Source organism: Carassius gibelio, chromosome A10 (genome assembly GCF_023724105.1).
Source record: "Carassius gibelio isolate Cgi1373 ecotype wild population from Czech Republic chromosome A10, carGib1.2-hapl.c, whole genome shotgun sequence".
Lineage (NCBI taxonomy): Eukaryota > Metazoa > Chordata > Actinopteri > Cypriniformes > Cyprinidae > Carassius > Carassius gibelio.
This window is the reverse complement of record NC_068380.1, coordinates 9,215,489-9,359,667: the sequence shown is the minus strand read 5'-3', so window position 1 is coordinate 9,359,667 and position 144,179 is coordinate 9,215,489. Positions and strand designations below refer to the sequence as shown.

Below are 144,179 nucleotides of genomic sequence, written 5' to 3'. Positions count from 1 at the left end.
ATGCATACTCCTGGCACAGTTATACGTAACTCATGAATACCACAAACAATATCCCACCACCACACAAACGTGCACACACAACCTCCTGTCGTACTGCTATGGGGAAATTAGGTAATCAGTCCTTAGAGGATTTACTGCGTGCAGAGACAAAGGAACTCGCTATGGACACACACGTATACAGATATCAGCATTGAACATATACAGAGAGACATGCACAGGAGACGAATCAGTTAAAAATAAAACAAAAACACCTGAGTCAACCCATAACCCAGTAAAACCTGTTTTCCTCCATGAGTCCTTAATTATCAGCCAGAGAACAGGGACGTGGAGGGGGGGACAAGAGAGAGAGATAACTGCAAAAATACCCTTCTTCCTCTGGTGAGGCACACCTAACAAACTAAGCTGCTGCGGTTATATTAGGTGCTTAATAAGACAGCTGGGACTGATTGGATCTCTGGAGCCTATGAGGAGAGCAGAAGCTCATGTCCGCTGGGCTTCCAGCAAACAGTCTTAAAATGCCCAGTTAATATTTATTAGCATACTTGGCACTAATCAGACAAGCTGCAAATGATAAAGAATGCCTCTCTTGCTCGCTCGCTAATAGTGGCAATTTTTTGCATCAGTGTCCATTGACTTTTATTAGAGTCCAGTGCAAACAGCAGATCTTGTTTGTGTGTGCGTGTGTGTGTGTGTGTGTTTTCAGAGCCAGATTTTAGGAATGGAGAGGAGGGATGGTTGGGCTGGAAAGTCCAAGCGAATGAGAGAAAGCGAGCAGGAAACGGCATCCATCCAGAACGAGCTTTACGTTCCTGCCAGCTCGGACTGCGGACCCCCGCACTGTTAGCAAGCAGATTTGACTCTCTAGTGGAACAAATTAGCTGCATTTGTTCACTTCTCCTCTCTGCTTTTTCATGTCATTTAAATTTACAAGAACGTTTTTCTTTACCGGAGACCATTAAAAAAAAAAAAATGAATATTTGCCTGTGCAAAAAAGTTCTGGATGGTTGTCAAGGTGTTGCGATGGTGTTTTGGGTGGTTGTTAGGTGGTTATTTAATAAGTGACTTAAAAGACTTTCCTAATTGTCTAATCTCAAACAATGATTTTGGTCTCACAAAAAGCTATTATATGACTCCTGAAGATTTGGTTTACACAGTTTTCTTCAAAAGTTTGGGAAAGGTAAGATAAAAAAAGAAAAAAAAAAAAGTTTCTTATGCTCACCAAGCTGTTTTATTTGATCTAAAAAACACTTAAAATAGTAATATTGTGAAACATTATTACAATTTAAAAGAACCCTATTCTATTTTGATACAATTTAAAGTGTAATTTATTACTGCAATGGTAAAGATGAATTTTTAGCAGCCATTACTTCAGTCTTCAGTGTCACGTGATCCTTTAAAAATCATTCTAATATGCTGATCGGTGCTCCAGAAACTTATTACTATCAATTCTAAAATCATTGGTTAATATTCTTGTGGAAACTCTGACTCTTCTTTGAATATAAAGTTCAAAAGAACAGCATTTATTTGAAATAAAAATTCTTATAATAAATGCCTTAACTTTCACTTTTGATCATTTTAATGTGCCCTTCCTGAATAAAATATTAATTTCTTTTAAAAAAAAAATTTAACTGACTTCAAACTTTTAAAGGGTTTTCTATTTTAAAAACATTTAATTAATCATTAATGAATTAATCTCCGTTTAATTCAGCTGCTTTGGCCAAAGCATCCATTCTAATAAAAAAATAAAATAAAATAAGTTTGGACATGCAAAAGGAAGATTTTCCATTTCCAAATAAAGAGCATAAAAAAAAAAATTGAGCATCAATACTAAAAAAACTCTATAAAAACCTTCGTACCGGTGTTGGCAGCCCTGTATTCTCTGAGTGTTTAGATATTCTTACCATCAAAGACAAAAAGGAAAGATACTGATTTTGTGCAGCACAGTCATTTTCTCAGGTTGCGATCAAAGTCTATACATCTGCTGGGCTTCAATGACATTGTATGTGAATGTATTTTCTCTCATACACACACTCTGTAGCTCCTGTCCAGCAGGTCTTTGTGAAGGCAGCTGTAGTGTGAGATACCTGCAGAGTGCTGTAAAATGAACTCGGTGAATCTCTTGCTGCTGTCACATGATGCATCTTCCGTTCGCTTTGCATTCTGCACCTGGCCTCAGCAGAGAGCTCCAAATTATGGCGATCATTTGCAGGCGGGATGCTTGGAGAAAATAGCACAGCGAGTGTGTTTGTGCATGTGTGTATTGCTTCTGAGTGGGTAGATTACAAAGAGAAACCGCTGCACACTGGCTTGTTGTCTGTCCCTATGGTGCATTGTCCCTGCCCTCTTTCCAATCTACAGTACATCCCCCATATACACACCACGGCCGTAGCTGCACACTCTCCCGAGAGGGAGTCCTATTGATCAGGCAGGCATCTCCCTAATTAAGCTTGAGACCAAAGGAGAGAAAAGCAGGAACAAGGGGGAGGGGAGACAAAGAAAGAGAAAGAGAGTAAGAATAAAAGTGGAGGAAGAAAAAAGCTGTATGCGCCAAGACTAGGTGCACTTGTTGTTCAGAGAAGAATGGAGGTGGAGAGAGGGGAGAATCCTTCTGACAGAGAGAAACGAGAGAGAGAGAGAGAAGTGTTGGAAACAGCACCTGCTCAGCGAAACCATGACACGCAACATCCAGGGAGCGTTAAAGGGCTGCCGACAAAACCAACAGGAAACTTTACTATTTGATTCCAATCGTCTTCAGGGTTTTAAATGCTCTTGGGGTTCAATTAAGAGTGACAATTATCTCATTCACAGTTTCTCTGCTCCTCTGCCCCCTCCAGGCACAGAATGTGATGATTCAGGAAAGCGAGAGAGAGAGAGAAATACAGATTTTCCCCTGCGTAATCTTTCCACTTCTTAGATAAACTGCTTTCGCGATTGCTACAGTGCATCCCAAATGACAGTTTAGAATGCAAAAGCAACTGCGCCAGAGAAACAATCGAACCGTTCTTAGTTACACCACTACATTAAAGTCAAGTCGATTCCAAGAAAAACAAGTAAATATCAAATCCTCCAGCACCACAATTACACATGATAATGAGGCTGTGAGGCGTAGTATGACCCATTTAATACAGTAATTGCTAAAGCCAATAACGTTGTAAACAATATTATTACTTTTTCACTTTTCATAACTCCACACCGAAGAGACTTGAGGGTAGGACTGCTTATGCCCTCGCAACCAACATTCAACGAAAATTCAAACCATTTTCACCATGTCTCAGATTCTGTATTGTGTTTAATAACGTTCTGTGATGGAAATGACATTGCAAAATTTGACTGGGAATGAGGCAAACACAAATATTGTGAATATAAGTGATATTTACCTTAATCTTTTGTATCTTTGATATCGCCATTATCTCCTTGGTAAAGAAGTGCATTTTGAGTAAATGGTGCGACAACCGTATTTTTGAGTAAATAAATAAATAAAGATCATGTAAAACGTCAAATATTGTGCTTCAGTCTTTTTATTAGATCATTATTATGTTTTAAAAATGTAATAATTCATTTTATTATGAATTTTTATAATTTATGACTGAAAGTCTGACTCTGCCAAGGGTAACAATAAATCTATACAAAACCGATTAAAAAATAAATGATGAAGGCATAGTAAAAAGTTTACGATACACTTTTAGCCTTCACATAACTAAAACAAAAATGTCTTAATTAAACAGTGATATAACTGCCTGAAGAAACATGTGAATATTAGATGTGAACAGGGACCTTAAGTCTATTACACACAGCCTCATTTTCATTCAAGTCAAATTAAATATAGCTTCCACTATGACAAACATCCATTGTAAATGCCTCTAAGCACACATTAAATAGATAATAAAATAAACTAAGTTATGTCAAATAGTAGATAAAGTAGATTGTAAACAAGAGCATGTATTGATAAGTTATAAATATGAGAGAATATTCTCAGTGGTTTCAAAACATCGCTCACACAAGCAATATGTCTAACAAAACGAGAAAAGATTATGAAATCTGTTTGTTCTCAGCAAGTGCAGAGATTTGGCCTGCTCAGATTGCCTCAGATTGAGCTGTGCACAGTGTGAAAGTCTAAAAGACCTGTCAAGCACATTAATGTGAGCACGAGTATGTATGTGTGTTTGTGTTTCACTCCGAGACACAACAACACATCAGCGCTGTCTCTCCTGATCGCTGATTGCTTCTGATGCTAATTTGATGTGCTGCGGCTCATTAAACTACGCTGCCCACCTTTCAACCATCCTGCAACGTTAAACAAACCTAATGCAAGCTTCAAAAAAGCAAAAATAAACATCAGAGAGTGGCTTTCTCCCCCAAGCAGGCCACGCCAGGCACACTGCCACCCCACACGGGCACATCGTCTGCCTGCCTGCACTGGTACTCGTCTGAAACCAGCCAGAAATCTGCTAATTACTGCTGAGATCGGACAGAAGCAGGAACAATGTCTGGAAAAACACAGTCTTGATAAACAAAAAGTAGATTAAAATGCAACAGATCATTTGCTCAGCGCTGCTGAATTACCACAAGGCTAACTGCTACACTAATGAGGGAAGCATTGCTAACAGCTAGAAGTAAACAAAGAAAAGGCCGTGGAATGAAATGGAATTTGTCTGCTCTACATGAAGATGCTAAGCTGTTTCGCAAGGCTTTAACAGCAGGAAATGGTCAACAAGTGTTAGACATTTCCTACTGGAACAAGAAGTGTTTAGCTGCTAAGCTGTTTCGCAAGGCTTTAACAGCAGGAAATGCTCAACAAGTGTTAGACATTTCCTACTGGAACAGGAAGTTTGTAGCTTTGTCATATTGCAGAGCTATCCCATTTTACTAGCAAATAAGCTTTAAACACAACAGGAACCATTATTAGCATTATTAGCATTATTAGCGCGGGTGACAGTGGGAGGGGGACACATTGTAACGAGCATTTGACTAGACAGAAAAGAAAATAGAAAATATTGTACATACACATATATACAAGATGAAATAGCATCAGGCTAGCTGTGTTGCAGTTTAATAGTTTGCTGTTTCATGAATTATTTTTATAGTAAACATTTAACTGAAAGGTCTACAAAAGATTCTTTCTGTGACAACCCATATAGTGTAACAACATGCCTTAATACCAAATGGTATGTGTGTGTGCAATGAAATATGCTTTAGCAGTCAATGCTTTATGGAGTAAAACACTTTATACTCACTTCTTTTATAGGAGTATAGGAGTAAACAAGCCCCAATCTACTTGTATAACAATGCAATAACACAACCGCAAGGATAGCAAACTTGGACTGAAAACCACACAAGAACAAAACATAACTCCGACTTTAAATTAATGCAGTTTTGCACACTGCAATCGATGGACAGTGTATGTATTCCAGTCGAATGTTTACCTTGTAGCAGCACTGTGTAAACAGAATGAGAACAAACAGCTGATGTACTTCTGAGAGATAGAGGAGCTCGCGGCTTCCATCACTTGCTCGTATGGATTTTGTGTCTTAAATTGCGGGTGACCTTATGATGTCTCCAAACGGCTGGAGTTCATCTTTTTGTACACAACCAGAGGTAAAATAGAAGAGAAGAGGAGGAGGGGAAAGAGGTGCAATTCTGACAGGGGAATATGAGAGAGGAAGATAGAGGGGGAAGGGGGAGAGAAAGACAATGAGAGAAAGAGAGAAACAAATGGAGAAAAGTCTGTGAACCTATGGCTCAGCACTCCAAGAACCCACTAACTACACAATCACGTATACATGTGGCAAAACTCATGAAAATATATAATCTCGATTGATCACATCTGTCCTTCACAGGGCGGATGTGACACACATGCTCTCGCATACACAAACACTTACAGATGCGCCACATGGGACTCCATCCAAAGCTATCCAATTAAATAAAAAGGAGGAAGTGCCTTTATGTTGATTCCTTATAAAACATCGTCAGCCTTCACTTTCTTCAATATTGTGTCTTGAAGCCTCAGAACTGAGGTGTCAAAGAGTCACACATTTCATTTATCGCAGGACAAGTGGAAAAACTATTCAACATCTATTGCTTTCACTATCTCCCCATTTCCTACAATAAAATGCAGCACTGGTGACCGCACAAGGTCATGGGCATCGAGAGAATTAATATTTCATTCTTTATGGTTCTCCTCCTCTCGCCGTTCCTCGGGACAGAATCTATTTCAAAGGAGAGAAGGATGAGAAATTGGAGAGAGTGGCCAGCACGAAATGTGCATGAAGAAAAACCTCCATCACAAACTTATTTCGATCGTAGGAGTATGTGAAAAATGAACTCATGGAAACATTTGGTTGAGGAAGAACGAATAAAGTTTGTGATCCTTTACTGTTCTGATGTTTAAAAGTTGCATGATCCCAATGTTTTGAACAGCTGTGTATATATATATAGCAATTTTTAATAAAAAAACAATCCACCCTCAATTATTCTTTATGCATAGCACCACCAGCCATATATTGTATAACCATCACTTCTTGCCTGATCTTTTAAGCAATTTGCGTTAAGATCTTTCCACTATTCGCGTCGTGTTGTACTTGGCTCCAGGTTTGATTTATTTTTAGCTCCTGCATATCAATTCAAGCGCCTGGATAAAACTCAGTATCTGCTGGAAGTCACATTTGAAACACTCGCAAATTATAACCGCACATGAGTAAAATGAACTACCATAAGCACCCAAGAGAGCAATAAACCCTCTGACTGCAAACATGCTACAGTGACAGTTTGTCAAAAGCAACCTTTAGGATGATGGCCCACCCAGCAACAAAAGTCTGCATTTCCAGAACGTGATGTAACAATTTGATTAGATCGGGTTAATTGGCCTCATCTGCCTGGGATCCATAGACATCATGTTCCTCTCAAATTGCAGCGCTCCTGTCAAACTAAGCTAAATTCACTCCGCGGTGGCTGTCATTCATCTCATTAGTTATCATGAATTTATCAAGCAATCTCTCAGTGTTACCCCATCCGCTCATATATTCACACACAAAAGTGTGCCGTTTTCAACACCGCACAAGCCGGGAAATGCATCTGCTATTTTTTCAGGAGTGCAGACAGGATGTACACAGATGGATGGACTCTGAAATGTAATTTTTTGGCCAAAATGCGATGGGTCTAACCCAGCAGGAGATACAGAGTGGTACCGCAGGCACTGAGAGCTATAACACACAGCATCCAGCTAATGGCCACACACTATTACAGTGCATTCCACTCTGAAAACTCAGCAGGTTATATTTCGTCTACATGCTCTTGCTGCATTCCAGATGTTGACTGTCCTATATGCACACAAACATGCCCTGTGTCTCATTACTAAGGTAATGTCTACAAGTGATGTATGTTTGCTGAGTGGACTGTGGCAGTAGGCCACAGCGGGAGAAGTGAATACACACACACACGCGCGCGCGCGCGCTCTTCTCTATTTGCTGCAGCAAAGAAGACTTGGCAATGGGGAGAAATGTTCAGTCTTTCGACTTGACTGATTTCACCTCTGCCTGGGCTGCAAAATGGGTGGAGAATGAGATGAGGAAAGAAAAGAGCAGAGGAGAGGGGTCTCACTGCTGGGGAAGGGTTTGAGAGACTCAAGGGCTTCATGCCCGGAGAGATCAACATGTCAGCAGCTCACACACATACACACACATACACATAATACAACATGCCTGTGCCCCTGCAGGTACTTCTGTAATGGTTTCACCTTACTGTGCTTTCTGTAGACACTGTCTGTTACAGCTTCTACAGGGATGAACTTGGCCTCAAAAACAGCCCGGGACTTGCCTGCTATTTTATCTAACTCAGAAGCTTTCAAACTAGAGGGTTCTAGGGGAAATATATAGTTTAGGATTATTTAATAATTCTCTTTTGATTTATATACTGTATGTAGAAAAAAAGATACACAATAAAATAGTACATACCGTAAATGACAATTATGATTATTAAAGTGTGTGTGTGTGTGTGTGTGTGTGTAATTAAAAAAAATATCTATAATTTTTTAAATAAAAACAATCCATACTCAATTATTCCTTACAAGCTATATATATAACTAAAGTGCATTTGTCTGGAGGTATAAAGGTAAGAAAGAAATATGAAACATGTCCATTAGATTTTCCAATCAAAATCACCTGAACACATCACATCACAATTACGACTTCCAAGCTCCCTTGGAAATTTTCCAGGAAGTCTTGAAGGCAGAGTTATAATATACACACACACACACACACATACCAAGTACAATGAATTCATAGACACACAAAAGAATGCTCATACAGAAATACATGCACACACCAACAAAGACGACAAGCACAAAGAGGTAATTTCAGAAAATGTAGCCGTACGCTCCTTCAATGGCTAATGGCGGTTTTTAACTGCAACATCTTTCCCCTGGAGGAGCACACTTGTTGGGTGCATTTTTCTTGTTTTGTCGGCACCAACCCTTTTACAGTCTCCATTCGGTTTTTATGATGAGACAAAGACATGGTGTTCTAGGAGGGAGGAAGCGTTTGTTCTTTGTATATGTTAAGCAAGCAATCAATCATTTACATGAATGATTTCAGGTATAATTCAAACTTTCAGCACTGGGCTCTTCTGCCATACAGACCATCAACAACAACAGGTTTGTAGCTTAAAAGAAAAATAATGATACATTTTTTTGAAGTAAATAAAATGGGTGTTATTATTGTTCCCCGCCCAATTTCTTTGTCACAGTTTGTGTAAAATTACTTAAAATTAGGTTAATATTTCATCTTATGAATTCATGTTAAATAATTTCACTGTAACAGAATTTGTAAATAAATGTAGCCAAAGAAGACATTTTAATTCACATTAATATTCAATAAAAAGCAATAGTAACAGACCAAACTTTAATCATAGGTTTTTCAATACTGAATTAGATGTAGCAATGTTCTGACTAGTGCTAACTAATTTCACCTGTGCATCGGCTTCTTTAAACACGTTTCTTTTCATTTTTAAGCAGATTTTTGGGTAAAAAATGTAAGACAGAAACACCAAAGTACCAAAGTATAAGTACAGTTTCCAAAAAGTGCATGAAATTTTTTTTTATAATAAATAATAATAATAATGATAGATAGATAGATAGATAGATAGATAGATAGATTATTTATAATATACTTTTATGTAACATCTGATTGTGGTTTGAGGCTTACTAATTTTAAATCATCTTTTGTTTTTGACCATATGAGTATAAAGTACATTATAATTATGTAAAAAAAATAAAAAATAAGCACAAGCACTACTCATAGATCATATACTCATATATCCGTACATATGCGTATGTGTACAAATAGCCAGCATGAAGATTGCTCTGTTCATATTATGTTGGGGGTATAGTGACAGAATCACACTGTCATTGCAGCATCATAACTATGTTTTATGGTTCTTTCTTATCTGCAGTGGTTTCCAGGAATCAAAAGCACCACACTTTGCCTTCACCTAAATCAAGGATACAGCTCAGGGCTAAGCATGTTGTGCTGCACTGCCGAGGTTGTTATCTTTTGTCCGCCGCTCCTCGCTAATAACAATACAGCAGCCGCGCAGGAGCGGAGAGGATACATCTTAATTTGTGGAAGTTGATTAGCTGTCAACAGAGGAAGGGAGAGAAATGACCGCCCCCTCTGCGCCCCAGAAGCTGCAGGTACAAAGACTTTAACCCTCACACCTCTTCTCCCCACCTCCATCTTTCTCTCTCTCATTCTCTGTTTGTTGCAGTCTCTCAAGGCCCCTGTAATTTATGAGCCCAGCATGAAGTGCCTGTATGGCTCACCTGTAGGTCAGAGTCATTCAGTAGCATGCAGAGAGATAAGCAACAGATGATAAGCATGCAGAGAGGTTTCTCGCAGCTTGACCACACAGTTCCCTGCGGTCTTCGCTGCATACAAACACACACACACACACACACACACACACACTTACAGTGGCATGCATGATTTCTCTCCTGCATAGGGGACAGCACTATCTGCATTCACAATACACACACGTGCATGTATACATTTCAGAAATATATGTTGTTTTTATATATTAAATAGGTTTGTTTGTAATATAAATTATATGAATATAAATATAGACATGTAAAGACATGTAAATATTTTCAAAATATATACTATGTGTGTGTGTATTTATATATACACAATACATATACACACAACACACACATATTTTATGAAAACAAAAACTTTTGTTTGGGATGCAATTAATTGTGATTATTCATATGACATCACTAATATATATATACACACACAGTACTGTTCAAAAGTCTTAGACCACTAGTATTTTCAACAACAAAAAATGGTTTTAAGTCACTTATTTGTATCTTTTGCAGTAGAGTGTCAGTAGGAAATATCAGTTTACATTTCCAAACATTATTTTTGCTATTATAATAATCCAGTGAGATTTTTGTTTGCACAAGGAGTCTGACAGCAGCCAGTGCTCCACACGGAGAGCTGATCTAACCATCATCAAGTCTGTCTGGAATAACATGAAGAAACAGAACAAACTGAGACAGACTCAGTCCAGAAGAACTGTGGCATTTTCTTCAAAATGCTTCACGAAACCTGCAGAGCTACAGCACTGTGCAAAGTTTTAGGCACTTGTGTAAAAATGCTGTAAAGTGAGGATGCCGTCAAAAATAATGCCATAAATAGATTTTATTAATTAACTTTTTAACTTAACTAAAACTAAATGAAATCAACATTTAGTGTGACCACACTACGCATTAGAAAAAGCTTTTGTCCTAGGTGCACTTGCGCATTGTTTTTCAGGGAGCTTTGCGGGTAGGTTTCTTGAAGTTTGCCACAGTTCTTCTGGATTGAGTCTGTGTCAGTTTGTTCTGTTTCTTCGTGTTATTCCAGACAGACTTGATGATGGTGAGATCAGATCTCTTTGGAGCACTGGCTGTTGTCAGATTCCTTGGGCTAACAAGTTCCTGTGCCTGCTGACATTCTGCTTCTTAATTAATGCAGAAGATCTGAGTGGAGTCAAACGGGCCTGCTGGGTCCCAGCATGAGAGGGAAACAGTGAATGTGTGTGCAGGAGAGAAAGATGATTGATTTGGTGAAGGAAAGGAAAAGAAAGCTGGTTTCACTAGGAAAATGAAGTAGTGATGTTGAAATGTCCAGAATCAATCTCTATTATCAACCACTGCTTGAGCAATTAGCCCACATAAAACAAGATGATGAATCGGTTTGCTCTACCGTAAAAGAGGAAGGGGTTTGTAATTGAGATGAACCGCTTTGACCATTTTCGCTCATTACACAACCCGCAAAGATATTATTCAAAAGTCAGTCAAAGAATTTATCAAGAGAATATAAGGCATGAAAATAGTAATCGTTTCTCTATGGATTTTAAAATCAACAGGAATCCAGGAAATTCCATTGATTCTGAGTTACACAAATCTATTTTTACCATTATGGACAAAAAAAAACTTGTACAGCCTGAATGCAATCCGGTAATTGGCTTGAATAAACTTGTATTTACTAACAATTAAAAAAAAAATTCTCACATATTTAATTCAATCTATTGCCAGTGGATAAAATCAAGTCTCACACTGCATTTGTACAGACTCAGTATTCAGTTTCAGTCACAAATATGTCACAATATAGAAGTAAAATGGATTTTGTTAATTCACATTGACTTTAAATGGTCAGAGGTCAACACTGGCATATCCCACAGCAATCTGATACACACTGATCTCCAGAGAAGATCAAGATCCTAGACTGAGGCTAAAGCTAGTACTAGAACACACTAAACCAGTGGGAAAAGAAAGAGAGAGTGGAAAAGATACAGAGACCCACAACAGGGGTCCAGAACAAGCCACAGGCATGACTGCAAAGCAATGCATGAAGTTCTAGCAATCAAGAAAGTTGGAGGTCTTCAACTTGCCAGCGGCGCTAGAGACAGTTTCTTCTTTCTTTTTCACCTCCCCGTCTCTCTCTCTCACTCTCTCTCTCTCTCTCTCTCTCTTTCTTTGTCTGCCGCATCCAAACCACAGTAACATTCCAGAGCAAAGTTCACCCTCAGAGGAGATCGATTTCTACCTGAGGCATTTGATGAAAGTGACGTGGATCCGCTTGATATGGATGTCTGCTACACTTTGGAAAACGGAGGATCTCCGGTGGTGTGATGTGACTCTCCCCCTCTCTTGTATTTCATTCTCTTTTCAAACTGCTTGAGCAGCAGGTTTCTCTGTTGCTCTCAGACATTCTGCTTCACTAGCACTCTACCTCTCACTTCTAAAGGCTACGATTCAGAAGCTCACATTAAACTCGCATTGGAATATGCTATTGAGCAAACACTGTAACCAAAAAATCTATTCTATCTTTTGTTAAACTTAAATGATTAGAAAACTCAACTAGCCCTATTATGTTGAGTAAGGGGACAGGTAATTCGCAAGAGCAGCATGGCGTAAATCCTTCTGGCTGTCCTCAGAGACTTAATGTGACTATGAATAGAATTCAATCTGAAGCAAACTGATCCAGGAATGCTGTGCGAGTTGGAAATGTATGATGGCCTGAGCTAGGCTCTTGGGAAAAGAGACCCGAGGTTAGCTTCGAGATTAGCATTGCGCTAGTCTCAGGGGCAATTCCCTCATAATGCCTCGCTAAATTAAGGTATTTTGAACACTGCATTTCGCAAACCCCATTTCGTTGACAGGAAGGCAATTCTGAGGGGTTCTTCAGGAATTTATGGCATGCGTGGGTGTGAGAAAGGGAGCTAGCAATCATCACCAAGCTTATCCCTCAATCTAACACCGTGCTTTTTCCTCCAGCCCTGTTTATGCTTCGCATTCCACATACTGTACAGTTCTTGATTAAACCGCTTCTCAATTTCATCGCAAATAAGTCCTCAAACCATTCGCTACCCGAATTCAATTTCGCAGGCAACTGCCGAGAGTAACCCTAATGGATTCATATCCAAACAGGCTTCAGTCTATGTTTTAAAGCACTTGTTTAATTTTCAGCGACCCCCATGCTTCTGTTTTCTGTATTGATTTATTTCAGAATTCTCATGCACCCCTTTATAGCGAGAGACAATATATTACAGAATTTAATACCTCTCAATGAACACATTCCATTTTTGAAAAAACCAAGAAACACTTTAATTTCCCTGGAATTCAGGATTCATCACAGGCCGTTGGATCAAGCTTCCTGTAGGATGGGAATTCCGTTAAAAACTAATGCTCCAGAGACTGATCTGAGATCTGCTCTGCAAATGCTGAAAATGAAGCCTGAAGGCCAGCAATCACCCAGAACAGGGCTGTCCTTCCTGCTTCCTGCACCCAGTTCAGCACAACACCTGTCAAACTCATTAAGCCTGAGCGAGAGCCAGGAAACATCATCGGGTATCTGCTCAGACACAAATCCCCCACATGGATAACAAGCTATGTATCATATCTTGGTTGTGGAATGTCCATGTCTGTTCGCTCAGGAATGCAATAATTTGTAGGAATTCTGTCCTAATCTTTTCACACAAACTCCATTGCAGACGGCATAACGGCATCTTGTTCTCATTGCTGCAAAGTGCTTAATCCGTTTGTCCATTTGGGCAATTACATCCATTAGGAAAAACTGAGAGCTGCTAATTACATTAAGCCTGATTCAGTGTGAAATTGCATTAGGGGCTCTACAGTGGCCTGTGAGTGAATACACCGCCGCACACACGCACATGCATTCATACATATGTAAACGCTGCAAAGAACGTAACGTAATTTCAGCAGAGACTCGACACATGACCTGAAGCTCATATCTTACACTATGTCTACACTGTAACCAGCGAAGCATGGGAAGGAAAGAACGGAAACTAACCATAAACCAATAAAAAGACTAGACTAGGTTTCATTGTTTACTTCCTTTTCCATGTAAAAACATTAGCACAAAAACTGACTGCGTGTATTTAAGAGTAGTTTTTTTTTTTTTTACGTAATGATTGTACACAATGTACTTTACTTCACATGCTCAAGGAAGAACACGTACATGCGAGTGGCACTCTGTAAGCACTAAACGTATCTTGGACGTGCATGTGATGGCAACAGATGCTGAAATGCATAGACTGCAGAATGGATTTTCTGGGCTGTGCTCAGTAGTCCATTACAATGGGAAAAAGTATTTAAGCCTCTGCCCAACAGCTCTCTAGAGCTGTTAAAAGACCATGAGCTCTGAACAGGAAAAACATTAGTTTGGTCAGGGAACTCCAGCCATTCACAGTGTTAAACAAACCTTGCAGAAGTTCAGACTTTGCAGTTGAGTTAGATTTATTCTAACTGTAAAAAAAATCTTGAAATATCTTACACATAAACAACCATTGGTAGCCATTCAGGGCAGTGTCATCATCTCTCCATTTTGCAAAAACACATTTCAGCTTTTTAAATGTGTGTATCATGCTGTCATCTCCCTGTGCACTTCCATTCAGCTGCTAGGCTGAAATAATTTAATACCTTAAGACTGCATGACCACATCTGAGCTACATGAAGAGAGAGAGAGAGAGAGAGAGAGAGAGAGAGAGAGAGAGAGAGAGAGAGCATGCACTGATTGCATGCACTGTTATGTACCAGTGAAGAAATTTGGTGTGCTACAAATGACTGAATACATTTCACAAAACAAGTCTCTGGGTACTAAAAGAAGAAGCCAGGAACAGGAAAAGTGTTAGACAGAACAGGAGAGTATGCCTAAATGGGTTTGAAATTTCAGTGAAATTGCTAGCAATCATTTCCATTAGGTGCACTCAAGAAATGTTTTCTCTTATTGAAAAAAGGTTTACATGTAAATACTTCTGAGTAATAATGTTTAAAACGATGCACACTCACCTGACATGGTGAATCCAGTCATAATCAGTGGATTAAAAAAAGCTGTTGCTTTTCAATATGGAGCAGGTACCCTTATATAGGCAGCCATTTTGAGGTCACATGACCAGCCAAATACTATTAATTTATGGACAAAATAATTATCAAATTTAAAGGGGACCTGTTGTGCAAAATTCACTTTTACATGGTGTTTGAACACAGATGTGTATCTGCAACAACCAGCCTATAAATGGTAAAAACTCACCCACTCCTTTTGTTTTTGTTGTTTATAATTCCCATAAATCAGAAGCAGTTTCTGAAAAATACACTGTTTCAGATTTCCCCCTCCTGTGACATCACAGTAGGGGTAAGTCCCGCCCATGTCTGGGGAGGATCTGCCCTTTTCACATTGACCCAGCCCTAATCGAACTGCACATAGTCTGCCATGTTTATTTCGTCACTTTAGTGCCTATTTACATAATGTCTGTGCCAGTTTTGTTATTGGCGGACAGTCCGAAGCATGAGTTGTAACGAATTTCCTCTTCTGGGAAGGGGGCGGAAGCAGCAGCTCATTTGCATTGAAAGGCACACCCATGAAAATAGCATGTTTAACACACCCAATAAGGGGCAAATTTGACATGATATAATAAAAGATCTGTGGGGTATTTTGAGCTGAAACTTCACGGACACTTTCTGGAGACACCAGAGACTTGCATTACATATTGTAAAAAGGGGCATAATAGAGCTCTTTAAATAATTCTGTTTTATTGAAATATATTTAATTTGATATTAAATGATTAAAAATGACTAACTAATGTTTTTCATTATTTTATTAATAGTATTAATTAATAATTGAGTACTTGAATGGCTTTCAACACATCACAAGCTAGTTTTGATGTAATGCTCAGAAGTTGTTCTAATATATAAAGTGTTTATATTAATAAATGCATGATGTTTGTGACTGAAATCATTTCAGATGGGTGAGAGAATACATAAATAAAAAATAATTAATACAATACATACATAAAACTTTGCCAGAACAGCTTTGCAAAACGTCAAATAATATGACCAGCTGAATACTACTCTAAATTTTAGTATTTAATTATTTATTCAGTTAAAGAAGTGAATCATTGCTGAATGTAAACACTCAGTCTACAGTATTGGCAACTAAAAACAGCTCAGTTAGTGCCAAGGGGTTATGGTTTAGCTAGTTAACATATTACAGTTAGTTTATGCTGGTAGATTATGTACACTGTTAGAAATGTCTGTAAATTTAACAGTATTTAACTGTAAAATGAACTGTATTTTACTGTAGGACAGTTATACAGCATATTACTGTATTTTAAAGTAACATTTTGGGGAATACCCTCTTGGCGACACTAAATTACAGTATTTTTAATTTACTGTAAATTTAAATACAGTAAAGAAAAAATGAGCGCGAAACCTGACCAATCACAGATCAAGTTTTATATCCCACTTGGAGAAAGAAGAAAACAAGACACACAGATGCGAAAAGAACCAGTCAGATGCAAAGGTGGGTACAAATATTACTTCTTTTACTTTAAATATATTATATCTTTGGTTTAACTAAAACAAAAATATAAATAAAAAAAACGCTGCCACTGTATGGCGCGCAGTCACCTCACATTTATGCTGTGAAGAGAGCTAGAGAGAGTTGTGGTGACAATGTGCAAACATTCATATTTCTTTCCTTTCTTTCCCTTTTCTGAACGTTTCACCGTCAAAATATGGACATTAACGGGTCTGTGCCTTGGGTTTGACCACTCCAGGAGCTGGTGAGTGTTCATGTGAACTGTTAGCCGAACAACAAAGCTTTCGTGGATTTAGCTTAAAGTCAGTCGGATTTTTTCCCGCTATTATCGCTTGCTGTTAACTGATTACCCCATATAAATGCACGTCATGCTTGTAGTGCTAAAGTAAAACCCGCAATGTTCGTGTCGTGTGCAAACACTGGCGTCTCTGTGGAGACATTATACGCCTTTATTAATCATGCCAAAGGGCATAAAAACACGGCGAACTTAAGGTTTTCGTGTGCAGGTCCTGAATGCTCATACACTTTCCAAAGCCTCTCCGCCCCTCAGTCTCACATTTAACGTTACCGCAAACACATAAAGTTAAGGAAACTAAACAACCAAGAGAAAAATATGTCTACTTCAAATGTAACATTTGTTCTGTACATCAGCATCGGGAGAATAACATAATCTCGTTCGCGAAAATGCGCCGCAAATGGCACAGAACATAATGGAAATGTTATCAGGGGACCCCAATAAGTGACGAACCCGACTGTGTACATCCAATGCGCGATCAACGGCTGTCCGAATTCATTCACAGCTTCAAGTGAACCGTATTAGTGGACTAATGTAGAAATGAGTGAATGAGTGTTAAGGGGGCGATTTCGGATTTAGCCAACGTAATTTCCTCATTATTTTAACCTGGGATGTTCTCCTGACAAAGCAGCATGCTGTCTATCAGCTTAATAGCTGTACTTAGGACATAAATGTCTTATTATTGCTGTTAACATAACTGTTGCAAATAAATACATTTTATACAAAAAAGTTTTCGTAATATGCTTTATTTATCTGTGTGTGTCTCAACTTTAAAATTAGCTGTTTCATCTTTGGACCCTACATTACCTTACATTTCTTACCTATGAAACTTATTTAAACATAACATTAAATTTTTTTTTACAATGTTACTAATGTATAGATTAATATCTCACCCTCATGTTCTTTTTACATTTTTTATATTGTATATAAAGTTGTATGTCATAAATATGTAATCTCTGTATTTTTTGCAAGAAAACAAAAGTAGACATTGAGTACTAAACATGCTCCATCTGGGTTCGTCACATATTGGGTCCCCTGGAAATATTTCCTTTGTGTGCTGTGCCATTTGCAGTGCATTTCTGTATTTGGTTGTGTTGTGAGTATTTGGTTGTTTTGTTAGACATTTTTCACATCAAATGATCTAACTTTTTTTTCTGTTATGTAAAGGTTAAATGATAACCCTGACAACAGCAAGTGCTCCTCAAAGTTCCACGTCATCAGAAGAAGTGGGAAGATGGTGCAAAGGAAGAACTCTGGTCTGAACCCTCATGTATCCTCCTTCATTAAAGGGATAGTTCACCCAAAAAATTAATTCACCCATTAATAACTCACCCTCATGTCGTTCCAAACCCGTGAGACCTCCATTTATCTCCTCTGTCCCTCCATTGAAGCTGTGTGTTCGGTCTGCTGTCTATGTCCAGAAAGGTAAGAAAAACATCATCAAAGTAGTCCATGTGACATCAGAGGGTCAGTTAGAATTTTTTGAAGCATCGAAAATACGTTTTTGTCCAAAAATAGCAAAAACTACGACTTTATTCAGCATTGTCTTCTCTTCCGTGTCTGTTGTGAGAGAGAGTTCAAAACAAAGCAGTTTGTGATATCCGGTTCGCGAACTAATCACTCCATGTAATTGGATCCTTTTGAACCAGTTCACCAAATCGAACTGAATCATTTTAAACGGTTCGCATCTCCAATACGCATTAATCCACAAATTACTTAAACTGTTAACTTTTTTTAATGTGGCTGACACTTCTGAGTTCAAACAAACCAATATCCCGGTGAACTGCTGTGAGGAGAGAACTGAAGATGAACACCGAGCTGAGCCAGATAACGAACAAAATACTGACTAGTTCACGAGTCAGCCACATTAAAAAAAGTTAACAGCTTAAGTAATTTGTGAATTAATGCGTATTGGAGACGCGAACAGTATAAAACGATTCAGTTTGATTTGGTGAACTGGTTCAAAAAGATCCGGTTACATCGAATGATTCATGAACTGGATATCACAAACTGCTTTGATTTGAACTCTCTCACAACAGACCCGGAAGAGAAGACAATGCTGAATAAAGTCGTAGTTTTTGCTATTTTTGGACCAAAATGTATTTTTGACGCTTCAAAAAATTCTAACCGACCCTGTGATGTCACATGGACTACTTTGATGATGTTTTTCTTACCTTTCTGGACATGGGCAGTATACCACACACACAGCTTCAATGGAGGGACTGAGAGCTCTCTGACTAAATCTAAAATATCTTAAACTGTGTTCTGAAGATAAACGGAAGTCTCACGGGTTTGGAACGACATGAGGGTAAGTTATTAATGACCTAATTCAGATTTTTGGGTGAACTATCCCTTTAAGGAGTTTGTGGATTTCAGCTGGCAAAACTATTAAGCTACTAAGAGCAAATACATTCTACACAGGAGTTTTCTGAATTAGTAAATTTTTAAGATTGTTCTTATGACTGAATCTGTTCATGTCTGTTGTTTTAAAATGCTCTTAATATGAAACTTTTATGTATAAATGAAATGTATTCAAGTTTTTGGAAAACTGAAAGTACAATCTGCAAGAATATTAAAATGTTATTTCAAGTATTACAATTTAACTATTAAACCAATAAAAGAAGTTAAACAGTCTTTTGTTTCTTTTTATAGTTTTTACTACTGAGACATGAGACCTGTTGAAATACAATAATTTGTAAAGTTTTACAATACATAATAAAAGTGAACCAATTACAGTAAATTTCACAGTGTAAAGTAATATTTTATTGTATTAAAATATATAAAAGGAGAAAAAAAACATAATTGTGTTTTACAGTAAAAAAATATATTACTGCAAATACATTTACAGCAAGTTAAATGGTACTGTAAATATGAATACAGTATTTTTACTGTAAGTTTAATTTACAGTAAGTTACTGGCAAACTGCTGCCAGTAAGTTACTGTAATTTCTACAGGAAATTTTTTACAGTGTAGCTACAAATCAAGAATAAGTATTTTTCTTTATTGACAGCCATTCAGCTGTGAATTCTAAAATTCTAAATATTTGACAAATTAATAAAAAATTTGAAGTGTAACGTAACCTGTAAAATCGCGGAGCTAAAGAATCACGAGCGCCAGTAGGCTTTTGCGTTGAGAGCGTTTTGGAAAGTGTGACATTACCGTGAGGAAAAAACCATCATCCAAAACAAACCATGGCTAACAGTCAGATTCAGCCGTATATTTATGATCCAGAATCAGATCCAGAGGCTGAAATTGAACAAGAGCAGCAGCAGCAACGACTACAGCAGGACGTCTCTATGTAGTGTGTATTGACACTGTATATATATTTGCTTAGCGGTTTTGGAAAATGACTAAGTTCCACTTTATGACGTCTTTTTTTTTTTCTTTTTTTTTTTAAGGTGTACATGTTGAAAGTGCAGTTTGATGACAACATCGCATGTTGTTTACTTGATGTGTTTACGCGCCGATTGCTAAGTTAACAACACAGAGATATTTGACGCAGTTTTACTCACCGCCTGCGGTTCCAACACACGATCATGACCCTTTTTCGTTGGGACTGCATTATCCTTAAGAAACAAACGATATGCAAATCCGGCGTCAGACTGGGCCTTGTTTGTAAAACAAGCATCTTCGAAATGCAGGGAACAAACAAAAACACTTGCACAACTCCGTTGATGCTCTGTAAAAATAAACTCCATCCACTGGTCCCTTAATGCTGTTTCTCTTTAGGTAATCTGTGCAGGGTTGTCTTGCCCTGGCAACCAAAAACACAGTTCTTTTGTGACATTTCGCTCTCGCTCTGATCAGCGAATGTCTGTGCTCTGCTCTACGGGAGCTTGCGCTCTTCCGGGACCCATATAAAGACGTGCCCTCAGGACCCATATAAGGAAATTCCGCTCCATCTAACGTCACACAGACCCATACTCGAAAAAAACTTTCCGAAACTTGTGACAAACCGAAAGGAGTATTTTTGGAACAGAAATACTCCTTCAAACGTACAACTTAATTTTTGAAACTTTGTCCATGTTTAGCATGGGAATCCAACTCTTTAACAGTGTAAAAAACTCAGTATGCATGAAATAGCATTTCTTCCCCCCTTTAACTAAATATACATATTAGTATGCAAATATACAAATATACTCATTAACAAATATTACCAAAGGTAAAAGTAGAAGTGCTAAGACCTATACATCTTACAATCTATAGACCTTTCCCTCTTTCTCCATCTCTCTCTCTCTCTCTCTCACACACACACACACACACACGTAATCAGCTGCACAGGGGATACCTGATCTCATGATCAGTAGTGGTGGGAGAAAAAAATCAATAAGATCCAATGAGGAAAAAGGAAAAGAAACAACAAAATAATGCTGCATTTAGAAAATTGGAGACTCAAATAGGGCTACATTAAAGATAAACAGTGATAGAAACAAACCAGCAATGAAATGCTAATGAATTCTGTATAAATCTATTCTGCAAAGACTAGAGGAATATACAAAGATAATCACGATTTATGCTCGACACCACCGCTTGTGTCTCCATTATGCAGTACATTTAGCTTCATGAATACGAGGAACATCATATATTAATTCATCCCCTGCATATTATTCCCATTTGCCGTATCACTTTACGGAGTCTAGACTGCTTTTCCTGTGTAATGCATGTGTGTGTGGACGGCGATGATGGTTTGTATTTCCTCAAGCACCTCTCACATATGCCTGAAATTCACATCTGAGACACACTCTCCTATTACAGCTCAAGACAGACAGGTCAGCGGTCAAAGACGGGAGGCTTGACACGAGAATAAGACGCAGATATGCATTTACAGACTGTGTGAACACAAAACAAGACCAGAATTCTGCAATCATATGCATGAGCGAACTGCGACAAAAAACATACATTTGCTTAAAACGACACATTTGAATATGCACACACACACACCGATCAATCCCCGTTTGAATGCCTTGGTAGGCAGGGTTGAACATGCAAATGGAGCAAGAATGTGTGTTTTTGTGTCTATGTGTGTAGAGTGTAAAATAATGTTTTTAGAACTTGTAAATAAAATAAAAGTTTAAATACATAGAAGGTTATTGGAGCACATATTACAAGAAAATTCCATTTAAAATGTTCTACTTCAATGCATATGTGAGATTTCTGTGAGAAATGTTTTTGTTTCCAAGTAAATCCAACACCATATTTCTTTCAGTTTAGGATACTACATGATATGCCACACCTGTGAGGTGGAATACCTCGGCAAAGGAGACGTGCTCACCAACACAGATTTAGACATATTTGTGAACAATATTTAAGAGAAATAGGCCTTTTGTGTACATAAAGCCTTAGATCTTTGAGTTCAGCTCATGAAAAATGGGGGCAAAAACAAAAGTGCTGCATTTATAATTTTGTTCAGTGTAGAAACAATTTTCACTCAGAAATTGTAAGTAAATTTCACAATTATCACTTTTTTAGAAGTAGAAAAAAAATATTGAAATCCACTTTTATAGAGAATGCTTTTGTTGTAAACCATATATTGTGGATCTCCAGAAAAGAGGCGGGGCTGTCATTGGGGATCGCGCCGGAACACGCCCTCTCACCTGTCAATCAACACGCACATACACAGATCCGCCTCCTCGGAGGAACAACACCCCAAAAATCACATCCATCAGAATTTATAATAGCAGAGTTACTGGCATCTTCTTGGTTCAGTGTTCACCGTCTGTTCAACGTTTTCATTTTAAAAAGTCAATAATTCTACAAAATGGCATTTGAGACATTCAGGGTCAGTCTGAAACTCTGTATAGAGCTTAAGTTAGTGGCCATTATAAGAATTTTATTTCGACAGGTTTTGTGCTTAACCCAAGGACAAAAATCAAACTCCAAGCCCTATTCCTCTTAAAAAGGACTATTCAGTCTAAGTAAAAAGGACCGGAGCTCTTTCAGATATACTGTGCATGGCAGATCTTTAAATGTATTGGTTGCAGTAGGACTTTATTCTGTGGGGTTAAAGAGGTCTATATGATCTTATGAAGAGATTAAAAATCTTATTGATTGATTTAACTGTCCTCTCTGTGCACCCTCTGTTTGACTGATAATTCTGTTTTGATTGGCAAACTAAGCCGAGCATCAAAGTCAAATTGGACCTCTAAAAGTAGACTTTAAGTAAACTGGATGAAAATGGAAATGATGACTGATCTCAGTTTGATGAGTAACTGCCTAAAACATTCTGGCAAATAAAACAATCACTCATGATTTAGCCACTTAGTATAGTAAATACAAAGGAAATACTTAATCAAATAATTTACAAATTACTATCAATGATACACACATTATTAACTTATTAATTAATGCATTGGCATGTTTAATGCATGTTTGTTTAAATTAAATACATTAGTGTCCTTGTAACTGACAGATAGAAAACAATAAAACTCTTTCAAGAGTCATTATTTATGTTTATAGTATATTGTTGAAAAGATTTGGGAAGATGTTCCTAATTATGGCTCATTATTACAAACACAGATGAAGATGTGCTGCACTCTACTGGTCAGCTGTATTAAACACACTTGAGTGATGAAGACAACCTCCCATTCATTACTACAAAATGTTTTGGGGGTTTAACATGTATACACTGCATATTTAGTAGATTTAACTCTACCCTAAAGGCAGCCATAAATAATTATCAAATAAAACTAAAATTCATAATGTGTGAATTGTATCACTGATTGTAATTCATACATTAAGTGATTTTTGTATTTCCTCAAGTCACTGGGTTATAACCTTTGTGGTGTTTATTATAAGTGATTTTTTTCTAGCAGCTATCAAATATTAGATTAATAAAGATATATATATATAATCTTTTGCTTATTTGGTTGCAGCAAATAAAAAATAAAAAAAGAATAAAAAAGCTGGTTCACCGAAATGGATAGTGGGTATGAATAGGTTAAACTTCCACAAAGTAAAAAAAAAATGGAATAAAGAAATTGGCATGACATTGTCCCAGACATGCTGCTAGCGATGTGAATCTGTTGCCATCTGATGGCCATGTGGGCAAATTGCTTTTTCCCTCTTTAATGGTTCTTCAGGGCATTGTGTCGGAAGCAGCCTAATGAAGGCTGAATGTGAAATTAATTATTCTCTAGGGAATTCCTCTGAGCATCTGTCTGCATAAAGAGGAATATATTGTGCACGGATATCTTCTATGAGCATCAATGAAATGAACAGCATTTAAAGGCAAAATTTTGTATCAGCCATTTATTTGGTGCATTTTCATAATTATACTTTTCCTTTTCTTTTTAATAATTACAATTCGATTTAATTATATTTGCATATTAACTTTAAAATGAACCATTAAACATTTTAAAGAATGCCTTGCCCTGTCCGTTTAAATGCATTATAATGCTCACGTTAGAGATTTGTCTCCCTGCGCCCTCATGTGCACATCTTCAGGTACTACAAGGACTCAAACGCTTCACTCACATCAGATATTTTTGCAACTTGGCCACAAGAGGGCGACATCCTCTCAATGGTCAATTCAGCACAAATGCTTTATCTCTCTCTCTCTCTCTCTCTCTCTCTCTCTCTCTCTCACTAATAAAGTTAAAGGGACAGTTCACCCAAAAATAAAAATTCTGTCATTAATTACTCACCCTCAAGTCGTTCCAATCCAGTAAGACCGTTCATCTTCGGAACACAAGTTAAGATATTTTTGATGCATTCTGAGAGCTCTTTGACCCTCCTATAGACAGCAAGGGCACTACCATGATCAAGATCCAGAAATATATAAAGGACATCAGTAAAGAGTCCATGTGACATCAGTAGTTCAACCATAATTTTATGAAGCTACAATAATACTTCCTGTGCCACAGCGGGACTAGGCAACAAGTTCCCCGAAATATGATACAGCCACTGGCCGATTTGATGCTTTATCTGAGGCGAACTCTGACCCTGACATTTTCTTTCATGCGCAGAGGTGTAGTTTTTTGGTCTTTTAAATGCAAAGTGATGGTGTGGTGGCTGAATCTCAGAGAGAGAGATGAGTACATCATTCTATCTCTCCTGTTTCTCTTGTAATTTGTGTTAAATGCTTCAGCATGAAGGGGAGGAGGACTGTAGTTAGGAATTCAGAGACCCCTTATCTTTTTAAAGAATAACATTCAGAAGTCGCTGTGAGCCCCCTCATGTAATTATAAGAGTGAATTTATTGAAGCACCCCTGAGAATCCATGTCTGCAGTCTACCTGTCTGTTACACGGTGGGATATACAGTATCATATTACTGGGAGTCTGTAATGCTGACGCTAATTCATGACTAAATCATATGTTGAATTAAACAGTAACTTAATGTTTAATATTAACTCTAAACCCCAAATGCGCATCGAGAATTGGAGCTTTCACAAAAGCCGTCTCCTCAGCTTTTCCAAAGCTGTCTCCGCAGATTGTCTCATACTTTATACACAAAAGGAATATGCATGAAATCCACTGCAATCCCTGAATACATTTAAAATGATGGAATGTTAATTGCCCGGTTGACCTTATCCTATAGCTTGCATGTCAGTCTCATAGCATCAAGTAAATATTTATATTTAAAATGATGTGATACAGCACACTGTGCAACTCGACTAAATTTCATCCTCTAAATGTCAGAAACATGGGCGTAACTTTGTTTTAAAATGCGGAGGGGGCAGTTCAAAGGCTTTGCTCATGATCATTAATTCATTCATATATTTTTTTCCCTTTCTTTTAGATCTCTTTACTTAAGGTTCTGAATACTTTTGTAAATAATAGCCGACATGCCAATAAAGCTTTGATTATGCTGACTGGAATTTTAGCTGGAATGCAGTTTAAATTTAACACATATTTTATTTTATTTCAGCTTATTAATAGACCATAATTATAAATACTATAGAGTTTCGTTGAGGAATTAAGGATATCGTTACCTCGACAAAATGATCTCGTGGCCACGTAATAATATCATGTTCCCAAAAAATATTATGATGTTCCCACAAATTAATATCTTGTGGCCACGATATATTATCACGTTCCCACGAGTTATTATGTCATGACCACAACAAAACTAAGTGAACTGACCTGTGCACCATAGCTCACAAACATCAAATGGGTTTTCTTGATGTAATTTTGGCCATGTTTTTCCTGAATGAGATCACATTTCTTTCTATTTTTATTATCAGTAGTGACCACTTAATATGTTTCCCACTGTGTTCCCAAATAGATCAAGACAACAGCACCTTTATATACACCTATCGAAGCTCTCCCAGAGGTGTTGCAGCTGAAGTACGTTTGATCCGACCTTTTCCCCGAATCCAACTTTCATTTAATCCTCCCTGCCTTCTTGTTTCAATCCCTCCCACCCTACTTTCGGCGTCTTCTGGCGAAATGACTAGTCGAGATTCTCTCGCACGTTCCTCTCCAAACACTTGGCCACTCCGCTCTGCCGCTGCTATAGCAACGTGTGCTCCCTGTGCGATTCAGAGCCGGGTCGCTCTCAGCCAGGGAAATCAAACTAATAAATAGCTTTATGCTAATGTCCAGGGCATCCCGGGAGTGTAGCTGCCAATCCTAATACACTTATTAAATTTCAATAAGATGCTGGGACACAGAGGGCATCTCTGCCGGCTTCTGCCCGTTCTGACGCCACCGCCCTCTCTTTCTCACCCACTCGAAGACTTTATTTGCACTTTCCTCTTGAATTGTTGGTTTGTGGATCTGGTCGCTTTGAGCTGAATAGATTCTTTTCTGAATCAGGTACTCAAGCTCCCTCTGCCCTGTACCTGATTTGCACTCCAGCATTCTGGGTGAAGTGTACTATTCTCTCTCTCTCTCTCTCTCTCTCTCTCTCTCTCTCTCTCTAGCCCTGTCAGGGTTTACAGCAATGTGAGGATGCTGTAAAGCTAAAGGTTTTCCCACAATCCTCCACGCTGAGGATCTTAAAGGTTCTCTGCAGTATCACAGAGACTGAATACTAATCAAGCGTTCCGCCAGCAGTGTTATCTTCCTCAGGTGAACACAGCCTTTCTTTAAACAATCAACTACAGTTCATTATAGTCGAATTATCATGTTAAATTACAGATTAAATACATTTCATTATATAAGCCTGTTTCTGCCGCTGAATACAAAAATAAAAAGGTAATTGTTACCTTTTAAAATCACACAATTAAGACTTTCTTGCAATTGTGAGTTTATATCTCTCAATGCTGACTTTCTTCTTTTTTTTTTCTCACAATTGTGAGTTTATAGCTCTGATTTTATTCATAAGAATAGTGAGTTTATTTCTCTCAATTCTGAGAAAAAAATCATTCAGAATCGCGAGATGTAAACTTGCTATTGCAAGAAAAAATTCAGAATTAACATTTTTATTTTTAATTCAGTGGCAGAAACAAGCTTCCATATTTCATAACGGAAAGATACATTTTTTCATTTTCAAAAAAATGCAAGGTAGACTTCAGTGGTGGTAAGGACATTGCTACAGTAGGTGGTTACTAGGGCATTGCTAGATGGTTGCCATGGGGTTCTGGGATGTTAACAGTGTAAACAGTGCAAGTAAGAGCAAAGTTTAATACTAAGGGGTTAAGGGTTAAGGTTAAGTATGAGCAATAGTGATTGCGAGGGTTCCTGTAGCAAACACAACAAAAAATCCACCGAAACAGTAAGAAAAAAAAAAGTGCACCACAGTCAAATATATCATGTTAACCTGTCACTAGTTTTTGGAAGCTTCTCTGTATTATTATTATTTCAGAATGTATTAATTTGAAACCACAGATCAGCTGCAAACTAGTGGCAAACAACATACATTTCAATACACATTTCTGTTATTATAATTGAAAACTTGTGCATTATATTTAATGATGTTTCAGACACACAAGCAGACGTCTGTAATGTCATTTGCTTTGATTTATGGCTGCGGGTTTTAAAAATTAAGAGTATGCATCACCATCAATGTATACTATCGTAACAGCATCCTCTAAATTTAATTTCTCAATCATGGACTCTAATCTGTCACTCTGTGACACAGCTCAAAGTGGAATTCTTCAGCAGCACAGCAGGTGAAGATTAGGTTACTGTTGTTGTTTACACTTGCTGTTATCTCAGATCTGCAGTAGTCCTTAGAGTGATAATGAGTCAGATTTAATAGAGACATGTTACAATGAATGGCACAGCACAGCCTTTCACACATTATTACACAATATACAGTGTGTGTGTGTGTGTGTGTGTGTAAGCACCCAAGCAGGACTGACACTGCTGCCCTCTAACAACTTAATTATTGTTTAAGTGTGAAATACACATTGATTGGCTTGGACGAGGTTCACTGCAGGCATCGGCTCTCAACAGACTGAGAGAGATTCATCCATCCTGTCTGCTCTCTCTAATCAGTGGGCTCTTAGCGATACAAGTTAATATATATATATCAAAAAACTTCAGACAAGTTATGAGATTAATATTCAATGCTTTCATTAATCTGACAAGCCATTTACTCATCACAGTCAAATTATTTCTACTAATCTTCCAAAAAGAACATCTAATTTGTTAAACCGCTTGTGCAAATCAGTGTGCATGCATGAATATTCATGATGATTATTGTCCGTACGGTCTGCTGTAGCACAGACAGTGGAAAAAGAACACACATACTAGTAAAAATAAAATAAAATAAAATTGTATAGCCTGAATGTAATGTAAGTCGCTTTGGATAAAAGTGTCTGCTAAATGCAGAAATGTAATGTAAATGTAAAAACTAGCCCATTGGAAATGTGCATGCAAATGCATCTCATTCTATATGTCCACCCATTTAGCTCTGTAAACAATAGTTTTATCACGCATAAATGCATGTGATTTTAATGTTCATGAATGTATGCAAATGTAAGTGTGCCTGCATGAGTGAACTTATGCACATCTGTGTGTATGCACACGAAGCTCTCCATAATGGCTAGAGGAATCACCCTCATTTGCATAAGAAACAGAGGGGCAGATGTGTAGGGTTAAGGACTGGACCGCTCAGCTGCAGGCAGCATAGACTTCTGTCATTGACTTGTGTCAGACAGAGAGAAATAAACGAACTCAGTTCTATGTAACGATGAGAAGGAGGGTTTGGGGTCATGACCCCTCTCCCTGACCCCTCCGTCATCCAGTGAACCCCACACTTTCATTGACTTCACGCCTACTTGTTTTTCCCCCAAAGGAATGACACCGCGTTCATTTCGGCTCCCAGCTGAACTACTCTGTCACAAATAAATTGATTCAATATACAGTGCTGTAATTGAAATATCTAATACATTTTGAGGGATTTTCATTCAAGGCGATGTAATGGTATCAGCATAAAGTGTGTAATATAATCAAAGATAGACAGAAATATTCATTGCTACACTGCTAGGTTGATTGACAGGTTAATATTTATAAGACAGTATAGGATGGTTGTCATCAATCATGCCTGAGGTGTGTAATTTTGCATTTATACACACATAAAGAACCACACGAACACACATTCTAAGTATTAATTAAATTAAATCCGATTCCACTACTTTTAGTTATTAATTATGGAGTGCATTAATTAAATTTAAATCATATGGCACGTACATTAAACATGGGGGTGCTTAATTAAATATGGTTATCTACATCTATTTCCTTCTTCAAGTACATATCTGCAATACCCTTCTTATAATCATACTGCTGAAGTTGAGAAGGGTCATTTTGAAGTCATTTACATATGCATGTGAACACCGCTGGGTTGCCAGGTCTTTGGAGAGCCCGCCTTCCCTGCGCTAGTCACCTTCACACATGCAGATGGAGTCGGTGACTGATTTCCATGCACGTTTTGATATGTACATAACTCTGCATATCATCCGGAGCCGCAGGGGCTATAAAAACCCCGGATTAGCTTGTCAACGACAGGGAGGAGTTGTGGAGGGTATAGAGTGAATAAGTTTGTGTCTGATTAAGCTTGAGGGAGCTCATCTGTCCGCCCAGGAGCAGAAATGACAGTCATTTGCTACTACATGACACACTGCTCCTCACAATGTTATTCATAGCCTGACGCTCTGAAGGACTGATGTAGGGGAGAGAAATCGCTTGAAATAATGTGAAAGGGAGAGACAGATGGAGAGACATATAGATTAGGTGGAAGGAGAGAAGAAGTGGTGTGTTATGAATACAATTATGTCCACAGAAGATAGATAGATAGATAGATAGATAGATAGATAGATAGATAGATAGATAGATAGATAGATAGATAGATAGATAGATAGATAGATAGATAGATAGATAGATAGATAGATAGATAGATAGATAGATAGATAGATAGATAGATAGATAGGTCTCTTTATCTGATAATATCTTCCTTTGCTGATCTAAAGCTTGACCAACTGAACTGTCTCAGGCTGCAGTGAAAATGTCAGATTTAATCACGGGTGGTTGAGGAATTAACCTCTGTCACATTAAAAATGTGTGTGTGCGTGTGTGTGTGTGTGTGTGTGTCTCAGCTCATATGATTAGTGTGTTAATGATGGTGGAAGCCTTTGGAATGGGCACAGATGTGGGGCTGATTTGAATTCCATGTTGTATTATGAATAAACATAGCTGGATGTGTGTCCATGCTGTTCCATTCATATTGCATATCTTACAGTTGAGGAGGGAGGTGTTAAGATTTATTTCGCTGATAAACTGTAGTTCAATGGACCTGTCGCAGCGAAAAACATTCTGGAAATAAGTGCTAAAACTAACAAAAACATGTTCTCTATGTGTACTAGAAACCATCTTTCTATAATTGCATTGGATAAACGTGATTGTGTAGATATGAACCACTTGTTTGCTTTTACTCTGGCAGTTCTATGCAAAACTCAACACCAACATCTTTTAATGAACAAACACTGTAGGAATTTATAACTGTTATGAATCCAGAACATTCCTGTTATTCGCACGAGGGTCTAGCACAGGTGAGTAAGTACTGTAACTGGGTCATTCCCTTTCATAATTTACAATGGTAAATTGGTTCCTATCCATCTTTACTGATTTTAAGATTTGTTAACAATTTACTAATGTGAATGAAAAATTGGATTAACAACTTCAAAACATATTTATACATAAACCTCCTTTACAAAAATGCACCATGTTGTTTTTGTTGTTGTTGTTTTCATTTTCTTATTTCATCTAGTGGCAATTTTTTTTCGTGAGAATATCAATCTGGCATAGTTTTACTGCACTAACTATGGAATTTGGTAAAAACTACTGCTACAGTGATAGTATTTGTATACAAATACTTTGCTTTTTTTTAATGAATAAAAATGGACATGCACCATGCCATGACAAATGAGTAGTAGTTTTACTGTACAACATAATAACTTTGGTTTTATGGTGGAATATACTGTATGGTGACTCATATATTTCTGAAAGATTTGTCTAAAAGCATTTTTTGACTCTTCTTTTATCCCAGTTATTCATTCACACATCAGAATGTTGGCAAATCTGGACATGAATGAAGAAGAAATAGCACTAAGGCATGATAAATGTAGGAGGTTTGTAGCCCTAAAGATGCCTTATTTAAGCCCGGAGGGACTAAAAGACCCGTGAAATGAGAGCGGGCTGAGCCCACTTGACCTCTCTGAGCACAGAAACACATACATTATCACAGCGGGATTAAAACACGGCCCCGTTACCCTCAACAATAACACAGCCAATTAGAGAACATGGGATCAGCCCCCTACTGTGATATGGATTAATAATGGGCAAAAATATAGAAAAGGAAAATGAAGAAAAATACAGCTCTTCTGTGCTGCATCATCGTGTAGACACAGCTACATGAAATGACTTTATAAAGTGTAAATTCAAAATGATGTATATATACTAAAGAAAAGCGCATTATGGAAGTGCTGACTCGGCTCTGACTGAATCAAACCTGCTAAATTATACTCCCTTAGATATACAGTACGTTTGCGAACAAACTAATAGAGATTTATAAAGTGAGAGGACAGACTGTCACTGCCTCTGACACACATTGAAATCGAGTGGCCTCATTAAAATGTGTATTTCAGACCCATTCAAAGCACAATAGGAAGCTGCATTGATGTGAAAGCACAGGAATCCATTGGAAACCTTGCAACCACGGCCTCAGGTGCAATGCGCTACCTCATATGGCAAAACTCAATTGCTGTCACTGTTCATTGTAGATTCATGAATTTATGCTCATTGTCAGATTAGTCACTGAAATAAGATGTCATGAGAGGCTGGATTGTCGAAAAAGGGTCAATTACCATTCTGAAAAACCGAAAACTTTACACAAACCGAATCAAAGGGTCTGGACTATCATTCCAGATAGAGCTGGGACTAAAACACAAAGGACACTTTTGCAATCAAAAGCACCAAATATGACAATTGAAATGGTGCAACAGAAAACATAAATGAAGTTGTTTCATCTTCAACTAAAAAGAAAGTCACACTGTTTAGCGATGCATTATGCATTTGAAAAATTGCATTAAAAACAATTGTTTATTTAGCATTTTTTATTGCATACAATACATAACAACAGTTTTTTTTTCAGACATGTCTAGAAAATGAATGGACATGCACAAAGGGAGTGAAAGGTTCATAAGGTGAGGGAAATACAACAACTTTTTAACACCTTATTCATAAAACATACCATTCTGTGCAAAAAAATCCAGATGCAGACACATTGGTCAGCTATGCATTATCACAAGAGTCCTATAGACACTGGATCTCTGAATTCACCATTACTTCCTGGATTAGTTATCAGGCACTATTGATTTTCCCTGTCTTCGATTAGGTGAGAGGGCCGGCAGCCGGCTCAGTACTCATTTCATAGAAATCAGCTCATCGTATTGGTGAACGCAGTGGACAAACTCACTGGTGATCAACACAGACAGGAACATACAAAGTACCTAGATACTCGCACATTAGCCCAAAGCATTTCCTGAAGCTATTAGATCAAGAACTATATTAGTTTTAGGAAAATTATAAAAATTCTAGTCAAAATCAATACTGAAAATGCTAGGGAATTTAGTGCAAAATGTATTTACACAATGACAGCATATTCAGAAAGATCTCAATAAGCTCATAAAACACAGGAGGCCAAACAGACACAGCATGATGCAAAATTCAAATTCATATCTGTCAGCAGATGGGAAGGTGCTGCCCAGAGCTGGGCAGTGTGTTCAAGTGTGTTTTGTGCTTTCAATCAGTGCAGTGTTGGCAGTGTTTGGGGAAAAGGACAGGGGACGTATTGGTTTTGATCATGTAGCATCCAAACTCCCTCTCACACACACACACACAAAGAGGGAGCAGTATTATCATTGCTCACTAAATCAGATAACACAAGCTGTGATAAGCTTCTTTTCAAAGGTACATTTCAAAAGCAAATTTACCTCCATCTCATGGGAATGATGTCACTCCTCTCTCTTTCTCACTCTCTCATCCACATAGCAACTGTGAATGAAACTGTAACCTGACACAGAGCAAGCAGTCTAGAGCACATAAAGTTAACCATCAGCATGTGAAGAGGAGTGAAAGAGACACACAGACAACATGGAAGTGAGAGGGCTGGAAATGAAAAAAAAATTAAAGCTGGGAAGATGAAGGAAGAAAACATGGTCGAAGGAAGGAAAGAATGATGAAAAGAAGTAAATAAAAGAATGAAGGGGGAAAAAAGGAACAGAGTGACTAAAGGAAGGATAATGATGGATGGATGGATGGATGGAAAGAAAGAGAGAGAGAAAGAAAGAATGGATAGATGAAGGTAATGAAAAGAAAGGAAGGAAGGATGGATGATGGATGGATGGATGGATGGAACGAAAGAAAGAAAGAAAGAAAGGATGGATGGATGGATGGAAAGAAAGGATGGATGGATGGATGAAAAGAAAGGAAGGAAGGGAGGATGGATGGATGGATGGATGGATGAAAGAAAGGATGGATGGATTGATGGATGGATGGAAAGAAATGATGGATGGATGGATGAATGGATGAAAAGAAAGGAAGGAAGGGGGGATGGATGGATGGATGGATGAAAGAAAGAAAGAAAGAAGAATTACTTATGAATCAAGGAAGGAAAGGAAAGGAAAGGAAAGGAAAGGAAAGGAAAGGTTTTCTTAACAAAAGACAGGCATGAGAATGAGAGCTGATGGAACAGACAGCATGTGAAAAGACAGTAAGTGAGTGAGTCAGTCTGTCAGCTGAGCTTCAGCACAGAAAGAGAGTTTGAGAGATTGAGAAAATAACCTAAGCGTGATAAGAATGAATGGAGACGTGTGTTTAGGAAGTATGTGCTATTGATCTCAACACTGCCACATGCATCGTGAAAGCTCATTAAAGGGGCATCAAAGCTCCTCCTAATTACCTTAACACATACTCACACAGCTCTCTGTCATTACCTTCACTGAACAGAACTCCACAGCGGGAGATTCCCATTACACACACTGCTTAAAGACACTCTCACACTCTGTGGCAAAGGAGGAAATGCACCCATACAGATTCACCACATCATTCATGTATATAAAGCTTCTATAAGGGATAACTACATTTCAACAGGACTTTTCAAATCAGATCGTCAAGGCACAGCTGGTCAGAACAATTTGAGGGATTCAATATTCTTCTTATTAAATATTCTGTGCAAATCTTCAGCTGGATTCATGGTCAATTGATTAGAACAATAAGTTAATCATCCCATCAATATTGAGCCACACTGAATATGTTTGACTGATTGAGGTTGAGAAACTAAAGACCATGAAACCTTCAGACAAATTCAATGAATCAAATCAATCATTTCAAGCCCAAATTCTTACCTGATAACTTTCTTGTGTAATATGCTGTAGGTCTATTGAAATCAAATTCACTCCAAAAGTGGAAGATCAATTCTAGTATCTCAGAAACTAGCAAGCACATTCATTCTAAAATAAAACATGATATAATTTGATAACTGTTTCTTATACCTACAGTAATTAAAAAAGCTACTCATCTGATACACATTCCTAACTTGTACAAAATAAAGCAAACTTTTTCAGATGACCTGAGAAACGTAAGATCTCAGATGCACAGTGATACATAATACATCAATCTCAGACTGAAAGTTATATTTAATATTTATATTTTATATTTATAAAAACTTATTTTTAAATTTACAATAAGGCTCTATTTAACATAAAACTACTAATAAACAAAACTTTCCTACCATTTATTTAATTTTGGCAGGTGTCCGTTAAAACATTTTAACATTTAATAGATTTATTTCAACATTGCTTAATGTTTGAATATATATTAATAAAATTTGGCACACATATAAATACGTACATGAATACATATAAATATAAATGTATTTATATCAAAAATATGAATATTGCTAAATCAACCTAAAAACGAATTTATTTCACCAAAACTACTTTAAATCAGGTAGAAATATCTCTGTACATAATAACTGCAGGTTATCACCACAGTTATCCTTATTGTAAAGTGTTGCCATTATCATAAATAGACTCTTTTAACTCTACATTAAAACAACGAAAAGAAGAAAGATAGCCCTTACCATTGAGACCAGTGAAGTTAGCCCAGTCCAGCAGAGACGAGTTGAATGATGGGATAGAGGAGATGTTGAAGAACAGATCGGTTCCGTTGGTGGCATCCCGGATGGTATCGGTGAACAGATTCATCTGTAGAAGCGTCTTTATCAGGTAGCGCAGCATCTCTGCTGTCTTTTTATGTGCTCTTCTGTCTCTCCTGTAACGGGTTTGACAGTCCTCTCGTTCTAAGAAGATGTTAGAGTTCCTCACTCTTCAAAGTCTCATTTCCTCAATCCAGTCCTATTGGAAACAATCAGATGTTGTAGGGAAATTACAATAAAAGTCCATTCAGGCAGAAGAAGAACTTTTCTCATTAGTTGTCAGCTCCAGGAGGGATGTCTCGATGAAGGGGGGCGCCCCTCTTTCATCCTTCTGTTGTTCTTCTCTTGTGGAACGTGTTAAATTCGTCCTGCTCTTCTGTCCTTTGTTCTGGAGTCACATAACTTCACACACGTTTGTCCTTCTGCACAATAACACCTCGCTGGTGTGAAAGAATCTGGCTGTCTGATGACCCTCCCGAATCGCTGCTCTTTTTCCCCACCCCTCCTACTATCGCTTTCTCATTCTCGCTCTCCCTCCTCCCTCAGCCCTCCCTCCCCTCTTCCTATCCTCTGGCTTCCCGTGATGGTGTGATTGAGTCCCCAAGGGTCACCGAAAGAAAGGAGAGCAGGTGCTGTTGGCAATAAATGTTTAATTATTGGATTAATAATCATCCCTGGAGGCAAACATAAACAGGATGATACACTGTCCAGCCAGTGGATCTGTATGCACACATGTGAGTGTGTTCCTGCAGAGACAGATGCAAACAAACAAACATGATGCAGCAGAAACTCCAGCCGTCTGGCAATCTGGCGAAAACTGACGTGTCAATTACTGCTACATTGTCTTTCCACAACAAGCAGCCCACTGTGATCTCACACTGTGATGTGCTCCTACAGTAATAGACTTTTTCCACAAATTCCACTTTAGAGAAATCTCAGAGGGCTCAGCTGTGTGTTGGAAATCCTAAAAGGGGATTTTTTTTTCTGAAGTGTTATGCTGGGTAACAGTTTATTTTATTCCGTTGCCAGCTTTATGAATCCAATCTGTGGCAATTTCTTCAGTCGAATTGTTGTGACGAGTGCTTGCTCAATACTTAGGGTTAGATATTTGAACAAACCTCTAACTGCAAGTATTATACTTGTTTCTAAAGCATACCTTTCATGAATGATACCAAAAGTGGTGCAGCTTGTTGTGCAATTCACACTTGGAATAAAAAAAAAATTATAAAACGGTTGAAAAATGTGTGCAGTTTTATAAACGATAGAGGTTATTTCATCTGTTGAATACAGAACAATTTAAATCATTTTATATCTGCTTTTTGCCAATAAAAATGAAATAAAATAAACCATACTATGTATAATGTATTTTTTATTGACAATGATTATGTCTAGTAATAGTAGTTGTATTAGTATTGTATAAACAATTATAAAAATCTGCATAATAACAAAAATACAATTAAAAAATAAAACATAATAAGAAAGTTCCAAAAATACAAACTGAAAAACAATGCTATTAATAATAATATAGTACTAAAAAAACTAAAATTTAAAAAAATCTTTTAAATACACACTTAAAATCTAAAATAAAATAAATACAAATATAAAAACCAATACTGTATAGAAAACCATTAAACTTTGCATAAAATACAAATAAATAAAATTAATAAAAAAGTTGCATAAACATTATATATATATATATATATATATATATATATATATATATATATATATATGTTTTTTTAATAATAAAGTAAAGTAAAATACGTACATACACATTTGGGTGGACATGACTTGGGCTATAAGCAACCACAATACCCTAGAAACAGCATAGCAACCACACAGCAACAGACACTCACAGAAGGCCCTCACAGCCACCATAACATGTGTTGACTTATGCACAGACAAGGTCCACTTTTACAGTTAAAAATATGTACAGTTTGCATTTTTCTGTCTTCTTGATCTTTAAAAACGGCAGATGCCTCCTTTGTAAGCAACCATCAGATTGAGAATCAAATGGTGTTTCATCCACATACTTAAAAAAAGGACACAGAAAAAAAGAACATCTATTTCCTCCATCTGTTTTCTTGTGCCCATCACCATATGCACAGGACTGAACAGTGTCATTCCTGTGAGAAAAAGCTTTTGTGCATGTCCACACAACACTCAGCAGGAGGGCGCTGGGATTGTTGCGTGTGCGTGCATGTATGTCTGTGAATGCGGTCTCACTGGACTCATGTGCTATGGATACAGCTCGACAGGATCAGTGTGCTGCCCATTAGTGCGGCCCTTCCCCTGTTCATCACGAGACAAAGGGATGCATCCACGGGACAAAGTTAGCATGACCACCCCCATCAAGCACATTCGGAGAGGAAGTTTTCAGCCCAGCCCCCGTTTCTGTCAGTGATGTTTTGTATTCATGGGGTAGTTGTGCCAAAGGCCAATCTTAACAGAGTAGGGGGATTTCATAGACTTCTAGTACTGCACAGTGAGGGTTTCAGATGGTAATACCATGGTACTTTGATATAGTTCATGGTGCTGAATGACTTTCGCACTCATATACTCTGGATAAAAATATTTACATTTATGCACTGAGCAGACTCTTTTATCCAAAGCAAATTACAAAAAAAGAACAAAAGCAATGTCAAAGAGCAGACAATATTTTTTAATATACAATGCCAGATTTATTAGACAACTACAGTAGATTGGGAATCAAGCTTCTCAATTTTCAATTGTGGTTCATACAAGTATATAATATATATTTGAAGCATTAATTCAAAGTGACCTACAATAACACTGATGAGAAATGACTGAGTTTATATTGAACTGATAATGGATTACGCCTTTTTGCTAAATTTATGCACAGTGTGAAGCATAATTGACACTTCTCTAAGATTACTTGTTCAGATCTTTTTCTAAGAAAAAAAAATCTGAATGCAAAGTGTCTATTTGTTTTTCCTTTTTTTTATTTCATTGCTGTCTGGGAGAAAATTAGATCTCATTTGTAGTTCTTTCCTATAGGAATAAATGTAAAGATGCTACATGAGAAGAATGTCACTCTTCAATGAACTTTGATCCTGAAAACAGCCATTCACTTACACAGCAGTTTCCTCTGAATGCACCACAAATAGCTCATCGGCTTGTCAATAGATGTGATATGCACCGAATGTGGTTGCTATGGAAATGACTAGCTATCCATAACCTAATTCTCCGAGAAGCATGAAACCAATACATTAGTCATTCTTTTGCAATGTCAAACTTTAAAGCTTTGTGTGAAGTCAAAAGATATGTGCAGCTTGCATGATCATCACTTAACGTTTCATGTTATTAACATGCTGCTGATGTGCACAGCCATTCAACAAACAACCAAACCTGACTTATGACAAATGAATGAAATCTTACATTAACGATTCAAAACAGACACTTTTAATAATTTCAACAGCAAACAGTGCTGAACAATTTATATGGAGCATAAAACATGAATAATAAAAAATCATCAGAAATAAAGTGCTTTGGTTCGGGAGAGCATAATGATCGTGTTATGATCAGATCTTGTGCTCTGTGGACCCCAGTATGGGGAGTTATTTCTCTATCAAGGGTACTAATATATGTTACAGTGCCACATTTTAGAGGAAGTCCAATAAAAAGTGAATTGTTGCTCCAATCTACCCGAATAAATGACGTAACAGGCAAATGACTTTAAAAGTTTCTGAACTCTATAAAGACTCAAACTACAGAGTGAAAACTATTCCGACACCTCACAGAATAAGTATTATAACTCTATTTATCACTAAATAGGTGCAAAGTCTTGTCTATAACGAAAAGTAGCTGCCATTGAGGACAAAAATGTTCCAGTTAACCTGAATTCAACCGACAAATAGGTGGACACACATACTTTTGGCTATTTAGTGTATATCTTTAGAAATAGGACTGCAAAGTACATACTAGACAATTCAAGGTCCAAAACATCAATATCTGAAAAAAATCTTGTCTGGTTCATCCTCAGAATATGTATTAATGAACGCAACATCCAGACTAACACAGGGTTAGCTCATCATTGCAGCCAACACATCACTGCAGACAATAGAACCTTATTTAATGCCATTTACCAGGCTCTGCTCTCTCTCTATCAGGAATCCTATACAACCCTTTAGAAATGGCCCCTAACAGTCACATCATGACTAGAGAGCTCTGTGAGAGAAATCGATACTGCGCTCAAGATGGCAACAATACCATTTTCCCTGTACCTGCTCAACACCGTCACAATCGAAGACTCATTACTACAGATTCTTCCACTCTCTCCAAAGACTCCAGAGCAGTCAGTCTGACTCAGTTAAAAGACACATGGACCAGCACTTCATTGATAAAAATTTTACACTGCCGGAAGAACGGAAAGGAATTGCAGGCTTTGTTTTCTTAAAATACTATTAAACTTGTTCTATGTGATGTCAGCTGCCTGAGATTTTCATTTGTGTTTTTGTGTTCCCGATTGATCCCATTGACCTCTACTGCTGCTGCTGTTCATTGTCATAGTTTTAATTGAAAGTCTAAGAACTAGGGCTGCCAATTGAACTAACAATTTAAATTAAAATAATTACAAGATATCAGATTAAACTATCAAATTAAACTATATATACAGTATATATCGGGGTGTTCAGTCAGTATAAGCTGTGAAGCTATTTGAGAGGACAAGTACGTGGACTAGTATATTACTATTAACATTACTATAATTTTCTCTAATTTAAAGCTGCAGTCGGTAACTTTTTACGCTCTAGCGGTTAATAAACAGAACTGCTTGTGTCTTGCGGAAGAACATCGTAGCTGGAACTACTTCTCTCTGTTTATGTCTATGAAGAATCACAAAGGTACTGGGTTACTCCGCCGCGGTACCCCTGAAGAGATCTAAAATAGTCCGAATATAAACACTTATTATAGGTGCACCCTAGTGATTCAGGACAAGCTAAAAACACGGTTTGGAAAATGGATTCATGGTGTACTCGCTTATTATATACATTTTTCTACATTTTGAACACAAACAAAGTTACGGACCGCAGCTCTGATTGGTTGTTTCTTAACGGGAGCGATTTGTTTCTGCAAATGGCAATAGGACCACTGGGAGGAGCCAGAGGAGCTTGATTTTTTCACAGATTATCCGTCTCATATTCTACTGTCAGGACATAATGACAGATTTAACAAATATGTAAAAAAATATTTTTACAAAAGTTACCTACTGCAGCTTTAAGGTGTAACATAAGGCTAACATAATAAAATGTTTGAATATGTATGTAACTGTCCGCTAAATTATTTATTTCTCAAACAACAGTCATACATTTTCATTTTTAACTGACATCCCAAATAAGAACGTAAACATCCATTTGAAATGCAAAAATAGTCGGATCAACTACCTCACCAAGGTGGCGAACATCTGCATTACATTCAGCATATATCTCTCTTCTAAATGGGAAGATACAAAATAATTCATGTGGCAAAACAGAAGTTTCTACACATGATTTAAGAGCAGAATAATCAGTGGGTATGTTGACGTGAGCTCGTGCACACACACAGCAAGCTGACACATGCCATCCTGGACATAGTGAAAGATATAGAGATATGTCTGGTCGGTCTGGGGTGTGGACGTTGGGGACATATTCTCTCAAAAAACCTCCGGCTAAGATAATAAAGATCACCGCCAGTGTGTCAAGCTGTGCCAGAACTGTCTGAAGCAGCTGTGCCCGGGTCTGGTATAGCTCTCTGCTGGGATGCTTATGTTACAGATCTGTCATGAGGTTTGGATGACGTGCTGTCCCTGGTTTTGTGTGCAGTGGGACAATCTGACAGACTGGTGATCTCGGGGAGCCCAGAATTCAGATGCAGCCACCAGGTCCACAGCTGGATGCAAAAGCTCCAGCAGCGTAAAATCCTTTTTTGTAATTGGGCGTCGTTTGGCTCTGGCACAAACAGGTTCTGACCTTTGATGGCTAAGCATTTGGTCTTCCTCATCATTAGGCTGCTCTGCCCATATGCCAAGAGATATAATTGGTCCTTTCCTCCTCAGTCCAGCTTGGGCAGAACGTTCATTGTCTCTCGAGAGGGAATGCTTCACCATGGAAAGGTTCTTCCCCAGTTTCTCTGCTTCTAAATACCCTTCAAAATTATGCAGTTGTGTTGACAAGCACATATGTATCCTGCTTCATCATTCTGAGCTGTTTGTGCACTGAATACCAATATTTCTAGTGATATAATTATCATGTTTCTAATCCAAACTATAGCTGAGATATAATTATTTAAATGATTGCAGTCATAAAAAACTTTTGAGAAAATGCTCTCTAAAGAGTTCACATAATTTCAGACATAAGGGATTTATTAAACATACAAAAATAATTAAGACATCAGTTACAGAAAATATAATGCATTAATATTAAAGTGAACCTATTTCAAGTTGTGACATATCAGTGCAATTTTGTAGAAATTTAGCAAAAAATTTAAAAAAATAGTCTACTATTAATAGAATACCAAAGTAGGGCATTCTTTGACCCTCTTGTAAAATTCTCAATCACGTGGATTCCTGTTAAAATTACTAGATTTCTCTGATGAAAATTCATTGAAGAATGTTAAATGTGACCTCACCTTAACAACATATTTACGATTTATTTTAACAGCATGCTCTTTATTTTTTTCTCTAGTGCCAAAACTGCAGTTATCAATTAAATGCTGAGATAAAACTTACGTAACCTGAAAACATAGACCTTGTTTTATCAAAAACAACATAAACAGTCAAAAATATATATATTTTTTGCTTATATATTGCATTTCTCCACAAACATTATCACAGTAGAGTTTCTCTAACTAGAGTAACATAGCCTGATTTCCTCTTTTGTGGACGTTAAGTAAGGAGTCAGTTTGGGGTGACAGAAGCAATATGTTGGGGTACCAAGGGACTATTCGCCACTAGGTGGTCTGGGGGACACTGAGGGCAAAGGTGCAGAGAGCTCAAACAAACCCTGTCCCTCAGTCAACAGAGTTAACTCTCCATAAACGTAAGGCAAACTCAACATAATCGCACAACAATGGCACAATTAGCCGTAACCCCATGGATATTAGCTTGGAAAACACGCCCCCATAATTCATGCCTTTCAGACATTTGCATTATCATTCATTTTTCACGCCTCAATCCCTCATTTTATTTTAATTCCCTTCTTTTTTCTATAAAAGCTCATTTGTGAAAATGCTAAACACTCATTTAAATATGCATAGAGCAGCACCCCCATCTAAAATGAGGTGCTAATTCAAAAAACCTACAGACCATGTCTGGCTCATGTCTGTGTCAGAAGATTAGAGCTTAAATCAGCAAATAACTAGCTCTGGATTGAGCGGGTTATTCTGTTTTAGTATTCACAATTTTGAAAGCCTTACAGGTACTTAGCAAAGCAAAGCCCCTTGATCTCTTACAATCAGTGGATCTCGGTTCGAACCGAGGAGAGTTCATCTCATTCAAGGCTGGTGTGACAGAAGAGGGCTCTGTATTGACTGTTGAGGAAAGATGAACTATTTGTTTTTACTCTAAAGTAAAAGGGAAAAGGAGTCCAGTGATTGGCTTTGCTTCGGGAAAAATGCCTTTCTGCATGGACAGACCTCGGTGAATTAACCTTGTGGAAAATCAATGTTAGTCTGATCAAGTATCTCTGTGAAGAATTTCGACTTATTTGCGAGGCAATTTGCCGATGGAACGGCTGTTGCCATTGAGCAATTCCTTACAAAGCACTTCCACACATGTGAGAGATTCCATCTCGTTTGTTGTGTTTGTAAGTCTGCGGTGATGATCAATTTCATTCAGAGAACTGGAAAGTCAGCATAAAATGAGATCTGTTTTAAAAGAGAGTTTAAATGCATGTCCATCAATCTCACTGAAATAGAAGGGTGTTTGTTCAACCATAGGCACTTTTTGAAAATAAACTCTTAAAACACACCATGGAAACTTTCATTGGGTTAATTTGTCTACATACAATGTCAAACAGTGAAAACACATTCGACACAGTAGAATTCTGTCACCTTTCTGAAAGTCTAGAACATTTCCATGACATCACAAATCTTGTGATGGAAAGGACATTTAAAAACTATTTTTGAATAAAATGTCAGACTCCATTGTTTCTTACTAAGGCTAATGAGCTACAGTAATAGCAAGCTGTATATGTAGCATAAATAACAAGCTGCAACCTTCCACTCTCTCTCGTGAAGCCAACACGGAAGTGACTTAAAACGTAATTCCTCAAATGGCCACTAGAGGCTGGCTGCAAAAGAGATTCAATCCCGCAAACTCCCCATGTTAAAATGCCATTTACAGAAAAAAAAAAAAAAAAAAAAACTTATACAGACTGGTCAAGAATTTTTTTTGGTCTATATATCTAATTTTGGCCCTCATGACAACTGTTTGGGGGGGTGCATTTTTTGCATTATTCATCCATTTAAATTATATTAAGCCTTAAAATTCTGCATAATTAAGGGCGTGGCTACTTGAATGACAGATGGATTGTCGCTGCTGACACTGTCGTCGAGCTAGGTGGGCGTGGCTTCACCAACCAGCTTCTGCCTTTTTGCCCATTTTTGATGATCCGGGAGTGATGCACGGTTATCGCTGCCAAGATGGCGATAGCCCGCTCAGCCCACTTTCAGCTGCAAATAAACGCTCTTCAGAAAACTACGGGTGATGTCACAAACACCACATCCATGTTTTTATACAGTCTATGATAAATATACACAATTAAAACAGATTTCCACTTTTTGTATAATCAAAAACAGCTTGATGACAGTACACACAAAAATACTCTGATCAAGTTTCCTTGATTTTTCTTTCATCCGTTGATTGACTCTCATCTCCTTTTTGTGAGTGTTTTGTTGAGTTAATTAAGTGACAAAATACTGATTCCACAAAAAAACTGGTTGTTCGCAAATGTGGAAATGATGCTTTAACATAAGGGACACAATATGTCATATTTTATTAATTTAAAAAAAGATGAAAAAATTTAGATGGTTTTATTATTATTCTTTTTTTTAAGTATTTGTTGTAATCAGTGCAATGTAGAATATTGATACTATAATTAATATTTTACTTTTTTATTGTTATGTGAACAATAGATTTGTATAGTGAAAAGTAAAGACATTTGGTAACAAAAATTAGCAAAAATAAAACTCAAAAAAGATATGAAGGCAAATAAATAAACTAACTAACTAACTCCTTGAACATTAAAGTGCCCAAAGTTGGAAAAAACACCATAAAACAATTATGTTACAAGTTCGCATGCAAACCCTCATAGAAATTCCTCTACTTATATAAATCCCAATTCCAAATGCCGAGAGTGTATAACTATGACAGCATTAGATCCATAGCTACATTGTTGATGACCACGTCTGTCTATTGTTCACTTTACACAGAGACATCAAACCACCCATCGGGTCAGTTAGAAAAACAGTGTATGCACAATGTAATCGCAACACCATGCATCACCAGTCAGCTCTGGCCAGGGGCCCGTCCCCAACAGCTGTGTCCCCTCTGCCGGGCTGGCGGGAGGGGTAGAGTAACAGGTAGCATCCCCAGGTGCTGGAGCTTCAGTGGGGTTGCTAACCCATTGTGCAGAGCGCTAGCAAAGCTGCGCTTAATTAGACGAGAGGGAGCCCCCACGGGTCCGTAATGGGCCAGTTTGTGAAGCTCGAATGGGGTATGCTGAGAAAAAGATGAAGAGATGGGGGAAAGGAGGAGGGGGGCTCTCCTAAACCCTTCTTCTGCATTATGGATTTGCCCATCTGGCCAAGTGAAGAAAGTCTCATCACCGGACGAGTTAAACAAAAGGCTGAGGTAGAAGGGGGTGTTTCCGAGATCACACGGTAAATCACAGTGGCCGTCACTCAACTATTGTGTATCTGATGGGCTGGCTATTCACAGCTGGGCCGGCCAAATTGTTCTTTTATACTCTTTTATAACCATTTATTAAAGCCAGAGTGGTGAGTGAATGATTAACGGACAGGACAATGAGGTTTGCCTGTCTTCAGTCTCTCTGACTCAATTTAATTTGCTTATTTTTTCAATTCCCTCCTTCCCAGATGCAAATGCAAAAGTGCTCGCTTGGTTAACTGTGTCCATGGTGATCACATGCTGGAAAATTAAAAGTTGCTCTGCAGACAATGAAAAGCCTTCCAGTGATTCCGGTAAACTGTTTGTGCTCTTCGGGTTTTTAGCCCATATTTCTTTGCTCTGAGTTTAATTTAGTTTCACACATCAAATAAACAATTACATAAATACCAGTGCCTGGTGTACAAAATGAAAAGAAAGAATAATAGCTATTTTTCTTTTATGTTTTTAAGCCAAAAAAAAAAGAAACATAATATATAGTCAAGACAAAAACATAAAAATCTAATAAACTCTTAAACTAATAAAATAGGGCTAAAATAAAACAAACATTATAATATATAAATTAAATGTGTAGATTTGTGTATATAATTTTTCAATTTCCTAATAAAAAACAAAATCTAATTAAAAATTACAGAATAAAAGCTTATATTGTGCATGCTGTCTAGCCAGGCTTCCCTTTTTTGTTTCAGCTCTCTCTCTCTCTCTGTCCACTCTCAGTCTCCTAAGGGTACAAGATGCTTAACAAACCTCTCGAATGTGGCTTATCCTCCTCAAACCCACCGACCCCTCTGGACCCCAGCCTGCTGATGTTTGGGGGCAATTATAGGGGAAGCAAGAGGCTCTTTTATTAGTTAAACAAATGAAGAGGCCGCGTGGTAGGGCTCCATCACCCGCTGACATCCTCCAGGTACAGACTGAGGCCTGCCATGGCTCTTCCCTCAGATCTCTCACATTGAAGCTATTAGGAAACAGCGCCAAGGAAGAGGCTAACGACTTTCAGAGGAAATGACAGGGCTATAATGATATTTCTTACAGATATGAGGAACTGTTTTGTTGAAGACTGCTTTACTGCAAGAGAACAGGAAAAATCTAGGTTCTAGGGTAAAATTTGGTTCTGAGGACAAGCATCAAAGTCAGATAAAAATTATCTCAAAACCAATTTACAGGTCAATGGCATATAAGAGTGTCTATTATGAAGAAAATGAAACATCCTTTTAAAATTCTGTGCCAAGTACACTTTATATTCAGTTACATATGGTTTAAAATACTTTATACTATTTTCAGCAAAATTTCAAATTTTTTTTTTTGCATATATTACCTACATCTTATATGCATAAAATGAAAATGTATAAACCTTTTTTTATATTATACAATAAGACATTAAAAATGTATACACACTTTCAGTTGTATTTCAAGGGAAAAAGTACTTAAGTATCACGAGTGATAAGTATAATTTATGATATTTTAATATTTTATATATATATTTGAGGTAACCTGAACCTTCCGTACCTTGTCATAAAAGCTCCAATTATCTGATATTTTGAGAATATTACTGACTTTAACTCACAGTTATGAGGGATCCTATGATCCTATGATCATTTCCTGTATAACGGACAGTTAAATGACCCAGACAACTTAGACTTGTACAATTTCCCCTGCAAAGAATATTGAAATTACATTTTAATTCTCATCATAGAAGAACTGCCTTTTTTATTCATTTTAAATTAAGTTTATCAACAGGAAAATATATATACAAGCTATTTAAAATCACATGGATTTTGACTGGCTTTCATAATTTTTTACCTTTCATCAGCTGGAAAAATATATAATTCCTGTGTTGTTATCACATTTTAATATATTCTTGTTTAATGAGTTAACAGGCAGGACAAAAAATTGCTTTAAGGCCTATTCACACACACACACACACACACACACACACACACACACACACACACACATATATATATATATATATATATATATATATATATATATATGTATGTATATATATACATTGTTTTTAAGTTTTTCTAAAATTACCCTTACTGTTATCGTTCTGGGAACTTCACACTTCTCTTTTGTAAGTTTTCATCTGATAAATAGCACCACATGCCAAAAACATTATGTTTAATGTCTTCTTTTCACAACACACACATACACACACAAAGGCTGTCAAACTGATTACAGAATAAGAACACAACAAGGGTGAGTGCTGCGTCCCAGAGGACCTTGTTGTCCTCCGAACACAAAGCTTATTCCCAAACCCACTCTCACAAAAGGAAGAGAGCCTTGTAATTAGGTTCATATCTTTTCATTCACATAATCATCACATCCTTGTCACAATTAGACGCACAGTCAACTTTCTGAAGAGGCCTGAAGTGTACAGAGCCGACCTATGTGCTCCTGCATACACAAACAAGCTTATATTTGCCAAACACAATTAAAAGTTTCCTTGAAACACATATTGTGTTTGCTCCCTCCTCCAGTGTTATCTTTCAGTTTTTCCGCTGGCCATTTCCAAACACTTGGAAAAAGCTACATTGCATTTCAGTCACGATGCTCTGTGCATTTCCTTTGTCCTCTATTTGTATCAATTTGCTCCTGTCTAACAATAACAAAAGCAGTGCTGGAATACCAAATGTAGAGAGGGCTCTACCTTATCCAATTCATTACTGCCATTCTTTTTTCTAATAAGAGGCTTTATTAAGACCTTGCCCTTCATTTGCACTCCTTGCAATTCAAATAAAAACATATCCCTCCATTTAGTCAGATCTCCAAAAGGACAAAACCAATTCAGATTGTCCTTGGAGCGCAGGGTGAATTAGTGCTTCAAAAACAGCAACTACAATGTTCTCTCACTGGAAATTGTTGTGTAGTTAGTTAATCTTACAACAGTAAAAACACCATGTAATTTCTATGTATGAGCATGTGCACTATGGAGATGAATGATATGTGTTCGTATAAGGCGCAAGGTCTTTAATTACCCGTTTGTTCTCATGGGACACATTACTGAGGGGAATCCATGTGGTCTTTATTAGTGCATTTTAATATCTGGGGGGTTGATATGGCACCGTTTCCTTTACCTAGGGCAAATTTGTCCTGCTTTAAGGGGGCTTGTGGGGTATCAGCTGAATATGCATGGGCTGGTAAGGTCCGGTCCCCAAGAGCATCAACCAATGACAGACTGATGGACGAGGTTGCTTGGCATCATCCAGAGTGGGGACCAAAGAACAAAGAGCAGCCCAGACCCCCAGACTAATGAAGGGGCCATGCTAATGAGGGACGTGCCAACACTGGGGAAAAGAGTTCCAGAAGCAAGAGATGGAATTCTGTGACCCTTTCTGGAAGATGACATTCCAGGAGAATTCCTCGAGATGAATACATAATTTAGTTGGTTAAGTGCTCGGATGATGACTTGGTCGAGGGTTTTGACTTGGTAAGATGGTAAAAAGTTCACCTTTAAGTTCCATGCACTAGAGGTTGGGAGTGAAGACTGAAAGTTATGCAGTATCCATGGAAGCTTACTGTTGTAAGTGGCAGCGTGTGATGAGTCTCTTGGAAATTAATTAGCTGATTTTGAATTCAAAACGGCATTCAGGTTTTGTTGCTGTAAGGCGCATAGACTCTTTTGTTTTTCTCACTCTCATTCTCATTCGAACTCCACCCATTACACACACACACACACACACACACACACACACACACACACACACACACTCAATAAGCACATATTCAGACAAATAATGTAAACTCTGGAGCAAGAGTTTCAAATTTGGGTCCAGGGAACAACAAAAGACCAACAAAGCAATGCTAGAGGTAAAAAATTTTTTACAAACAAAATTATTTTTAGGGCTGATATACACCGTAAGTATTTCTTTATTTTTTATGAAAGAAATTAATACTTTTATTTAGCGTGGATGCATTAAATTGATCAGAAGGGAGAGTAAAGACATTTTAAAAATGTGAAACGATTTTCACATTTTAAAAACCCTGCTTTGAAAAACACATAGACGTGAACAGAAAAGTCATTCCTCTTAATGGTGACATGTGGTGAAAGTGCTGGACAAACCTTTAGGGAAAAATTACTGTTGCAATTCCACCTGGTGCCTCTAGTCAGTTTCTCATTTCAAAATTCATAGCTAAACAAAAGGCTTAATAATGCAATCCCTTGATATTATTTCTAGATATGGCTGCCTTGCTTGCTAAATTATTTCAACCCAAACAAACTTTGACTTTTCTAATCAACAAAAGCACCATCATATCTGATTAATGCAATTATATCCCTTTGAACCAGGGCGGGATCAGACTGTGAATGAGACCAAAATGCCACACAAGTGCTCCCTGACCTTTCTTTGCAAATGCGAGCAAGCCCTCCAAAGCAGGTCCACATGCCACTTTACACATCAGCAGCCAATAACACGACTACAGATAATATTGTTGTGAAAATAACAACAGAACATAAGTATAAGGTTCTAAAATCAATATGGTGACAAAAGTACATTTTAAATCTCCAAAAGAAACATGCATCTAAAATCTGTGACGCTTACCTATCATCAACGATGCTGTCATTGCTAGGGCATTGCCAAATGGTTGCTAGGTAGTATTTTACTGGCTTAAGTCTCTATATTATTCTGATCCTATTTCGGTGCATTTTTAGCCTTTTAATTGCCAAAATCATAAGGCCGTCTTTCCTTAAAATAAAGGCATAACAAAGAAAAGTTACGTTGGATGTAGTGTTTACAGAAAATGTTGATATTCTGAAGGGTCATTAGTGCGTGCCATTAATCATAGGCAGGGGGAAAGGAAGGGCTCCGGTGGGCCCCACTGCAGCCCTTCTGTTTCCAGACCCTTTTAATTAAACTCACAGCAGGGCTACCGTATCCACACACGTGCCTCTCTGCTTCGCTCTCTCTCATCACTCTATCATCCGCTCATCCTCTCCAGCCTGTATATGAGTTAGTGTCTGCGAGCCCCAGTGGACCAGGACATAATCATAGTCATGTGCTCAAAAGATCGTTTCCCTGCCACGGTCTATCCGTAACCAATATTAAATAAGAAAAAGTGTGACAGACCATCTGAATTTCAACTTATTTGTCATCTAAGAGGATTATACGAGGATTTAAATAGTTTGTACTGGACTCAAAATGCCCCAGTTAAGTGAATCTTAAAGAATACCTGTCTGTTTTGGGATAAAGGGATGCCTATTACCAAAGAGGTGGATAGAAAGTGTTGCTGGCCATCTGCCCAGTCCCCTGCGTGCTGACATTTGGCTGCAGACCTTTAACCCTGCTGGAAAATGTCATGCCACTGAGTTTTCACCCCAGGACAACGACCCCTCAAAATGACACCTGCAATACAATGTGATTCATTAATTATGATTTTCAAGAAAAAAATTAGCAACTTTTGATATCTTAAGACTGAAGCATCTCAACTTGACTCAGACTCAACTGAGCTCATTTTCACCTGTTAAATGGCAACTTTTGATCATATGTCTATAACCAAAAAGATTGTGCATCCCTGATCCCTACCATCCACACTGATTTTACAGCTCCGCGCTCTTAGTAAATGCCAAAAAATTTATCATTCATAAAAAATGTATAAATTTAATTTGAGACACATTTGAGACAGAGTTGTAATTGAGGTATGTTTCTTGCAATAACTTTAAGTCTCCTGAGCTTTGAAACAGCAACCTATGAACAATAACATTATCTAGGTTAACTTGGGTTCTGGATCACTGATTTTATGAAGCCGCTACACTGAATGTCTGTACCCTCACAACATAAACTTGAATCAAGCCTAGTAATAAAGTAATCCTAACTGCTGCAACTGTGTCCAGCAATAGACACAAACTGAACACCTGCAGCAGGGAAAGATAAGACACACATTCACCATGTATCCTCTTGAGCTTCTATTGTGGTAATCAATCAAGAGCGCACAAAGTCACGGGACAGCAAGTGAGCCAATTTCCTCATGCAGAGCATTCTCATTATGAGGCAGCTGAAAGGTGTCGAGATTTAGAGGGCTTATGTCTGACACGGCATGCTGTGATGGATTTCATTCGCCTCAATCACATGCTACGGCCTCGGTGGAAAATTCAGAGGTTGAAATTCTTATTGAAAACAACAATGATACCTGTGCTTGTATATTTGTATTTCACGCAAACTTGACTTACTGTTTGTGAAAGTGAACTGGATCAGTCCTGTAAAGACTCTGACCTCATAGACAAGAACAAGCAAAAAAACTGAGATTTTCAATAACTAGTGCGGTTCTGTTATCTAGAGATACACTGGCAAAATGGTTGCTAAAATACAAACATACACATTCAATACAAACTTACCAGAACACATAAAAGTATAGATTTTAAAATTAATTGTATTTTAAATAAATACAGTATAAAATCATCAATTATACACATTATATAATTATTACTTAAAAGAATTACAAATAAATCATTTGATACAGCTATAAAATGTATGAATGTAATTGTGTACAATTATTTATTTGAAATGAACTAAAATAAAAAAATATCATTTTTATAACATTTTAAAATATTTAATTAAATAATTGTATTTTGAACATTGTATTTGTATATTAATAATTTTACACATTACATTAATTTAAAATAATATTCATTTTAATAAAAAACATTGTACACAATTATAAATGATGAAATATACATACAATTCTATTCTATCTAAATATTTTTTTATGATAATATTTACGTCAGAATGTGCATGCTATTGTCAAATATTCATTACACAATGATCTTAAAGTGGCCAATAAGAAATGATTAATCAGCCCAATCAATTGCTACTTTCCAGTAAATGAAGTTATAGCCAAATAAACGACAATCTGCTTGCATGCGTTGTCAAATCTGCCATGTGTTCTGCAAACCCCCTGCCGCAATGAGAAGTGACCGAGGCATGTGAGAGACCAGAGGTCAGTGCAGCTGCTGGGGGTAATGGTGTATTGAACGACGGACAGTGCTGGGGTCAGGGGCCGGACCTCGCGGATCCATCCAAAGGAAGCAGCTGTTCCACACCTGGGCCACAGAGGACCAGAGAACTGACAATCCTTGGCCCTCCTCCAGCCCACGCCACCATCAGTCCGGTTCATCACTCACCAACTACATCGATACAAACTAGAGTAGACTACTCAGTCGACTCATTTATCAAACTCATCACCATCTTGATGCCTTTATTGAGTCTTCCTTCACAGTTATTCATTCTGACTGAAAGTTATTAGCACTGATTGTGCATCAAAGAGAGAGTAATGAAATTAATAATTAATCTGAAAAAATGGATATGCTTCACTAAGTGCTCATTTGGGCTTCAAAACCTCCAAAACAAATGTTTTTGTTTGCTTCAGGGTCCTTAATTTGCTTTTATGAGACTACTTGTGCATAAAAAGCTGCCTTGTAAATCCCCCAGCTTTTGAAGTGCTGTTCGTAGAGAAATCAATGGAGATGAAGTGATTTTCTCCCCAATGTTTTCACTCAATCTTATTTTATTTGCAAATGAAGAGGTCCACTGAGGTGAGGGGATAACGGGATAATGAGGGCAACAGCGGCCATCTCTGACCCCTCACACAACACTTTAACACAACAAAGCCACCTAAAAATCTGTATAAAGTGCAGATTAAAGTTTTTATTTGTCTACTTTTATGTTATGCTTGTGATTCCAGTACAGACATAAGAACAACATAGCCGTGTTTACAATGGCACGACCACAGTGGCTCTCTGAGGCTTCCAGTTGTCCAACACAATATTAGAATCCTGCAGCCCCATAACATTTTCTTATGAAGAAAGCATGAGCATTAAAAAACAACAACAACAACAACAACAAATGTAAAGCTATGCTAGGATGATATGAGCTGTGTTGCCATGAGATTGTTTACTAGCCCAAATCAAAAAGCCCACAAGCAAATCTCTAAGCATGACTTGGGTCCCTCCTTATAGACCAGTGGGGCTTTTTGGCAGTTTTTATCAGTTGTCAGGTTGAAATCAGCTAGACTATATGCTTAGGAAAGCACAAATCACATCAACATGGCACAAAGTTTTAATGTAGCATTCATGTCATGCACAAACAGTACAGGATTAGTTAAGCACAGAGGTTTAATATTTAAATGATAATGGTTTTCTGAAAAACCATGATACTTTGATGTCTACAAATAAGACTTCTACAACAATTTTGAACAATGTCAATTTTATCTAAAGTGTTAAAGATGCTGTCCACAATAGGAATCTGTAGGAGTTTGGCAAGAGGCCAAATATCCCCCTTACAGATTTCATGTTAAACCATGCAATTTTATCGGAAGAGTTAGAAACACCGTCTCATTTACATTTAAGTGGTTATATTTTGCAGGTGAAATCCAGTATTTTCAATAAAATCTTGATTTCATTTGTCTTCAAGTTCAATTCAAGTTCATTCAACAAAATATTACTTCTGCATTAGCTGTGCTGTATACATCATTATACTATTGACAAGCAGAATTTTTTTACCTGCAAAATGTCACCACTGTGAACCTGACATATTCATAATATATATATATATATATATATATATATATATATATATATATATATATATATATATATATATATATATATATTTTGCAAAACAGAGACATACATATAGGCTCATCTCAAAATATTTTCTACTCTAACAGAAACCCAAATAACTAACCACAAAGCTTGCAGACTTCATTTTTACTCAAGCTGGTCATGCAAATTCTCCTTGTTGACCAACAGAAAGTGACTTTTGTGTTTGAACTCTGTTTTATGAACCCCTTTTTACAATTTATAATATAACTTTCTGGTGTCCCCAGAATGTGTCTATGAAGTTTCAGCTCAAAATACTTATATTTATAATATAATTTAGAAAATGCCTATTTTGAGTGGAAGCTGTTTTTCAGGACCTGTGTCTTTAAATGCAAATGAGCTGCTGTTGACCACCCCCTTTTCTAGAAAACAGATGTGCCATTACAGCTCAGACCTGCTATAAACATCTGTTTTGGTTGTGATTATCATGTTTATCATGCTGAAATTATGAGTTTTAAACCATTTGATTTTAAACTTCTGATATATGGTTTTCTGAGAGCACTAGAGGTCTGCTACCCGACCTGAGCCCAATGGGTCCGGAAATAATTTCGGGTTTCGTGTTGGGTTCGGATGAATGTTTAATGAATAGCTTTGGGTTCGGGTCGGACTCGGGCTCGGGTTTATAGCTAAATTAAAACTATATGCAGTAAAACCATATCCATCTCCGAGGATCTCCGAGGACCTGACTTGGACTACTCACATTCAAACACAGGTTAATAAAGCCAGTCAAAGACTATACCATCTCCGATAGCTGAGGAAATTCAGGGTCTCACCAGCAATCCTGAAAACTTTCTATTCAGGGGCCATAGAAAGTGTATTGACTTAGTGTTTCTCAGTGTGGTATGGGACCAGCTCCAGTCAAGACTGCAAAGCCCTGCAGAGAGTTGTGCGCTTAGCTGAGCACATCTCCGGGTCTGCTTTCCTCTCTCTGCAGGACATCACCAAGGACTCTATCCACCCCAGTAACCATCTTTTCACTTTGCTGCCATTTGGTAAGTGGTAATATTCACTTTATCAGTAATATATTCATCATTCTCTACCTTACATTGTCATACTGTGTCAACCTGTTTGCACATTTGCCTCTTGTACATCCCTGTGTATCTTAATATTTAAGACTACAGTTTACTCTCATGCACAGCATTTTGCGTTCTATATTTAATTCTACAGTATACATCTTTTTTATATTTTATTCATATATTTTTATTGTTTACTTTTATTTCATTCTTCGTAGCTATATTTATGTATATTTTCATCTGTGTTGTATTCTTTAAAAATTGCACTGTCCATGGAGTGGACATGACTCACATTTCACTGCTGGTTATATATGCTCTATATAATTGTGAATGTGACAAATAAAAATCTTGAATCTTGAATCTTGAATAGGCTACACACATTATTGCACACGACAACAACAACATAGCATGGAAACTTAATTCAAATAAATGTGATCGTACCGCACTGCATCTCTGTGTCTGATTTAAAGCAGATTCGGCCTACTTTAAACAGACACAGAGATGCATGCGGTAAGATCGCATTTATTTGAAATAATTAAAGGGATACTCCACCCTAGAATAAACATTTTGTCATTAATCACTTACCTCCATGTCGTTCCAAACCCGTAAAAGCTCAATTCGTCTTCAGGACACAATTTAAGATATTTTGGATGAAAACCTGGAGGCTTGAGACTGTCCCATAGACTACCAAGTAAATAACAGGGTCAAGGTCCATAAAGGTATGAAAAGTCATCATCAGAATACTCCATCTGCCATCAGAAGTGCAATCTGGGTTATATGAAGCGACGGGAACACTTTTTGTAAGCAAAGAAAACAACAATAATGACTTTATTCAATAATTCTTTGCCAACGGTATCCGTCACTCCATATCACCATGATGCGTATGCTCTTCTATGTCCTCCGCACCACAAGGATGCGCTGTTTTATTTCAAATCAAAGCTAAATACACGTAGAAACAGCGCATCCTTGTTGTTATTTTTGTTTGGAAACTACTGCACTATACACTGAATAACAGCAAGCTGAATCTCAAATGATTTGATGAAATGTTTACCAACATGATATCTTGCTTAACTTCGATATCTGTCCCTGACCTGGATCATTATAAGACTCCTTCTGTAAACAGCAACTCCCTCAACACGCACGAGATAGCCAATACCAATACAATCTTACTGAGCCTTGAACTTGGATGCTGTCAATGCCAACATCACAGCGCCGTTCCCATTCACCGTCACCCAGGCGTGACATGGCTTTGGCCCTGACCATGGTCTGTTATTGCACTTGAATATCAGAGCCTGCCGTCATCACAGCCTCTCTCATTAGCCTTGGCCGTGTTCGCTGCGCTCTAATGAGACAAGTCTTTAATGTAAAGTTGCTCTCGGGTGAGGGCCTGCTGATGAGGGAGCACGTGTGTTTTGGAGTCGCCGCTGAATTACCTTGGCGTCTGACTGAGGGGAAACACCTGGGCCTTGCCGCCGGAGGGGGGTTAGCCATGGCTACAGTGCTCCCATGAGGCCAGGTCCCATCTGCGAGAGGTGCTGAGGTAAATTCTCATCGGGACGACGGGTGGCTGCGTAAGAGACCTCATCTTTATATGTCTGATGGGCAATGAGAGGCTTTTGTTTGTAGACATGCAGGAGAATTTGAGATGATGGAATAACATAATGAACTAAAGGGTGCTGCCCATATGAATCTGTCTGGCATGTGGTTTCATTTTCATTTTTCTGTTTAGGTATTCGTTTGGAACAGTGAAGTTGTTGGAGTGGTTTTCCACTCAAGGTAGCGAATTTTCATCTATTTACATAAATCAAAAGGTTTGTAAACACTGTATATTAAGTTGAAGATTTATCATGTTAATGTTTAAATGGTCTAATATGGACAGACAACAATAATTAAAACACTGTAAAGAAAGTGGCTTGTTGCATGTAATGATTTGTACTGTATATAAATCACTGAGCCAGATCTTTTCAAAGAAACGTTTGAGGTGATCCACAAAACCACTCTCTGAATTTCCCAGAAGCGTTGTTATGTAAGTTCCATTGTTCAAGGTTCAGCTATTCAGTGTTTCCCAAAACAATAGTTACAATACTTTTGCAAACAGTGTGCCATCACAACTACAGCTCTGAACTGTTATATAAATAATATTAAAATATAATAAAAAATGCTTTTTAAAAGCTCACAATCTTTTAAAGTCTTTCAAGTCTTTCTAATATTGTCTATGACAAATGCTAATAAGCCTAATATTGTCAGCAAAACCATCAAGTTTGGTTAATGAATGCGCTCTAGCACTAAGAATCAACAGTGTGACATAAGGTAACCCATATTTTAATCAAACATCTGTAAATTAAGCAAAACAAAAAATGCAAAACCAAATGCAAAAAAAAAAAAGCGAAAGCTTCTGAAAGTGAAATGTAAACTGCTACAGCAAACACTGGCCAAGTATTTGAATGTTGTGCAGCAAGTAATAAACAAATAAACTGTGCCGTGTAAATAACAATGTGATTACTAGCTGATTGCTTTAAGGACCTAACAGCCTAGAGTTGACAGAACTTTGTATAACGTGAATTCTTTATTGCTGAACCAACGGGAAACATATTAGTTCACGAGTTACGACTGAATCACTCCAAGTGGTTTGAGTCAACTCATCAAAACATTGAACCAAAAAATCTCTCTTTCAGACACGTTAACTTATACATGACAACTCACCAACCTGTTAACCTGTTTCTCTGTCTTTACAAAAATTCACATATTTTAGTATTTCCATGTGATTTCATGATGCTTTAGGTGATAAAAGGGAGAAGGCTGGCTGATAATGAAAGCCTCCAAACCAAAATGTGCTTTTTCTCTGAACTGGTGTCTGCAGGTGCTGCAATCAGCTGCGCTCCTGAGTGAATCTAATGATCATTCACACCACCGTGATAATGATCTGATATAAAGCCAGTCGAGTGAGATAAGTGTAAAGATGGTTGTAAAAAGCTCCCACCATTGACGACTCACTCATAATAAAAAAAGAGCAAAGCATCCATCAGTATCACAGGTAGAAATTGTACTTTGTATCTCCATTTCGCTCCAAAATCCAGAATCAGCTCCTTTCATGTCAAGTAAAAGCTTTTGGGTTTTAGGGTTGGCATATGTCTTAGAGTTAAAAAATAAAATAAGGAAGGGCATCGCAGGAGGATCCTTGGTAGAGGACATTTTGTTAGACAAGTAGCACATCTGTGACCCTGTAGGGGCTAGTCATCACGGACACCCTAAATATAAAAAAATTGTTGCCTGGCAACCAGCATGGCAGGTTTATCAATATATCCTAAATTCAAATTTGGTCTAATTGACTGTTATTTAATGCATTTGTGTATTTTTGCTTGTAGAAAAATAGAAACAGAAAAATCTGTGCCCATTAGACATGCAAATAAGCACTTTGGGCTTTATAAAATGCAAAGGAATTTTGCCGGCGGATCCTTAAAGCAATCTCTCCTACACAAATTCACTTATATGCTTCCATCATCTTTGCTAAAATGCTAAATTAAGAAATAATAATTATATAATTATGAATTAATAATAGTAATTATCTTCACTTTCTCACTGTCCGTTAATGTTTCAGAGGGTCATTAGAATTTCTCTCACATTCAGCACTTTAAAGGGCTTTCGTGACTTCGCTGATGATAAAAAAATTAAATAAATAAAAAAAGTGCTGGCTTTATTTCACAAAGACGCGAGTTACTATGTGATCTGACTAAGAAGTGCTCCACTTAATGTCAGCAAGGCGTTCAGAGATGCCTCTAGAGCGAGTCTAATCAGAAGGCCATGCTTCTGATCATGAGAAAACATATCCGTTTCCTCATTAAGCTGAAGGTATGGAAATGCATGTCTGTGGGGTATAATATGCTAAGAGATTCCCCTTTTAGATTTGCATTCACAAATATAATGTCCAGTGTTGTAGTAAAAAGTCTGTTTTTCAATACGGGGTTGTGGCTCTTTATTATTCATATCATCAGATTCTTTATTCTTTTCATACACAATTTAATCATCCGTATGGGTTTGCTCCTAATTGGTAAACTAATAGCAAATTTGAACTATTATTATATTTGTGTACTATAAAGTTATATGAAAAACACATTGATGTGTTTATCAGAATGTGTGCTGAGCAGCCACAGTTTAGGATTCAGGATCCATCACCATATGGTCATGAAAGTGTATGCATTAATCTATTTTTATAAACTACGTAGGTGCCTGTCATCTTTGTTTTTTTTATTTATTTTTTTAGGTTTTTTTTAAAGGTTATAATGTCTCGTGACTCTACATCTAACCTTAAGCAGACATCAAACATAATGAGGTTGTCAGAAAACACCCAGCTATAGACAGAAAATGGTGTCAGTTAGGACGGTTCACTATTCTTAGGGCAGCCCATAACCTCTGACCTTAAATAGACTCTCTGTTAAATCTTGTGAACAGCTGTGAAGCTGCAGCTTAGTTAAGCTGGATTCCAGAAAGATTTTCTTTCAACAGAAAATAATTAATTTGACAGCATTGTTAAAGCTTCATTCAAAAATGATATCATACAGATATCTGGGCTGCTTCTTTTTCTATGCAAAGCATTAATTAACTTATGTATGTCTATAAAATAACAGGGCAAGAAAAGGTCGTATGCATTATTTTTTTGAGAAACACAAACAGAATTCAATTTGTAAAATTGTATTTCTTGTGGATAGAAGAACACATGCAAGTAAAATATGCTGAGTCTGTTGCCACTTTAACAAACTAACAGACACAAAGCAGAATGTAAGGAGGATAAGCAACCCCGCCTAGTGGACAGCAGTGGTACTTTCCCTTGTAGAGTGGTGGAAAATACACATGTATTGCAGAGGAAAATCAAGAAAATACTCATCTCTAAAAAGTATAATATTTTAATAAAATATTAATATTAATAATAGAAGCATTCGATCATGTTTTAATATAGTATTATTATTTTACATTCATGAGAGAATACGAGTATCATAACCTATGTTTCTTTATTTACATAATATCACATTTTGGCATGACATCCTTGATTACCTTAGATATTGCTTATATGCAGTTGTACAAAAATATAGCCATATTGTAAAATATTATTGCCTTTAAATGAATTCTAATATTTCGCCTATTATTATAAGAGAGACTTTTTAGCGATAAATCGACAACTGTCAGCAATGAAGCTGTCAATTGCACTTCATTATTATATTTAGATATGCTATTATAATGATTCAAAACGGTAACATTGCATTTTACATAATAATAACCTATTATTTTGTATGTAATATGTTTATTTATAACATAATTGTTTATAATATGTAGCGTAATACAGGGCTCTCAAGTTTTGAACTGAGTTCAGAGTGAGATTTTGCCCGCGGTCGCGATGTCGGCAGGGGTTTGATGGGGACGGGTGTCTGACCTCATAAATGACACATATTCTTACAAATAAAATAATATTTATTTAATTCAGCATTTATTTGTGTGTGTGTGTGAGAGAGAGAGAGAGAAAAAATGGTCAGTGCTGTTTATAGTAGGTGTTGGTAGCTGGTTTTGAGGCCAGGGGTTGGTGGCTCCCATTTGAATCACTGTGGTTCCAGGCCAGCCATTTTTCACAGTTCCATCAAGTGCTAAACTGTTCCTGGTTTTGGTCTTGTTTAATCCCACCATGGAGAAAACCCTCTCAGCATAGGTATTTGAATGAGCAAGCACTAACACTAATGCAGCTATTTTAGAAATCCTCCCTGCTTATGTCCCTCACACCTTGATGGACACAGGAGTTATCTTGTCTGCAGACTAAGCACCAGTAAAAAGAGCTGGTGGTTCCCATTGTGATGAATGGCGATCGGGTTGACCACTCCTTCTTAAAGGAACACCTACAGGTGGCTGCTCTACATAACCCTCTCTTTTTCCCTGTTTCCAGTGGGTTCTCCACTGTTTCCTCTATGGTCCTCCACAGTCTCTTCCATGCACCCATCCTCTACTGGCACCCTAACTCCCTCCCCTACTGTATTCTCCACAGCCTCCTCCTCTGACCTAGCCACCTTTTTAGGGAGCTGGGCCCGCATTCATAAAGATTCTAAGAATCCTCTCAGAAAACTCTTAATTTAGCTTAAAAACTTTTACGTAGGAGTCTTAGCTTAAAAGCGATTCGGGACCGATCTGAGAGCAACTCTGAGTAAGGAAAAGACAAAAACGTTTATCTTAGTGAGGAGGCGGGGTTGAACCGGTTGCTATGTATGACACAATCTTTTGAAGACTCTGATTGGCTGGTTGTCCAAGAAGGAAAAAAAAGAGTGATTTTAAGTATAGGGTCTATTCTAATCCTCACTTTAAATTTACATGCGTAATTTTTCCTATTTGACCGTTCTCTCTCTCTCTCTCTCTCACACACACACACACACACACACATTATATGTGTGTATATGAATTCTATTTTTTTATTTACCATGCTTTTAATTTCCTATAAGGTATTTGATTGGCTTAGAATGATAAAAATTGTTCCACTCTTTCCAATTACAGTGATTGCCGTCCTATTTAAGTGGCGGTTTGAGTGTTGGTTTTAATGTATCAAACATGGAATCAAAGCCAAGAAGAGCGAGAAAGCCAATCTGGACAGAGGAACAGTGTTTACTGTTAGCCCAGTTAGTGGATGAACACAAGGCCATTCTTAAAGGAAAATTCAGACACAGCAAGGGACAAGAAGCAGACATGGGAGCGTATAGGACAAACTATTAACGGTTCATTCCCCCTGCTTGTGTTCACCTATAAGCCTGCTATATTCATAAATGCAGTTTTTAGAGCCTGCAAGGTGGGAATCTCCAGTGGAAACTAAATGAACTGTGACACAATAAGATGTTCTGAAAGTGCTGTAATTGTTTGTGTGATCACTCTGCTTACAGAAGGTTGTGACAGACCCAAATCATCACTATTGCATTGTTGCATGTTCCCAGTTGCCAAATATCGTAATGTAGTGATTACTTTAATTTATATATTAAATTATATTATATTAAATTATTATATAATCTATACCGTCTTATTAACTCATTGTCATCCATTGTCTGCAACACATTTCTTCTGCCTCTTCATCTTTCTGCCATTTTCTCCTCTGCTAAAGAAACTCTTAAGCCTCTTAAAAGTCCTCGTCTGTGCTCATAACAAATTTTACCTTAAGACCTCTTTTAAGGGATAAGATGCTTTCTGAATTAATTTTTTCTTTACTAGGATTTTTTTCTTTAATTTTAAAAGTAAACGCCCACATTTCTAAGAATTTTCTTAGAATTTTGTCACTAGGAACTACTTTTTGCATTAAGATTCTTTATGAATACGGGCCCAGATCTTTTAGAACAAAGCATGAAAGATTGATCCTTTGCCTCTTCCCTGACATCTTTGAAATAGACGAATGCAATAATCAATATTATACATTGGATAAAATATAATGAAATAGCCTAGGCAAAACGTTTTGAAAATGGGGACCAGGATGAGGTGCAGTAAAAATAAAAGGAAAGAATTTTTTTTTTTTTTTTAAACTATTATGGATACTGCCATACAAGTATTATGGATAGGCCTATTATAGAAGTCTCTTATATAAAACTGTCAGAGTAGCCCCGCATCCTCTTCAACGTGTAACTTTGGCAATAAAAAAATAATAGTGGGCTAATAATAGGCACAAAAGCTACGGCCGACCACGTATAATGGCCAAAATTGCGTGCGTGTCGGGGTCATAATAACCATCAGACCAAAACATATCTTAGACTGTTTTTAAAAAATGTTAAATTAATATATTGATAAAAAAAAAACATATAGTGAAAATCTGTGTCATTGTCTTGACAAGTCTGTAACCGTAACGTTACCTACTTCAGCGAGCGTCTGGATCTGTGTTGCACACGAGCCTGTAAAAATCTTACCCGGATACAGCAATGCTATTTTCTGATTGGCTGATCGGTAGCTATATTTTTTTTATTCGATTAGCAGGTGCGTGTCAGGGCCTTCGGGGAACTCACTTGATTCCTCTACGTTACCTGTTTCACTGTTTAAAAAAATAGCGCCGCAACTTGGTGGGCGTTGTCCTCGTAATGTCTCTGCGTGAGAAATACAAGGTGTGGCGTGTGAGCGTGTGAACGGGTTGAAATGCGTGAGTCTCACGCCCAATGCGTGAGACTTGAGAGCCCTGGTAATATTAATAGACATTGGCTGAAAAAAATTATAACTCGGTATTATGAAGCTGTCAATGCGCGCCTCCTCTCTGCCCCCTCCCCTTAGCAACAGATGCAAGATGGCGGCCCCCAGTAACGCCGAGCGTTCTCCTGATCTATCAGTGCAGCTGAAGATTCCCAAAACCGAGGTTCCTTCTCCAGAATCCGAGGATCTGAGTGACAGCAACCAGTGCCATTCCAACCCCTCCACCCCTAACAGATTCTCTCCTCTGAACGTCGGGGTTTCGCTGTCCGGGGCCGCAGGCCGGAGTGGATCGGCCTCTGCCTCCAACAGCTTCAGCGCTTGCCGAGGCATGTCGTGGACACCGTCCGAGACAAACGCGCTGATCGCCGTGTGGGGCAACGAGAGGCTGGCGGAGGCGCGGATGCAGCAGCTGGAGGTGGCCGGGACGGTGTTCTCTGGCAAGGCGCCGGGACCCGCGATGTACGAGCGGGTGTCCAGAGCGCTGTCAGAGCTGGGTTACGAACGGACCCCATCCCAGTGCCGAGAGAGGATGAAGGTACTGTGAATAAGACATCCAAACACATGGCTGTCACTCAGATTTGCTTCGGGGCTCGTTGTCATATTTGTTTGGCTGTTTGTTTTTGTTACACAGAGCTTTGGTGAAGCTGTCAAAATCAAAACACAAGCATCGATCTGTCTCGGTTCAAGCTTATTGGAATGATTGCCGTCCGTTATGATCATATATATAGCTGTTGTGATGTTTATGGTATATTGACTCCACGTAGCTTTGGTAAAAAAAAAAAAAAAAAAAAAAAAAAATTGGAGCATTGAAGTTTAGATAATACAAATTAACATAAAATATAAAGGCTTCAATGTGCATATTCAGAACCCGAATCATTAGGTGACATTAAAAGACTCTATTTAAGGACCACAGTGCAGCCCCACAAAACTAATTAACTGTAATTAGTTAATCCCTATCCCTAAAACCATTTTTACAAGAATATATCTGTTACGCTGAATGACACAGGAACGTTATTTTGTGCATATTTTTATTTTCACAAAAAGTCATTAGGAACATTAAAGTACTTGAAGTTTCTATTATGATTTTTATAGCTGACATCTAATTCATGTAATTATAAAAAAATTTAATTGTCCAATGATGTTTGACAAAGTTTCATATTTTATATATCAAGCATGTCATTATTTTTATTTATTTACTTCAACATTTACACGTGAATCTCTTATGCCACACACAACATGAGTGATATATTATATATTAATTATTATATTTATATATATATATATATATATATATATATATATATATATATATACACACACACACACACACACACACACATATATATATATATATATATATATATATATATATATATATACACACACACACACACACACACACACACACACACACAACTTTTGCACTGCTTTCAACTGCATCTGAATTTACATTTACATTTACATTAGGATGCTCGAATAAGTCTCTAGTGTGCGCATTGCTATTTCATAAGGCCATGCATCATTCTCAGATGTAAAAAGATGATAAAAATTGAGCGTCTATTTTTAAGTGTAAGTGCTGTAGGTACTAAAACAGTTGTTCTTCCTGGTTTCTGATGGGCAGCTGAATATGTGCGATATATGTCTCAGTCTTAATTGTTTTAAATACAGTGTGCATGTTTTGTTGTATCTATAAACATGACTCTCGTCTGCAGACACTGAGACGTTGTTATAGCCGGGTGAAAGAGCACGGCATTGGGAAGAGGAAGAGCAGTTACTCCATCGAGCAGCTGGAGAAGGTGTTCGGGCAGGGTGGCTGGGATTCTCAAAGCTGTCAGCCTGTGCTGATCAACAGCAGCGGGCTCTACCAGGAGATGGAGTCAGACGGCAGTACGATGGAGGACTACTCTCAGGAAGACTGGTGTAATCAGGACCTCTCTGCTGCCTTTAATGAGGGAGACATAGAAACAGGTGAGTGCAAGAATATCCTTGCAGTGTAAATAAGTTTAAAGTCATAATTGCAGTATCCTCCTCCTTTAAAAAAAGAGTGGTGCCAATTTTTGGCAAGCATCTGAAAGATTTTAGGTTCATACCTCACCAGTCCACAGTTTAGAGAGATTTTAGTTTCATTTTTTTAACTTGCAGTAATTTTTTTAATATTTTTATTTAGCAAAGACACATTAAATTGATCAAAATGAAAAGGCTTTTAGTGTTAGTAGTATGTGTTTATGTATAATATGATTTTTTTTTTTTTTCTGGAATGAATAATTGTATTTTAATAATTTGCAGAATTCTCAAGATGTCCAATCATCTGCTAAAATTTGTTATATTCATAATCGGTGTGGCCCTACTTATCATCCACCGTCTATGAAAATTCTGCACATTTCAATTCAGATACCACATACATATTTTCTAGTATCTCAAATAAAGCAATCTTGTCTTTCACAGAGGACAACCAGCTTTCAAAACCCAGAGTTCCTCAGATACGACTGGAGCCATCTGAGCACACTCAGTAAGTTTGTACCAGTGTCCTGTTTCCCAGTCCTTTTAAATACAGAATTTCCACTCACTTCCTTCTCTCCTCATGCTCTCTTTAGATGCCAGGAAGTGATGGAGAACGTGATGCGTATCCTGGAGGCAGTGGAGATCAAATGGGAGCACTTCCAGACGTGGACAGACTTCTCCCGCCTCCACCTGTCCAATAAGCTGGCTATCTTCGGAGTAGGCTACAACACGCGGTGGAGAGAGGAGATCCGCTACCACTACGCAGAAATCAGCTCACAGGTCCCTCTTGGAAAACGACTGCGGGAATACTTCAACCCTGAGAAGCCAGAGGGCAGGGTTATCATGACCAAGGTGCAGAAAATGAACTGGAAAAACGTGTATTATAAATTCCTAGACATCACTATTAGTGAAGCTCGCTGTTTGGAGCTGCACCTGGAAGTGGACTGGATCCCGATCACACAGACGAGAGCAGCAGGGTGCAGCGATGCCTCCCAGTACCTTCTGCCAGGGGGCATCCCAAAAACATATGGCCTGTATGCAATAGGCCACGAGGAGACAAGGTCCCATTCATCGTCTAGCATAGATGATAAGTGCTCCACGTCACAGGAAGAGGAGGAGACGGACCATTGTGAGAGCTTGGAGAAGGACAAGAGGACATCATCCATAGTCACTTACTGTTACCTCGGGATTGCAGAGGAAAGGACGCTACAGCAGTGTCTGTTCCAGCACTTTCAGACTTCAGGCAAACACTACAGCCGAGGGGAGCCTTCGGCCGTAACCAGGTTCTTGCAGGACAACTGCACCAGCCAGGCCACGGAGGGCGTCCTTTCTGGGTTACACATCTACATTAAGTTTATCGAGGTGGAGCTGGACTTTCTCTCTGCCGGATCGTTAGTGGAATGTTTAGAGACTGCGATTGGTTATTCATTAAAGCTCAACAAGAAGGATGCACTGTAGTGGTGCTCAATGTGGTCCAATGATGCTCTTTAAAGCCAGGACTTTGAAATATAGACTTGAACTCAAAGTATTTAGAAGTATCAGAATTATTTATGTGGTATGTCAGGCACAGTCTGTTCCGAAAGGGGCCGAATAATCTCCTTTGCAGTAACTGTCTTTATCAGGGAGCGTAAATTTGATTTATTTAAATCTCTCAAGATCCAAATGCAGGAACTGTCAAAAAAAAAAAAAGAATCCTTAATGAGAACTTTTAATTAATCAAAGTATAAAGTCTATCTATATAGAAGTCTATATATATGTATATATATATATATATATATATATTTATTTATTTTAAGAGTATATATTGATATTGTCAGGCATTCCAGCATTTTCAATTATAGCATTCAAAGAATGTTTTTCATAAACCGTTTATCAACGTTTGTTTTTTTATTTGTCAGTTCACACGGTGTCTTTATGTATGATTGTTTCCAGGTCACAGTCTTGTTTACATGTTTGGAAGGACAAAAAATAAAGCGGATGAGATGAAGTGTTGTCAGAATGTGTAATACGTTGTTTCCATATTCTAATTGTTGGGAACAGACAGAGGTATTCAAAACAAGTTTTTTTAAATTAATAAATGGAGTAATGGAGATGTGTTGGAATTCTATTTGAAAATTTTAAGTGTTGCTAATACAAGACATTTCCATTTAAAAAGGTCATTTATGAATTTACCTTAGTAAAACCTTCAGAAACACACGGTCGATTATGTGACCAGCAGGTGGCGGTAAATATCTGTGAGTGGCTGAAAGATGTATCCATTAACGTCACGATTACAGAATAGTAAATTAAGTATTAGATTACTACTTATAGGTCCTAAGTAGTGCATATGGAAGTATTTGTTAAATGTGTGACATAAAGTGCGTTTTGTAATTCTTAAAACATGCAATACTTTAGTTCAGTTTGACCCTGATTTGCAGTGAATTATGCCCCAAATCAGAAGACTGTAGGCTGTAGTGTTTTATTTAAGACAATGTGCACTTTCTCTTTGTAATGCTGCATGTGTAGTAAAACTCTTTTGTGAACTTGCAAAGGTAGATGAAGAACTGGCGTTGGTCCAGCATGTGCTAAAGAGAATCAATAATTCAAATGCAAAGTCTAATTTCCCTGCTAAGCCAGTCATATGAGATGAGTATCTTCCTTTGCAAGGAAAAAATTACAAATAAAATAAAAATAAATAAATTAAAAAAACACTCCCAGTGGAGGTTGCTACATTTTTTCTAACCCCATTTAGTGCATTAGTGATTGATTTCTCTAGACAGGGTGACTTAAATATATAACATTTATTGTTTTTGAACATGATACGTGTTCTCTTTATTCATAGTACCTCATGGGTATTTATTCAGTCCTTGTGTTGTTGTTTTTTTAACCTTTATCTAGCTTTTCTAAAAGCTCTAATATTACATGTGTCCTGTGAATACTGAAGGTACAAGAGTCAAGAATGTCGTACATAAGAAATACATCTATAATGCAATAGTTTTTTAATACCGTTAAACCACTAATGATATAAATCAGACAAAAACTAATTTACAATTAAGTAATCATAATTATTATTTCATTATTTGTTATTATTGCGTGTGTATGACAACATAATAATAATATAATAATAATTTGTTTTTAATGGATGTTCCATTATTATATTATCATTTTTCTTAATCTCCTGGTTGTTTATGGTTGAGTTGTGTGTGGTCATAAATGATGGACCTAAATTACACTGCTGCTCATGTTCACGTCATTAGCTTTTCTGTTTGCTGGTCTGGGAACTGTGAGATGATTGTGGCTCTCTTGTGTGCCTGTGTGACTGCCCTTTGATCGTTGTTGTTTAAGCTCTGAATCGGTCAGTTTTGCCTCTGGAATGGCCTCCAGAGCGTGTTTTTAATGTGTTGTGTCATTTTTATCATGGTTTAAAAAGTAAAAATGACCTTCTGTGTCAGAGTGGATACTACTACATCTGTTTATTTTATTCCACTCACCCCAGCTCACCCTGTCCTTTGAATGTTTTGTGGATGCAGTTTGCCCGAGGTGCTCGAGTATGTTTAAGATATTAGCTTTGACTGCAAAACCACATGATTGTTTCCAAGCAGCCCAGGGTGTAATCACAGAACTGAGCTCATCTGCCCCAATAATCCAGCAGTCCGACTGCATCCACCTCAGCCCTGTTTCCATGGCAACATGCCATCCACAGGAGTGAGGAGGTATTCACCTCGGGGGGCTGAGACCACTCTACTGACACGACAAGCCCCACACTCTGTCCTGTTACATTATCACTTCAAGAGATAAAAGGAACTACACAACATTAATGCTGCTGTCCCATATAACTGAACAACACAAGAGCAGCCTGGCTGTATTTTTATTGGTCCTCAGACCTTTAAAGAGTTAAATGAAACTTGGAAAGTCAACCTGGGCAATTAAGGCCTATATACAATGACCTGTGACTGCAGTAATGGTCATATAAATTTATGCATTTAGCAGATGCTTTGATCCAAAGTGACTTACAGTGCATTCAAGCTTACACTTTTTCCTAACGTATTCCCTGGGGATCAAACCACAACCTTGAGCTGCTAACGCAATGGCACTTGAGCCACATACGTATGTATATGAACTTCTGATCTGTAAAGCATTTTATATATATACTACAAAGTCATTATATATATATATATATATATATATATATATATATATATATATATATATATATATATATATATATATATATATATATATATATACATACATATATATATATATATATACATATATATATATATATATATATATATATATATATATATATATATATATATATATATATATATATATATATTATAATGACTTTGTAGTAAAAGGAAACATTTATAATATTAATAAAGTGTTACCTATTTATTAGTTTATATACATATTATCATTAACGAAATGGTTAATTGTTAAATAAATATTTGTCAAAATATCTATCTATCTATCTATGGCTCAGTGGTTTTCAAGAAGAATTCACCTGTAATTGAAGTGATGACGTGTCAGTGCACGCGGGGGCGGGGCGTTCCCCGCGAGTGCAGGTGCATCAGCTCGCCGAGCAGTCATTATGCACGGACTGAAGCACCTATTAGAGTTCCCAACCCTCTCGCTGTCTTGTGTAGTGTGTAAAGAAACTACAGCGCTGAGAGAATCTGGTTGGATATTCGCCGCCAAACAAAAGGACACTTGTTAAAACTCATTCCGCTTTATTCTGAAGAGTCAACATTGATTTCCAGCTTGGATGTAGCGGCGGTCTTCCCACGGCGAACGTCGCTTGTGAGGAGCACAAAGTTTTGGGACACTTGAAAAAGATTTGTTTGTAGATAACCGTTATCTACTTCACGCGCAGTGTTAATACGGACGAGCGCGCGCAGAGCGGACACTCTTCACATGCTGAGCCATGGAGACGATGACTTCAGCAAAACTTCACACCTGCCTTTCAGTATTCACATTTCTGTGCTGTATCTCAGGTAGGCTGCCTCAACACGGATGTGCTTGACTACACGAACTGTTACTGTGTGCGCGCGGTTTGTAAATACTTCATGTGTTCATACTGGATAGATATGGTTGCTTAGCTACTTGAGTTCGACTCAGGCAGTTTTTAAAGTAAAAAGCTAAACAAAACACTTTTTACAGGTCAACAGTGTTGAATAATACTGTATATATTTAAAATGGTAACAAAATGATTAATTTAATATTTATTGCTTTGTTGTTTATATGAATAAGACCAGACATAATAAGAACGTAAAAGTAAACAGGAATGTAGATTATAGTTTAACATGTGGAAATAAATAGAAAAGTGGAAGAAAAAAAATCTAATAAATATTTTCTTCTCTCCTTCCACTAGGTGTGTGTGTGTGTGTTTTATATATATATATATATATATATATATATATATATATATATATATATATATATGTGTGTGTGTGTGTGTGTGTGTGTGTGTGTGTGTGTGTGTGTGTGTGTGTGTGTGTGTGCTTTGACTTCTATTTTATATTTTAGTTAAATATGAGATTAGTGCTACATGGTGTCCAGCATAAACCCTTGAGTCACATACCCTTATAAAACTCTGTTATCTAAACAGGTCTGTGAGTGGACTTGTTTAAGTTGGGTGTGGTCATCTGCTCATGGAGTCATTTGAAAAGCTGCTTTTCTAGGCAGTAATGTAATTTTCCTTGAAATATCCTAAATATGAAGTATGAACAATTGATATTTTTGGATCTAAGTGACATTACAACATTGTATCATTTGTAAGTAACTGGATATGACTTATTGGGGTACAGAGATTAATGATCTTTGTATTCTCATGCGTAAATTGCACAAGTGACGCACATTTTGCAGGTGCTTCCTGTACTCTGCAGTGCCTAGAAAAGATCGAAGTGAGTGAAAATGGCAGCGGGTATTTCCTTGAGTAAATTAGATTTTATAAAAATGGACAGAACTTGATCTGTGTTGTTTATGGAGTGAGTGAGAAATAGTGAAATGGCTTATAAATTGATTGCTTGTAATTTCTGTAAAGAAAAAGAAAAATCCACCCTCTGTCCATAATATTCAATCAAAAAAAGTAATCTTATCTGAATCAGGAAAGAAATCTTTGTTATTATGGATTATAGACTTAAATGTAAATGTATAAGACTTAAACCAAAATGAATAGTTTAAAGTTAAAATGCCTTAATGAAAACTTTTTTTGGGGGGAACTCTTCCTTAAAGAGAAAATGTATTTGGAAAGTTTCATGTGCGTATTTAATGTGATGAAGTACATCTGTGTGAACCTGAGGGCAAATCACTGTATAAATCCTCTAGAACTCTCATTGAGAAATAATTGCAAATATTTGGACATATCAGCATCATATATTTGCAATACCCTTTGGTTTGATATTTTGTCTAATGCAATGACATTTAGACGTTTTCAAGTATGACTTAAGTCTCCAAATACTTTTTGGAGGCATTGCAGATAGAACTGGAGTTTTTTTTCTATTTATGCCATATTTGTTAGGGTTTGAAATGTGGGGTGTGTTGTGTGTCAGGATGTCCCATATACGGACGTGAGAGGAGTCCCTCTCTCAGTGCTGTGCCCCCAGAGGAACATGCTCAGTGCGGTCTGGGGTCATGAGAAAACTAGTGGGCGACTTTCCCAACTCTCTTCTGGCTTATTGCATTCTTGAAAATACACACACACATATGCATAATGACATCATAATCTATTTTAAAAAGACGTACCATTTGCTCTTTGAGAGGTTTTTACATCACATGGCTTGAAGAGCCAATTGTCTTTTGATGTGCCATTGTGCCTCTGTGTTGTCAGATTTTCCAAGCATAAAAATAAAAATAAATGTATTGGATAAGGTTATGATCAATTAGAGCAACTTAGAACACCAGTGTGTTTCCATCCATTTGTCATTCAATTTAACTTGATATGGTGTATTGGCAAGTTTTCGTGCTGATGTGTCATTTTTGTCTATACTGAGCTCATGCAGGGTGACATTGATGCTTTTACTCTGCTCTCTATCTGGTCTTAACGGAACCTGTGTAACAGTTTAAGAACTCTGAGGTCAGATGCAGAAACCCCTTCCTGTCAACTTTTGAGGGCACACCCAGATTCTCACTCATAAACAAACTACAGTCCAGTTTAACCTATCCATGCATATTTTAATTAAGGTGAATTGCAGTTTTTGGGGCATCTTTACACCATTTCCTAATTTGCATAATTACTTTAGTGAATGCTTAAACAATGCAGACAGCATGGCCAAATGCATGGTCAGTGGGTGCAATAAATTTTTTTGTGAATTACCATTGTTTTTTTGTGAAGCAGACTTGAAACCAGTTAAAATAAATTAAAATCATATTTTGCATACCTCATTCCTTTTACCATAATAATGTTGATTCTCCTTACCTTGAAATTCAACATATTTAATTTTTTGTATTTTTTTATCACAGAGCATCAAAACTGTTGACATGAAAATAAATGAATACTGAAAATCCAGGTAATGCAACTCAGGAGAAGAGTAATCTTGGTGAGTTAGCTGAACTTCTATAGAGGAAGTGACAGAGTAATTACTGCTGAAATCCAGTGTAATCTCGTATGGCCGGTCAGGAATCATCTAGTGCTGAAATGCAGTGACAGCAACTTTCTGACCGTCTGTCTGTCAGATTGTTCCATTATACGGAGTTCTTTCTTTGCGTTGTAAGAAGGGTTTTAAAATATTGGCTTCATGTGATAGCATCTTTATTTGTGATAGCATTTTTATTATCATTTATTTTATTTTATTTTATTTTATTCTAGTGAAAAATATTACAGAATTGGGAGTCTGCAGATGATTTGAAGGATCAAATGATTTCAATAGAGTGAAAAAAAAAACATAAAAACAGTTAACACTCACAAATCTTGGTTCAAATTGTCCATATTAAAATTCACTAAACTGCATGTTCGGTCACATTTGCCGTTGTACTGTGAAATTTCAACAGCAAAATCCAGTCATTCCAATAGGAGAGCAAGTTCATGCTCATGTTCAAGTTGGTCATAGAATTTTCCACACTAACCAGATAGCTTATTAATTTGAAACTGACTTCTGTGTGAGCAGTGCTCTATGCTGTTGACCAAGTATAATTTTTGCTAATGGGACCGCACCTATTAGGCTAGGCTGATTGCTGTGCATTCTGGGATTGGCTTGACCATGATTGGTATGTTTAGTGCTGCATAAAAATTTGTCCAAAATAATGAATTTTAGTTATGAGCATGTCTATGATGCCTTAAAATGCTCCCTCACTAGGTTTTGGAAGAGCAAAATGGTTCTGGATGAGGCTGAAATTGGCACAGTATAGCTTGAAATAAAGTAAATCTAACATCTATTCAAATAATAGGTTAATATTAAACTTGTATTCATATTTATTTATTGTAAAAAAAAATAAACAAACAAAAACTCCAGTTCCTCAAGGAATGACCATTATAACGATCATATTTGACTAGAATGCTCATACTGCTTTCTTGTAGAGCATTTTGATGTCTGTTGGAATACTGAGGGGTCTGTTTTTGTTAAGATTAAGTGTTTCTTTGGGTAAAATCGGTGACCTTGGGGGTCACTGTGTGTTGTATAGCTCTCCTGCCCCTGAAAGATCACCTCTTTCTTCAGAGGAATAGCCAGAGACATAAATATGGGCAAGACAAAAAAAAAAAAAAATTATATATATATATATATATATATATATATATATATATATATATATATATATATATATTATATATATAATATATATATATATATATATATATATATATATATATATATATATATATATATATATGCGGCTTGTTATAGAGAGAGAGAATGAAAGGAGTGAAAATCACAAGTGAGCTGTCACTGAGGTTATGCCCACCTGTCATCTCACAGCCATTAGAGGACAGAAAGCTTTACTTTTACAGCTCATCAGCACAATTTCAGCTCCTGTGGCCGGGTAAAGCCTCAAAACCTCATTAAAACAAGAAAAGAACACCTGCACAGTGCACACACAGTCATTTATAACACAGAGAAGACTGAGAACAGTCATCTTCACATAATTACACACTCATACCTCAGACTTGAACTGAAGGGTCCTGAACCTGTGTTTACATTCTGGTGACTATAACAATAATTTTGGGCTCTCATTATAAGCCGTTATTATATACTCTCAGAGGGAGTGTTAAGATCATTGGCACAAACCAGTGTTTTGGAGATCTAAGATTTCATTATGTTAATAACAACTCAGAGGTGAAAACCGACTGGTTTTATCCTCCCTCTGGCTTTCAAAGACACACAGACAGAGCTGTTCTCAACATCAACTTAAATGAATGACCATTGATTTAATTTCCATGCTTATTATATTGTTTTTGTTTTTATTCTCCATTCCATTTGTTCCCACTTTAAGACTTAATTTACAGGAAAGGTATTACTGTAATTCAATCAAGTGTGCCAGAAGGGTGGGATGAACAACACGTTTAGTGCAGTCCAGTGTGATTTCCATGAATCCAAAGAAAACATCAAATTTGGCCTCCAAAGTCACACTGACCAAATAGCCATTGCCCCACACGAGTAGTAACACTCTAAACAGAGAGGGGATTGATTCAGTTGTCCAAGCCACAGGCACTGACGTCTTGTTTCAGGCTCTTTCATTAACAGTGTTAAGGATTAAATGCTCCAAAATGAGCTTACTATGTTTAGATTTAAACCCTATTGTTTAGCAGCTGTGCAGCTTATGCCAAGTTTGAACAAACACAAAGCGAAAGGAGGAATTACTTTGTTGGACACTCACTTTATGCCTTTCTTTAATGCTAACCTGCATTTTTTTCAGTGGAAAATCTTTTATAAAGAGTCCAATAGTAACATTTTAATTTAGGACTGTGCAATTAATCACATGCGACTGTCATGCGCATCTCGTCAGTAAAGTCGGTTCTGTGTTTGGTAGTAAATCGCCATCACATTCTTTCATGTGGAGTGGCATCATTTACTACACAGAGTCATAGTTCACTGACTAGACAATATCGCATTCATAATTGCAGATGAATTTCATTCGATTATGAACGCGATATTGCCTAACTTGTCAGTTAACTATGGCTCTATGTATGAAGCGGGAACCAGCGAATATTAAAAAAAAAATTCACTGTCGTAACTCTTCGCTTTTATCCTTCCGGAGCTCCTCCGTGGCACTCGAGACCCCCACGGTCGCGGTGTAGCTGGGGGTAAGGACAGACAGACGAGTCGCGAGAAAAGGAGATGGAAGGATGAGGAGAGACTCAGACTTGAGAGGGGAGAGAGGAAAAAAAATTTAACATTTGAACATTTGGGTGGCGTTATAAAAATCTTTCCAGTTCCCACACAGTGATGTAGACATGTGGAGGCCTGTTAAGGGGTTTTAGGAGTGCGTGGACAAGTCTTAACTTTTATAAAGAATATCTCTTTGGGTTTGAGACTTTATGGATCTTGTCTATTCACGAACAGCTTTTAACATTCCAAAAAGAAAGGAAAACATATGACCCATTTAAGTTTGTCTTCCTCAATTTAAAAACAAGTGTGTGTTCAAAAAGTAAAGAAATGCTTACATTACTGCACTGGCCAGCGGAGCGAACCAACCCTGTGACATCACGCTGTGGTACTGCAAGATGGTAGCGCCCTTGCTCCAAAAGCTGTAACAAAATATCCTTTTTCTTTAAAACGGTTACATTTATTTATTTATTTATTTATTATTGAAGTGGAAATCAGTTGACTTAATAATGTGAACTTGACTTCCACTTTAAAGGCATATTTGTGTTATTTATTTTTATTTTTTGTGCAATTACTTGCCTGTCAGTCGAGTTTGTGGCAGAATATTTTGCAGTGTTTACATGTTTATTACTGCATATAATTCATTAAAATAGAAGTTTAATTTCATAAAGTAAAAGTTTGTTTCAAAATGCATCTAGATTTCTTTTTGCATTTTGTGTTTTTCAGTTAAATAAAAGACTATTTTCCCAATATAATTTATCATTGAGGATTTCTTGAAAAAAAGTTTGAAAATCTTGCTTCGTCTCGTTCTTGTGAACCCAGTCTTGTGTCTCGTCTCAAGATAAGTGTCTCGTCCCACCACTAGTATAGTCTATTTCTATTTCATGGGGTGATGCTGCATCTCTGTGGTATATATCGAGCGAATATCTCACACATTGCTGCTTCCATCAGCAACATCATGCAGTTTAGAAGCAGGGTGATGCGGTATGCTTTACAACATACAGAAACACATGTGTCGTGTGTGTGTGTGTGTGTTCGTTCTTGCTTGAGATGGTCGTACATGAAGATAAACTGGTGCCCCAACATCTGTCTCCACTCAAAGCAGGATATCTCTACTTGACACCTCATTGCAAAAAGGAAACCTAATCTATCCCAGAATGCACTGCTCATTACATTACATTTGTCTGTAAATTACAGCACACCTGAGGCCATCGATATTTCATCCCAATCAAATTCTCAGATCTACTGAGAGTCCCTACATCTTTCATTTAAGTCCAGGTTTTCGATTGTCACCCACCCCAGCTTTGAATCAAATACAAAAACTTTTTTTTATTTCTCCTGTATGCTGTAATGTGTTTCTCTGAGCTGAACCACAGATAATTTTCTTGATGTTCTGTCACCGCAATCTCTGGAGTAAAATGTTTTCCCACTTTATCTTTCCCTACCTATTTCGTTCCTAATTTATTCAGGCAGCACTTAACTCCATGTATCCCTCCATTCCCCGTTTGCTCTTGACATTTGTGGAAACACTTATTAAAATAATAGCCTAGGTTTTCCCAACAGAGTGTTGTTCCCAAAAACACATTATAAGATGTCCTGTTCTTACTCCATGCCCAATCCATTACTGGGCATCACTGTCATTAGCCATTCATTCCCACTCCCAACTCAGAAATAATCAGTACAGGAGGCACATCAGGGTGTTCATCTTCTCTCCATCAGTGTAAAAATAGCCAGAGCTGTCAGGAGCAGGTCTGCTTTTTCCCTCCACAATTGATCATTCAGGCTCCTAATTACTGTGTGATTCATTATTAAGGATTTGATGAAAACCTGTGAATATCAATTTCAACTGTTTCACCTTTGACCTGCTTCCTCTCATGATGACAGCTTTGGATATTCCGAATACTAATGAGATTGGAAATGATTGAAACTCAAGCATTTTTCTGTGACATTTATGGGATTCTTTCAAAGATAAAAATACCACTCTTCTTACACATTTAAAATAAACACTTTTTTATTTGTGGCAGCAGGCACATATACATGCATACATACAAACATATATATATATATATATATATATATATATATATATATATATATATATATATATATATATATATATATATATATATATATATATATATATATATATATATTACTTTTTCATAGTAATATTAAGCAAGTGCTTCTTTGCCAATATTAGCAGTATTACAGCCATATTAGTCTCTGCATATCTACACAATGACCATTTGCACTTGTTTCTCAGATGCCCTGATTTATGAATTGAACACTATCTTCTGTTCTTCCTTCCTAAAGTAATTATATGAAGTACTAATTTGCATTTGCATTTGATATGCATCATTGCAGTCCCATTAGTAGCAAGTTTGTTTACCAAAAGAGAATCTGTAATAACATAATGCTTAAATTGTATGCATAAATGTCTCGTGTGTAATTAAAAAAGCCATAGTCGATCAATTTTTATACTGGATGGCCTCTGTGGTTCTTCACAGTTAAACTGTTTACTACATTTTTTTATTTTGTGGTCGAATGTCTCACAAATAACAAAATAACAGTCAACCAATATAATAGATGTGTTAGTTCAAAATTAAATGTCCTATATACAGTAGTGCCTGTGGTAAACCTGTTATTGTTTCTCATTCTCAAACCACCATTTAGTTTACATAAATAAAATTCAATATATAACTGAGTGGTGACCGACATATTATGTTTTGTATCGTAGTTTGTGGGTATTTTCAGGCCTTTTGGGTAGTATTAGAGTTCAATCTACCATAATATAGCAGAGTTATCTTTTTAAAAGAGATAGCAATTACTTCAATGTTCTGTACAAAAAAACATTGTATCATCTTAGTTGCATGTTTTCCTTTAAAATGCAGAAGGAAGAATGGAAAAGTAGAAAGAGGGTGGGAGAAAGAGGGAGAGGCGGGGAGGGGGAGTAATAAATTAAGGAAGAGGCAGCATTTAGGCCTTTCCTTTTTCTGACTCTCCACTTCCTGTTTGACCGCCTGGCACTCCCTGATAAGCTCCAGCATTCCCTCAACAGGCAATTCTACTGATCCCAGATCACCTCGATAACACCACCAAATAAATAAACACATTCAATGTTCTGTCCTCAAAAATTTATGCAATGACTAAACTTGAGATAACACAAACTTCTCCAACGTTCAGCGATGGAGAAAATGCTGTCACGAGTCTGAACGATTGTAGTTTTAAAAAGTTGGCTTGCACAGCAGTGGTGTGTAGAATAACTTTTCTCTCGGTTTTATTTGAAAATAGAATTTCAGTAAGTCATTCTGCAGTTCAAATGATTTTTCAGACCTGCTTTATGGAATAAGATTTCCCTCCTGATGAAAGAAGTCGCAGCAAATTATCACAGTCACTGTTTGAAAGGTCTGCAATCGGGAAATGTGACTGTTACTCAGGCCTCCACCCATCCTTCCTGAAAAACAGACCCCTGTTAGAAATCTATGCTTGTAAAGGACTGCTTTGTTGGGATTTGGTAGCTAGCGCTATTGTTTATTTCCCCTCGGGGTTTGCTACCATAAAGCGTCATTTTCCAGAAATGCACTGAATGTGTTTTGTTGGTAGAGAGCAGTGATGGGCATAAATATATAAAAAATGTAATTCAAATAAAAATACAAAATACTGTGTCGAATAGTACGTTTTCTAAAATACATGTATCTGTAATACTGCCCATCGCTGTTAGGGAGATAACAAAAACTGTTTTTTTGGCAGAATAATGTTCTTCGATGGCATAAAGATCAACTCTGATCCTCTTAGCCCAACTAGCCTACCTACTTGGGACACTTGATTATTACTAATTCTAATTCAGATTGCTAAATTGTTTTGTTCATTTGTTTAGTCATTGCCTTTGTGGCGTTAATTTCAGATATTTGTGAAGTTTGTTTGGCCTGAAGGTATCTCATTTCTTTGCGTTTAATGCTCCAGATGAGTGTGTTTGTGTGTGTGTATGTGTGTGTGGAGCTGTTAAAGACAGCTTTGAGCTGTGAGAAGATTAAAGAGACGGGACGTGGCTTAGACACTGCCAGAGAAGATGAGCCCAATCACGGAAAGTGCAACAGGAGGGTGTTGGGTGTTTGTGTAGCTGTAGGTGTAAGTCTATAGACTTGTCTCACCTACGGATAATCCTCTTTAACAAAACACAGAAGGTACACCTGTTTTCCAGGTTGCATGAGAGAACACTCTCAAAGATGTCATCATCTTGTGTCATTTCTTAGAGGTCAGTCTCTTAAGGGCATACAGATTACGAGTTTTTGAAGACAGATGGGCAGTGCTCAGTGACCCGTCTGACAGAGCAGATCTGAAACCAGCTTCACATTCTGTCTGAAGGGTTGGTCCTTAAAAACCTAGTCACATACTGTATGTGTTATAGATGGTTTGAGCATTAAGCTTTAGAACTCACCGGTCTTTTATTATTATTATTAGCATTTTATAAAAAGTCCAAAACTCACAAAATAGCAATGTCTAACAAAAAAATAATTACATTTATGTTATAAAGGATGTGCACACACATTTCTTAAATTAAAATTAATGTTGCTTTTACTCAAAATTCATCCAAACTATTGGGTTTTCAGTATGTCTTCCGTTTGATAAGACTTTCAGTAAGTTTTAAAACTGAAAACGTATTTTTTTTTCTTATAGAATAATGTAAAAATGGCAAAATATCATCTGAATATTTGTCCTGGCTGTCCGTCGCTATTTATTATACTGTATCAATAGTTGTTAAAAGTGATGCCCTTCTTATTCATACAGGATTTCACAGCTGTGAACTGATTTATTTTTTGCCCTGTGTATTTGAGAGGTCTTTGTTGATCTCTGCGCATTATTGTGTTTTGGTGCTGTAGCCATAATGTGGGCAGCCGAGGAATGTTTGTATTCCTACTCATTTGCTATTCTTGTAGATAAATAGCAAGTTTGTTGAAGCAAATGTCACCAATGACTGTAGAAGCTCAGATTAAATGTTTTTCCCATAAATCAATTTTATTTACTTGATCTTTTATAGTATTTGGGGGTTTGTGAATTTTAGGATTTAGGATTTTAGGAATGGACTGCCTGTTGGGATTTCTAGATCAGACGGATCATTAACCTTGAGCAGTCCGCAGTAAGCCTTGTGGCTTATCTTGCCATCATCTTAATTCACACATTGAGTAATTAGTTTATCTGGCACACCTTAATCTGAGAAGCTTTAGATTCTCTCATCTATGTCATAATGAGTAACGACAATAGTAGAAGACAGATAGCCTAATCATTTTATGATGAGCACTCTCTGATCATTTTAGATATTATTTCCCATCATTTATTTGAACTATATTAGCATAAATCGAAATAAATACTTTACATGCAAATATGCAACTATGCAGATACTTCTGAAAATCTGCAAAGCACCATTGCAAATCATAATCCAACCTGGGATGCCATTTTTGGGGATCCTTCAAAATCTACTCCTGTCTTCCTGTGGATCGAACATCTTATTAGGTTTAATATTTGCTCTGGAAATTGAAAGAAATGTTGACCAAACACTAATAAACTCTGAAATTCAATAGCTAAGACAAGTCAGAGCTTATTGTCGGTCCAGTGGACAAACACACAATCTCTAGCAGTTACCCCAAATAAGAATTGCATAATGACTTGCTGTGTGGTAGTGTGAAGAAGTCATGCTAAGATGCAACCGTGAGGCTTGTACTGCTCCATTTCTGTGCCTTCAGAGGAGTGTACTTGTTAGGGCTGCACAATAAAATTGCATACGATATTTAATGCGCATCTTGTCAGTAAATCCAGTTCTGTAATCAGCGGTAAATCACCTGCAGGATTTCACATGGAGCAGCATTAACTACACAGAGCCGTTGTTCACTGACAAGCTGTGCAAAAAAAGATCATATTTTGCGCAGCTCATCAGTGAACAACAGCTCTGGCTATGTCTGCACTAATCCAGATATATTTGAAAACTGAGTTTTCATCTAAAAATGCTCCACGTCCACAATATCATTTTCAATTTTTTTTCCAAAAGTTGCTCATCCAGACTGAAACGTATGAAAACGCTTACATCCCCCTACTGTGCATTAGTAGAGCTTCGACCTGTGTCATTTCCGCTAGGCGTTTATTTACTTTCCGGCTCTATGAAACTTTGCAAACTTTTGAAAAACAGTTTGAAGCCAAGGCTGGATTTGGTTTTGCTTTTGCTTTAAATTTGCTTTCATGAGGTCTGCGCTGGCTGAGTGTCTAATTCAAAACCTGCTGGGTAACTCTTGATGAGTAAAAATCCCTGACTGAGAGGCATATTTATCTAAATAACAGCTCCAGCCTATGGCCTGGATCAAATTTCTCTGACAAAACAAGTAAAAGGATTATGACACAGGTAACGTTCATGTGTCATAATGCAATCACCTGAATGGGTATAAACATCACAGATATGATCCTAGATCAGTGGGCCTCTAATGAGATTTGATAATCAAGCCCATAGCGATGGTTTAGCTTTATCTGGGCCGTGTGTGTCTAGATCTTGATTAACCCATGAGCAGCTCGACAGTAGATATTACATTCAGAGTCAGACCACCTGTCAGTAACATGAAATGAAGATTACATCACTGCTGTTACTCCTTTATGGCATCAGCTGTGAACTAAAGCTTGCTTTTATGACATCAGGTGCATTAATGATGTAAAAATGTATCTAAAAGCCAGGATATTTTAAATTGATTCACTCCTTTCTGCTGTTATATTTCAAAGAATATTCAGTTTTTTTTATAAATTTTTTTTTATCAAATGTCTAATAATTTTAATATAGTTTATATATATATATATATATATATATATAAACTAGAGAAGTTTTTGTCAATGAAAGTATCAGTCCCATCAGAGAGAAGTCCTTGTCTCATTGTTCACAAACAAGATGTCAATATTTAGCCATGTTGTCAAAATAACAGTGTTCTCTGTCAGTATTTTCTGATGTAAACTATGGTTTCGATAACCAAAAAAGACTACTGTATGTGAAGCATTCAATTAAGTATATAGTATTATTATAGTACAATGCACATTGTTGAAATACCTGTTCTATGAAACTCTTGTATATTGTATTATTAAATATTTTAATAAATGGTGACATAGGATGCCTATTGGAGTCTTTAATGAAATGTCTGTAACATACTTTGGTTGAAATTCCGCAGTGGTTCTATAAAACATCACCCTTTTTACCTTGTCAAAAACTGCTCTGTTTACAGCAAACCATTTCAGTGCGTGTCTCTTTAAGTGGTACTGCTCACCCTGCCCCTCTCCTCCTTGGAAGAGGAAAAGCAATTTGCAAATAATCAAAAAAATATATAAAATCTGAGACTTCTGGAGGAGCAGCTGGATCACAGTGGATACTGATGCATCCTTGAGTTTAAACTTTTTAGGAAAACCTGCCTTGAATTGTCCCTCGGTGTCTGAAAGCAGTCCTGGTGTGATCCTGTGATCCTGGACAATAAAACCAGTCTTAAGTCACTGGGATATATTTGTAGCAATAGACAAAAAAATAAAATAAATTGGCATATTAAGTACAGATCATGTTGCATGAAGATATTTTGTAAATTTCCCAACATAAATTTATAAAAATGTAATTCTTGATCAGTAATATGCCTAGTTCAGAATTTATTTAGACAACTTTAAAGGCGATTTTCTCAATATTTAGATTTCTTTGCACCCTCAGATTCCAGATTTTCTAATAGTTGTATCTCGGCCAAATATTATCAGATCCTAATAAACCAAATATCAATGGAAAGCTCAATTATTCAGATGCTGTATAAATCTCAATTTAGCTTTTTGTGGTTTTGCGGTCTAGGGTCACAAATGATTTGCGCTGACATAAATTTAGGTGTTTTCATGGTGCGTTACCATCGGAAGCAAAACTAATCCACTGTGTCCTTTGTGGCTCTGATGTCGGGAGGAAATGAAGACTCTTATGTTCACTTTTACATCCAATTACAAAACACCTGCATTTCTTATGAGGCGTTGCTGTCGCTACTCGCTACAGCTGCTCAAGAACTGGTTGAGGGCTGAAAAACACTAATACGGGACATTTAGTCAGCATTTGTGGGCAGGGATTGAGCAATATTATGTCATATTGCTCAGAAAATCAAATCGGCTTTTTTTTTTTTTTGGAGATTCAAAAAAGATTTTTTTATCATTTAAGGGTGATTGTATGCACAATGGGAAGACACATTCATATGCAAACACCATGTAAAAGTGAATTTTGCATTCAATGTCCCCTTTAATGTTATATATATATATACTTAAATATATATTTAAATAATAGTAATAATTTGTTTTCGGGTGTTCATTCTCAGCATATGGCTTAGAAAGTATTTTTTCTTCATTTTACTTTTGCAAGATGGACATATTTTGGCATACGTTGTTTGCTGGTGTATTTCAGAACACATACATACTGTGTTTAATTTTTTTTTCTTTCATTTATTCATTCATTCATTCATTCATTCAATGCCCTTTTCCTTATTTAAAAAAAAGATTAGTTTTGCCATCTAACGACATTTATCAGTTGTCAAGCATAACAAGACAATTATTATTGTATATGTATGTATATGTATATATATTATATATATATATATATATATATATGTTTTTTTTTTTCTTTTAATCCATCCAGCTTGTTCACGTTGCTGGTCCATAGACATTAAATCCTTTTTCTTTTGATAAATAACAGTGCTATCTGTTGTGATTGTTTTGTTTTTTGCTAGGACTTATGGGAGTTTTATCTTCTATGGCTGAAATTGTTCCCTGCAGGAGTTTTGTCAAGGATGGTGACGTTCTGTAAATTGGTATTTTTCCATAAACCGGTCGTCATAGTTTTCTCTGGAACTGTGTCTTCATAACTCTTTGTTTTCAGATGAAATGGATTTGCTCTCTTCTCCTTGGCTGTTTTTTTTTTCCTCCGTATTCAAGAGGCCTCCACAGACACCAGCATTCACGCTGGGAATGTTGTTATATACACAGCTTGAGAGTTTGATATCAGGCGTGACCTCAGCAGAAGGAAACGTGACCAGCCCCAGGATGTGCATGCGTGTGTATCTGTGTGTCAAGATGTGCCACAGGATCCACATCCTCTCTGCTTCTGTTTGTTTCCATTGATCCTCAGGTTAATCACAGCTCCTCAGAAGCAAAAATGCAAAACAGAGATGATTAATTATGGCCAAATACAAAATCATGATCTGCTGTTGATGCTCATACCCATTCTTTTGGCCTTCAAGCTTCCCCTATCATAAACTTTACTCAGTTATGGCTTTGTGTGTTTTTCATACAGGTTTAACTGTGGAATTGCAGTAGCAGACAGAGCAGGTTTGAAATAAACTTGCGGTGGTATAAGTCAGATGGATAATCCTCCTATTACCCACAGCACAAAAATGGTCTACTACATGTGACAAATGTGTGATTTATTTATTTATTTATTTTTCAGGATACTTTTATTTATTGAAATTCATTTTAATCATATAGGCTTCTATTGCATTTATTCACATACTCATATTATGCACTGTATTGTAATTATGCAAAAGTACAGCATTTAAATGGTATCTTCTCCTTGCTTTGTCAAATAATGTTCTTTGACTTTCCCAGTCAGAAATGCAATAGTTTAGTATGAATTAAATGGCAATTTAATGAAATACAATTTATTGTGTAACCAAATATCAGTAATGCCCAGGAAAAAAAAGAAAATAAAAATGTAACATGTGACTTTTAATCATAAACAAGCCTTAAATACGCAGAGACTCTCATTTTGAAATATCTATACTATTGCAGGCTGATCCTTTCGATAAAATATGCATTCTTACAACCTTCTAAAACATATTATATAAAGGTCATAATCAATTGTCATAATCAATCGCTTGGCATAAATGTACACTATTCATTGAGTGAGAATTGCATTGAAGCAGTGTGAAGCGCTGTTGCACTTTTTATTTTTATTTTATTAAGTCATAGCTTTTTGAAGTTTAATAATCAATAGGCTGTATAACGATTTATGTTTTTACGTTTGTTTTACCACTTCATGTATTGAACACTTTTTATGACATTACATTTAAGAAAACTCACCCGGAGGGATTTTGCTTTATTCACACCCATGCTTCTAAATACATTTTATAGTTCGCACACATCTATTTTTAGTCGCAAATATGTCTGAAGCAAGCGCACTGTCGAGCCCTGTCTTTGTCTGTGAAATATACACCGCATCTCTGCAGCGCACAAGGGAAAGCCAGTGGAAGTAAACCGTTCTCGTGCACACAGAATGAGCAGATATATGAAGCGTGTAGGGCAAGGGGAGATTTTCCACTGAGGATAAAAGTAATAAAAGGAAAATGTTTCTTCAAATATACTTGGGCGGCCGTTAATATACCTGGGTGGCCTGCTCAAGTAAAGTCTAGGTATGGGAAACACTGGCAGATCAGGGCTGGGTCATCGCTAAACTGAAGTGACACTCTGTGGGAACCTCAAGTCTTCTGAGAATGTAATGTAATCCAGCCCCTTTTGATGCTTGGCCTTTCTGATGGTGTTGCTAATTTTATTGCAAATATTTTTGGCTCAGAACTGATATTTTCCACTACATAATACTGAATAAAGTACCGCTGTTGCTACTTTGTTTTTATGTTATGATGTAAATGACAGAAAGGGCAGAATAAAGAAAGCTGTATGTTTTTCTTTCTGATGGTATTTGGACCGAGATAATCCTTATTCAGCTCAACAAACATTTGTTTTATTGGTTCTCACGTCAAATTAAGATCAGTGCCTCACTCAGCCTACCAGAGAAGCTTTATCTACTGTTGTGGTCAAGATTCTGATGTATATAAGGACCTCGTTGAAATGCACATCTTAATCGAAAAGTCCATACTGCTCCTCAAACTGATAAAGTGCATTCATCCTAGACTGAGCCGGATCTCTGTCGTGTTACACTAGCTCTGCAGAGCTAGAGATAAGGCTTCGGTCACATTGATTTATCTGCACTGTTTTCCGTAAGATTTAGATGACTGGAGCTCTATGGTAATTAAATTGTTTTCCTAGATGGGTAATTCGTTTTTGGACATTTATGCTCAGCATGTGGCTTAGTTATCAAATGCATCATTTTCTGAATTTTACTTATGTAAGATGGGCACCTGTCCCGTCTCAATATTGTACATATTTGACTTAACTGTGTTGAAGCGATCCGATCTGGGCCTGAGGAGCGTCCTGAGTGCAGCGTTTGATGCAGGGGCGACAAGGGCTCATATTTAAGTTATTTAAGGATCTTAGATGGTTATGCAGGTGTGTGACCCTGCATTCTTTGTGTTGTTGGAGTGTGTCCCAGTCTTTGTCTTATCTGGCCCAGCTCTCTTTCCTGAATCCCACAATGCACAGGAAACAGGAAAGAAGGAAACAGGAATACACTGGATTTAGACTCTGTCTTCACTTCCACCGTTGCCCTTATATGTTCATGTTAGCCCAGTGTTTCTCACCCAAAATGCAACGGGCATAATTTAAAGAACAAGCATGACTGGTTGCAGATCAGCATGTTCTTTTTTGTGTGTGTGAATCCAATGAAAACATACAGTTCGCATTTCACCCTATTAAATGAGTTAAAGCAAAAAAGAAAGAAAAGTAACATTTATAAAATCTTTTTATAAAGATTGTCTAAAAATATATTACTTTAATATATGTATAAAAAGTGACCTAAAAAAGTGACTTATACAATGTGGCTTAAATATGACATGTTCCTGGCAGGTTTTCATCCTGCTCCATTTCTCACCTATTTTGACTTTGTAGAAAACATTTTTTCAGTTGTCTTAATATGGTGTCCATTTTTTATCTGTCCATTTTTCACCATCCACACCTCTCTGCGTCCTCATTACTGCTTCAATTAACCTTGAACTGCTCAGCTGTACTTAAATCCATCACAGAGACTCGTATCACTCTTTTCATCATCACATCCACCCTCATAGCCCTCTCTTACGACACGCAATCTTACTTCTGCAGTTAAACTAATGACTTTCTCAGATAAACCAAACAGAGCCACGGTTTGATAGAACTGATGCTCTCTATCCGCTCTCGAACAAAGTCTGTAATTACTGGGAGATAATAGAGAGGAGAAGAGGAGATTGGAAAGAGAAATGGCAGTAGAGAGAGAGAGAGAAGTCAAAAAGAGACAAGGGAATAAGGGATTTCTTGTCAGATAAGGAGTTTTTTAGAAGAGGTGACAGAGGGCAAACTTGGCTGGTTTCTCTATACACGCGTGAAGATGTTTTAAGCTTCTAGAAGTCTCTTAAAAATCTACACATTTACTACACAAGTTCTCAAAAATATAACTTTTGTAGTTGTGGTTTTTAAAAACAAACAAAAAAACTCAAGTTAATAAATAAACATACAGTAATACCATCTAGATGTTTTTCCATTCTCCAGACCAATAATAGTTTGTTATTTATTATATCTTGTAATTGTTACACCGAGATCATTATAATATATTATGTCTATATATATTTTATTATTATTATTAAAAAGTAGACTTTTGTAATTTGGGTTGGTTTTAGCAGGAAACCTTTCTTAGCATGTTAAAATTCTGTCCCTCAGATAGTAATTTTTTCCCTGAAGGCACACAAATAAAATCCTCCCTATACCACATCGAGAGTGTTAATTATGAAACCACTTCATAAAGGTTTTATCATTGACATGAAGAAAACCATCAGTCCCTCAGATCTGCAGTGCACTTGTGTACGTCTCCTCCCGGCCATCAGTTCTCGGGTTGATCTGATCAAGGCTTTATAGTCTAGATTAGATTTGTTATTTTCAGTTGACTCATTTTGCCAGAGCATCTGTAATTATTTTGGGTGTTAACTCATCTTGAAAAGACCTTCTGTCTCAGATCTGACTGAAGGCCCTCAGCAGGAATGCTTTAACGGTAACTTTGCAGTGTAGATAGACTTAGGACAGGAAGTTCTGGCCTCCGCCCAATGCTCGGCATCCACGCAAACTGTCAGATACATCAAAGGCCTTTCCCAAACTCTTTATCAGAGCCTAAAGCCAACCCCTCAAAAAATAAATAGTGCTCTTCCTGCAATTAAAAGCTTCACCATCTATGTCTCAGTCATGCATATAAGCATGTGCATGGGAGCAAGTTCACATAGTGCTTGAATTGCCATGTTCATGTCTTCGTAAATCGTATCCATAATTCACTCGAGAAAGTTACACTAACGTCAACATGATTATAAAAATGTTCATAATGTGACATGCTTTAGAGTGAAATAGGATGTTCTGTGAGACAATAATATAGAGCAGGGACTTGGGTGGATTGTGAAAAGCAGGTTGTTGGAGGGGTGGGATTTAAAATCGAGAGGGACTGGTCCTGTCACCCATAAAGAACAGTCAGTTTGGATTGTTTCTCACTGAATCTTTCACGATATTACCAAGAACATTTATGAAGAAAGGAAAATAGGCTTGTTTTTGATTTCTTCTTCCCTTAAAGGTTAATATCTGTGACAATGAAGGACATTAAACATATTGTTTTGCTTCAGCTATGCACAGCATGAGTCTTGATTTATTTTAGCGCAGCTCTTTAGAAGAATGGGGTTATCCCGGAAATTCCACATGGCAACTTAATACTCAACTGATATTAAACCGGTGCACTGCAAAAAAATAAAAATAATTAATAACCTAGCACTTGCATATAAGGGATGAATTGAATGCAGTCCTATTATATGCTTAAGGGTCTCAGAGTGCACAATTAGAATTGTGATGTTTTCTGTCTTTATACAATCAAAGTGAGTTGTTAGATTAGCAATACATTTTTTTTATGTATTTGTTGATTTATGTATTTTAACTGTTCAAATGTTTCAGAGCGGTACAATTTAAAAATATATATATTTTTGAGTTGATTTGTTTTATGAGTTGTATTATGCTTATCAAGGCTTCATTTATTTGATGAAAAAACATCAATATTGTGAAATATTATTACAATATAAAATTTTCTGTTTATTTATTTATTTATTTAACTTTAGAATTTAAAATGTAATTTATTCCTGTGATGGCAAAGCTGAATTTTCAGCAGGCATTACTCCAGCTTTCAGTGTCACATGGTCCTCCAGAAATCACTCTTATATGCTGATTTGGTTCTCAATAAACATTTTTATTATTATAAATGCTGAAAATAGTTTTGCTGCTTAATATTTTTATGGAAGCTGTGATTCATTTTTTATTTTTTTATTTCAGGATTCAAAAAGAAAGTTCAAAAGAACAGGATTTATTAAAAAGATTATATTTTTATTAAATGAAATTTAAATGATATTTTTAATCAATATGGCTCTAACTGATGATCTTTCCATCTCTTTTCTGACCTAATGCCATTCTGTTGAATATATAGATTAGATCAGACCTTCTCACATCATTCCTTCGGTTTTATAACACTGCAGCTTCTCATTAGTCTTACAGAGTCTTTTTTTCAATAAATGACTTCACGTGAGCTGCTTTCTCTCTCTGTATGTTCTTCTCATGGCCCAAACCTGTCCTTAGAGCTTTCCTTCAAACTTTCTGGGGTTCACAACTGAACAACCAAGGCACAGTTGCATCAGCGAAAACATTTGTTTGTTTGGAGGACTACAATGCCAGAGATCATTTGCAGGCTCATTAGGCTGATGGTATTGGGACAGTCCTGGGATATCATTAGGGTTAAATCAGAAGATGATGTGACGGTATTATGCTCGAAGAGTCAGGAAATGGGCTCTTCGCTTTTGTCCCCTTGTCATTCTCACAGTAATACAGAAAAATCCCTTTAAATATTTCCTGGAACAATCATTTATCATTGTTAAAAGATTATAAACAACTACAGTGGGGAAAATATTTATTTGATCCCCTGCTGAATTTGTAAGTTTGCCTACTTGCAAAGAAATGGAGGGTCTGTAATTTTTATGGTAGGTTTATTTTTACAGAAAAAAAACCACATTACTGTATGTAAAGGTTAGAAATTGATTTGCATTTCAGTGAGTGAAATAAGCATTTGATCCCCAATAGTCACTTGAATTCGTCACTGGTTAGTGCACTAAACTCTAACATCACATCCACAGCACATTTGCTTTCCTCCTGTGGTATGTACATAGCTTCATGTTTGTTTGAGGTTAATTGCTCTCCCAATCAGTGAGTTTAATAGGAGAATTTATAGACTGTTAAGATCCTCATGTGGATCTGAGAGACTGTTTTCACGAGAGAAAAACACTCCCAAAAGTGCTCTGATTAATGAGCTAACGCAGATTCCCTACTGAGTGTCAGCTACTAGTTTCATCTCTTATTGAGGCTTTAGTAGAGCGATCAAGAGATGGGGAGAAGACTTGGGAATGCTGGGTAATTTACCTAATGATTGAGAAGCTCTGCTTTGGTCGATGCTGATAAACACTGTGATTATAGATGCACTGAAAACAGACTGGTTGCATGAGCCAATAAATATCTATCATAATTCCTGAATGAAGGAATGAAGTGCTCAAAACATCATATTGTATGGTGCTCCTTTATGTTCTTTTTTATTATGACTTTATTGCATGGCATTTGCTTCCCTCTGCTGGTATGTAGGCAGTCATACAGTTTAAGGTCAAACTCTTGTTCTAAAAATTAATGTGTAACAATATTTTTTTTCTCTCTGTCTTTAAGCTTTACTTCTAAGCTGCTTGGGGCTTTACATGCTTTGTATATGTACCATATCACACAGATTATGGAAAATGTTCTAGAAGTTTGTGTTATTGTGAATGAACTCTGTAAATTATTGATTTAAAATGCTAGTGTTCATGTCCTTTTATTAAAAGTATATGTAAGTTTCCAATTTATAGAAAGAAGTAGTAGTAGTAATAACTTTCCTTCTATATTTGGCATGACCTCTGGTCCTTGACGGTGCCCTCAAATGACAGAGGGAGGCTGACTGGAGCACAGGATTAAGATATATTTTTCTTCTTTTTGGTAAACAAATAGAACTGACACTGATCGAAAGATAAATCTGGAAGAGACACGACCAGAAATCTGTTTTCCTCTTTGACCTTGTTGATAAAAAATTTCAGTGAAGACAGATTAATTCCTTTCAACATTCATGAAGTTCAATTAAACGTTTGATTCCAGTCCCATATATTGGCTACATTTTAACAGCTTTATTTGGAGGGAGTTATTGGAAGCAGTTTGACTATAATTGCTAGTCAGGTTAAAGACTAGCCTGCAAACATAAAGCAGAAGAAAATGTCAGAAAGATTAGCACAAACAGGATTCTGGTTGAGGATTAGTGGGTTTACACTTAAGGGAGGGGAATTCAGCATACGCATGGCATTGAGGCTCATTGCAGTGGGCCTGTGAATGTCCCTCTCTTCCACATACCTTCTGCTAAGCCTGAAACAAGATGCTCAGCAGGAGCTTCACCCAATATTTCTCCCTACGGACTTCCATCTGAAATCATATGTGAAGAGCATTTAAGAAGCAGATTCTCTCTTATGAGTCTCTATGTGGCATGCTTTTTTTTTCTCTGGGTGTCTAGCTGAAGCTTCCTGGCCAAGCTGGAGGATCAGACAGACAACCAGGACAGCTGTATTCAGCTTGTTTACCTCCACTTGGGAGAGTGTATGTCACTCCTGAATGTTTTTAGCTTTTATTGGGGTTTCAAATGAGTGCACTTGGACATGTAGGCTGTCAGCTGGGTTGAATGGTTATATTATTCAATTATTTTTGATTTCTCTCCTTATCTTTCCAGGTGACCTGGCCCAACTTCAGCTGCCTCAGACAAATGTAGAAGTAATCCAAGGGAAGAGGGTAGTGCTGCAGGCTTCTTACACTGGTCCAGAGATTCAGAAAAGTACAGTGGTCTGGAACTATGTGTCCAGCAGCACAGAAATGGTGACTCTCTTTTCTATATGTTGTTTTTCTTTGTTTTTGTTGACAGAGACAGCAGTGTCCTGCAGAACAGAAGTTAAACTATTATTTTTAAATAATGACTTTTAAATGTTGTGTGTGTGTGTGTGTGTGTAGTGTATATATAAATATACATATGATATACATATATTTTTTTTTTTTTTTTTTTTATTTAGTACTGTCTTGACTCCTGAGTAAGATATTTTATATGAAATATGTTTACATTTAGTCCACAAGACAAAAACATAGCTGAAATTATTCAAATAACCCCATTCAAAAGTTTGGGAACCCTTGGTTCTTAATGCTGTGTGTGGTTACCTGGATGATATTACTTTTTTTTTGTGATGGTTGTTCATGAGTCCCTTGTTTGTTCTGAATAGTTAAACTCTTTGAAAGGTAAATTGTACTTAATTTGTCTTCCGGGAAACATATCTTCTGTTGTTTCTGTACTGAATCGAAAAAAAATTATATTTCAACAAAATAAGAAAAATTTGGACATCTTCATCCTCATCAGTGAACGTTTTAACCTTTTTTAATAGCTGTGTTCAAGTCCCTCTGTTGTCCTCAGCGTGAAAAGATGCATTTTGTATGATCTTTCTTATTTTGTTAAAACTTCTCCCATTTTCACAGATACTGCAAGGGGTTCCCAAACTTTGGCATAGTTTTTGTGCAGATGCCAGAAAATTTTGCACCATCTGTGCATGTTATGATTTGGATTATCACGTTTTATATAGATATTTTGTTTTATTCAGTTAAATAATGTAGGATTGATGCTCATATCAAAATATTGCAATCACAGGATCACTTTGTCTTTTGTGTTAACCATATTGAAAGTATAAGAAATCATGTGGGTGATTTGTACATATCTCATATTGTCTGAAAACTCAAACCATCTTACCTTAAGAGCTAGTAATACTGTGATTGAAATGTCCACTCTTGGCAGCAGTTTTCTTTCATTTTGCATTACATTACCTGCAGAATGCATTTTCTTCAGTTGAGATTAACTCTGCAAACTGAAGGATAGGCTGATAAAGTCTGTCCCTGCCTCTGAGAGATTGGTGATCTTATGTCATTCTTTTTTTTTTTTACACTGATTTAGAAATTTACAGCCATTTGTCTAAACAGTTTTTTGGTCTTTTTTGTTTTTGCAATGTCATATGTATATACTCCCCTTCTGTTTATATATTATTGTGTGTGTGTGTGTGTGTGTGTGTGTGTGTGTGTTTGTGTGTGTGCGTGTGTGAATAAAATGTAATGAATAAATACACCTGTATTTGGTGAAACATGTTTCACTTTACATCTCCTGTATTGTTATCAACAATTCATACCTCATTTGTAATTTTGATGCCTCCCACCCTCTTCTTTGTTTTTCTTTAGATCATTTCATATGTCGGCGGAGTCTTAAGTTATAGCAATTCCCGGTTTGCAGGTCGAGTCGGTTTTATTCATAATATGACCAACAACAACCTGTCCCTGTACATTAACAACACCAGAGCATCAGACTCGGGGAAGTTCATGTGCCAGGTCATCATTCCAGCAGGCCCAGCAGACGCCAAAGTGATCATCCTTAATGTTAAAGGTGGGTCCTTACTGCCACACTGTGGTGCACGCATGCATAGTCCTAAAACACACATGCCTGTGTCCATGTCAGATGCTTGTTCTCTGACACAGGCCATTCTTTAAATGCAGATTTAACATCAAGTGACCCATCCTGTCTCTTTCAGTCCCTCCTTCAGTGCCAGTTTGTCAAGTTAAAGGAAAGCCTGTTCTTAAAGGGAACATCACTCTGGCTTGTAACTCTAAAGATGGTAAACCGACACCAGGATACAAGTGGACCAAAACCAGCCCCAACTCAGAGATCTTCTTCCCTCCCGCACAAAGTGAGTCTATCTTTGTGTCCAAGTAAGACACAAGAATATGTTTAATTCTCCTTTCTGTTAGCATCTTGTGTCTCATTAGCATTAACATGTTTCTCCAAAAATGACTATATTATTTTTGTAAACATGAAAATCTAACTTTACCGTTGTTGTTGTAGATGAAACAGCAGGAACTTTAAAACTGAACAACCTGAGCAGTAATATGTCGGGGAAATACATGTGCACTGCATCCAACTCTGCAGGAACGGAGACGTGCTACATCAACCTGGAAGTCATCACATGTAATTTTAGTCATCTGAAGATAAAACAAAGTTGTTAATTAAAGGGCATAGATTAACTTTTACTGTTCCTGTCTTACAGCAACTAATGCAGGGATGATCGCTGGTGTTACGGTTGGTTGTATTTTGGCTCTCATCCTGATCATTCTTTTCTTCGTCTTCATGTGGACAAGACGGAAAGACACAGAGGAGGATTTGGCCAATGATATCAAGTAAGATAAGTGTGATTTGTTGATTGATTTAGTGATTTCTAACTTGTGAAGACATAGTTTTTTTGTGTATTACAGAGAGGATGCTCAGGCTCCCAAACGCATCTCATGGGCCAAGAGTGGTACTGGATCTGACATCATCTCTAAAAACGGCACCCTGTCCTCCATTCACACTGGCTCTTACCCACGAGACACTCAGAACCACCACCATTACCCTCACTCTGACACGGCATCCATCCTCACGGCCACGGGGGGCAGCATAAGCGGCTACCGCTCGCAGCCTCCAGCAGACGCCACACTGGAGCGCACATTGCCTGGCTACAACACCAACCCAACCCTGCCTCGTGGACCTTCGAGACCCCCCAGCACCAGTGGAGGCTCCCAGCACTCCTCAATGCCACGGCCAGCTTCCGCCCAGCCTCAGATTCCACGTCCGCCCATGCTGCCCACCACCGTAACTACTGCCAACATCTCCCGCATGGGAGGGGTACCCATTATGGTGCCGGCGCAAAACCAGGCTGGCTCTCTGGTGTAGAACCAAATGTTTCACCTCAACCCCTGAAGGGACAGAGAGAATAAGACATCACGTCTGCGGTCCCACGAACGGAAGTACATTGGAAAGGATGGAAAGGAACCAATAAGCATATTGCCTCTGTATGGAAAGCATATTGCCTCTGTATGGAAACCGTATGATGTAATTTTCCATTTTTTATTTTATATATATATATATATATATATATATATATATATATATATATATATATATATATATATATATATATATATATATATATATATATATGTGTGTATGTTTTTTTTTTTTTTTTTTTTTTTAGCAAATATATGTAAAGATGCTCAGTTGATTGTTTTATAGTTTTTACTATTCAAAGTATTACAGAAAAGCCCCATATCTCTATAAAGTGGAACTTGTTACATGGTAAACAAAAAGACACTGAGCTGGAGCTATTCACTTTTTTAACTTAATTTTATTTGTTCTTTTTTGTTGTTACTGCTTTACTGATTGTTCTTTTGCAATCTAAAGATGCTAACTTGCCTTGATAAAAAAACAAATGAAAGGTCTATTCCAGACTATTTAAAGAGACTCCTCATGAATAATTATGTTTACATATGTTTAATGCACATCAAATCAGTCAACGTTATTTTGCAATGTGGAAGTAAGATATTTTGTTTGAATGGCTGCAACCCAGTCTTGTGTTAAAATGAAGGTGGATAGCAAATGTTTCATAGAAGCATCTGTTAAAGGGAATGTCAAGGACATCACTTAAAATCTGGCATCAAGTTGCTATATTTGCCTTTAAATGTTTTTTGGCCAAATATTTAGACATCTGTGTTGTTATCTCTTAGAGATGTGTGGTAGCTTTTCAATTTAGAAGTGAATTTGGCAGTAGCTTAATTTATATGGTGTTTTTGTACCCAATAATGATGATATTTGAAATATATTGTATTAAACATGTAAACTATAAACATTCCTTTACCTTACTGTAAATAAGGTATTTATTTCTCATTCAAGGTGTGTGGTCATAATTTCACAGCAGATAAGTTCAAGATTTTTCTGAAACACTGGATACAAAAACAAATAGTTTCTGTTCCGATGTTCGATGATTGTTGATGTGGGGCAAAATAGTTTTCCTTGTCATTCCTATCAGCATTGTTCCACAGTACTGCTAATGCTACTACAGTTAGAGCTGACAAATTCCTAACAAAACGAATGGTTTCTTAAGAAATATGAGAGGCAGACAGGCTGCAGATGTAGGTCATAATAAGAGTAAAAGATCAAGTTACCAAGGAAAGAAATTTACCAGGGAAACATGAACTAACTCAAAATGGATTTATTTTCTTAATGCACGTAACTGGTTTTACTCAGAAATGTGTCATATTACAGAAGTAAAATGGGTTGCAAATGGTAGTTGATGGTCTCTTTATATGTATACCAGACCATAAAATAAATCTCAATCTGTAAGTATTCCAAATCAAAAATCTTTTTTTACCACCTTTTTCAAAAATGCTTTATTAACAACTGCTGTAATTTTTTTTTAAGTATGTTGTATTCTATGTATTCAACAGTGCTTTTGACTGTTTTTCACAATCTATTTTACTTTATTTCATTGGAAAATGTTTTGTTGCGTATTTTGTCTTTTTGTCATCTACAGACTGGACAACCTCAAACTGTTCCCTAAAGGACATTTGTTGTATAGACATGAAAACACTTTGTATTCATAAGTTTTGATTAAAAGAAACTGGCTGTAAAAATGCAATATGTTCATTTACGAGGAAATATAGGCCTAGTTGTAATATTATGCAGAGTCCGAAATTTAGCATCACATATATTTTTGTCATCATTTTCAGATATTTTGTATGATGTTTAACACAATGGTTCCCAAACTTTTTAAACTCGTGGCCCACACAACCAAACACATGTTTGTGTGGCCCACTGCAAAAAAATGAACTGACCTCGCTATTGTTGGGTTAATAACTTGTTCTCAGAAGCTAGATTGTTAACTTTCCTTATTGAATGAACTGGCAATGAACAGGAAATAACTGTAAAAAAAGTAAAGTAAAAAAAAAAAACAGATCCAGACAGCCATTTATGGATGTTTGAATTTGTTGTTCTGTAGCATAAGCAGCAAAATATATCGGTGGTTTATTCTTAAACCAATCAGCGAGCTTGAATAGTGGAAGCATAGTTACAGTTTAATATTTATTTTTGTTATTTAATTATATATATATGAAATTATGATATTATGTAATGACTTAGACGATTTTTACATATTTTAACAATATTATTATTTCTTTAAAAATCACTGGTTGAAAACCACTGGTTTAACATATCATGTATTTTGTTAGATTTTTGCTTTATTGACTTACAATTACTTATTTTTATGCCAATGCTAATTAATAATTAAATTAATGCACAAGGAAATCAGTGGTGCGTCCGCATATTTTTTCGCGCGCTTTTCATTGGAGTGGAAAGAAGACTTGCTTTAAAAAGAGAGCAGAAGGTAATATAGCTACTATTAAAACTACTGTTTTAAGACATTTCTAGTGACCCATTGTTAATAATACTTGGAAAAGATGATCTAACGCGTTACGTAAAAAAAAAAAAAAAACTGCAAGCTGTGTAACATTTTAGTCAGGGTCAGTCTCAGTAATGGCTAAAATAGCCTAATATACCAGCTAACGTGACTGGTACTACATTCAAAATTAGCGAAACATGTATAAGGTTACCTCTGTTTTTTATGCGTTATCTAACATTTGCTATATTTCATAAATAGTTTTTAGAAGACAGAAAACATCTAACGCTGTTGCAAACAAGCGAAGTGTTTAATGAATTGTAAAGACCTGCATGATATGACTGACCTCCAGTGGATAGTTGCGGTATTATAAAGAAACAGTCATTCAGGCTTTCACAGGGTTTGACATTTATTGGAATTATAACTCAGCAATACTTCACATTCCTCCATGTCCCTTAGTAAATAAGAAATATATACATAAAGATGTAAGCACAACGCATGAATAACAGTTCTGTTAAGTAAAAAAAATTAAATAATAATTTTTAATAGACAAATGGATGGACAAAGAAACCACATTATGTTGAACTGTATATTTCATACACAGGATGGGAAAAAAAATCTCAGGTTACCCAAAATAAGAAAAAAATTCTCCCTATAACTTGGCATTAATGTAGAACACTAAACATGCTTTATTGGCTGAAATGAAGCCACAATACTAAAACGGCAAAAGCTGAAATTATGGATGGATTCTTTTTTTAAATGTGCTCTCGAATCAATTCATCTACGCCTTAATAAGATTGTGAATAATGCCCTTCTCATCATCACCTGTGTTCAGAACGGATGTGAATGATTGAGTAGTATGTAAAATGCCTTATGTTAGGCGTATATTTAAAAATAAAAATATTACCTGATCGTAGAGTTAAATTGATTATAGTTCACCTGTTACCCTTACACGTTCCATATGGCTATTGGCCCAAAGTAACGCACGTAGTAGAAAACATGTAAAGCACCAGGCGCTGTGGAAGGAAACCTTGTGGATATGTGAATACAGGAAGGGCCGTGAGATGGGCAAGGTCAAAGGTCATTAGTTAAGCAAGAGAAGGATGGTTAGATGTTCAGGGTCCCTCGCTGATACTGAATAAGGGAGCTCATGCAGCTGGGCTGGAGAACAGAGAGAAGACGAACGAAGACACCCGACCTATCCACAGTCTCACCATCAGCACGTCACGCTCAGGACTTTAGGTAGGACACAGAACTGCAGGATGGAGACGTGATATTGTGTTCTTGGTCTCAACACTACTAAATGTGTGTGCATGTACTTCAGATGCATTTATATACTGTATTATACATTGTTATTATAGTTAATTAAATGTAAAACCATTTAAAAAATTGAAATCTATTTTAAAAAACTTCAACTTATTTAATTTCAGCTAGTTGCCAAAGAAACATTTCTCATTTCATTTAGTTTTACTTGATGCACTAAAATAACTAAAACTGAAATAAAATTTTATAAATACTAAATAGCCATATCAAAAAAAAAATTATAATAATAATTGAAAAACTCAGTGATACTACAATAATGCAGGTGAGTTATTTATGAGAATATTTAGAGGAGAACAGTGATATTCTGTGAATCCAGCTATTGAATAAAATTGATATAGAAATATACATTATCGAAAAACTGTTTTCCACGTATAACCTATTTCAGAGCCACAGTTAGTTTCTCTAAAATTTCAGAATAAATAATAATATTATATAAAAATGATGACAGCTAAAAACACCATAACCTTACAAAACACCATTTAAAACATCATTTAAAAAATTATAATAATACAAAATTATTGTGGTAGATAGTGGTGGATACCTTTTAATATATAGTCCGTCAGGAGGGTCGGGACCTTCTCACTGTCTTCTTTCATGGCACAAAGAACTGAAAACAAATATATCAGTTGTATTAATGGTCACTATTATTTTTTCCTTTGATGGCCTGAATTTGTAAAGTATTAAATCAATATTAGCAAATATTACTATTATTAGTGCAGTTCAGTACACTTACTTTTTGTGAGCATTTGTAAGTCATCCACAGACGGAGGAGCCCCTTTTTTCTCATATGGGATGACTGTGTTTAGGTACTGTCGAACATACATATAAAAAAATTATCAGAAAGAGTACACAAATCAGATCTTATTCCTGCATATATATGCAAGTTTAGTTCAGAACATTAGCTGAAATACTCCTCCTTACCTGTCTTTCTGTCCCTGTGTTCCCAAAGGTCTGTCTGATGCCTGTCTGCAGGATGTTGGAAAGTCCCTCCATGCTGAAGCGCTGGAAAACATTAAAACATCAAATATTAGTAAGAGCCAGAGACTTCCGCTCACATTCTGTACAGCACACATCCTTCGCCAAACTAGGAAATCATCTAGAAATTCTGAAAAAAAAATTATCTCATTAAGTATCCACAGATTTCTTTCAGCAAATTATTAGATGCATGTATAACAATAAATATTATAATATCCATTCTTACATTATACTTACTGTACATCATAATGTTGTGATGCCATTTAAGTATTAAATTTATTTCTATTATGTTGTATTTGCATGTTTTGAGGTTTCATATATATATATATATATATATATAGAGAGAGAGAGAGAGAGAGAGAGAGAGAGAGAGAGACTGTGCATCTTAACAAATATTAATGTAAAAAATAAAAGTAGTAGCCATTTATCAATTATCAGCCATGACATACAATACAATAATCCTAAGCTTCTGAGTTCAGGGATAAAATGCAAACATAATATATTAAATCTGAGCTTCACAATTTGCCGCATTTACTAACTCAAGCCACTGTGTACAAAATAAGTCAAATGATCAACTCATCCCTGTGAGAACATGAAGGATGAGGACGCAGAGATGAAGTTCTAGCAGGATGTAATGAAATCTCAGCGGCATTACTGTAAGAGGAAGCTGGTATTGCCTTCACAGCTCATACTGAAGGGGAATGCTTCCTCTGCTCTTCCAGTAAGTGCTTAGCGCAGCTGAAGAGTAATGGGCCAAGAACCATTAACCAAAGAGAGAGCTGTCTGTGCATGGAGTCTGAATGGAGGTAAACAACACACATACTTTTGCAGGCATGCCCCCAGTCTTCTCGGAGCGGGCAGATCCTTGTAGACTCATGGCCTTGTCTTTACGCCTGCGCTTGCTCAGCTCCCTTTGCTCCTTCTGTCTGTTCTGGACCTCCATCAGAGCTGTGATGAAGGTATTCTTCACTTCCTTCTCGAACTCCAGCTCATCCCTCCAGGCCAGCTGGGCCACCAGTTCCTCCGAATACTCTCGTATCGACGCCTCCATTCGACACAAGATGTCAAGCAGCGCCGAGCTTGGCATCAGCCTCAGACCTACATAACAAACATGCAGTTTAAAAAGACTTGGTCAAAGCGAGCAACACTTGACTTTCACACTGCGCTAATGTAATGTTTCTTTAGTGTCGTTCTATTTTTCATTGGCTTTTACTCTACTGCATCTTTAGTTTCAAAAACACGATCTGTTTCATCTGTCCATGGTATGAAGAAATGCTGAAACAACATAGCTTAAAATAGAAACCTTCCCTATATACTCGATAGGCACTTGTTTAGTATCCTAGGGAGCATGTTTGTATTGACCTTGATCTTGATCTTTTGCTGACGGACATCATGAACTGTATTTATCAATTATATATAAAGCAGTATTTGTTCATCATAAGGTTCATCTGAAGATTCATAAAAAAAACTTTAAAAGTCATCCTGAGGTTCACATAAATGAATTAACTGCAGGTTTGAGGGAGCACCTTCATAGGAGCAGTTGTTGTTGGAGGCCTGAGACAGCATGCGGATCTCCTCCAGTAGAGAGGGACTGCTTATAGAGGAAGACACCCCGATATCATCCTCCTCCTCTTCCTCTGTCTCTCCAGGATCTGGTGAGTTTTCCATCATCTCCACAATCTCCTCAATCACCTGGTGAGAGAATAAATGACAGATGTCAGGGGGCGTTTAAACAATTTTGAGGACACAACAAAACTGTAGTTTTGAATTTTAGCCTTGTATACAATGAATGAATAGATATAGCACACTTGATTTTAAATATAGCATAGCTTTAAAGCTAGGTTACTGTTCAAGCGTGAACCTGCTCGATGTCCAAATACAGTATTAGGCTAAATGTATCAACCGTTAGTATCACAAAATGCTGTCACAGTAAGTTATTAACCTTTTGATGCATTAATTGTTAAATAACAAAAAGCTAAAATAATCCTGTCCTATAAACAGCGTATAATCATTATATATATATATATATATATATATATATATATATATATATATATATATATATATATATATATATATATATATATATATATTTATTTATAAATGTATAACTTTTTTTTTTTTACCTGTGCATCACATTTGTTTATATTGTGTAAAAAGAAAACAGACAAAAATCACAATTTTTCTTAAAAGGCATCTGGAAAATGTTATGCTCACCTGATCAGCTGTAATAAGAGGTTCTTCACTCAGACAGCTGGCATTGTCATTCTTCTCGTTCATCTCATCCTCTTCTTTTTCGTGGATCTTTAAAACCAAGACAAATGTAAATGAAAAGCTTCTCAAAATGTTTAGTAGCACCTGCCATATCAAAATTAGAAGATGGCAAAGAGGAATGGCTCCATTTAGTTCCATTACACTCATTGGTAATGTGTTGAACAGAGTGCATTCAAATGTTATCTTTGCAGCTCTTCTGAAACGCATTGATTTACAAAAGAGTCTTGACTAAACTAGTCAAAATCTAGCATTAGATTACCTCATTTAACTTTTAACTATTAACTACTTAACATCTGACCGGTTGCAGTAGTTTTTAATTAGTGCAATATTGTGTAAAGACTGTAACTGACTCATCTCACATGGTGACAAAATATCATGAACATTATATTCAGAGCTTCTGTGGGATTTTTTGTTGTGTCTAAACTGTTTATTGCAAAGCTTGTGGCAGGCTGATTGCCAGGGAAAGTAGATCAGGTTGGGTTTTTGGCTCCGAGTGACTGTATCTGTCATCCATTTGGCATAAATATAAACACCACACCCTAAATCAAGAGGGCGAAGCTGAACTCTCATATAGTGCGGCAGTCATTTCCTCAGAGGAAATGCCTTGTCAGTGAAGGAGAAAGATATTCCAAGATCTTTCAAGAAAATATATTTCAAGATATTTGATGGCCAATGCATCAGTGATAACTTCAGTTCAATTAATATAATTTGATTACTATTATTAATAAATTACCTTTACCAATAAATAGTATTTATTGAAATTAACCAAATAATAATATTAATACCAGGGGTAATCTAAATAGTTATACCATTGTATGATAAAATTCACATTATAATATTAAATTACTAAAAATAATTTAATATAATCATATAAGTAAAGAAAGTAAGAAAAATTTGTGTCTGCATTGGTAAACATATTTTTGTCCTTAACATGTTATTGTACTCTTGACTTATAGTCATGTTGTGTAACACTAATCAGTAACCTTGCAGTGTAGTATCATGTCAACACCATGAATGTTATCAGAGCAGAGCAGACATTTACCTCCTGGTCTGAGAGGTTGCCGTTCAGTGTTTCTGAGGTGGGGTCGTCCCAGCTGGACACAGGGGAGGGGATGTAGTTGTCAGTCAGAGCATCCCACACGCTACAAAAACACATGCATGGACATTTATATGCACAACGTTCCAACCGACACACAATGAAAATGGAACAAATGAGACGTTCGTTTACACAAAAAATGAATAATACAATCTTTAACAACACCTTTAATAAGAACTCACTTCATTAACTGAGTAATTTAATTTATATGTATCAATTATGATTTGTTAGCACTGAGAAATATTGAGCATTAGTTCTATGTGCATTTGTGCACCTTTTTATTTTAAGATGTTCTAAGTAGCTGGTTTGCATGTTTATATAACTGGGCTAGTGACAATGCTTTCTTTCTCGTTTCTATGTATTAATCTACATATTGAAATTACTCTCTACACTTTCTTTGTGCCTCTGTCTAGTAATCCAGGGAACAAGTGGCCATTCAAAGTGTGCTGATCCTCTGAGGGCACACAGACACAAGACTACCAGCCTCCATTCCAGCCCTGCAACAACACCAAACTGGTACAGACTCATCGTCTACCATATGCCATTGTCAGAATGAGTTTAATTTCTGTTTGCTGTCTGGAGATCTTCAAAGGCAACATCTTATCTACAATATTTACCAACCACAGATAATATTTTTTCCAAATACTGAGAACTGCAGCAGGCTGGTTTCTTTAATTCGTCAGATGCACAGCCACAGGCTGATTTCTAGCGCAGGGACAGATTTGTGTCTGAATACGAGCCAAGAACAAAAGCCACAGGCAATGAGAACACATCACAGCGGGAAGCGCAGAAAAATAACATGCTAACAAATCATAAATCAACTACATATTTACAGCATAAACTATGAGAGTAATGAGCAAGATGCTCAAATACTGGAAAACCCAGTGACATTCATTTTTATCTCTTACAAGGCTACAAAAAGTATAAAACATTTTGATTTCAATCTCATTTTGTAATTTTTATGCTCTTTTTTATTTTCTCGCTATAATGTTTGTGTGTATATTTGCCATTACAGTCTAAATCAGTGATGATGTTTGGACTGTTTTAAATCAACAATTATGTGCGCTAAATTTAAAACAAGGGATTTTTTTGCGAGAGGCAGATTTGACGGCAGAGAGAGAATGGTGAAAGGCTGCCAGCACAGACAAGTCATGACAAAAAAAGCACCGAGGCGTATAAAAATTTGCTGAATAATTCACGGCCAAACCGTGGACACACGCACACAGACAGGCTCTGGTGATGGCCAAAGGGTATTTTTATACAGTTTGATTCGCAGGCCAGTTGGCAAGGGTGTCAGACATGTCCTCACTTTTGATTGGCAGAGAGACAGCCTGGATGGGGATATTTATCAGCACAGTAATAGCAGTATACATGCTAGATTATTTGGGTGGTGCAAAAACGTGATGCATCAAACTTCATACAAAATTCATTAATTAATCTAGCTATATTTATTTACTTGATATATATAAGGAGTGGAGCAGAAACAATCTTACTCTTCATCTTGAAGCCTCTCCTCATCCTCCTCAGCGTGTGATTGGTTGCGGACAGGTGCCAGACCTTCTGTCTTGGTGTTGTAATTGTGGAAGCACACGTTCAGCTTCTCGTCAAATTCATTAACGAGGTCCTCCATGGACTTGAAGCTCATCATCTCAGAGAAGTTCTCCAGCTCTGAGAACTCTTCACGGCACAGCGGGGCCAGAGGAATTGTTTTGTGAGGCCTGCAGGAAGGCTGCTCGGGTTCGAGCTCATCCATCTTGCAGGGCCGCAGATCCTCGAATTCCTCATCCAGGCACACCAGAGGGGCTTCCATCCTGATGCCCTCTTGATCACACGTGGAGGTTGCTGCTGCAACAGTCCCCAATTAAAAATATGATTATTGTCAGTCTATCATTCAACATCTCAAATCTGCATCTAAAACATAAAATGCAGTTTTAAAATTTTGAGTAATTCAAATAGATTTTTCACTTCTCAGCTAAAACTTTATTTGAATATGAAACATTATATAACAGCAATGGCTTCTTCAGAGACAAAAACATTTTGTGAGGCTTTTTTAACTATGAACATTTGGACTATGAAATACAGTTTCTCCCAGATGACATCTCATTAAATGAATTCCCTTCTTTTCCACTAAGCGAGCAGGGAACAGGAATGACTGCATTTTACTCAAGCAGAGTGAAAGTAGTTGTGTTTAATTTGCATGGTGGTTGCTTCAGCAGAACCCCTGGGATTTCTCCCTGGGATTTTTTATCCCTATTTAATGAATAAAGGGACTGTGAGGCAGCCAGAGTCAGCCTGCAATTAAAGCTAATTCAAATCCACTTTTTCAAACATGAAAAAAATAACACTGTATGTAGAAATATAAATGTAAGCTTTTTTTATGCAATTTTTACTGGCTACTATTATTACTGTTTCTAGGCAAAAATGCATCTTGTTATATTCTGATTCACCCAAAATAAATGCTTTTTACATTATGTTCAGCTCAAAATGACTTCCACAAATATTCACTCTTTATTAAAATTAACCTTCAGTTCCTGCATCCTTTTTGGCTTATGATCTGACAGTTTTCATGAATGAGCTCTACAGGCTTTATCAGGCATTACATCAGGCTAAAAGGCTGCAGGATAGAAATCCATTTAAAACAGGCTAGCATAAGCTTTAAACCCAACATTACATTAGTCAGCAAAGTTTCATTCTACTAATACACTATATTATTTTACCCTAGTATGTATGTGTCTGTCTGTATTATGTCAGAATCAAGAGAATGACCTTTTTCACCTCACGGTTTTTGGCTACTGATTGATTTTTTTTTCCACCACCTATAATTCTGTGCCTATATGGCCAAAACCCATTCAAAAAACAAAGCACAGAGGTAATTCAGTGTTACAGTGATAAAGAACTGTCCCTCATTCACACATCCTGAGTAATGGGTTGATTGAGCAGGAATGTAAATAGCATATTGACTGGCCATGGAATAGAAAGAACACTTTTGCTGTGGGACCCCTGCTGAGAATGACGTCATCTAAATGTGCATCTCATTCATATTTATCACTGTGCTGAAAAATGCAAGAGATATTTCTCAAACACATTACATAGAGGATACATTTGGACCACAGTGAATTTGCGAGTGCCAGTTAACAGTGCTTGTGGCAGGTGTGCCCTATATTGTGAAATATGAATAAGAACACAACTATGTCAAGATAAGATTAATCGATGAGCCATGATGGGAAAAAATATGGCGGATATAGGTCAAACCATGTGGATTTGAAAATATTATTTTTTTAATTATCCAAATGGAAGAACAACATTCAAATTGTGCAATACAAAAATAACAATTATATATTTTTTCTAGAAATATGTGCAGAATGAAAATGGGAAAAAAAGGGATGGATGCAGAACGGATGGAGATCAAACTTACCCCATTTCCCAGTGGGAATAATGGGAAAACAATGGCGGGATGGAGACGGTGTGATGGAGGAGAGAGAAAGAGAAAGGAACAAATTACCTGCAGAAGAATCTCTCCTTGTGTATCTGGATAGAAACAGCCCCTCCTATTCCAATATAGTCAGAGAGAAACCACCATCAGCAAATCTTGGTCAGGATGAAACAACAGCAGACACAATCATTCCCATCACACACACAGAAGCTCCGTGTCGTGATGGCCTCTGTTCTAGTCCACGGCGTCTTGTCTAAGCCAGTCAAGGCTCAGAGTGTTGTTTTCTGTGCATTAGCAGCAGCCGTCCTCTCCTGTTCCACGGAGTCTGCGCATTGCTACGGCAACTGACGGAATCATCCACCTCACTGCCCCTCCCCCTTCTGCTCCTCTCCTCATGCACCTCACTCTCTCCGCCCCTTACCCCTCCCGCTCCCTTTCTCTCAATCTGCCATAAGCCAAAGCCCTCCATATTCATGAGGAAGGGGAAAAAAATAATGAGAGGTAATGGAGAGAAGCTGTTCTGGGGCTTTAGTCACACCTTGAACTCGCTTGTCATCGGCCACATCAGGGGTCTCTTGGCAGTATCCCCTTCTCATTATCCCTCAAAGCACGCTCAAGGGATTTTCAATGAGGAGGCCTTGCTAACAACAACATGTAATGCCAGTTACTTACTGTCAAGTCATTCTTATTGAAATGAAAGCTATAAATTTGGCAAGATTACAGTATTTTAATAATGTTGTGGGGTCAGAGTGATAGTATAGCATAGTAGGGTCCAAAAGTCTGAGACCACTAGTGAAAATGCTTCTATATTGTATTTATATATATATATATATATATATATATATATATATATATATAAAAATTACAAGTGATGTTATAGGTATAACAATTTAACTTCAAATTAACATATTGTCAAATGTTACAAATTTGCTAATTTGATTAGTGACCTATAGAATGTTCAAAATTGTGAATATTTTATTGAAGTCAACATTTGTTTGTTTAAATAACGTAATATCAGTAAGTGGAGGGTTTTAATTGTTCATACTCATTTTCCCTAGTTTTACATTTAGATTGCCTTCAAAAACGTTAAATACACTAACAATTTTATACTTTTAAATATAATATTTTGCTAATCTTCTCCATTTTTATTATTTAAACAAAATAGAATAGACTTTTAATAATATGCTGTTTATCAGTTATCGGACATGACATGAAAATAATTATGGTAACACAGATGCACTGCTTCTCCACAATTCAGTCAAAAGACTCGGAATGACGGAGGCCCCTTCACCATGGTAACTGGGTTTGTGCAGCTGAGCATTGCGCTTGGAGCAGTTGCTGCGGTTATTGGTGAAGGACTGGAACTGGCCCATTATCTGCACGCCTCCACTGAAGGCCCAATAGGTCTGAACAATGTGGCCGCTGGATTTATTGAGCTAAGACATTGTTTCAGCTGACATTTAATATTTATGATGTGAGAGCAAGTTACTGTATTTACTATAGGAACCTCTAGTCGTTTTTGTAGGGCAAGATGGTAGTTTGCCCCTGCCACTGACACCTTTGACAGAAAATCAGTAAACTAAACTTAAATTGCCAATAAAATGTTTAATAAAAAATTGATTTTCCTTAAAAAAATAATACAATTTATTTATAATGTACTATTTATAGCAGTAGTAATGAAAATAACAAAAATACCTTCATATTAATTTCGTCTAGTACAAAATCAGATTGAATTTCTTTCTAAATGAAAAGTGATTTTATTTCTCACAAGGAACAAAACAGCCTCCCTGAGGAAAACATATGTTGTAGGGCTACTCTATATTGTGTGACAGATTCAGTTCAGGATTTGAACACAAAGGCTTGTTATTTCTCCTCAGTCCTCATTACTGCAGATGTAGAGAAAGAGGACTTCAGCTATGATCAATACTCATCCAGGTTTCTCTTCTCAGCTTCAGAATTCACTTGGAAAATACAGCTGTCAGCACCACGGCCAGCCGATCAATAACAACATCTCCTCAAAGCCAGAGGAAAACTCATCGGCTTAGGTATCTGCCTTTATACTTGTTCATCTGGAACATTTTACAGCGAGTGAGAAATAAAAAGCTTATACCTAAATGCCTAGAGTTTGGAGTAAGATTTTTTTTTTTTTTTAGTATCTTATGCCCACCTCACGATTTTCGTGTGATTTTTTTTTTTATATAATTAAAAAACTGTTTTCTATTTTGATATATTTTAAAATGTAACTTATTCCTGTGTAGGTACAAACCCGATTCCAAAAAAGTTGGGACACTGTACAAATTATGAATAAAAATGCAATGATGTGGACATTTCAAATGTCATTATTTTATTCAGAATACAACATAGATGACATATCAAATGTTTAAACTTAAAAAAATATATATAATTTTAAGGGGGAAAATAAGTTGATTTTAAATTTCATGGCATCAACACATTTCAAAAAAGATGGGACAAGGCCATGTTTACCACTGTGTGGCATCCCCTCTTCTGTCTGCAAACGTCTGGGGACTGAGGAGACAAGTTGCTCAAGTTTAGGAATAGGAATGTTGTCCCATTCTTGTCTAATACAGGCTTCTAGTTGCTCAGCTGTCTTAGGTCTTCTTTGTCACTTCTTCCTCTTTATTATGCGGCAAATGTTTTCTATGGGTGAAAGATCTGGACTGCAGGCTGGCCATTTCAGTTCCTGGATCCTTCTTCTACACAGCCATGATGTTGTAATTGATGCAGTATGAGGTCTGGCATTGTCATGTTGGAAAATGCAAGGTCTTCTCTGAAAGCGACGCCATCTGGATGGGAGCATATGTTGTTCTAGAACTTGGATATACCTTTCAGCATTGATGGTGCCTTTCCAGATGTGTAAGCTGCCCATGCCACACGCACTCATAAAAAACCCCATACCATCAGAGATGCAGGCTTCTGAACTAAGCGCTGATAACAACCTGGGTTGTCCTTGTCCGGATGTCATAGCGTCCCAGTTTTCCAAAAAGAAATTCAAATTTTGATTAGTTTGACCACAGAACAGTTTTCCATTTTGCCACAGTCCATTTCCAGTGAGTTTTGGCCCAGAGAAAATGCCTGTGCTCCTGAATCATGTTTAGATGTGGGTTGTTTTTTGTCCTACAGTAGCATTCCTGTTTGTGATGCAGTGCCGTCTAAGGGCCCGAAGATCTAGGGCATCCAGTATGGTTTTCCGGCCTTGACCCTTACACACAGAGATTGTTCCAGATTCTCTGAATCTTTGGATGATATTATGCACTGTATATGATGATAACTTCAAACTCTTTGCAATTTTTCTCTGAGAAACTCCTTTCTGATATTGCTCCACTAATTGGTGATCCTCTGCCTATCTTGCCTTCTGAGAGATGCTGCCACTCTGAGAGGCTCTTTTTATACCAAATCATGTTGCCAATATACCTAATAAGTTGCAGATTGGTCCTCCATCTGTTCCTTATGTACATTTAACTTTTCCGGCCTCTTATTGCTACCTGTCCCAACCTTTTTGGAATGTGTAGCTCTCATGAAATCCAAAATGAGCCAATATTTGGCATGACATTTCAAAATGTCTCACATTCAACATTTGATATGTTATCTATATTCTATTGTGAATAAAATATAAGTTTACGATTTATAAATTATTCCATTCCTTTTTTACTCACAATTTGTACAGTGTCCCAACCTTTTTGGAATCGGGTTTGTATTTTCAGCAGCCAATCATTCTAACATTCTGATTTGGTTCTCAACAAACAATTATTATTTTTGTTGAAAGCAATTGTGCACATTAATATTTTGTGGAAACTGTGATACATTCACTGATGTGCAGTGAAATAATATGAAAACCCATTATCAAATTGGCTGTAGTGCATTGCTGATTGGGTAAATGAGGTTAGTCTGCCCTCTAGGGGTTATCAAGAGCTACTGCTGACTGATTTTCAGTATTTACAAACTCAATTAACCTCAAAAAGTTTAATTTTACCATGCAAATCAAATTCTTTTGGAGAAAGATATAAAATGAAACTGAGTTTATGCATTAAAGATAAAAGATACTCATTTTAAGACCAATTCAAACTCCTTTAGCTCTTTTAAGAGATATTTAAATACATATGTAAGATAGACCTTGTGGACTTTTAATGAGAAATATTCACAAAGGCAGCACTGTATAAGACCACAAAACAGCTTACTTTATACAGCTTATTTTTCCATTCTGAGTTCCACTGCTGGTGCAATGACGACACGCAACACTGAAAGTTTATAGGAGGGAAAAGATTTTTAATCAAAAAACAAAATGTCATATACAGCACAATTACTTAAAGAGCAGTTAGGTTATGTCTGTTCTGCACTCATATTTTACATAAGCACAGTTCTAGAATCTTCTAGAATCCATTTTGTAAACTCTGCTAGTACCTTAGAGTGATTTCTAAATTATTTCAAAATCATATACTTAGAGTTCATACATAACACTGTACATACATAATATTAATATAGAAATATGGTTATCTAATGCCATTTTAAGCAGCACTTTATTTGCACAATGATAAATGTAAAGAAAGTTGGGAAACAACAAATTATTTGTTCCTTCTTCGTTTTGAAAGAATACACAGTGCTAATTTTGTAAAATCATATACGTGAAGTCAGTAAACACAGTGTGGCACACAAAGCTATGAGTATTCTGCAAAGAAACAGCTGAGACATCAATTACACATAGCTTTAGCCCTCTGTGACAGGCCTTGCCACCTTTTACTAGTTTGACACCAAAAGCAAGGGTTCCTGATATGGTATGTAAAAAAATAAAAAAATGAAAAAGCTATTTTCTCAAACAATATCCAGAATCTAATGTGTGATCAGTATCTCACAATCTTTCATCAAACACATCACAGATCTTAGTTAATGTTCATTGCCGGACACACAGACCATTTTCTACTTAAGTGAATGGAAGTACTAACAGAAGACCAATATTATGAAATTGCAGTCTCACAGAAGGGACATGATACATCCTGTTTTTTTGGACGGATAAACACCCCCACGGTCCTAACACGACAAAGAAATAATCATGACAATGAGAGCCATTAACAAGGCAGCCGTAATGAGCCTGCAATCTCAAAATGGGTGTGCAGTTACTTCAAGGATATTCATCCCTGTTAATACTTTTCATACTGAATACACACTTTATCAGTATTTTCTAACCTGTATGTTATGGTCAAAGATTTCTGACATAGGGCTATTGGATAGTGACTGGTTAGATATGTGATGTACTACGAAAGTTGATCTCCAGTGTTGGTAAAAATGAGAACTAAAATAAGACATTAATGCCACCTGAATTATGCCACCGAACATTAAACATTAAAACAACCAATGATAACATAGTAACGCTTCAAAAGTAGGTTGTTCAATAGTTAATCCTTTAACATTTATAAGTCTTGATTAATGTTAATTTTTACATAAAAATAGTACATTTTTACTTTAAAGTTTTTTTAACATTAGTTTGTTTTATTAGCCAACACGAACTAACAGATAAGCAGTTGAATCATAATTAATTTATAGATAAACATTAACTAAGATTAGCATTTTGAACTTTATAAAGAAGTGTTACCCAGCAACGTCAAACATTTCGGTTTCCCATACCAAAACATCAACAGAAAAACACTGAATTAAAAGTAATTAAAATTATAATGTATAATTTTATACACTTTTATAAACACTGCAATTAGGTTGTTCATATAATGTTATATCATTATATCTGCACAATCTGACAGATAAAATCAGGTGCGTTTCAGTTTAGCTGAAGCAGAAATGCGTACGTAATTTTGCGCTGATATGGAGTTATGGGTCCCTCCGGAGACACTGAAATCACATCGGCAAAAACCCTGAAGTGCTTAGAATTTATCGTCTGGAATGGCCACAAAAGCAAAAAGGCATGTATTGGTAAATAAAAAAAGATCACTAAAAATATGAATTAGTTCAACACCATTTCATTAAAAACAAAAATGCAATACTGTATGCAATGTATGGGTTATGAAAGAAAAAAAAATCTACAATAGCAAAACATTCGATGCAGAATTAATTTGAAAAAGACTGTGAATGAAATATGGAGATTGGAATGGGTCGATTAAATTCAGGGTGGCTGGCAAAAAGTAAACAATCTCCGAGGAACCCCCAAGAAGAATTTGTAAATATCGCATTGAGGTTTCTGGAATCAGTATTTTTACTTTTCATATTCATCCCTTTTTAAAAGCAACTTAGGAACTTGTTGATCATAAACTGGAATGTTTAGGAATGTGAAATATCACGTTTACATTGCCATCTATTTTGGGAGCACGCATCTTTAAATCCATACACACGCTCTAACAAACATGAGATGATGAGAAGACATAGTTAGGTTTAGTCGTCCTCCTCTTTAGCTTGAGAGAGTGCTTTCTCTGAGCTTGCCGAGCCCTCGAAGCGCTGGGAGGCGATGGCAGCTTGATGGGACATGCTCTTTCTCACAATGTCTCCCTTTCTCCATAACGTAATCTCCTACAAATCAATAAAAGTGTCAATTCATTCATAAAATAGATCATGTTCTAGGCATTTAACGGTTAAAATATCCCTCCTGCTACACAAACAAAAAAGAATGAATCATTAAAATCAAAGTGGTCAAAAATGGAAGTAGTTCTTAATTAAAATTAAAGTGCCTTTGTTTTGACATATACTTTGCTATTTTTTTATTTATTAAATTAGTAAAAAAAGTAAAGACCAACCTGTTGTTTGAAGTAACGTCTCTCTTCTTCATCAATGAGTACAAGATTCAGGTAATAACGAACAGAGAATTTTTTATTGATGTCCCTCATAGTGGGCGTCATCTCGTACCCAGCCAGAAAAAGACGGATGGGGATGGATTCACCTGAAGCCAGTACAGATCAAGTTAAAAATCAGTACACTTCATTTCATCATTGAAACCAGAGTGAATCAGTTTCACATGAATCCATCAGAAACGTAATCCTTATAAACTGAGCTGTTAAGAATAGTTTCATACCTCGTACAGGCGCTCCATCCATTATCTCGTATTTTGCAATGGTGTCATTTTCATGGTACACATTCGGCCCGGTCCCTGTTGTCTCCCGTTTAATAATATCAATCTCCATGTGTTTGATCTTAATTCGCACCAACAGGAAATAGATCTTCCCCACAATCACATCTTTCAGGTGATACCTGCCATTTAGGTGAAAAAAAATACACGCAGGATATCAGTGGATGAAAAAAAATGCATTTTATTAACTGGTTTTAGTTAAAACCATGAACTCCCATCCTCTGGCTGTCTTGGCTTACTTGGACTTGTTGTACTCAAACTCAATGTGCAGACAGTCCTCAATTCCCACCTCCATCTTGATGGAGGAGTTGAGTTCTGGATATGTGCTGAGTGTGTGCACTACAATTTCCAACTCTTTGCAGATGTCATTGAGTCTCCTGCTGATGGTCGCCCGCAGGAAATAGCTGTAGGACAAATAAGAGTTTAAAATAAAACCATCTAAACCAACTTCATAGAGAGTTAACTATCAACTAGGTGCATAATATATTGTTGTAGCTCATATAAACAATATATCCAGAGCTACACAACGGGAACATACCGTAGTTTTACATTCTGGCCTGTGTAGGACTCGTACGGTTTCTCCACGTGTGTGAACTCAAAATCAAAGGTCTGAGATTGAGCCATTTCTCCAGGCCGAGCTAAATCCTTAACCAGAGAGACAAACTCATGATGGTTACCTCTGTCGAAGTACAGCTCTAAGACAAAAAGCCACAGGAGAGAAAAAAGAAGTTACTAGAAGCACAAAGTTTGACATTGTTTCTTAATAAAATGTTAATATTATGTTTGTGTATTCTGTTTCCAAGTGAGAACAATCCGTTAAGGCTTTGTGTTTGTTAGGTTTGCCAGGTATGAAACAACACAGTGTTATGCAGTAAACTATGTCTTTAATATACACTAAATAAGGTTGTATAAATATCTTGATAAATTAAATAGGCATCAGGTGAAAAAAGACATTTTCTTTCCATATAAGTTTCTGCACATTTCTTTAAAATGCAATAATGGTATATGCAACTTTAAATACATAGAACAGGGGAACACAGGCATCTTTTATGGAACTTGTTCATTACTGAAAATAAAAACAGGATTCATAGCTTGTGACGAGCATCTAGGGGTGTGGTTCCTATTAAACCGCGTTTTTTACTAGAGATGGGAGTCGACTCATTTCGGAGATTCTGTTCTTTTGAACAATTCGTTTCAAAGAACGGGATAAAAGAACTTAATATGGTTATTTCATATGTTGCACATAGTACTATTTATTATTTATTTTCCTCCATTTAACTGTTTTCCTCCACTTCAGTTTGTTCCAGCCACGATCATGTTAACATCGCGACATTTGTTTACAATATAAATATAATTATTTTAATTTACATTAAAAACAATAACATTTTATTTACCTTTCTTAACTTAAAAAGTCCAGATTCAAGTTCTTTTTGGTTAATAAACCATGTCCAGTACAGGTTTTACAATTTGTAAAATTTCTGCTTTTTAAAAATCAACTTATTTTTCGCCAAATCATCAGTTCTAGACTAGTGAGTAAAAAATGTCCGAACAGGGCGGTTCTCGGATCAACAGGTCGATCAGTTGTTGGCTGAATTAGGAAAGCGTACTTGTGGATTGCCTTTTTTGTCATATAAATATACGCTCCGAGCGATTTCTGAACGATTCATTGCTAATCGTGAAGGAATCATTAGACAGGCTTTGTGAATCGGATCGCTCGGCTCACTGAAAACATCCAACTCGAAAAAACGATTCGTTCGTGTTTGTAATTTGACACCTCAACATATTAACATGTTATTACTTAAGTCTGGACCCCCCTTAATTAAACGTTATTTACGAAACAAATTTGCCCGCGACACCTCCAAACAAACGAACACAGATGTTAAATGTTGAATTGTCACATGACAGCACATACGTTGCATCGCTCGTTCTAACGTTGTACTTACCGATTTGCCCGATAAATTCTATTTTGATTCCTTGATGCTCGAGCCTCTTGCCTGGGTTTTTTAGGGTTACGTTGACTTTCCCAGAGACTGTCTCCCCATCGTAAAACAGGAAGTATTTATCCTTTTTCCCGTCCTCTGTTTTGTGCTCGACTTTTTTTCTCGTCTCGGCATCATTTAGAACTATGTCAATTTCAGCAGTTTGTCCGAAACTGAAGAAGCTCATCCCGACACCTTGTGCTGGACTGGAATCCTTTTGTATTCTAACACCTGGACCAATTCCACATCAATACAATCCCGTCCTGTTCACAAGCGAGCTGCTTTGTCTTCTGCAATGCATGTACGTTTATAATAGGCTGTTTCAAATAGTTTTGAGCTTATTCTTCATATGGCTACTGTATTAAGACATGCAGATGTTTTTTCTTTTCCAGCAATGTACAAACAGGCACAAGCTTCAGAAATGAATTTACTACCGGGATAGTCCACGTAAATATTTTATTTTTCAAAATAAAAGTCTTAAATAGACCAGAACTCAAATGTAACAGACTGAATTTAATTTACCAATAGTCAAATGTACATTAGAGTAGTTGTATTTAGGAGTTTTAAATATTTTAATTTTTAATCATTTGATGCACACAAAATGTTACCCAGGGGTGCACAGGTGCGCATACGCGACCAAAATAAAAATGCGATTTGTAAATTATATCCAGACCGTTCATTGTGTACCAACATTGTTGACAGCTGTTAATGCACCTTTTTAGATCGATTAACTGTGATACTGTATAATATTTCCACTCAAAGCGAAAGCATAAATCTGGGCTATGCTCTGCTGGTCTTAGAACAAAACTCATAACTGATATTTCATTCCCTCTGCAGCAGGCGCAACCCGCCAAAATAAAAGCGTGCTGATTTTAGGTTTGCAAATAATGAAAATACATAAAATAAATAAAGAGTTAATATTAGCATCGTATTTTCAAAGGAAGTATAAAATAAGTGTATTTTTATTTTATACGCAATTGATTTAGTTTGAAATATAATAGTATTATTACACTGATTATTTGTTTATTATTTGATTATATTTTGCTTATTATTTTATTAAAATACAAAATAAATAAATGCAATAGGCCCTCATACTTTAATCTCTGTTAATAGTTATTTTATTTGTATAGTTATATTTAATGAACCTAAGTATGTGCAGTGTGAGTTACAACCCAATTCTCCTGGTGCTCTCATAAGAACCAGACCGAAAAAGATTATGTGCATCCCATGTGCATTTGTCATATCGGATGCGGTTTCTGCAGGTCTTCAAATGTCTTTCCCACTTTCTCAAATTAAGGGCTTAAAGTAAAGTCATTAAGTCTTCATCAGTTCATGAAGGCATTAAATGTTGCATGCACTAAAAAGTTCTTAAAAGGTCTAAACAATTACCTTCAGACAACCTGCAGAGAGCCCTAGTTTGTTGAAGTGTCATATTAAAAATAAATAAAAAAGTTATTTTCTATAAGTTAAACGTCTTTGAAAATGCTGACAACACTGTCTTCGTTAAAAAAAAAAAAAAAAAAAAAAAAGATGTAATGATGCACCCTGTTTTTATACAGTCTATGGATGCACCCTGGTCTATGAAGTTAATGTCTGTTTTGTTTTGTTGAAAATGTGAATGTAAAGCTACAATGTGTGGTCAAATTCTTTCATGGCAGTCAAAATCCTCTGGAATTCCTGTTTAACTGAAAGTATAAGGCATATTAACATTTATTTATATCAAACTAATGGGCTACTTATTTTAACATATATTTTAATTAGAAGCAAACAATCCAACACTGACTAGTATCTTTTTCGATTTTATTAACTAGATATTAATAATGTTCACACAAAGAAAGAAGTGTGGTTTCAGTAACCACAGTTAGTGTTGAAACAGCCATGTCAGGGATATGCTGTGTGTATCTAAGCAAAAGCAAAAGCACTTTATTTGGCCTTCAGAAAGTAGATGCCTCTAGGAATATTCAAGGTTACTACCAACAGAACAGCAAAGAATTTTATGGACGACTGTTTTGTGAACCTAGGAGAGGAGATAATTCAGACTTTGCTACGACAATCTGGCGCTTCTGAATCAGCTATTGTGAGTATGTTTTGTTATTAGTTTAAGTATTTGCTATTGAATGTTCAAATGTGGAGTTTTGCGTGTCGTGTGTGTGTGTGTGTGTGTGTGTGTGTGTGTGTGTGTGTGCATGCACACGTGAGAGAGAGAGAGAGGGATTGGGTCACATAGTGGCGTCAGCTCTCTAAACCGTCCATGGCTTGTGTACAACAATCATATACGAGCTTCATCACTGTGTCTATCACGTGACTCTGTTCCCCTTTCAGGCTTGAACTAATGGTAAAACTAAGGACATTATTAATTGTCTTTACATTTATTTTGAAAGATGAAGCTTGCGATTATGGAAAGGGGTGATACATTTCCAATGAGTGCTTGCCGTGTTCCGCCAATCACAATGCACTGGGTCAGTTGGCAAATCAGAGCAGACTTCTTTTGTCGGAAGGAGGGACTTTGTAGAAAACAGTCTGTTTGAGAGAGGCGGGGCATAGAGGACCTATACAATAATGTACAGTATTTAAAAAAGAATGTGTTTTTTTTTTTTTTTTTTTACAAAAAAAGCATGTAAACATATTATATTACACCAAATACACATAATAACGATCTTTAAAAAAAAGCATCATATGACCCCTTTAACTATTCACTTCTTAAAGCTGCATTTGGTAAGTTTTGCCTCTTTGTTGCCCTCTCTTTTTGAAAACCTGCAATTGTAGCTATTTGCGTAGTTATCTACCTTGCGTGGGTTGTTCACCAGCACAGATCCAGCGCAGATGAATCTAATGTGTGGCTGTCAGTCACTGCACTGGGGTGGATACTGTATGCACAGATCCTATGTCGTGGAAGGATGAACCAAACAACAGTTTTTACTGGAGAATGTCATCTGAACAAGTAAGTAACAACTGTCACTTGTTCGGGATCAACTGATGAAAAAGCATTGCAAAAAAATTGTGCTATCAATGGTGATTAAATCTAACGATTGGTTAGCTTATATCACATCAAACCGTGGCAATTCGATCTTTCTGTATCGAAAACTTACCAGTACCACTCAAATTAGAAAACTTTATTACAAGCTTACAGTGTGAATGAGCTAGGGTAAGGCAATAGTTTTTAACATTGGCTAGTTATGTACTTGCTCAAAAATTTATTTTGGATCATTTTTAAACAAAAGAAGTTATGGACTGTAAACTAGTGACATGAAAACGTCCCTAACAGGGATAGATACTTTTGTCTCTTACTTTAAATAATAGTGACTAACTGAAAGGTAACTAGTCACTAGGAATAATTACTACTAGTGAACTTGAAAATAAATGCTATTAGTCACATATGAATGTGATAAAAAGATATAAGTGATTAATACTAAAAAGTGAAAGACTTTTCGGTGGGGGGGGTGATTGTGAAATGAGCTTGCCATAAAAAGTGATAAACTGTAGTAGCGTGTGTTATGCAAACGCAATCTCTATTTATCTTTTGAACACGCGCTTGTGATTGGCTGTCCAGGCTGTCACTCCGGCTGTGGGCGTGGCCAGCTCACTCTACTCTAAAACATGCTACACCCTGAGAGCGCTTCATCATAACAGTCATTTCATTTACGACCATCGGCCCTGATCATGTGCGATTGTTAGTGTTGGCATACTAAACTAAATCTTCATTCACTTCTCCTCTGTTTAAGGACTTTGGCTTTAATTTTGTTATGGCAGAACCGCAGCAACAGCTGGTTGACATCGACCCGGATTTCGAGCCTCTCTCCCGACCGCGATCATGCACCTGGCCACTGCACCGACCTGAATCTAGCGAGCCGGGGAGCTCGAACACGTCCTCCCCGGCACCGTCCGTCAAGCCGGAGCAAAGCGTTGTGGACTTTATCAACAGCCTAAGTTTACTAGAAGAGACCGAGGACTACCCGGAGGAGAAACCCGTCCTTTTGAACGACTTCCACTGCCAGGACAACTGCGTTCATCCCCAGCAGCCGAATCCCCAGCTGACTCACCCGCAACAGGTGCCGCCGCTCCCCGCCCCTGCCAGCAGCTCCAGCCCTGTATCGGCCCAGAGGAAGAGCAGCTCGTCTCGCAGGAACGCGTGGGGGAATATGTCTTACGCTGACCTCATCACCAAGGCGATCGAGAGCTCCCCTGAGAAGCGGCTCACCCTGTCTCAGATCTACGAGTGGATGGTGAAGAGCGTCCCTTACTTCAAAGATAAGGGCGACAGCAACAGTTCAGCGGGCTGGAAGGTAATGGCTCTCCAAGGCCAAGCACAAGTCCTATTAAAAGTAGCATTATAGGTTCCAATTACGCACACTGTATGTTAGTGTATTTAAACAGTATTTGTTGTAGAAGTATCCTGTGGCTCAGTGGTAGAGCATCGCGTTATTAGTGCAAGAGGTTGTGGGTTTCAATTCCCAGGTAACACACATACTGGTAAAAAAAATAAAAATAAAATAAATGTAATCTAAGTATTTTTGCACACTGAAAGCATCCCTTAATGTGTCCATAAAATAATGATTTAAAATTTATTATAACATCAGAAACTCAATAATTTATATATATATATAGGGAAATATATATATAGGAAAATAAGGCATGTGATTCGCAATAAGCTAAATGATGGATGTATTTCTACACTTAAATGTATGCAGTTTTAAGCTAAAAGAGCAATTCATATCTGACAGATTTTAAGCTTATACGCACATTTTCTTCAATATTTTCATCTGTATTTCCAGTAAAAATACTTAAACTTCCTTAAAAGAGAATTAATTGAATGTGTAGGACATTATTATTATTATTATTATTTTAAATATATCTTTATTTTTCATCATTTCTAGTATAAATCTAACCAAATCAAGAAACACTATTTATGATTTATTTAGGCAGTGTATTTCCTCCTAAATGACCTTTTTACCTGACCTAATTACATGCCTGTATGCTAATTTTTGTTGGTAACCTAATGTAGGCAAACTTCACCAATCATGTTCTAGCCCACCCCTTCAGTCACCCACAACTGTCAGTCCCACCATATATCTCTTATATCTTAGAGCTTGTGAATTGAATTAAATTAAATGCTTTAGACTTGACTGTTGTTCCTGACGAACTACTTTTTGTGTTACCACATGAAGCACATGTTTAGGTGGCTTTTTTTAATGCAGCGTAACATATGACAGTAACAATTATCCTTCTAAAGTGCAGTTGTGGATTTGTTATGGTTTGGTTCAAACATGCGGTTTGTTCTGGAATTTAAGGCTCAAAAGAGGAGGGACCTGAGCTCACAGTGTTCAGAAGAATGCATAACAACCCAGTATCAGCTGCGCATTTGCTGATGCCAGATCAGTTTAATCGTTTAATATCCTTGACAGAAGAAGATGTGGATTGGCTTTCTTTCATCAGCCTGATGTAGAAAGAGGGTTAAATACAATTTTACTTGCCCTCATGTCACTCCAAACCTGTATTACTTTTTCTCTTCTGTGAAGATAGAAAATTTGTTTTGCATGCTGGTACTACATTTTTCAAGCTTCAAAAAGGATGCAAAACCGTTGTTAAAAGGTGGTCCATACATCTTGTGCACTATATTATTCCAAGTCTATGCTTATGTCATACGACAACTTTGTGTGAAATATAATGAAAAGAGTAAAGCCTTTAAAGTTTCTACTTTTTGTGTGTAAACTACTGCTATTTATCTTGTTGTGTGACTGAACTGTGGTCATTTTCATAGGTTGTAGTCATGTGACATATGCAGAGGTATGTAGTAAGTCTTGTGATCTGACGACACATTTCTAAAGCTCCTGAGGTGCTTTGAGGTTCCTGATGACTAAAACCAACTATCATGAGTCCTTTAAGGCTGCCACGAGTGAGGTGGAGCAAACAGAGAGTGTTTTAATGTTGAAAGGGTCTTTGTCAACCTGTCATTTATCTCTATAAGAACACTTGTTCCTGTCTCTGATTCACCCCTCCATACAAGCCACTTTTGTTTCTTTGCTTGCTCGGTGCGTAAATGGAAATACAAATCCTTGCAGTCACACATGTCAGGGCCTCCTCCCAAGACTGAGCTAAAAATACTGGCAGGATTACCTGTCATTACAGGGAGACACATTTACCTGAATGGCGTGGTCCGCCCCCCTCCTCACCACCATCGGCTGTACACGCCACAGCAGAACTTTGTCTGGACTCCTTCACCCGTGACATCAGAGTTTCAGCATTCCAGTCACTCGTAGGATGTTTGTAGGGGTTGGACTGTTCTTTATCATCATACTGTCTACATACCTGAGACAATACAACAGTATTCTGCTTCCTGTCCCTGTCGATTCCAGTCTATAATTCATATAAAAAAATAAATATATATTCATATATATTTGCAAGCTGCAACAAATAATTTATTTGTTTTTAAATTAACAGTAATAGCTGAAAATGATGCAACTATGACGTAACTTCATTACAGCTATAAATTCATAAACCCACTTTTGCTGGAAAATGATGTCATAATGGGATTTCTTTATGATTTTCAACCCTTTCAAACTGATGCTTGCAAGACACCACAAATTATTCTTGAAACTGTGTTAGCCAGCTGGATACATTTAACATGGTGACATATTATGCTTAAGTTTGAAAGACATAAGTCGTGGCCTAATGGTTAGAGAGTTGGACTTGTAATCGAAGGGTTGTGAGTTCGAGTCTCGGGCCGGCAGGAATTGTAGGTGGGGGGAGTGCATGTTCAGTGCTTTCTCCACCTTCAATACCATGACTTAGGTGCCATTGAGCAAGGCATCAAACCCCCAACTGCTGCCCAGGCGCCACAGCATAAATGGCTGCCCACTGCTCCGGGTGTGTGTTCACAGTGTGCGTGTGTTCACTGCTCTGTGTGTGTGCACTTTGGATGGGTTAAATGCAGAGCACGAATTCTGAGTATGGGTCACCATACTTGCCTGAATGTCACGTCACTTCACTTCTAAAAACTGAATGCAAATGTCTGTTAATGGAAGACATACTGTCTTTGCTTTTAATCTGAAACTTCCACCATGTACAAAAGAGTTTTTATGATAACCAGTTATGATAACCAGTTATTTTTTTTTATTGGTTGGCTGGTTTTGTAGTGTAATGCTGAATTGTTCTTTACACTTCAGAATCTTATTGGTCCAAAACCCTGTTCCACATCAAATGTGTTCTAATTGGCTGTTATCGTGCCTTTTGGGCCACATCAGTTTCATTGTGGACAGATTGCTTATCGCTGGAGTTTTGTTTGTTTAAGATTCAGAATCATAACTGAATCAAAGCTAGAACTGTGTGCAAACTGATCACTTTTGTTTAGTTCGCTATAGTTTTTTTTTTTTTTTTTAAGCCTTGAAATTTAGGTGTAGCTGCTAGATAAAAGTCAAGGAGGTTGAAGTGAAAAATGCTACCCTGTGGTTCAAATGTCTCCGGGGTTCAGAGGTCAGAATTTAAAGGTCATGCTACCAAGTTTGTGGAACATGTAATGGGAGTCCATACTCATTCCCTTTAAGTCAAAGTGAAGTAATGTGAATAGTGTTTATACTCATTTTATGAGGTTTTGGCATGCAGTATGTTGTTTCATAACTCTCCTGTGTCTTTAAATATGCACACCATTGTTTATGCGCCTTGAGTAGTCAAACAAACATGCATACAGGTAGAATTCAATGTGGGTCAGTTTTGTTATTCCCATGTGCCCTCATAAGCACCATGACTACTGTAAAAATGGCATGCACTTTCTGTTTCAGAGCCTTGGCAGTGTGCACCCAAAGCTAGATATGTATTACTATGTCTGTGGTATAGTGATACAATCTTGTGTGGAGCCTTACTCTAGCTCATCTTGTGTAATTCAACAGACTCTTTATCATTCATATCGTTTTATTGCCTTTTTTTCTATTAGAATTCCATTCATAATGTTATTAACGGCACTAACAGTTACTCACCTGAATTAATAAATGAACTTATGTGGTGTTCATTTAGTTATTTTAGAAAAAAAAAAAACAAGCTTTCTCACTTCTCCCTTTTTCTCAAGCTTTTGAAAAATGTTTAACTCTGAGCCCTACTTACGGCAAATGAACCCTGTTACCTCTACATGCTTTGACGTTCACCATAGGCTTTCACCTCACCCACTAACACTCTCACATGCACAAACATGCAAGCCATACATTTGTACGTTAGTGTTTTCAGGCTATTTCAAGGCACACACAATATTTGTTCAAGCTTATCTTGAGCAGATACCAATTTGTATCCCAGTTTGTCGTTCAGTAAGTTTCGAGTGTAGGCGTACTGGCCACTGATTCTCCAAAACTACAGTCACTTTTGACCCGTATGTGGATTTTAAGTGTGCATTAGGTAGTTTTAAAATCCAAATTCTAGAATTGAACCTTTTATCTTATTCAGTCTGTGAACTCTGGGGCCGTTTCTCAGAATGTATTTGACAGATAAAAGTCAGTACGTACAGGTGAAGCGTGCAGAAGTTGAAGTTTGTGGTTTGAAGATGATACCTGATCTGCGTAACACGAGTACTGTGTAATTAGCATTGTGCAAGGTGCAGCAAAATTGAGGGACATTCTGCTTTTACGCACACTCAAAGCGAAAGAGAGGAAAGAGTTGAAAATGAAATGAAAGCACATGCAGTGCTGCTCCACCGTGCCACAGACCGATGAAAGACTTCATCACTGTGGCTCTGCGAGTTGGTGCAGACTTTGGCTCTGTGGGTACCTGTGGCTTTTAATCTAGATGTTCATCAGTGTGCAGGCATGGGACAGTAGCGTGACAAAATGATAAACCCTCTGAATACATCAGATATCAGGGTAAAAGTCCCCAAACTGAAATGTCAAATGATGACAACCGGATGTCAATGCCAAATGCAGAAAAAGAATGTAATGTAGTTACTTATGATTACAATTCATGTACATAATGAAATAACTTTTCACGTTCATTGTTGTCATCCAAAATAATAGTGAATAATGATTTACTGTTAACCCTCATACTGTTACAGTTATCTTGAACCGGATAGGTTTTTCTTTTTTTCTGAAAATGCTAGTCATTGTTATTGCATTGGACTATGTCCAGCCTATAAAATATACTAGATTTCTCATTATGGTACTGTATGTTATTACTAAATATTAGATTCAATCTTCAATCCTTATCGACTTGTTTTCTTTCAGTTAGCACAGGTTTTGTTTTTTCTGTTTTGATCTGATTGGTTGTAGGCCTCATTAGCCTGAACTTTGCCAAATTGCCAAAACATTGTCCAAATCATCTGCAATTAATGCTTTTTCACACACAAAAAACTATATGATCAGATCAATGAGGCCAATCAGTTCCAAAACGAAAAACAACACCTAATTTAAAGAAAGTTAAAAAAAGATTGAAATGAAAGACTGAATCCAAGATTTGGTAATAATATAGCATAAAAAGATTTATAAAAAAAATGTAAAAAGGCTGTTCATTTTTGAGTGGGAACAGTTTCAGTTACAGAATTGTTTTATTGTGGTAAAATTGGTCAAATTGATGGTAATGTATGATTGGATTTGGACTGAATTAAAGGTAACTGTATAGGTAAATTGAAATATGTGGAATTTGTAAAGCTGATTTATTTGAATGGGTGTCCCAAGGCCAAATCACATCTATAGCGGAAAACTAAATTTGAATTGAAATGATTTTCATTGAATTGCATTAAGGTGTAGCATTCCTAGATAAGAATGAACCATGGAAGCCTAGACTGTCTTTCATGATGAAGACACAGAAATAGGTATAAGATAGAGAGGAATTTACCCTTTAACTTGCCAGCGGCATTCCTTAAAAACTTGTTTGCACTTGCTACGGAAAGACACATGCATTTTAGCTGGAAAAATTCCCTGGACTCATCTGAGCTGAAGGCATGCCAACTAATTATTCCAGAACGCAAGACAATAATACATTTGTTTTATTGTCAAAGCCACACCACAAGAAATCAGACCTCACTGAGATTTTACCTACCACAAAAATACAAAACATGTCTCTCAACCTCTTTTTGCCTATTTTCAAAAGTTTGGGTCCAGAAATTATTATTTTTTTTATTTTTTTATTCCTGCAGGCTGCATTTATTTGATAAAAACTACAGTAAAAACAGTAATACTTTTATATTTGAGTAGATTTTAAAATGTAATTTATTCCTATAAAGGCAACGCTGAAATTTCAGCAGCCATTATTCCAGTTTTCAGTGTTACACAATCCTTCAAAAATCACTCTAATATGCTGATTTGGTATTCAGTTGTTATCAATTATTGCCAGGTGGTTAATTGTTGAAAATGATTTCTTTATTCATTATTGATAATAATTCTTCTCGATTTAGATAAATATATGAAAACACTGGAAGGTGCAAAGATACAGCATGCCAGGTTTAGGTTGTTCAGGACAGCTCATCTTTCAAATTGTGTCTCTTCAAAAGGTCAACAACATCCAGGCGGTGGTAACCTCCACATCTCGTTGTCAGATCTGTCATATAGAGGAACACATCTGGCTGACGCCATGTATATAGTGGAGGTGCCATGGGAGGTCTGCATTGTTATTAAATGCAGACCTCCTATATCTATACCCTATGAAGCATGCATGATCTTTGATCCCATTTCTATCTAAAAAGTCTCACTTGTAGGAGTCCTCTTGCTAAATCCCAGAGAGTTCAGAGACATCTGGGATCACTAAAAGGCAGCGGAGGGTATTTTGCAGGCCCCACTGTACTCTAGCCCTACTGCACAATCACAGGAGGTGACAACGACTCGTCAGAATTGTGGAGAGAGGGAAAGGAGAGAAGGAGGAGGACGAATGGAAAGGAAGGGAAAGGGAAAGGGGGTTACTAGGGGAGAGCATCAAACATCCTCCATTCCTGAGCACTGCTCTCATTTCCATCTGCGCGTTCCTTAAAACATTTCCTCTGCATGCCACAAGAATACATAGTGAAGTTAATTTGAACCACTTACATCAACATTGTTTCTGATAGCATATTGTCCCACTTAACAGTTATTCCTCACCCATCCCCCCCCCCCATGTCTTTCAATTTTTGAGTACTAAGACAACATCAGAAAGAATGTGAGATTGCTGACATTTGAAACAGCATTGATTCAGTGTTGAATCAATGTTTCATTTGGACTTCATTAATCAAGTTTCGATTAGATTATGTTCATGATTATTCAGAATGTGTTTCATAGAAGAAATAAAGTTAAACGGGTGAGTAAATGATGACCGAATTTTCTTTTTTGGGTGAACTATCCCTTTTAAGCTACAAAACAAGCATGTTAAAGCATCGTTTTGTGTAACTCTGAGCTTTCCTTTCCCTCTGATATCCCGCTCTTCTTAACAAGGGCCACTGACATCTCCGTTGTTCACTGCTGCTGCGCATCAGTGTCTCTGTAACAGAGCCGCTCTCTCTGAGAAAACACTGATGAATGACTTCCCCATTTCCTACCACTAATCATTCTCAGCATTGATTAGAATCCACGTCCTTCCCGTGTGTGTAAATCATGCTCCGAGAATGCCTGCACATGCTCTTCTGTTTCTAATGTTTCAATTTCAATAAATAGCACATCATTAGTAGAAATATATAGCCTACTTTTTAGTATAGAAAATGTATTTCTTGACTTGAGTATCCTGTAGTTTTTTTTTTTTTATTATCAGAAGTTTGATAATAAATATGTAAAATAATTAAATATGTAAAATTCATTTTATTTATTCATAATTATATTATAGCATGTACATTTGCTCAATTCAATTTTCATTGGCAAAAATAAATAAAAATAAATAAAAATGTTTTTTTGCTCCCACCTATGCCTGCTATCAAACTAATATCTGTTGCCCCAAAAGAATCTCTTTAAAACCATGGCTAAATCAAACTTAGCCCTTTTCTCTGGCCCCTGCTGAGAGCAGTGATATCCTTTTCCTTCAGTGTAAAACTTCAGCCACTCCTGAACCTTAGTCATGTTGAGTCCAGTGGCCCCGGTGGAACCTTTGGCTTGAGGTTATTTTTGCACTTTCCTGTGAAAACAGTGCACACGTCTCCCACAATGAGTGATGATGCGTTTCCTGCTGAGTGGCTGGAAAATAGCGACATTCTCTCTGCTGAAAAAAACACATACTGTCTCACCTGGGAGATGGGGTACCAGAGTTGGACAACAAAACCCGTCTTCAGTCTGTCTGGTTTATTCCAGAATTCATACGTGACTGTGCTGTACAATATAAAGCAGTTTTGCAATCCTATTAAAGCACATGGAAATTAATGATGACGCTAACTCCCACTAAATCAAATTTTATAAAACTCAAATATTAGACTGGGAATAAAAGGAGGCAGAATCCTTTGCTCGGCATTAAAAACATGGCATGAGTAGGGCTGCGCAGATTTTTGTGAGCTTTATTCATGTTTCTTGCAATAATTGTGTTGGGAAATCTGTGCAATTCTAAGGATTAGATGTAAATACAGAGCTAAGAGTCTTACACTTATTTTTTTGCTGAAAGCATTATAAAATTAATCGACATAAATACTGAAGACAGATAGCATTGAAAATGAGTAGATCTTTGTGGATGTGATGTTCTGTGGAGATATATGGAGGTATTATAGGACTCGTCTCAATTTATCCTTTCAGCATTTGATTGAATCATGAATGTTAGACTGTGATATTACTGGTTATATTACTTTACCCCACCTACTTGTTCTTGGTTACATCAGCAGAAGAGGAAATCTGTTAAAGTGGCCAGGAAAGCGGATTGATCATCCACTGACCAGAATCGGACAATAATCACTATTATTTATATAATATTATTTATTAATATTTAGAATTATCTTTTATTTTAATTGTAGTTTGTTTCAGTAACTTTAAAAAAAAAAAATGTTATTCATTGCATTTAATTTCAATACAATTTTTATTGCAGTATTAGTTTTAGTATTATATACCTCCAACTTATATAATTTTTTCTAATTGGCTTTTGTTTTGTGTTTTCATCGAAGTCTGTTTCAATTTCTTAAAATTATTTTTAGTAGTTTAAGTTTTAATTTTAGTTAATAGTAACACTGGACTGGTTCAGTGGTCTTATGACTTCACCAGTGCCATAAACATTTGATGATGCATAGAAATTTTAACTGTGAAATGCATAATGCTAAAAAACATGAAGTGGAAAATGTATTTAATTTGTTTGTGAATTCAGGGATATCACATTAAAATGTAAAAACAAAGATGCGATTTTCAGAATTTGCATAAAAACACTCGCCTGAGGTAGATAATTTATCAAATATCTTGATGATGAGAAATTAGCAATCGTATCAAAACCGCAACTGATCAGCTTTTCTTTTAATAAAAACTAAATCATTTTTTTTTTTTTTATTAAATAAGTTAATTTTTTCACTTGTTTTAGCTAAAGTTGTCTTTAAATATTTTAAATTTATGATTTTTTTTGTATGGTTGAGGAGAATGATAGACCGAGCAAGAAATAGCAGGGGAGGGACAGGAGGTGTGTTATTCTTAACACTGTCTCACAATAACACACACGCCCCTGCAATCCTCTGGGGGCTAGTTGAGGGGGGGGCGGGCTCTGCATCCTGTAACACACACACACACGTACACGTGCAAACATGCACTCATAACAAACACACAAATGCACACACCCACAAAAGCATGTTTGCTCCGATTCATGCACACAAGGCCAGGTGCTTGTCTTGAAAGGGTGTTCCCTCAGAAGGGGGTCCCTCGGTTCCGTTTTTCGCTTGCTTTATTTCTCAGGGGAAGCTGTTGCTCACTGGATACCGGTGGGCAGAAAGACCCTCAATGCGTGGCGCCTTACTGGAAGAAATTAACAGTTACTACACGTGCAGTATGTCAACTGGCACTGCCACAGATTAACGCACAGTACGTCTCTATTTTCTCAAGATAGATGTACAAGTGGCAGAATAAACCAACTTCAGAATTTCTCAAAGTCATTTTTCATTCACCATGACGGTCAAAGGAAGTGAGTGGACATTTGCTGATGCGGGAAATCCAGTATAAAGAGGAGAATGTGTGTTTGTGTGTGTGTGTGAGAGAGAGCGAGATTGTGTGTTTGCGCACGCTTCTTCAGTTTGCGTGAAAAAAAAGCCAGAGATGAAAGAGAATAGATAAGGCTTGCTTTTGGAACCACATGATTAGGGTGGGTAAATGATGATCACACATTTTTGTTTTAAGGTCAGCTCTCTTTAATACAACAAGTACTCGATCTCAGACCTTGAGTGCCTTTACTAGTACAAACCAGCTTTCTCCCGTGTACGTTTTAAGGAAAGTGTGCCAAACATTTATTCAGTCTCTGTCTTTCTGATTGACCCTGAGCCAGATGTGAGAGAACTTAAAAAGAAATTGAAAAGTCTTAAGTCCTAAAAGGGTGAAATGAACAGTCAAACTCATTTAGTGAGTGACAAAGTTCATGTCGAGTCACCCTGTTATTAAAGCGGAATGAAAAAAAGAGGCTGCAGCAGGCTCCTCTGGTTTCACAGCCCCCCAAAACACACACACACACACACACACATTTCTTTAAAAGGCACATATTATTCATTTGAAATGTCACATTGTGATCTATTATAAAACATTTCATTTTCATTTCACTCAACAGAAGAACTGAATCACCTTCAAAATGTGTGTGTGTGTGAGAGAGAGAGAGAGAGAGAGAATGTGTGTTTTAATTCATGCTGTTCCCATACATGCTTTTTAGTTATCTCTGCCTTGCCTGCCCCTCCCTGGAGAGACCACATGAAATGATGAAACTACAAATCTGAGTTCAACCCAGGTGTCTGCTCGTGTGTATGAGAGTTAGTTCATAAAGGTGGGACTGGATTGATTGGGTGGGGTCTGGAAAGCAGTTAGAAAAGCATGATAAACCTCAGTGGGTGTCGAAATGACTATGACCTCCTGCCCTCTTTGTCCCTGTGCACATGTGTGTGAACATTTTTGAGTGAAATAGATGTGTGTAACCACAAAAAGCTCCTCACAGGCAACAAAAATCACAAAAAAGAGCTCTAATTTTGCTGGTGTTTTCTTAGTATTGAGGGCAAAGAGAGACTTTTGACTCTTCAGACTTTAGAAATCCCACGTTTCTTTAGAAAGTCTCACACATCTGCAATCAAAAGTCTGAGATTCAAAGTCCTGCTAGTTACTCTAGTGTATGACCAGCATTCAAAACAGGCAAATTAGTTTTATTGCTCATAACTTACTACTAACGTTATATACACTAACGTTCAAAAGTTTGGGTCAAAAATGATTCTTGAGTATTAAATCGGCATATTAGAATGATTTCAACTTTGCCATCACATATATCTAAAAATAAGTTTTGTAAATTATTTTGTAAATAAAGTTGTTGTCGTAAATCGCAATAATATTTCACGATATTACTTTTTTTACCGTATTTTTTATCAAATAAATGCATTCTTGGTGTGCTTAAGATATATATATATTTTTTTATTCAGAACTTCCAAGACAAAGTTGATACTGCCATAACTGATGACACCAAAATGTAAAAGAGCAACGTCTTGGCAATAAAAAGGCTTTGGGCAAGATTAAAGAGTTCAAAGTGCTAAACGGCTTAGTTTTATTTGGAACTACAGTTAATCAGTCATTTTTCACAGTCGGACTACTTAGTATTGTTGCTTATAGCTGCAAAAATGTCATTTACCCGTTACGGTGACTGACTGATAAACAATAATGCAATCAGGGACTCTTTTCACATGTCAGACGACACAGAGGAGCATTCCTCTTATCAAAGGTGTTTGGCACTGTGTCTCTTCGCTACATCATAGGGAAGGTTTTGTATTACTCCCCAAAGGTCCCATTGGCGGCCCCTGTGTGTGTCTGGTCTGTGCCCGCGCGGAGCCCTGTGGTCTGGCAGAGCGGGAGGGCAGACGGGGCTCCTATCAGCTTCACGCAGCTTTTCCTGAACGGATGGGCCAAGGAGGGCAACGGGCCTCTCTCTCTCTCAAGTTCTCACTTTATCCTTCTGTCTCTGTTTCACGCTTTTAAAATAACCCTGCTGCCAGTATGCACATTAATACACACACACTCACATGTGCATATGTTTTCTAACTACTAACCAAAAGAAAAAAGAAAAGAAAACAGACTTTGAACAAGCAAGATTAGGGCTTTTTGCAGTTTATGCGTTTATCCCTAACAGTAGGCATGAGCAGGATCGTGTTATTCTTTACAGCAGTAGCAGGTAGATTACAGTCCTTAGCATGCAAAGGAACCGTGTGTACGTTTATGTACATCTCATTGCGTTCGTCATGTTTTCCTGTCCCTCCTCTCTGCGACCACATGAAATGAAGGTAAAGTGCAGCCTGCGTCTTTAATCTAGCTGAAGATTTCTTCAGAAGTGCAGGTGCTTTTTTTAAATCGAGGTGCTAACTTGTTACTGTAAGAATCTACTCCAGATTACAGTGCTACTGCTTTTCTGTAGGCGTCACTGTAAGGTCTGAAATCTGTTTGAGGTCTGATATTGAATTCAGTTTGTTTATAATTAAATAAATATGCAATTAATTGTCTCTATTGAAAAAGATCACGTAATTATAGTAATTAATTTGTTGTCGTTTTTTATATTAAATTTAAATTAAATTAAAAAATGTCAATTAAATATATGCATTTAGCAGACTCTTTTATCCAAAGCGACTTACAGTGCATTCAGGCTATCAATTTTAACCAATCATGTGTTCACGGGGAATCGAACCCCCAACCTTGCGCTTGATATCTAAATGCTCTACCAATTGAGCTACAGGAATATATATATATATATATATATATATATATATATATATATATATATATATATATATTATTTTTTTTTAAAAAATGTTTTTATCAATTTTAATATTGTATTTATTATTAAATTGTAGATTTTAGTATAATTAAAACATAACTTAAAATAACTGAAAGACAGTATAGCTACATTTTTGCACATGGAGGGATATTAGCCCAAGAGAATCTCACCTCCTAAGGTATGGTGACTGGTGAGAGTGGTTGCCTACAGTATGTGGTTGCTAAAGGAGCTCTAATTGGTTTTTAATACTCTGCTATGTGGCACCTAGAGGGTTATGGGTAGTTGCTAGTCAAAGTGGTCACCTTACCCCACTTCAAAGGGTATCAGTTAAGCCTGTATCTAAACTGTCTGGAGCATGTCACGAACCATAATTTAATACTGAAAAGACTTCTAAAAAAGCTAAAAGAATAGTTCCCCAAGTTCTGCTGAATAAAAAGGAAAAATGATGAACTCTCAGAATAATGCTGCACATATGTATATACATATATATAGAATACTAAAAGTACTTATCTAAGTTTTTCATTCATAACAGGTTCCCTAACACATAAATGTTTTAAGTCTCTTCTTTTTCACTTCAGTGGTAAATATTTACAATGAAGGAGACAGAGTGAGAGAGAGATAAAGCGGATGTGCGCAGGAGGAAGTGGTTAGCCCATTGAAGTCTCTTGTCACAGCTTATCTCTGAGGACCTCTTGCCGTTCTCTGTTGAACTTGTACATTCCACTTGTGTTTATCTCTTCTCACTGAAATCTCACCCACTGACACCATTGTCTCAATCAGAACTCGGAAAAATCTCTTTTTGACATGTATTTTAGTCATGGTTTATCTGTTTATGTGTATATATATATATATATATATATATATATATATATATATATATATATGCCTAGTTACCAGACATATTGAGCCTTGGTGCACACATGGACCCTGGCAGGTTTGAGTCCAGCTTGCATCATGTCCTGATCCCATTCCTCATCTATTTCGCCATTTATTTTCTCAAATGAAAAAAAAAAATCTTTGACATCAGTATCAAACTGTGCATTTACTCCTTTCTGTGCATATGGCAGAGAGGGAGGTGATGTGTTATGTTTATGTGTGAACATCAGGCACTTGACTGTCGGTTCGCACCTGGTCTTTGGAAGTGCTGCTTGTTTACTCGGACTGGTGTTCGTTGTCAAGACGTCACGGCTGACTGGTTCCAGTCAAACAGCTGTGTGGGAGTTATCCAATCCACTGGCGCCAATGTTTGAATGTGTTCTCAGTAGAGCATTTTACACCATGTCTACACTGCAGGCCTTCCCCTTATTACCGTAACAAAGCAAGTGAATAAAGCGTTGACCGCTCTGCTCTCACAGCCGCATTCTTCAAACCCAAATACTGATAAAACAGTAGCCTTAAGTGTCTATATCTAGACCTCAAAATCAAGGAAGTCTTCATATCTCACGATTGCAAGTTTATATCTCTCATTCGTCTCACTCTATTTCATAATTATGAGTCTCATGTTTCGTAGTGTTAATATCTCAAAATCTTACATGCAACTTTATATCTCATTATTGTGACAATGTGATCATCACATGATTTATCTTGATTTATCATGGTTTTAGCTTAGCATAGATATTTGAATCTGATTAGACCATGAACATCTCGCTTAAAAATGACCAAAGAGTTTTTATATTTTCTCTATTTAAAACTAGACTCTTCTGTAGTTACATTGTGTACTAAGACCGACGGAAAAAATGAAAAGTTGTAACTACGATGTAACTACAGAGTCAAGTTTTAAATAGAAAAATATAGAAACTATTTGGTCATTTTTTGAGTGAGATGCCAATGGTCTAATCAGATTCAATGATCTATGCTAAGCTAAAATTGCTACTGCCAGACCCGGAGATAAAAACTCAACTGTTTAACTCCAGGGGAGTTGGAAAATGAGCCTGTTTTCAAAAATAGTGGAGTGTACCTTTTAATTGTGTCAGTGTTTCACAATGTATCTCATAATTGTGAACAGATTGACTTTAAGATTAAGATTTTTCAGTCTGTTGGCCACCATTTAATTCCATTATATGGAGAAAAATCCTGGAATGTTTTTCACAAAAACCTTAATTTCTTTGCAGCTGAAGACAGAAATAGATAAACATTTTGGATGGCATAGAGTAAATTATCGGGAATTTTTTATTCGGGAAGTGAACTAATCCTTTAAGGTCATCTGTTTAAAATCATTGTTGTCTTTGTTCACATACTGTATAATGTGTGAGTTTGGGTTGGTTTGGTTATGTTGATGAGTTGTACGTTGTGAAGGTGATGGCTGATTAATTATGCCTGCTTGTTATTGAGTGGCAGTCAGTGTGTGTGCTGTCTGGGGTGTCAGACAGGATGCAGATGGGGTCTCTCGGACTTGTTTATAAATCCCTCAGGAGATCTGACGCACACACACGTGTATGCACATACACACACTCAACTACATAGTGACCCCTTCAGCACAGCCTATTGGCACCTATCTCTGAAGAGATAGATCTGAAGATTATAATAGAAATATGTTTTTCACACATGCACACTCACCCGTTTTAGCATCACACACACTTATTTGCCACTGCACCTGGGTACTACAAGAAAATTCACTTCTGTTTACCAATTTGTCATACTGACCTTGAGCCAGAACTGTGACATTGAATGAATTCAGTTTATGTTTATGATTTTGTAAATTAATTAATTATGAAAAAAATTGTTTAATTAAATATATTTTATTTATTTATTTTAGTTTTATTTTAGATAACAAATAATTACAGCAATGTAATTTTTAACGATGATGGTTTGATTTAGAAACTGTGACACTGGACTCAATTAATATTTTTATTTCATAACTGTATTTATTTTAAACTTAAATATGTTATAATCTAATATATATATGTGTGTGTGTGTGTGTGTGTGTGTGTGTGTGTGTGTGTTTGTGTGTGTGGTTTTTTTTATCAAAATATTTTATTTATTTGTGTTAATTAAAAATAACTATAACACAATATAATTTGAGTGGCATGTCCCTGCACATGTTTTCTCATGATGGTTGCATGTGGATCTGATTCTGTTTGACTGACGAACTGATGAACCTTTATGTAACAGCCTGAAATTAGATTAGTTTCAATTTGCACAAACTCTTAGCACACTTCCCACCATCTCTGTAGAAATTGGTGCATAGGTCCACAGTTTTTCATCTCAAACTTCCAGTTGACTCAGATCTTACCCAAAGGGGATTTTAATTCACACTTTTCTTTACTGCCTCGGATCAGTTGGGGATATCCCAGATCTGAGACCAAAGGTCATTCTGTAGCCTTGAAATACCTTGCATACCTGTGATAAGAGAAGGGTAGAGAAGGCCCCACACCATGTGTAGATGTCCCATGTACTGATCTCAGACCAGAATTACTAGGTTCAATCACCCAAAATGACAATTCTGTTATAATTTTTCCACATCCTTCCAAAATAACTTTATATATATATATATATATATATATATATATATATATATATATATATATATATATATATATATATATATATATATATATATATATATATATTCATTTGTTACTGAAAATCTACCTTAGCTCTCAAATATCAATTGTATTTATGTCTCTACAGCATCTAGAATTGACATCTGTGACACAGTTGAACTGATGTGCTGATGTGTCTGTTTATTAATATTTGTAGAAATCTAAAGAGTCTTTTTCTGAGTTTACGGGGAGCAGATTTCATGCAAAACTGGCTATTACTCACTTCCTGTAGTCTACATTACATTATAAAGCTCACTTCAGCTTATAAAATATTCAGGCATTAGGGTAATTCTTTTTTTAATCTTTTTTTTTTTTGAAGATGTGATCTGATCACCATTTTGATTAGAAAACTGTCACACCTTCTCCGTTGCATTCCTGTAGTGACTCATATCCTGCCGCCAGGCCTCGTGTGCATGTGCTCTGAATGTGACTGTGTGTGTGATCTGCTGATACACTGGAACACTCATAATATCCTTTCTTTCTTTCTTTTTTTCTTTCTTTCTTTTATCCTATATAGGAGGAGTGAAGTGTAGAGTTTCAAGAGACAACCTTTTGTCAAATTATGTTTTTGGTACAGCAAAGTCAGAAGTTGATAAATTAAGTGTTTAGTGAAAGTATGTTTTACTGATTATAAAAACAGCTTGTTTCAAATTAGTAAAACCTTTAACATTTTAGAAAAATGCACATTTATTTATAATCTGTTATAAATAAATGTATAATCTTTTTTATGGTCATGAATGTTATTTTAATGAGAGTATGTAAGAATATGGTATTATGGTGCAATATTTCTTTGTAATGTACAATATAATGGTACTATAATGGTTATTAAAACTTTTACATGGCCTTTGCTATCAACTACGATAACTTAAATCATAAATTAAATAACAGTTTAATTTAATTTTAGTTTAGGGTTTATATTAAATTTTAACATTGCATATTAATAGTTAGATAGCATTTAACATGCATTTTAATTTTTTTATTAATTTGAAAAGTAAAAATTCATTTAATTGGATATTAAAAATAATATCAGAATATATATTTCAAAAAAATTTATATCAACAGCTATGAAAATTATATATATTAGAATTATATATATTATATTATAATTTGTATAATATATTATTGTATTATAATTTTTAATAATATTATAATTTAATAATATAAGAACAGTTTTAACAGTTATTGGCCTGAACATATTGATTATCAACTATTAATATTGGACTGAATTTTAATATCCAGGCATCCCTATTATTTCTTTTTTTTCTGTCTGTCTGTCTCTCTCTCTCTCTCTCTCTCTCTCTCTCTCTCTCTCTCTCTCTGTGTGTGCTGTGTGGGTTCTGTTACAGTGTAGACAGACGCCAGACAGCCCCATACGTTAATACTCTCTCTGTGTCTGTTTGCAAGGGTCTGTCAGCAGTACTGGAGAGTCTGTCCTCCTCTACACACACAGCAAACTCATCGACCCCGTTCCTCTCAGCAGGAAAACATTTCCAATGCCCCGCCTCTACCTCAACACAGACTCCTCCTTCATGACTCAATGTTTACTGCCTCCCTTCTTCACCACTTTACTTTCCATACTGGTACCCCTCTTTCTCATTTTATCTCTATTCCTCCAGTTCTTCCTTTTCCTTTCACTCAGCATCCTTTCTTCCACTCTGTTTTCCCTCATTATTCTTATCCTAGTAGGGCTAGTTAAAGGGGTCAGACAGAAGATCCAGAATGTTTCCAGACCCCCTGCACACTTGCTCATTCACCCTGTTCAAATCTACAGTATGTGGGCGCTCTCTTCACTGATTCTGTGATGTAGAAGCTGCATTTCCCTCAACTTGACCTGTTTGGTCATGACCTTCAGTGTCAAAGGTTGACCTTCTGTTGACCTTCTTCTGAGGCTTGAGCCTCTGCTTTCCGTCTTCCTACCAATTTACTTCCTGTTACACAGGAAACAGTCAGTTCACCCCGTAAGTAAAGCGACACTTGAAATTTTTATTTAGAATAGTATTGCATAAATACTTTATTTGCTTGGACCAATTCATTCAAACTGCTTTAACTTTCTAGTGTTGATTTAGTAAGTCTTCCCAAAAAGATTTGGTCTTTTTGAATGTTTTAGAGACACATAATGAATAAGAATATAACCCTTAGAAAGATTCAAAGTGTTTTACATGTGGACCTATGTGTATGGTGGCAATTTCTAACTTTCTTCTTTTCTTTTTTTCTACATTACTTGAATTATACTAAAACAGGCCTCATATTATTATAGGCCTCATGACTTCTTGTCCAAGTTATATGCTAATGTAGAATAAGGATGGATATCACAAATTTACTTTTATATCTGATGCCAACTACTATCAATAACGCAAATAACTATTAAATGTATTTATTTTTTTCTATTTTTGAGGGAATAATGAGTAATTATAGCCGTTTGTCATTATGTACTTACATTATTTTTAATGTTTGTTATTTGTCATTACAAAAAAACTTCACTTAATTTGAAAACACTTCAATCATCAGGCATTCATCACTCAACACCGTTAATAAATGTCACATTTACTCTTTTATTTTTAACATTATTTATTGTGAAATAACTCTTGTTATGACCTCTGGTAACACTGTTATTTTTACACTTTAATAATTATGATAGCGTGGGATCATCCAAAGTACCTCACAAAACAAATGACCAATCACTCTCGATTTCAATTTTCAGTTTGACCTTTATCCTCTTCTGAAAGTCTGTATCGTTTTCTTTCCCTCTTCATCTCTCCAATGAGCAGTTCAGGCCTGAATGACATCACTTTTCTCCAAAGGAATCACGATTAGAGTTAAGCTAGCAAAATATTTGAGACTTTTAAATTGTTCTATGATTTTCTCTGTTCTTAGTAGATGTAGGTCTGGTCAGGATGTGAATTGAAAACTGAAGCAGACAAAATATCATTAGTGCAGGATGTGTGTGTTCAGGTTGAGTTCAGTGTTTGCCTCCAAAAAGGACATGACTAATACAGCTTTTCCTCTGCCAGCTAACTGGCTAATTCTCTGCTTCATATTGTCAAAAGCCTCTGAAAAGGCTGCTTGTATATGATTGTCTCTGATTGTGTGTAAGTGATTTGGTAACATAAAAAATATTGGCTGTTTTGTCAATCAAAAGTCACTTCTTTTTTTATGTGACTGGTTTATCTGATATGTTTTTTTATATATTTGGTCTACTGAGTGTCTAACAACATAAAAGCAAGATATTATGACATTGATTAGGATGATTGCAGGTAATTTCTACTTTTGTGATTGGTTTTCTATACTCAGATTTTCATGTTCTCATCTCGTTCTCTCTCTCTCTCCCTGACAGAACTCAATCAGACACAATCTGTCCTTGCACAGTCGTTTCATGCGCGTCCAGAATGAGGGAACGGGGAAGAGCTCATGGTGGATGCTGAACCCTGAGGGGGGAAAGAGCGGTAAGTCTCCACGCCGGAGAGCCACTTCCATGGACAACAACAGCAAGTTCACGAAGAGCCGCGGACGAGCAGCCAAGAAAAAGGTCAGTTGGGGGGAAAAATCACTGCTTGCCCACTAGGTGTTGATTCACTGTGTGCCAAAACATCAGTGTATTGGTTTAAAATACTAAATTTAAGGCTTCTGCAATCAGTTATTTAATTCTAAATACTGTTAAAAAAAATCTTGTCTTTGATTTTTCTGTCTGTATAAGTGGCACACTGCAATGCCTCAACTATATTTTCAACTAAAACACTTGTTATCATGGTTAACTTGTTATGGTTCTGGTCTCAGGACTACTAATTTAAACAAATAATAAATAAAAAAACTAATATTAAAATAATAATTAAAACATTTTATGCACAATTTTAGTGGTGTAAAATTACTTCTCTGTTCTAAAACAGAGAAAAACTTTTTTCTTCTTTTTTCCAGTCAAATTCAGTTTAAAAATAATTAATGGCCTCAAACTTAAATCTCATTGGTTTGCATTAGTGAACACTCTGTGATGATCAATAGTTGTTCTACTTCCAGTGTAGACATGGTGTAAAAGTGACTTACAACAATATATATCTGAGCAGTAATGTGTTACAGTTGGTTTTCATAACTCATCTTTTGTATCTGTAGATGTCGTTGCAGAGTGGACTGGATGGTGGTTCTAACAGTCCTGGTTCTCAGTACCCAAAATGGCTCGGCAGCCCTAACTCTCACAGCAATGATGACTTCGAACCCTGGACCACCTTTCGCACCCGTGCCAGCTCTGATGCCAGTACGCTCAGTGGCCGTCACTCACCCTTCCTACCCGAGGAGGATGAGCCCGGTGAGGTCCCCATCGGGTACCCAGGCACCAAACTGGGCGGCCCCCTCCCCAGCCTGTCCGAAGTGACGGGTCACCACGGTTCCGAGAACGTGATGATGGACAATCTCTTAGACAACCTCAACCTCATCTCACCCAAAAACAACACCCAGGGCGGCCAAGACGCCCAAACTGCGCTGTCTTCCCCCATGATGCAGGGTAGTCCTGGGTACCCGTCTTACAGCTCGCCCGGTATGGGTCCTCAACCCCAAGTCCAGCAGGACTACCGGAAGTGTAGTATGTATGTACAGGCCGGAGTGGGTGGACTGAGTCCAATTGCAATACCGACTTTATCGGACAGTCAACCAGGAGGCTACGGCCCCTTCGTGAGTCAGTACAACTGTGCTGCAGGGCTGCTCAAAGAGCTGCTGAGCGCAGATGCCGATCCGAGAGGGGACATGATGCAGCCTTTAGACTCACTGGGGTCTGGAGAAGGGCGACGGGTGCTACCTAGCTATGCTAGTCTAGGACAAATGGGACAGGGAGGCAAAATGATCACGCATCCTCACCTGCATGCGCACCCACGCTCGCTTCATCAGTTGCCTTCGCCAGCAATGGGCATGAATGGCTGTGCCCATTTGCCCCACAGGCATCCTGTTCGCCTCGGTAACATGAAGCTACAACCACACCTGCCTCATCACACCCAACTGGGAAGAGGTGGAGGCGAAGTCGGGATGCCGAATTACACCAATGGTTTCCACAGGCACGGACCGGGTCCTCACCACCATCACAGCCCACTGGAGCGGCTGCCCAGTGACTTAGATGACATGTCGATCGAGCAGCTGGAGTGTGATGTGGAAACCGTCCTTCACGACACGCTCATGGATGGGGATGCTCTGGACTTCAACTTCGACCCCATGAGCAGTCAGCAGGGTTTCCCACACGGGGTCAAGACCAACACACATAGCTGGGTATCTGGATAAACACACGATTAACTCAAAACACATACAGATTGGTGAGCAGGATGTTTATAATCATGTGATATGAATTAATCCTAACAAATGTGGGTGAATATATATGTAAATATGTCATAGACATAAGCAGAAAGCTGTAGGTCATACCAAAAGGCTGCACATACAAGAGAGATTTGAACCTTACGTTTCCCTCCCATCTGCTAGGACTCAATTATTGAAAATGTAATGTAAAACAAAAGTTAAATACACAAATAGATTTTTGGCATCATTGAAACCCATCTCCGCATAATTGCGAAGATTTTTTTTCCCGTTATTGTGTCTGTCTAGAAATTCTGTCTTTACTTCTCACAGTTGTGCCTTTTTTATAGATAAGTATACATATCTCACAATTCCAATTTTATTTCTCCCAATTCTGAATTTATTTCTCACAATTGTGACTCTACTTCCCATAGTTGTAAATAAATATCTTGCAATTCTGATTTTATTTCTCCCAATTCTGAATTGCTCACAACTGTCTCTCAATTTTTCGTAGATGTGAATATATATCTCACAATTCTTCTGATTCTGAATTTATTTCTCACCATTGGGACTTTATTTCCTGTAGTTGTGACTACAGTAAGTAGTCAGCTGAATTGCCTATGACCACCTACAGACTGCATATCTATAAATCCCAATTTTATTTCTCAGAATTCTGACTTAACTTCTTACAATTGCAACTTTGTATATCTCATATAAAATAGATAAATTACTGAAATGACCGATGTCATTTTAGTTTTCTATTACCGTTTTCTCTATTCTCTCTCTCTCTCTGAAGAGTGTGCATGCACCACATGATCTGTTTACCTCAGTCAGAACTTCTGCAGCCAATCAGCAGAGGCCAGTGAATGGTCATATTTTTTTACTGATTTACAGTATATTGTTCCAGTAGACTCCATGATTGTCGGGAATCATCATAATCTTCTTTTTGCTTGCGGTTAGTCAGAACGTTTCATCAAAAATAGTCATGTCAAACACTCAGACATTTGAGAATGTTTTGTATATTTTTGTCTTTTTGCTCTTTCAGTTTGGCACTATATGCCACTGAAATGAATTAAGGGCAGATGTGTGTGGCATATTAACTGGAGTGCTGTGTAATGTCTGGTGTAGTGTACATTACAGTTATCTTTGTCATTTCTGGGTGCTGAACGAATGTGTTTTGTACAGAGATGTATATTTTTGTTGTACTGATGGGATGGTTAATGAAATGTTTATATTTGTACATTTGTAAGCTTCTTACAGGTGATTTAAATGCTCTTTTAAGAACCCCTCCCAGCCTTTAATGTCTGAAAAAATTTTTATCGTGGCCTTGTTTGCTTTACATATAACATAGATTTTCTCAAACTGCTGGATGAAATTCTTTAATTGTACACAATGATGTGTACTTTGTGCCTTTCTGTCTTACAACCTGGCATTTGATTGATGTGATTTCTGATTTAAAATCCATTTTATTTATTTATCTATTTTAATGAATTAAAAAATAAAATGTCAGAGTGGTTTCACCATCATAAGATAACCGCAAAAAGTCTAAATATTAAAAGGCTATTTAATTTAAAGTATAGCCCCATGAAAACTTCATGATATTCATGATTCAGACATTCATAATTGTAAAATAATAATAATAATTTTAATCTTGGAAAATTATGTATTAAAAACATTTTTATATTATTAACCTTCCTCCTCCCCAGTTAACCATGATGGCAAAATGTAACAAATTTAAAATGAGCAATGTGGAGATTCTAGAATTCTCAGAAAAGGTCACTGGAGGCTACACTTTACTAAAGACTCATTTTGCATCTGTCTGAGGGCATCAGGCTAAAGGCCTCTTAAAATATTTGAACATTAATTTTATAATTTGGTGTAATTTAAGATTTTTCTTTGTTCCTGTTTTAATATTGTACATGCACGCGCGCGCACACACACACATTCATTGTAAATGAACATCTACAAAATATTTAATTCTTTGAGATTTCTAATGTGAGATTTTCTGTCTAAGCAGTGAGGCGTACCATGAAGGTTTTATAAATTATAAAGAATTTTAAACATATGCATATATTTTTGACATATAAAACAACAGTCTGCATTTTGTAGTCATTTCAGACCGTGAATGAATATCAAGTATGTTTTGTTTGTGTCTGTTATCAAATATCTGTATATAATTACATATCATTAAGTGTCACTGACTTTGAGTTTCTGAATATGTTTTTTTTTTTTTGTCTGTTTGTTTGATTCTTTTGACATGTAAAAAGCATTGATTTAGTCTTATTTAATAATCACAAATGTTATTTGTTTTGACTCTAATTTCCTTATGGATGGATTTGCCTCAAATGTGTTAGTGAAGTTTTGTATTTTTTATTTTTGTCTGATTTTAATGTTGTCTGACATGACCTACCGTAACTGAGATGGGAGATGTATTCCCACTGTAGCCAACTGTACATTAGAAACATACACTCATCGTACAGTCCTTGTCAGAACCACATGCTTTTATAGACTAGTTCTACATGGAGGAAGTGCCTATTAATATTGTAATGTAAACAGCGATGAAGAATTGATTTTAATTTAAAAAGAAAATTGCAGCTGTTATATGAAGCCATAATTGTATATAAAGGTATGAATATATGAATTAAGAAGAGTCTGTCATCTTTTTGAGTTTTTGTATTGTTGTATAACGGTGTTATGAGTTTGTATGGGTGAGAGTGTCATTTTACATACAGAGCACACAGAGAAAATGACATGAATATGACTTTGGGCAAATGCATAAAGCGCAGCCTAATTTGAATTCACGAGTTCACATGGACCGACCATCACACAGAGAACACACGATCATGTCGGATAAACATACAC

The 144,179-nt window shown here is 36.9% G+C and overlaps 5 protein-coding genes across 7 annotated transcripts; 3 read left to right on the top strand and 2 right to left on the bottom strand.

Moving 5' to 3' along the window:
• The first annotated feature begins 63,016 nt into the window (after positions 1-63,016).
• LOC128021104 (myb/SANT-like DNA-binding domain-containing protein 2) lies at positions 63,017-66,958 on the top strand. Its single transcript, XM_052608038.1, has 4 exons — positions 63,017-63,505; positions 64,683-64,938; positions 65,416-65,479; positions 65,565-66,958. Exons 1-4 carry the CDS (start codon positions 63,020-63,022, stop codon positions 66,427-66,429), a joined length of 1,671 nt encoding a protein of 556 aa, XP_052463998.1. The 5' UTR covers positions 63,017-63,019; the 3' UTR covers positions 66,430-66,958.
• A 2,576-nt stretch (positions 66,959-69,534) lies between these two features.
• Positions 69,535-96,761, top strand: LOC128021103 (endothelial cell-selective adhesion molecule). 2 transcript variants are annotated; one of them, XM_052608036.1, is made up of 7 exons: positions 69,535-69,950; positions 91,969-92,111; positions 93,504-93,705; positions 93,851-94,006; positions 94,162-94,284; positions 94,364-94,493; positions 94,551-96,761. In XM_052608036.1, the coding sequence occupies exons 1-7, from the start codon at positions 69,881-69,883 to the stop codon at positions 95,023-95,025; spliced, it is 1,299 nt and encodes a 432-aa protein (XP_052463996.1). In that variant the 5' UTR covers positions 69,535-69,880; the 3' UTR covers positions 95,026-96,761. The 2 variants fall into 2 exon arrangements, with proteins under 2 accessions (XP_052463996.1, XP_052463997.1); XM_052608037.1 differs by having other exon boundaries at positions 69,536-69,950; positions 94,569-96,761.
• Positions 96,762-97,913: 1,152 nt separating this feature from the next.
• LOC128021102 (fasciculation and elongation protein zeta-1-like) lies at positions 97,914-106,963 on the bottom strand. 2 transcript variants are annotated; one of them, XM_052608034.1, is made up of 10 exons: positions 106,693-106,963; positions 104,684-105,035; positions 103,137-103,236; positions 102,038-102,124; positions 101,347-101,512; positions 100,644-100,918; positions 99,767-99,847; positions 99,579-99,654; positions 99,387-99,452; positions 97,914-98,777 (listed from the first exon to the last, which is right to left on the bottom strand). In XM_052608034.1, exons 2-10 carry the CDS (start codon positions 104,998-105,000, stop codon positions 98,761-98,763), a joined length of 1,185 nt encoding a protein of 394 aa, XP_052463994.1. In that variant the 5' UTR covers positions 105,001-105,035; positions 106,693-106,963; the 3' UTR covers positions 97,914-98,760. The 2 variants fall into 2 exon arrangements, with proteins under 2 accessions (XP_052463994.1, XP_052463995.1); XM_052608035.1 differs by having other exon boundaries at positions 104,684-105,032.
• A 3,923-nt stretch (positions 106,964-110,886) lies between these two features.
• On the bottom strand, positions 110,887-116,137 carry LOC128021101 (vacuolar protein sorting-associated protein 26B-like). The gene is made up of 6 exons (XM_052608033.1): positions 115,648-116,137; positions 114,243-114,399; positions 113,944-114,108; positions 113,651-113,826; positions 113,376-113,518; positions 110,887-113,151 (listed from the first exon to the last, which is right to left on the bottom strand). The coding sequence occupies exons 1-6, from the start codon at positions 115,868-115,870 to the stop codon at positions 113,017-113,019; spliced, it is 999 nt and encodes a 332-aa protein (XP_052463993.1). The 5' UTR covers positions 115,871-116,137; the 3' UTR covers positions 110,887-113,016.
• A 3,128-nt stretch (positions 116,138-119,265) lies between these two features.
• Positions 119,266-143,958, top strand: LOC128021100 (forkhead box protein O1-B). Its single transcript, XM_052608032.1, has 3 exons — positions 119,266-119,966; positions 139,387-139,578; positions 140,157-143,958. Exons 1-3 carry the CDS (start codon positions 119,427-119,429, stop codon positions 141,306-141,308), a joined length of 1,884 nt encoding a protein of 627 aa, XP_052463992.1. The 5' UTR covers positions 119,266-119,426; the 3' UTR covers positions 141,309-143,958.
• Positions 143,959-144,179: the final 221 nt, after the last annotated feature.

What these genes read in the sequence shown, in the direction of transcription:
- LOC128021101 (XM_052608033.1), bottom strand. Translation starts at nt 115,870, where the DNA reads ATGAGCTTCTTCAGTTTCGGACAAACTGCTGAAATTGACATAGTTCTA. An exon ending in TTTGAGTACAACAAGTCCAA is followed by an intron (nt 113,827 to 113,943) that starts GTAAGCCAAGAC and finishes CCTAAATGGCAG; the next exon opens with GTATCACCTGAAAGATGTGA. An exon ending in GGATGGAGCGCCTGTACGAG is followed by an intron (nt 113,519 to 113,650) that starts GTATGAAACTAT and finishes TACTGGCTTCAG; the next exon opens with GTGAATCCATCCCCATCCGT.
- LOC128021103 (XM_052608036.1), top strand. Translation starts at nt 69,881, where the DNA reads ATGGAGACGATGACTTCAGCAAAACTTCACACCTGCCTTTCAGTATTC. An exon ending in GATCATCCTTAATGTTAAAG is followed by an intron (nt 93,706 to 93,850) that starts GTGGGTCCTTAC and finishes TGTCTCTTTCAG; the next exon opens with TCCCTCCTTCAGTGCCAGTT. An exon ending in GATTTGGCCAATGATATCAA is followed by an intron (nt 94,494 to 94,550) that starts GTAAGATAAGTG and finishes GTGAAGACATAG; the next exon opens with TTTTTTTGTGTATTACAGAG.
- LOC128021102 (XM_052608034.1), bottom strand. Translation starts at nt 105,000, where the DNA reads ATGGAAGCCCCTCTGGTGTGCCTGGATGAGGAATTCGAGGATCTGCGG. An exon ending in CTCTTATTACAGCTGATCAG is followed by an intron (nt 101,513 to 102,037) that starts GTGAGCATAACA and finishes TTCTCTCACCAG; the next exon opens with GTGATTGAGGAGATTGTGGA. An exon ending in ACACAGGGACAGAAAGACAG is followed by an intron (nt 99,655 to 99,766) that starts GTAAGGAGGAGT and finishes TATGTTCGACAG; the next exon opens with TACCTAAACACAGTCATCCC.
- LOC128021100 (XM_052608032.1), top strand. Translation starts at nt 119,427, where the DNA reads ATGGCAGAACCGCAGCAACAGCTGGTTGACATCGACCCGGATTTCGAG. An exon ending in ACAGTTCAGCGGGCTGGAAG is followed by an intron (nt 119,967 to 139,386) that starts GTAATGGCTCTC and finishes TCTCCCTGACAG; the next exon opens with AACTCAATCAGACACAATCT. An exon ending in GACGAGCAGCCAAGAAAAAG is followed by an intron (nt 139,579 to 140,156) that starts GTCAGTTGGGGG and finishes TTGTATCTGTAG; the next exon opens with ATGTCGTTGCAGAGTGGACT.
- LOC128021104 (XM_052608038.1), top strand. Translation starts at nt 63,020, where the DNA reads ATGCGCGCCTCCTCTCTGCCCCCTCCCCTTAGCAACAGATGCAAGATG. An exon ending in AGTGCCGAGAGAGGATGAAG is followed by an intron (nt 63,506 to 64,682) that starts GTACTGTGAATA and finishes TCTCGTCTGCAG; the next exon opens with ACACTGAGACGTTGTTATAG. An exon ending in GAGCCATCTGAGCACACTCA is followed by an intron (nt 65,480 to 65,564) that starts GTAAGTTTGTAC and finishes TGCTCTCTTTAG; the next exon opens with ATGCCAGGAAGTGATGGAGA.